The sequence below is a fragment of the Gadus macrocephalus genome, chromosome 20, assembly GCF_031168955.1.
Source record: "Gadus macrocephalus chromosome 20, ASM3116895v1".
Classification (NCBI taxonomy): domain Eukaryota; kingdom Metazoa; phylum Chordata; class Actinopteri; order Gadiformes; family Gadidae; genus Gadus; species Gadus macrocephalus.
In genome coordinates, this window is record NC_082401.1 from 13,768,558 (window position 1) to 13,905,979 (window position 137,422).

The 137,422-nt window shown below is 47.0% G+C and overlaps 9 protein-coding genes and 1 long non-coding RNA gene across 20 annotated transcripts in view; 6 read left to right on the forward strand and 4 right to left on the reverse strand.

Annotated features, from left to right (window-relative positions):
- Window positions 1-10,938, forward strand: part of vangl1 (VANGL planar cell polarity protein 1) — an 11,678-nt gene extending 740 nt beyond the window's left edge. The window contains 10 exon segments of the mRNA XM_060040495.1: window positions 2,637-2,649; window positions 2,652-2,720; window positions 2,723-3,063; window positions 4,224-4,268; window positions 4,270-4,329; window positions 4,331-4,401; window positions 6,262-6,395; window positions 8,887-9,046; window positions 9,305-9,539; window positions 10,136-10,938. Of these exon segments, the coding sequence (XP_059896478.1) occupies window positions 2,637-2,649; window positions 2,652-2,720; window positions 2,723-3,063; window positions 4,224-4,268; window positions 4,270-4,329; window positions 4,331-4,401; window positions 6,262-6,395; window positions 8,887-9,046; window positions 9,305-9,539; window positions 10,136-10,396 (1,389 nt within the window). The 3' untranslated portion in view covers window positions 10,397-10,938.
- A 1,459-nt stretch (window positions 10,939-12,397) lies between these two features.
- On the reverse strand, window positions 12,398-20,844 carry casq2 (calsequestrin 2). The gene is made up of 11 exons (XM_060039452.1): window positions 20,277-20,844; window positions 17,724-17,808; window positions 17,115-17,215; window positions 16,711-16,822; window positions 15,697-15,770; window positions 15,121-15,251; window positions 14,216-14,261; window positions 14,054-14,108; window positions 13,481-13,581; window positions 12,986-13,060; window positions 12,398-12,745 (listed from the first exon to the last, which is right to left on the reverse strand). The coding sequence occupies exons 1-11, from the start codon at window positions 20,511-20,513 to the stop codon at window positions 12,476-12,478; spliced, it is 1,287 nt and encodes a 428-aa protein (XP_059895435.1). The 5' UTR covers window positions 20,514-20,844; the 3' UTR covers window positions 12,398-12,475.
- A 1,464-nt stretch (window positions 20,845-22,308) lies between these two features.
- Window positions 22,309-30,622, reverse strand: LOC132448295 (potassium voltage-gated channel subfamily E member 2-like). Of its 7 annotated transcripts, none has more exons than XM_060039454.1 (5): window positions 30,441-30,622; window positions 24,030-24,161; window positions 23,428-23,486; window positions 23,056-23,255; window positions 22,309-22,880 (listed from the first exon to the last, which is right to left on the reverse strand). In XM_060039454.1, exon 5 carries the CDS (start codon window positions 22,870-22,872, stop codon window positions 22,558-22,560), a length of 315 nt encoding a protein of 104 aa, XP_059895437.1. In that variant the 5' UTR covers window positions 22,873-22,880; window positions 23,056-23,255; window positions 23,428-23,486; window positions 24,030-24,161; window positions 30,441-30,622; the 3' UTR covers window positions 22,309-22,557. The 7 variants fall into 7 exon arrangements, 4 of the variants coding, with proteins under 4 accessions (XP_059895437.1, XP_059895438.1, XP_059895436.1 ...); XM_060039455.1 differs by lacking the exon at window positions 30,441-30,622 and adding an exon at window positions 26,616-27,513; XM_060039453.1 differs by lacking the exon at window positions 30,441-30,622 and adding an exon at window positions 26,199-26,572.
- A 1,438-nt stretch (window positions 30,623-32,060) lies between these two features.
- slc5a3b (solute carrier family 5 member 3b) lies at window positions 32,061-37,621 on the reverse strand. The gene is made up of 2 exons (XM_060039451.1): window positions 37,481-37,621; window positions 32,061-35,815 (listed from the first exon to the last, which is right to left on the reverse strand). Exon 2 carries the CDS (start codon window positions 35,549-35,551, stop codon window positions 33,434-33,436), a length of 2,118 nt encoding a protein of 705 aa, XP_059895434.1. The 5' UTR covers window positions 35,552-35,815; window positions 37,481-37,621; the 3' UTR covers window positions 32,061-33,433.
- A 6,522-nt stretch (window positions 37,622-44,143) lies between these two features.
- On the forward strand, window positions 44,144-70,537 carry dop1b (DOP1 leucine zipper like protein B). Of its 2 annotated transcripts, none has more exons than XM_060039247.1 (38): window positions 44,144-44,355; window positions 45,867-46,060; window positions 46,682-46,863; window positions 47,449-47,619; window positions 50,404-50,593; window positions 51,169-51,267; window positions 51,375-51,498; window positions 52,217-52,329; window positions 52,439-52,550; window positions 53,431-53,551; window positions 53,876-53,995; window positions 54,610-54,718; window positions 55,413-55,649; window positions 56,083-56,414; window positions 56,782-57,119; window positions 57,581-57,849; window positions 58,304-58,456; window positions 58,897-58,997; window positions 59,370-59,560; window positions 60,341-61,916; window positions 62,112-62,208; window positions 62,618-62,809; window positions 62,920-63,042; window positions 63,599-63,733; window positions 63,962-64,017; window positions 64,115-64,219; window positions 65,118-65,196; window positions 65,816-65,984; window positions 66,167-66,249; window positions 66,947-67,056; window positions 67,583-67,732; window positions 67,815-67,876; window positions 67,982-68,110; window positions 68,379-68,515; window positions 68,622-68,677; window positions 68,916-69,059; window positions 69,198-69,330; window positions 69,417-70,537. In XM_060039247.1, the coding sequence occupies exons 2-38, from the start codon at window positions 45,923-45,925 to the stop codon at window positions 69,714-69,716; spliced, it is 6,936 nt and encodes a 2,311-aa protein (XP_059895230.1). In that variant the 5' UTR covers window positions 44,144-44,355; window positions 45,867-45,922; the 3' UTR covers window positions 69,717-70,537. The 2 variants fall into 2 exon arrangements, with proteins under 2 accessions (XP_059895230.1, XP_059895232.1); XM_060039249.1 differs by having other exon boundaries at window positions 65,118-65,184.
- Window positions 70,538-76,960: 6,423 nt separating this feature from the next.
- LOC132448710 (uncharacterized) lies at window positions 76,961-82,756 on the forward strand. Its single transcript, XM_060040197.1, has 4 exons — window positions 76,961-77,422; window positions 80,433-80,680; window positions 81,287-81,426; window positions 81,534-82,756. Exons 2-4 carry the CDS (start codon window positions 80,440-80,442, stop codon window positions 82,317-82,319), a joined length of 1,167 nt encoding a protein of 388 aa, XP_059896180.1. The 5' UTR covers window positions 76,961-77,422; window positions 80,433-80,439; the 3' UTR covers window positions 82,320-82,756.
- Window positions 82,757-88,856: 6,100 nt separating this feature from the next.
- On the forward strand, window positions 88,857-97,425 carry casp10 (caspase 10, apoptosis-related cysteine peptidase). Of its 3 annotated transcripts, none has more exons than XM_060040626.1 (8): window positions 88,857-88,912; window positions 92,718-93,000; window positions 93,098-93,203; window positions 93,445-93,580; window positions 93,689-93,762; window positions 94,310-94,445; window positions 95,400-95,973; window positions 96,198-97,425. In XM_060040626.1, the coding sequence occupies exons 2-8, from the start codon at window positions 92,720-92,722 to the stop codon at window positions 96,391-96,393; spliced, it is 1,503 nt and encodes a 500-aa protein (XP_059896609.1). In that variant the 5' UTR covers window positions 88,857-88,912; window positions 92,718-92,719; the 3' UTR covers window positions 96,394-97,425. The 3 variants fall into 3 exon arrangements, with proteins under 3 accessions (XP_059896609.1, XP_059896608.1, XP_059896611.1); XM_060040625.1 differs by lacking the exon at window positions 88,857-88,912 and adding an exon at window positions 91,834-92,002; XM_060040628.1 differs by lacking the exon at window positions 88,857-88,912 and adding an exon at window positions 91,834-92,002 and having other exon boundaries at window positions 94,316-94,445.
- A 1,462-nt stretch (window positions 97,426-98,887) lies between these two features.
- On the forward strand, window positions 98,888-104,524 carry prkra (protein kinase, interferon-inducible double stranded RNA dependent activator). 2 transcript variants are annotated; one of them, XM_060040630.1, is made up of 8 exons: window positions 98,888-99,137; window positions 99,793-99,946; window positions 100,446-100,530; window positions 100,629-100,707; window positions 100,988-101,105; window positions 101,219-101,313; window positions 101,747-101,909; window positions 102,763-104,524. In XM_060040630.1, the coding sequence occupies exons 2-8, from the start codon at window positions 99,871-99,873 to the stop codon at window positions 102,918-102,920; spliced, it is 774 nt and encodes a 257-aa protein (XP_059896613.1). In that variant the 5' UTR covers window positions 98,888-99,137; window positions 99,793-99,870; the 3' UTR covers window positions 102,921-104,524. The 2 variants fall into 2 exon arrangements, with proteins under 2 accessions (XP_059896613.1, XP_059896612.1); XM_060040629.1 differs by having other exon boundaries at window positions 98,889-99,137; window positions 99,771-99,946.
- osbpl6 (oxysterol binding protein-like 6) overlaps window positions 103,909-137,422 on the reverse strand; it is a 51,384-nt gene continuing 17,870 nt past the window's right edge. The window contains 17 exon segments of the mRNA XM_060040496.1: window positions 103,909-107,046; window positions 119,385-119,507; window positions 120,042-120,168; window positions 120,430-120,574; window positions 120,753-120,897; window positions 121,250-121,328; window positions 121,604-121,667; window positions 122,861-122,998; window positions 124,637-124,890; window positions 126,898-126,985; window positions 128,847-128,975; window positions 130,547-130,654; window positions 132,338-132,468; window positions 133,223-133,391; window positions 134,702-134,794; window positions 135,837-135,940; window positions 136,655-136,796. Coding sequence (XP_059896479.1) covers window positions 106,935-107,046; window positions 119,385-119,507; window positions 120,042-120,168; window positions 120,430-120,574; window positions 120,753-120,897; window positions 121,250-121,328; window positions 121,604-121,667; window positions 122,861-122,998; window positions 124,637-124,890; window positions 126,898-126,985; window positions 128,847-128,975; window positions 130,547-130,654; window positions 132,338-132,468; window positions 133,223-133,391; window positions 134,702-134,794; window positions 135,837-135,940; window positions 136,655-136,796 — 2,151 coding nt within the window. The 3' untranslated portion in view covers window positions 103,909-106,934.
- LOC132449048 (uncharacterized) lies at window positions 115,735-118,679 on the forward strand. Its single transcript, XR_009523501.1, has 3 exons — window positions 115,735-115,829; window positions 115,924-116,278; window positions 117,134-118,679. It is a non-coding gene; the product is annotated as an uncharacterized LOC132449048 (long non-coding RNA).

Genomic DNA, 137,422 nt, shown 5'->3' on the forward strand with positions numbered 1-137,422 from the left:
TCATTACTGCTCCTCACAGTCAGAATCCTCTCCTCTGTTCACCGAATGGAATACCAAATCCCCCTTTCTCCCCCCCCCCCCTCTCTCTCTCTCTCTCTCTCTCTCTCTCTCTCTCTCTCTCTCTCTCTCTCTCTCTCTCTCTCTCTCTCTCCCTCTCCCTCTCTCTCTCTCTCTCCCTCAGACTAACGAGGGCTCAGAGGTGTTCAGACCTCGTTTGGTGGGTCCAGGTTCTTCTTATTGGTATTCTCAGAATATGCTTCCAGCCCGTTATTAAATAAAAGAGCAGCGGTATGTTGGTTTGACTCTCAGCCGAAGGGTTTTGGGTTAGAAACCCCAATGCCCAGAGCTTGCTAGCTAAAATATGTGAGGTTAAAAGAAACATAAAATGCTGAAGGAGGGAGAGTAGATACTAAATATACTATTTCTAATAGCTTCAACGTTTGACTCTGTCTCGTCTATTATTTATGTGTTTAATATTTGAAGACGGCCACTGCTTCTGTTTTGACTGTTTTCCTCAACGTCTATTGTAAATACCTCAAGTAATGCCTGCAAGCATATTCATACACAAGCCCACACACAAACACACACATGCTTTGCACACATACACACATGCATGTACACACGCATTAACATACACACGCTCACACACACACACACACACACACACACACACACACACACACACACACACAGACCAGACTCAATTAGTAGTGAGTGGGTTCTCAGTTTTCCTTTCACTGACTTGTAATTAAAAAAGGGAACGGGTGTGTGTGTTGGCCTGTGTGTGTGATAGTGTGCGCCTCCGCTGTGACTACTATGGTGATTGGAGCTGTGTGTGTGTGTGTGTGTGTGTGTGTGTGTGTGTGTGTGTGTGTGTGTGTGTGTGTGTGTGTGTGTGTTTGTTCATACGTGTGTGTGTGAGAGTGTGTTTCTCTGCTGGGACTACTATGGTGATTTGAACTGTGTGTGCGTGTGTGTGTGTATGTGTGTGTGTGTGTGTTTTTGTTCATGTGTGTGTGTGTGTGTGTGTGTGTGTTAAAATGACGCACTTTGGAGGGGAATAAGTAGCTATTAGTTGATGGTAAATGACAGTCAGTGTAGGGGTGCGCTTCCCGAGGAGCCCTGAGTCACCATCAGCTCTTCCTCCGCGGCTGATAGGCTGAACCGAGCGGGCTCAGGCTCTGGCAGGAACATACATGTGATGGCAATCCGCCGCAGACAGCCTTCTGCTCTGAGTCAACATGCTGATGTGTATCCTCACACACACCCACGCTCACACACGTGTGCACCTTTTTGAAGAGCTGTGTGTGAGCCATCCTGTGTGAGCCATCCTCTCTCTCTCTCTCTCTCTCTCTCTCTCTCTCTCTCTCTCTCTCTCTCTCTCTCTCTCTCTCTCTCTCTCTCTCTCTCTCTCTCTCTCTCTCTCTCTCTCTCTCTCTCTCTCTCTCTCTCTCTCTCTCTCTCTCTCTCTCTCTCTCTCTCTCTCTCTCTCTCTCTCACACACATACACACACACAAATTTTTTGATCAGCAATGTGTGAGCCATCCTGTTAATTCTCCCTTTCGCTCTCTCTCGCTCTCACACTAACGCATGCACACCTTTTCTGCGGCTTTGTGTGAGCCATCCTGTCGTCTCCTATCACACACACACACACACACACACACACACACACCTCTCCTCCAGCATTGTGTGAGCCATCCAGATCTGGCGTCTCGTCTCTGCAGGCATTATGTCATTAAAAGGAGGAACAGAGAAAATAAGAACATGAAGGTGTTATCTGTGGACAGTGCACACACCCTCATATAATGATGCTAAACTGCATTACATAGTAGTATTTTCTTTCTCCTTTTAAACGTTTTGTCTTTGATAAATATCAAAATGTGGACATAATGGGTTTTCCAGTTAAGGCATGAGGGCCCATTCGTTTGTTGCTTGTTTGGAAATAATAAGCATGTCTTCTTTATTCTTTATTTATTTAGTGAAGTAAAGCGATCTTAATTAACCCCACAGGGGGATTCATATGCAGAAACATATAAACATGGAAAACTAGTATCAACAAACGATGAATACCATCAGACGCACCAGACTAATGTTACTTTATAATGCTCTGGGCTCAACATGGGATCCATCGTCTGCAGTCAGACCTGCCATCTCTGTCTCACCCCCTCTGGTGTCTCACCCCTCTCCTGTCTCACCTCCTCTTGTCTCACCCCCTCTGGTGTCTCACCCCCTCTCCTGTCTCACCTCATGTTGTCTCACCTCCTCTCCTGTCTCACCCCCTCTCCTGTCTCACCCCCTCTGGTGTCTCACCCCCTCTCCTGTCTCACCTCCTGTTGTCTCACCTCCTCTCCTGTCTCACCCCCTCTCCTGTCTCACCCCCTCTGGTGTCTCACCCCCTCGCCTGTCTCACCTCCTGTTGTCTCACCTCCTCTCCTGTCTCACCTCCTCTCCTGTCTCACCCCCTCTCCTGTCTCACCCCCTCTCCTGTCTCACCCCCTCTCCTGTCTCACCCCCCTCTCCTGTCTCACCCCTCTCCTGTCTCACCTCCTCTCCTGTTGTCTCACCCCCTCTCCTGTCTCACCCCCTCTCCTGTCTCACCTCCTCTCCTGTCTCACCCCCTCTCTTGCCCCACCAGGACGACAACTGGGGGAGACCACGACCGCCGTGACCGGGACCTCGGAGCTCAGCCTGTCCCAGGAGGAGGTGGTGGGTCTGGGGAAGAGCCCGGGGACCGCGCGCGGGCCTGCCGCCGCTACCTCCCCCTGGCCCTGGGGCTGGCGCTGGGGCTGCTGGTGGCGGCCACGCCCCTGGCCTTCCTGCTGCTCCCCGTGGCGCTGTGGGCCGACCGGCTCCAGGCCTGCGGGGCGGCGTGCGAGGGCCTGTTCCTCTCGCTGTCCTTCAAGCTGCTCATCCTGCTGGTGGCCGTGTGGGCGCTGTTCCTGAGGCCGTCCCGGGCCGGCCTGCCGCGCCTCTGCGCCTACCGCGGCTTCCTGGCCACGCTCACGCTGCTCCTCACCATGTCCTACTGGCTCTTCTACGGCGTCCGCATCCTCGACCCGCAGGTGGGCTCCGGGCGTGGGCGTGGGTGTTAGTGTGTGTGTGTGTGTGTGTGTGTGTGTGTGTGTGTGTGTGTGTTAGTGTGTGTGTGTGTGTGTGTGTGTTAGTGTGTGTGTGTGTTAGTGTGTGTGTGTGTGTGTGTGTTAGTGTGTGTGTGCTTGTGTTAGTGTGTGTGTGTGGGGGGGGGGGGGTTATTGTGTGTATTATTGTGTGTGTGTTTTGATGTGTTTGTGTGCATGTGTTAGTGTGTGTGTATGTGTTAGTGTGTGTGGGTTATTGTGTGGATTATTCTGTGTGTGTTTGTGCGTTTTGTGTGTTTTGATGTGTGTGTGTGTGTGTGTGTGTGTGTGTTCGTGTGTGCGTTTTAATGAACGTGTGTGTGTGTGTGTGTGTGTGTGTGTGTGTGTGTGTGCGCTTGTGTGTCACAAGCGTAATCAATACAGAATTGTTTTTCAAATGCATACGTACATAACTTATACATAAATTAAAACTTGAATATCTTTTTGCATACATCAGATGTTTCTATGAATACATTCTGCATACATTAGCCATTGGATGCATAATTTAGGTCTTAAATCTTTGAGGTAACACTTGCCTGTTTGCAGCGATTCCACACCGCAATTAATTACTAACGAAGACAGAAACGTTCTGGAACACCACCGGGATGAACGCCATTCACAGCGCCTTGATCCTGTTGTGTCTTCTGACTCCTGTCCCTGTCTCTGTCTCTGTCTCCTCCACTGTCTCCTGTCTCCTTTCTCCTGCCTCCTGTCTCCTGTCTCTGTCTCCTGTCTCCTCCACTGTCTCCTGTCTCCTTTCTCCCGTCTCCTGTCTCTGTCTCCTTTCTCCTCCACTCTCTTATGTCTCCTATCTCCTGTCTCCTGTCTCTTATCTCCTGTCTCCTGTCTCCTCTCTCATGTCTCCTGTCTCCTCTCTCATGTCTCATGTCTCCTGTCTCCTGTCCCCTCTCTCTTATCTCCTGTCCCCTCTCTCCTCTCTCCTGTCTCCTGTCTCTTATCTCCTGTCTCCTCTCTCCTGTCTCCTGTCCCCTGTCTCCTCTCTCCTGTCTCCTCTCTCCTGTCTCCTCTCTCCTGTCTTCTCTCTCCTCTCTCCTATCTCCTATCTCCTCTCTCCTGTCTCCCGTCTCTCGCCGGTCCCCCTACAGGACGAGGACTACCACGGCATCGCCCAGTTCGCCGTGTCGCTGGTGGGACTCCCTGCTCTTCGTGCACTACCTGGCCGTGGTGCTCCTGGAGCTCCGGCAGCTGCAGCCCCTGCTTCAGTGTGTGCGTGATGCGCTCCACCGACGGGGAGACGCGCCACTACAACCTGGGCAGGCTCAGGTAGGGCCCAACGCTAATAAATATAGACGTATATGATGGGATAATATTAATACTTAAAGAAAGATATGGGTATAATAATATGATATTATCGAATAAGTCAAGTCAGGTTTATTTATGTACACGTTTAAAAACGACACAACAACAGCATAAACAACAAAAACAACAACGCAAAACAAAAAAATGGTTAATTTGTGTTAAAAGCCAATGCATAGTGAGTCTTTAGTAGCGCTTTAAAAATATATATTTATATAATGATTTAATATAAATAAATTAATACAAATGTGATGAATGCTTCACCCAAAGCAACAGGGAATGTATGCACACCGACATGGAACGAAATGTTGTTCATCTGAGAATTTACTTTATTGATTCAAACCCGGACTCCGGAAGTGTAGGCTCACTGGGTTTGGGCTACACCTCGTCAGTGGTTAACGTAGCTCCATTAGCTGCACCTGGCTGTTGGACCCCTGCTTTGAGGGGCTTTCTCTAGCCATTCATAATCAACGTACCACCACACACCACAACAAAGGTAACGAAGGCAGCTGGTAAAAATTATACACGCTTTGTCAGTGGTATACAGCATGCCTTCACACACATGAATGTGATGCACACACACACACACACACACACACACACACACACACACACACACACACACACACACACACACACACACACACCACACACAACACACACAAATGTGCACACTCATGAAAACACACACATGCACACACACAGGCAGACAAAGAAGCGCGATCACACACACAAACACACAAACACACGACACAGTATTCTGGCACACACACCGTGACACATGAGCGGAGACGCTGTGTTCTCGGTGGGTGAAGTGTGCGTGTAATCGGAGGCCGCGGCCGCAGGGGGGACGACGACAGCGTTACTCCATTCAGTGGCTCATCTCCCCCCTCTCGTCCAGGGAGCTCTGGAGGAGGTTTTTGAGGGGGGGGGGGGGGGGGGGGGGCTGAAACTGAGAGGGCTCAGTGGGTCCCGTCACCCACTGACGTACCCTACCCCCCCCCCCCCCGGGGCTAGGGTTATGTGACCGGGATGTGTTCCATGTGGCGTAGTTCTATTATCTGGTTCTGAGAGGGTGCAGTAACCCAGGAATGAGAGGGCTCTGGGTTACTGTGGGGAAGGGGAGGGGCCGGTACTGAGTCAGGGGACTTTTATCACCTGCGGTGAAATACGTGAAGAGATAAAACTGAAGTAGAACTCATTTTAAACGTGTTCTGTTCAGGATTGTTTGAGTTATGTTTGATGGACTCCCTAGGCTGATCAAATGTTTGAAGGGAATTCACGTAAAGGAATCCTATAATCCGGGAATATTTTACAAGACGTTTTTCTTTGTCCTTTTTTATATTTGAAAGATGTTCCCTTATCTCTATCTTCATTGCTTTCTAATCTGTTTATCTCCCCTGCGTTCTCCCCCTTTCTCTTCCTCTCTCTCTTACCATCCTCTCCCCCCTCCCTCTCTCCCTCTCTCCCCCTCTCTCCCTCCCCCTCCCTCTCTCTCTTTCTCTCCCCCTCTCTCCCTCCCTCCCTCCCTCTCTACCTCCCTCCCCTCTCCCTATCTCTGTCCCTCTCCCCTCCCCTCTCTACCTCCCACCCTCCCCTCTCCCCTCTCCCTCCCTCTCCTCCCCTCCCCTGTCCCCCTCTCTCTCTTTCCCTCCCCCTCTCTCCCTCTCTCCTCCCTCCCCTCTCTACCTCCCTCCCTTCCCTCTCTCCCTCTCTCTAACTCTCTCCCTCCCTCTCTCCCTCTCTCCCTCTCTCCCTCCTCTCCCTCTCTCCCTCCCTCCCTCCCCTCTCCCTCCCTCTCTCCCTCCCTCTCTCTCTCCCTCTCAGTATTCAGAGAGCTGCTCTCTCTCTGCTGGAGTTCTACTACAGAGACTTCCCTCTGCACAACCCGGCCCTCCTCTCTGCCTCCAAGCAGCGCACGGCCAAACAGCTGGCTGGACTGAAGGTCTACAACGTGGACGGTGAGTCTGAACACCGGAGAGTCTGAACACAGCAGAGTCTGAACACACAGATTCTGAACACACAGAGTCTGAACACAGCAGAGTCTGAACCCAGCAGATAGGGGGGGGAGGGGGGGGGGGGGGGTTTCGTAGGCGCTCAGGTAGAGCAGGTTGGCTGATAACCACAAGGTCGCTAGTGCAATCCCCAGCTCCTCCTAGGAGTGTCGAGGTGTCCCTGAGCAAGGCACCTCACCCCAACTGCTCCTGACGAGCTGGCTGTCGCCCTGCGCGGTCGACTCCGCCGTCAGTCTGGGAATGTGTGGATGAATGGGTGAATGTCAGGCAATATTGTAAAGCACTTTGGGTAAAAGCGCTATATAAATGCATTCCATTGACCATTTACCTGATGCTAAAGCTAACGAGCTAGTCACGTGTTCTGAGGGCGTGGCTTTGGAGGGAGGCGGGGGGGGACTTTCCAAATCTAGCTGACTCTGGTTCCTCTGAATGTCCGACCCTGGCTTAACAGTTCATACATTATTCCTTTACATCTTGACTAGCTTTCTATTTTTCATCCCGGTGGTCCTTGACTGTGTTTCTTCGGTACCAGTTCATCTCTACACATCCTCGGTTGTGTCTACGCTTTCTATTTATTCATCTTCTTCCTCCTCTCGTTACAAGGATTTAAAAACATTCTGCGAACGTACCTGTTGGAGAGTAAGTACGCAACAACCTTGTTGGTCTGCCCAGCACTTTTGTCACGAGGAAAAGACCCCAAACTCACACTCCGCTTCACTCCTTTAGGCTTCCAGTGTCACGTATGCCGTATGTTTTATTAGCAGAAGCCCTGCACACCCACGTGCACTTTATGGACGAGCACATGCAGACACATCCACTGTATTGATGAGCACATATAGACACCTGCACAGTATGGATGAGCAGATGCACTTTCGTGATGTGCACATGCAGACACCTGCACTGTATGGATGAGCACATGCACTTTCTTGATGTGCACATGCACACACGTCGGTGCGTACACGTCTGACATGCAGCCTGTCCTCCCCCCTACACATAGCAGGTCTTTAGTGCCGGTAAGAGGGATCAACTTCCCCTCATAACCCTGCGGTCCATGCTGCTACTGGATGGGGATGAGGAGGAGGGGAGCCAGGTGCAGTCTGGAAGATGGTGTGCCCCCCCCCCCTCCCGGCCCTCTGGGGGTCTGTGGAATTTCCACCCTTCAATAATTCATCACAGTAGAGCTCACTCCTGCACGCGCCTCACGCACACACATGCGCACATACCGTTACACACACACACACACACACACACACACACACACACACACACACCTAGGCTGAGGTATGTTCTCGGCCGCCCGCTCCTTGGCTCGCTCTCTCTCCCTCTCACTTCCTCTTCTTTCACTTTCTTTCATTCCTGTAATTGTGCTACCATCCCCCTTCCCTCTCTCTCGCTCTGTCTCTCTTTATCTCTCTCTCTCTCTTGGCCTCTCTCTCTCTCTCCCTCTCTCTCTCTTTCCCACTCTCTCACACAACCGCACACACACACATACACACACACACACACACACACACACACACACACACAACCGCACACACACACACACACACACACACTCACACACACTGTCTCCATCCCTTGCCCTGTCTCTACGTGACTTTTTGCTTTATCTCTCTATTTTGCTTCATCTCTCTCTCAGGCACACCCACTGTCTAGATCTCTCTTTGTCTCTGTCTCTCTCCCCTCCCTCTCCCTCTCTCTCCCTCCACGGCTGCCCCTGCCCCTCCCATAACATACAGATGTAGGCCAGAGGAAAGCTCACTATTAATGTAACTCCGGTCGTTTCTGCCTCTGTTTGCAAAACGCGCTCCCTACATTGTCCCACTGGCCCCTGGGTGACTAGAGCACATGAGAGTACAGCCCATAACTCACTTCCACTCTGCCTGCCTTCAGCAATATGGGCCAAGTTATCTGTCTCACGCAGACACACACACGCACACACATACACACACATACACGCACACACACACAAACATGCACACACAAACACGGACATGCTTTATCTTTCTGTCTGTCTCTATTAAGAAAGATCTCTATCTCTATATCACACGCACTATTATGATAATTATCTCTCTCTCTCTTTCTCGCTCTGTCTCGATCCCAAATTCAAACACACTCTCTGTGCTGCTCTCTCTCTCTCCCCCTCTGCACTCTCCATCTCTCCCCCAACACTTTCCTCACATGCAGATGAGACGGTTAATAATTCACAGAGTACACGTGAGATGCAGGTCTCATACTGTCCACACGTTGCCCGCCTCTGATCAACAAGAAGCTGGACTCCTTTGGTCCTCTGGACTCCTTTGGTCCTCTGGACTCCATTAGTCCTCTGGACTCCTTTGGTCCTCTGGACTCCTTTGGTCCTCTGGACTCCAGAACCACAGCGAGGTGATCGTCCGTGTAGCCCCTAGCTTGACCTCATCCCTCTGTGGCCCCTTAGGAGCGGGCCCCGGGAGCACGGCGGGGACCCAGACGGCCAACAGCAGCCAGTCCCGGGCCATGGTCGCCGCCGCCGCCGCCAAACGCAAGGACAGCGCCCACAACGAGCTGTACTACGAGGAGGCCGACCACGAGCGCAGGGTCCGCAAGCGCCGAGCCAGGTGGGCACCGCACGGTCACATGGTGTCAGCAGAAGCCCCGCCTCCTACTGCCTGCTGTGGGATTGGTTTCACCCAACGATGTTTGAGTAGTTTGGTTAACAGCGACTATAACTAACGCCTGTCCGGACACAATCCCAGTTTATTAGTACTAGCCAATGAGATGCAGAGTAGGAGGTCATAATCAATGAAGGGGGCGGGCTGTGACAACACGTGTGTGTGTGTGCGTGTGTGTGTGTGTGTGTGTGTGTCCGCGTGCAGACTGGTGGTGGCCGTTGAGGAGGCCTTCACGCACGTGCGTCGCATGAAGGCAGAGGACGAGCGCGCCACGCCGGCGGACATCATGGAGGTGCGCGAGGCGGCGCTCGCCATCTTCCCCTCCATGGCGCGGGCGCTGCAGAAGTACCTCCGCACCACCCGGCGGCAGCACTGCCACAGCATGGACAGCATCCAGAAGCACCTGGCCTTCTGCCTGGTCAACAACATGAGCCCCAAGGTGAGCCCGGCCCCCGGGGGTCAGAGGTCAGAGGTCAGAACTAGGGCACTCTTGATATACCGATTCATGATTTCTTAACGTTTACATCTAGGGTGTTTATCAGACGTTTTTACCCAAAGCGACTTACAATAAGTACATTTGTCAGAAGAAGTGAAATATATCGCCGTCGGTAGAGTAAGGTTGTTCATAGAACTAAGTGCCAAGCTTTAACAATCACTCGGTTAACCCATTCCCCGTACACAACAAAGATAGCTCGGATAAGACACTACACCATGCTAAGTACTATTTTTAAGTGCAAGGACGTACACCATACGATAAGTGCGTACATTAAGTGCCAGGACGTACAACAAGGACATAAGAGGGGTGTGTGTGAGGGGGGGTGTTGAGGTGAGAGGCTATGCAGAGTCCAGGTGAACTCTGAACAAGTGAGTCTTACGTTATCTTGTTGGTTCACGTCAATGGTCCTCAAGGAAACTCTCACTTTAAGGTGCTTTGGGCAGGTTCCTAAGAAGGGCGTGTCACTGTGTGTATCGGTCTGACCTGGCACTGTCTCTGTGCCCCCCCGTCCCCCGTCCCCGTCCCCGTCCCCGTCCCAGGCCTTCCTGGAGGCCTACCTGGCCCCGGGCCCCACCCTGCAGTACGGGCCGGAGCGCTGGATGGCGGACCAGTGGACGCTGGTGAGCGAGGCGTCAGTGACGGGCGGCGTGCGGGACGGCTCCGAGTTCCTGCTGCGCTGCCTGGACTTCAGCCTGGCCGTCACCGTCAAGGGCATCCCCTACCTGCGCATGACAGAGGAGTTCGTGGACCCCAAGTCGCACAAGTTCACCCTGCTGCTCCAATCGGAGACCTCCGTGTAGACGCGGCACCCGTGGCACCCCCCCCGACCGCCGGCGGGCCAGAGGAACGAGAAGCGGAAGAACAACCGAGGTCTGGAGCGGTGTCCGCGGTGGAGGGGCGTTCTGTGTTCTGTGTTCTTATTGAGAACCGGTTCTTAAGCGGCTCACAGGTTCTGCACAGGATCTCTTTTTGATTTAAACAACGCTCAGAGGGAGGGATGGCGTGTGCGTCTCGCTCTCTCTGCCCTGACCCTTGAGCCCCGTGGAGGTATTCCTCCCTGCACTGTGGCCGACCCTCACGGAGACCTGTTCTCCCGTCACGGCATTGGCCCAGGGCGTGCCTGTGTGTGTTTAACGAGTCCACATGATTTAGGCTGTGTGTGTGTGTGTGTGTGTGTGTGTGTGTGTGTGTGTGTGTGTGTGTGTGTGTGTGTGTGTGTGTGTGTGTGTGTGTGTGTGTGTGTGTGTGTGTGTGTGTGTGTGTGTGTGTGCGCGTGCGTGAGTGTGGCTGGGCCCAAGGCTTTGTATGTGTGTGCGTGTGTTCAAATGTGTGTGTGTGTGTGTGTGTGGGGGGGGGTTAGTGAGGGCATTTCTATGATTTAGGGTACCCACCAAATTTTGTGTGTGGATTAGAGTGTATGTGCATGTGCGTGTGTGATGCGTATGCGTGCATGTGTGTGTGTGTGTTTTGGTGCTATCTCATCCTGTCCCCACTTCTTCGTGTTGTTATAAGAACAGCAATATTCCTTTGCCTGCCCTTTTCAATATGAGTTCACCCGTTCCATGACTTCCCCACCCTGTGAGTCCTTTACTTTCTAGTATTGTGAATATCTGTATAGTATTTATATGTGTATATACATAAGGACTATATGCGTTTTATATCATTATTGTTATGTTGTGACTTGTTCCGTTGTTTAATTGTATTCATTAACGTCCTCTGTTGAATCTCGTAGACTAGTGAACTACCTTTAGACATTTGGTTTGTAGGAGCCTCTCTCTGTAGTGGGACAACGCACAACCATTAATTATCCAGGTTGGAATTTACAAACTGCCGATACGGTTGACTTATTCGTCCTTTTTCAAATGATTCCCTGTTGATACTGTTCCTTCGTACTGTTGCTGAAGAACCAACGGGTTGGACTTGTTATTAACTGTATTATATTCTTATTGTACCTCAGCATGGCATATTTCTGTGAGAAAGACGATGAAGAGAAGAGAAGAGAAAAGGGGATGAAGGCTTTTCTATTGGACATTCGCTGTTTCCCGCTGGTTAATATTGATTTAAAGTTACTTTTTCTGACTCAATGTCCCTTACTCAAAATTAGTGGATAAAGTCATTCGAGTGTGCTCAAAGTGGCGGGTATTGGGTAACGCCTCATTTGTGTTCCTCTGCTGCCTCCTATCTTCGTCTTTTGGAACTGTCGAAGTGAAAGTGCAATCCACCCGCATCGAAATATTACTATTTAAGTCTAATGTCCAATGTATTTCTAAATTCATTGTGAATTCATACCCACTCTCAAGTGTTCCCATCGGTGTTAGCGAGGGTGTGTAGGGTTGCAGCGTTGAGGCCATGTGTTGTGTAGTGTTTAATCGGTCCAGGGTGATCCTTGACTATACATGTGCCTGTTATACATATTTAAACGTCCAGGCCTGTGTGTGTGAGAGAGTACGTGTGTGTGTGTGCGTGTGTATGTGTGCATGTGGATACGTGTGTGTGTGCGTGTGTGTGTGTGCGTGTGGATACATTTGTATGCGTGTGTGTGTGTGCAAAGTTTTTTTTTTATTATCAGGACATCTTTTGTAAATGTGGTCGAGAAGTCAAGACTTTCAGACGTTCTTGTCTCTTTTTTTTAAGCAGGTGAAACAGGTGAATGTTAATTCACAACAGCTGTGTCAAAATCACATTTGTATGACAATAAAAATTTGTATTGACCTTTTCAACCACCGTCGCAGCCTCCATTTTGTCCCGTGGGTTCAACAAGCGCTTATAAGGAACGGTGCCTAATTAACTCGTCAAGCAAAAACATCCTCCATTGTTTTATTGATGTCCGGATCAAACACAGCAGCAATTTACAATCAGTGAAAATTCCCATTCACTCATTATTCATCATCGTCATCATCGTCATCATCATCATCGTCATCGTCGTCATCATCGTCATCATCGTCTTCATCTTCATCACTGTCATCGTCATCATCATCATCGTCGTCGTCGTCATCGTCGTCATCATCGTCATCATCATCGTCGTCGTCTTCCTCATCATCATCCTCGGTGTTGACTTTGCCGGAGAGGACGTCTTCTATCCAGTCCTCCAGCTCTTGGGCGGTGGGCAGGTCCTCCTCGTCGTCCATCACCATCCACACGCTGTCAGCCTGCAGCACACCGCAGCCCACAGCTCGTTAAGGCGAACCTCCACCTCGTTAAGAACTCAGCCTCGTTAATCAATCAACCGGTCAAACTTGATTTTTAAAGCACGTTTTCTGGACACATGGAGAAATGGATTGCTTGACAAGTGAAGGAACACAACAAAAACCAGAAAGAAAAATAAGAACGCAACGTTGTGACCGACGGAGACTTGGAGACATCCTCCTCCCAGGCGCTGGTGGACTTACGTCTGTGACGTTGACCACTCCGATCTGAGGCCGGAACAGGTCCACCTTGAAGGTCTTCTCCCAGTACGGGATCAGCTGAGGACATTGGAATACAGCAACGCGTTAGATAGTAAAGGTCAGTAAAGTCATCCAGGCCTATCCAGCAATGCTGTCCGGATGAGGGTTCTCTGTCTGTCAGTCAGTCAGTCAGTCAGCCAGTCCGTCCGTCCGTCCGTCTCTCCGTCTGTCTATCCGTCCGTCTGTCTGTCAGACAGTCTGTCTGTCAATCGGTCGGTCAGTCTCTATGTCCATCTGTCTGTCTGTCCGTCTGTCTGTAAGTCTGTACATCTGTACAGATGGACATTTGCCTTAGGACAACGGATGAAAATTAGCAATTAAGCTAACTCCGGCATATTTATATTGATGCTCTGGCTGACATATTGATTAATGTGCACTGTCCTAATCAAATAAATAAATAATAATAAATAATCTGTCCGTAATGTGAGGGGGTTTCACCAGAGAGAAGTCGTCGGGGTCAATCCAGACGATGCTGAGGTCCGGGAGGTGGGTGTTGTCGCGGGCGACCTCCTTCAGGATCTCCAGGAACTCAAAACCATCTGCCGGGACGGACACACAACCCGGGTCAGGAGGTCAGGAGGTCAGGAGACACCATGAAGAGTCCTCCAAACATTACTTTTCTAACATATAGATGGTATTGAAAGCCTTTTTTTCGGCTGATGCATCTGTGTCTCTGAAATTGTGCTACTTGTGATACTTTACGTATATTTTATAAACATAAACATTAGATATTAAAGGAGATTTCGATCTCAGTCAGACTTCCTGATAAAGTGAGGTTAAATAAACCATTTTATGTTATATACAGGCCTTATTTCATACTTACCATTCTACTGAAAATCTTTTCACATACTCCACTTCCATCTCAGTAATATGTGAGGGTATTTGACGTGAGTATGATGTAAGGTTTGACACCTGGCCCTACGGCCTCTCACGCCGCTGCATAACAGACATGTCCCGTAGTTCTGTATCTGATGCTCCGTATGAGGCGTGACGTCAGAGCGGTGGCCTCACCTGGGTCCTCCTCCTCCGCGAAGGCCACGATATGGATCCCTTCAATATCGTCCTCCTGAGAGGAAGAGACCAGATGTGTGGACGTCACACCGGTGCACCCTGACTTCATGACCATGACACCATGACGCCCACTCACACGGTGTGATCCATCGCTCTACTCACCCAGGTCTCAAACATGTCCTCAGCACGCAGCTTCCTCAGGGTCGGCCTGACAACACAAGAGACACGCTCAGTCTCCAACACACACACACACACCGCTTCTTCAATCTCCCGTTGAAACGTAATGTTAAACAACCAGCCCACAGTTTCATCCAAAGTGATTTAAAGTGAATGTTAAAGGGGACCTATTATGCTTTTCGACTTTTATGACCTATAAACGTTGTTATAATGATTGATAGTCATGTTTAACCATACACAAAAAACGATGTAGATTTTCGGGAAACTCTTCCTCTCATCTGGGCGCTTTCAGCCTTCTCTGTCAACGCTCCGTTTCGTCCTTCTCCGCCCCCTAGCCCCCCTCCTGCCAACCCAACTCTGTTGTGATTGGTTACCTTCCTTGAAGCGCGCGCGCGGGCAGATTTGACAAGGCATATGGGGGCGTGGCAGGAGTGCCTCTACGTAGATGATTTCCAGGAAATGTGAACAAGTGAATCGCAAACGTTGTCCCTAGTGTTTAGCGCTCTGCACAGCCACCCCAGACTGTCAGCAGGGAATACGTCGAAATGCATGTACGTCATTATTTGACACTTTAGTATGGTTAAACATGACTATCAATCGTTATAACAACGTTTATAGATCATAAAAGTCTAAAAAGCATAATAGGTCCCCTTTAAGGCGTTTTTCTCAAGGGCAACCAAAGGTAGATTGCAGACAATGGGTTTTTAACCCAGAACCTCCTGTCCTGGGTTAAAACCACCTCAGCCCTGGAATGTCCTGCATCCCTTACATGTGTCAACTGTTGTGTGGAAGTTCTGTCTGTCGCCACATCCCCCAAATAATGTAGTGTGTGGTGAGGTGACCTATGTGTGTGGTCAGGTGACCTGTGGGTGGTCATGAGACCTGCGTACCGTCTGTGCTTGGTGATGAAGGCCACCAGCTCCTCCTCGGAGTGGGGTTTCTCGGGGATGGTGACGGGCTCCTCCATGAACGGCTCGTAGAAGTCCACCTCGTTCATCTTCAGGGTCAGCTGCTTGGCCACCTGGAGCAGAAACACCAGCTCATTTATGTGTTCATAAACAATCAGGTCATTCATGTATTCAAAAACAACCAGCTCATTCATGACTTCATAAACAGCCAGGTCATTTATGTCTTCATAAACAACCAAGTAATTCATGACTTCATAAACAACCAGGTCATTCATGTATTCATAAAAAACAAGATCATTCATGACTTCATAAACAACCAGGTAATTCATCTCTTCATTAACAGCTAGCTCATACTTCCCTTCATAAACAACAGGTCATTCATCACTTCATCACTCACTATTTTTATAAATTCGTCTGATTTAGAATTAGTTTCCTCTTTTTACTTTTGTCATTCACCCATTCACTACAGCATTGGATCATTCATTTGTTTCCTTTATTAAATAAAGACTAATACATGTTTTATATATTATGATGTGTGTTTATGTATAGATCACTCACAGTTTTCTCAAATGTGGCAAAGAACTTAATGTAGGGTTGAAACTGCTCGGCTGCTTCTTTAAACGCCTCGAAATCTGGAGCAGGAAGGAGCCAGAGAGAGGGGGGAGATTAAGACCTCAGATGGTGTTTATATCAACGCACCACTCATGTCATCACCATGCAGCCCACATCCGAGGACTCTTCCGCCAGTCTCCGGAGACACGCCACTGATACATTAGTGCAACCAAAATAGTTGAACCCTTGACCTCTTAGAGTCCGGTCTCAGAGATGCGCTCGGAGGAGACTCAAAAGCTTTAGTGATCACGGCCGACCGCAGTGAACTCAGTTCCCGGGTTTGGAGAACAGTAATAGTAAGAGCAACAACAGCTGGGAGGATGGTGTCCTGCATACACGGCCCGCTAAGCCCTCGGAGACTGTCCCTGTGATTAAGGGCTCTACAAAGACAATTGAATTGAATTGATTGGTGGGAAGAAAATGGTGTTGAATGGCGTGTTGTCATGGAAACCTCCACCAGTCCACTGCCTGCACATGGAACGGGGGTGTAGTGAACGCGCTGGGTGCACCGAGGAAGAAACACTACGACACAACACAATCACAACACCACAATCCCTAGAGGTACCTGACTGTCTGCTTCACCTTCCGTCAGGTGGACAGAGCTGCCAACACTAACGCCGGAAGCTAGAAGGAAAAAGACCCAGATTCCACAAGCTTGAACGCTAGCCTGATCGCTAGCCTGGCCACTAGCCTGAACGCTAGGCTGAACGCTAGCCTGAACACTAGCCTGAACGCTAGGCTGAACGCTAGCCTGAACACTAGCCTGAACTCTAGCCTGAACACTAGCCTGAACGCTAGCCTGAACGCTAGTTTTCCCACTAGCCTTCAAACTAGCCTGAACGCTAGCCTGCCCACTAGCCTGAACGCTAGCCTGAACGCTAGCCCGAACACTAGCCTGAACACTAGCCTGAACGCTACCGGTGAGACACCTTCAGAGGAGAGGTGATGCTGAACACTCACGTTCTGACTCCTGGTTCTTGAAGAAGCCGACGAGCCTGATTTCTTCATCCATCCTGTTGAAGGCCCTGAGCTCCAGAGCGTTGTCCAGCACCTCCACCGGATCCTCCAGCAACTACAGACACACGCACAGCAGGGGGCCAGGGCCTTCAGAGCAACACTGGGCTGTGGGATGCTTAGCATGTCCATTGAGAGGCCAAATCTTACCTCAGGGCAGAAACTATCACACACTGGTTACAATACCAGAACAACATAACCAATCAGATTGCACATGAAACCGTTTCATTCACAAATGTGAAACTTCAGAAGAAAACGGCTAGTTTCTAGAATGACTGACAGAATGTTTCTTAGTAAGATTTACAATAACATGGTTTCAACACGATTCTGTCCCAGTTTAGCTTTCTCACATCCAGCAGGAACTCTGTCATGGTGTTGGCCGAGAGCAGACCGTCAAACTCGATGACGCGGTCCTCCTTGAACACATATACGCTGTCCACCTCATCCAGACCTGCAGGGAAACACCTGGACATTACAACCACTCCTTGTTTACATACTCTCCTGTTGAACAATAAGGACTCCTGCACCTGATTCTGCTCAGTCATTGACCTCATCGTCACGCTTTGATCCAAAGTGCCATTTTTCTTTGAGATACATAGTCACTAATGAGCGGGTAGGAGTCTGGCTTCTTCAGGGCGGTAGTAGCTCAGGAAGTAGAGCGGGTTGACTGGTAACTAAACAGAAGGTTGCTAGTTTGATTTCAACCTCCTCCTAGCTGAGTGCAGAGGTATCCCCTAGCAAGATGCCTAAACCTGACTGCTCCTGACGATCTGGCTGTCGCCATGCGTGGTTGACTGTGGCAATGTGGGAATGACTGGATGTAAGACGCTTCGGTTAAAAGCGTCAGCAAAATCCCCACAATGTAAATGCTTCTTGCTGGGGAATGCTGACATGTAGGTTGTAGATATTGAGGAGCAGTTCTATTTGATCAAGCAGTGCTGGGATAATTCCCCGCTTACCCAGTTTCTTTGCCACCTTGGCATCTTTCTTGGCATCCACCATTCCAAATCCAATGTCCTTCTCCTCCAGCACCTGGGCCACAAGCTTCACACAACACACAGAAGGACAAGTCAATGGTGGTGGGAGAAGGTCAATATTAGTATTATGAGGTCTTTACACCAGCTAGGGAAGCTACATAAGCATCACATGCTAACGAAATGGAACCTTTTACAGGGCACCTTGAGGTTGACAGACTTTGTTTTCTATAGTTGATCACATCAACCCTAAAGGACATCGAGTTCTAGGGTAGCGGCCGGTGTGTTTGTATCACCCTGTGAACCTTTTTAGCAGACTCCAGGGTTTAGAAAGACCCTTCACACAAAAGTGTCCCTTTCTTGGCAGGAAGATAGAGTGGGGCTTGACTAACAGTGACGGTGACGTCATCAGGAAGATAACAACTGAGAGAGCAGAGCCTCAGGGCTAAAGAGACAGGGTCATACATCATTTCCCAAAGCGCCCGGCTCAAAAATAGAAGCCAAGCATCACCTTATAGTGTGCTCTGAATTTAAACCAGTTGGCTTGACATTTAAATGAATACGCAGACATTTTGGGAGACACCAATCTGACCTCAATGATGTATGGTTGAGAAACTCAAGAGAATCTACACTTTTGTGTTAGCCGTGCTAGCCAAATACCTTGGGAGGGATACACAAGCGTTAGTTTCTGTGATAATAAACCTTCAGAGTACTTCCAAATGCCATTTATGCAAGCAATATATCTGTCATCTATGTAACGAGTGAAAACCGATCTGCCGTTTGTCATTTTGGAAAGAGACTTTTAATTGAAAATTAAAAGCGCCAAAACACTTTGCTTGCTAGCGACGGCCGGCTCTGGAGGGACGTCTAGGCCCACCTGTTGGGTGCACGACTGAAGCTATTATCAGGTCGTAAGCAACACTGGACTCGGGTTTCCTCTGACAGATCACAGAGTAAATCAACACCAGCTATGTGAAACCTGAGACTGGGAACAGTACACACACAGTGCACACACAGTGCCCTCTGCGGTAGCCCGCTGAAGATTTCAGACATCAGAAATCTATTTAAGGGTATTCTGTTAAAGATGGCTGTGTCCGGCCGCCCTGGCAGACAGAATAATGAGTGTTTGATTATTTGTTTTACAGCCAAGAGAGATACGTCAAGGGGGCACCCTCACGGTCTGCTCAGACTGATAGCTGAAGGTGGATCTCGAACTGCAGAACAGATCCTTCTGGTATGCTGGGGACTCACGGGGGGGTAGTCATCCCTCGGATGTCCCTGTGAGAGCTAAGTGTGTGCACTGGGTGTTTGATCGCTGCAGGCTGTGCTAGAGAACACAGCGTGACAGCCTTCATGAAGCCTGTGAAAGGCTTGCAGCCCACTCCCTTCTGCAAGGCTCACATCCAACTGGGCATCAGAGGTGAACAGAAGATATACAGACAAGTCCAGAGGCGGCTGGAATGGTTTTTCGCATGACTCATGGAGCAAAGGTGCAAACCGTGGGATGCACTTGCTACTTGGGTGCCAGCTCAGGTCTGATAAACACTGAGCTCATCTGCCAAAGCAAGGGGGTCTGATGTATAAAACCCTGACAACACCAAGGCAACAATGAGGTGATGTCCAAGTCATTAATGCATCTATGCCGTTACATATTAACCACATTAAATGCTTACGGCAGAACTAACCTTAAGTGACAATGTCACTTTACACTGACACAAAAATTGCATGCACATGTACAGTATGTGCAGAGACATACAGAGGGTGTCTATATATGTACATGATGACCTTGGGAAGTCACACACAGCCATGCATACCTCCTTGCCTCGGGACCATACATCAAAGCAGTTAGCTAAGAGGCTGATAACGTTTGATTCTAACATCACATTCTCTCAAGAATGTGTTGGAAAGACGGAGCTTCCGGAGTTCTTGCCCTTCCCTGGTGGCCTCTGCCTTGTGGAGGAGCAAAAGTCCAGCTATTGTACCATCAAATAGTACCGTGAGCTCCATGACCTTGTGAGCACCGACCTCTCTGGACACCTGTTGCGTTACCCACGTCCCGATCCCTTCTCTCTTCCACTTATAATTCTGATCTCTTGCTGTGTATTTTTGTTTGTTTGCATTAACCGTTAGGGAAGCTTGTCAAGTGCAGACACGCTGTTCCGCCTGGACTCCCTGTCTGTCTGTCCTCCCTGTCTGTCCCGCGCCTGGACTCCCTGTCTGTCTGTCCTCCCTGTCTGTCCCCCACCTGGACTCCCTGTCTGTCTGTCCTCCCTGTCTGTCTTCCATGTCTGTCTCCCGCCTGGACTCCCTGTCTGTCCTCCCTGTCTGTCCCCCACCTGGACTCCCTGTCTGTCTGTCCTCCCTGTCTGTCACCCGCCTGGACTCCCTGTCTGTCTGTCCTCCCTGTCTGTCCCCCACCTGGACTCCCTGTCTGTCTGTCCTCCCTGTCTGTCCTCCCTGTCTGTCCTCCCTGTCTGTCCTCCCTGTCTGTCCCCCACCTGGACTCCCTGTCTGTCCTGTCTTCTCCGAAGCCCTTACCTCCAGAACCATCTCGGTCATCTGGTGCTTCTTTTGCAGCTCCTTGCTGTCGGGGATGGGCTCGTGGTAGAGCAGACAAAGCATGCTGTACTTGTTCATGGCCTTGCGGTAGTTCCTGTCGTTGATGTCCAGGACGCGGTCCTTCCCGTCGTAGCGGGGGAACTCCAGACCCTTCTCGGCCGGCGCAACGCTCACCAGGCCCAGGAAGGGAAGCAGCATCAGCCACAGGTGGTGCATGATCAACCCTTTACCCCCCGGCAGCACAATAGACGAGCAAAGAAATCAAAGCAGCCAATCAAAAAGGTCTGGAAATCGTTCCAGCAAGGGTGCTGCAAAATATCACAGAGGAAAAAACGTGCTCCTTCAAAGGGGTCCTCCGAAACCTAAGTCTAAGGGGAAAAGAGTAGCGACCATCCAGTGAATCTGGTCCCCCTCCCTGGCAGCCTGGCTCCTTCACTCCAGCAGAGACAAAGGGAACAGGGAGTGTGGAGGCCGGAGGTGACCAGAGGGGGGGCTGGATACTCCACATCGCAGCAGCGACACAGAACAGGGCCATTTTTAGGAGACCAGTTGTTTGGAGGCTAAAAATAACCAGGTAACGACCGGGGAGAGAGCGGGAGGGGGAAAGAGAGCGGACTGGAGGAAGAGATCAGTGGAGTTTATTAAGGCGGGGGGGGGGGGTGCTTTCTCACCTCTATCTGATGTCACTGGCACTCGGGGCTCTGGGGGTTCGTTGGGGAAACGCTTGAGCCAGAGATCGGGGGGGTTGTGTATTTTTAGGATGCGAAAGTATGCGGAGGCGACGGGCCGCATGGGATAAGAACGGCGGAGCTGAAGTGGAAAAGGCAAAAGTATTTTAAGTTATATAAGTTCACAGGGCCAGCGAACAGGTGGCCAAGGGCACTGTCACGGCTTACAATGCAGAGGAGGAAACTCAAATTGAACGTCCGGTGTGGGTGCTGTTAATCGTTATGATATAATAGGTTTGTAATCAGCCACAGCGCTACAGTAGGCTATCACTCTCTCTCTTCACGTTCTCCGTGTGGCTGAGGGTCCGATAGAACACTGCTTGCTGACGGTGACGGCGGTCAATTCATTTCAAAAATATTATTGATAATTGTCGATATTGGTATATAGTAGTGTTATGACCCCCTTGTTCAAAGTTGAAAGTTAAATGTGTTTGTGTTTAACCTGTATTCATATTTCCTTGCATGCTAGCGTGTTATAGGCTATATAAGGTGAGTTGATACGTTTGTTTGACTGGTGGATGGGTTAATTGGCGTGCATGTTTAAGGTGTGGGCTACTTCAAACACCTCAGTGGCCTCACCTGCTCCAGTGGTGTGTGTTCATGTGAGTGTTTGTCCTAAAAAAATTATAATCTTACACCGACTAAGATATGGAAAATAACGTTACATTTCATTATCCCAGAGAATGACAAACAGCAGAAACCACATCGTGTTTCACTTTGAACAATGTACGACTCGTATGGAGCACATGGAGCTAATCGTGGTCGCAGGTTCCCTTCCCGCTCTCCAGGTACGTTGCTTATCGGCCCCTCCGACAAAGGCAACCGGTTGATGCTCAAAACGGGTGTGTCTCCCCCAGCTACCCAGCCTGACTAGGGCCAGGTGGGGCTGGTTAAACCAGCCGTCACGCGCACACTCATACTGAAAACCATAACGCCGTTAGGGAAGAGAAACGTCCTTTAAAATTCAGCTGAAAACGTGATTGAAGTGCCAGAAACTATGAAAGCTTTTTATGATCTTATCTCTGAGTTGAAACGATGTGGATCATTTCCACTGATGCCCTCACCCTTACATCCTATCGGTGTAAAGTAATCAGATTGACTTTACACACAGAGCACAGCAGCTGCTCATTCTAGTAGGATTTCTCACGGAGGGTCTTTCTATCTCCTATCAGTCTAGCTGTCGCCTCGCCTCCATAAGGGGGATCTATCCAGGTAGCAAGAGGTGGACCCCGCTCCAACAACATAACTGCAGGTACTGCTGCAATAAAATAAAATGTATACACACCTTTTGTACTCCCCTTTATTGTGGCGTTTAACTTGGTGAAGTAAGTATTTTTACGTGTATGCTTTTTTGATTAATTAGGGACGTTTCCATTTTTCTTCCCGTCGATGATAACAAGGAAGATGATGATTATAACAAGGAAGATGAAGATGATGATGATGATGATGATGATGATGATGGTGAGGATGATGATGGTTACGATGCCAAAGGTGAGGACGAAGACAACACGACGGCGTCCCTCCGGGCGGCCTCAGCTGGCGGCGTCGTTGGTGTAGCCCTGCGTGGTCTTCTCCGTCCACTCCCCCTCGATGTACTTGTGGTACGGGTCGTTGGAGTGCTCCCGCCGCTTGGACTTCACCGTGCTCACCAGCATGGCCACCACGATGAAGGCGAACATGCCGATCATCACGGCCAGGTACCACTCCACGTTCACAAAGTTCTCCTCCAGCAGGGTCTTGTCCAGCGCGTCGGCCGCCGCCGAGGCGTTCCGCCGCCAGGCGTCCAGGTAGCGGCCGAGAGCCCGCGTCAGGGTGTCCTCCGGCGTCCCGTTGGACGGGGTGGGCATACTGCTCTCTGGGGGAGGAACAGGGAGACAGGTGGGTCCGTGTAAGCCTCACACGCCAGCACACGTCCGAAAGGAACCGCAACCCCTTGCTCCACAAGGAGTCTGAGGAAACGGGCCAGAGATTTGCAGTGGCCTCCCAATAAAAATTACTTTTAGGTTTCTCTTGTATCACGTTTTGCTCACCTCTGCCTCTGTGTCTCTCTGGAGGTAGGTTGGATGTGGAGGAAGGCCAGATGTGGAGGGAGGGTGGATGTGGATAGAGGAAGGGTGGACGAGGAGGTTCCTTGTGATCGGTGAGGCCCAGGAGAGCAGGAGATCCGTGGTAAAGCTTCTGGTCGGAGCTTCAGAGTTTGCTGCACTGCTGACTTCACAGAAACACACGGCTAAGCAGCCGTATCGCATTCTAATGTTATCTTTTCTGGGTAAACAAGGAATATGTTTTGTGTGTGTGTGTGTGTGTGTGTGTGTGTGTGTGTGTGTGTGTGTGTGTGTGTGTGTGTGTGTGTGTGTGTGTGTGTGTGTGTGTGTGTGTGTGTGTGTGTGTATGTGTTTGACCTTGAGTCTTGAGGGTAGATGAGAAGGAGGTGGGAGTGGTGAGGACAGGTCACTTTAACCTTGACACACACAAAATACAAATACACTTGGGAATCATATTGGATGATCAATTAAATGGAGGTGAAAAGACTTGAGTCCCTGCAAATAACAGGGGAAATTAACTGGTAGTTTGACCCTTAAACCTGTAGATAGCAGCACCTTGCAGCCATGGTAGTTTGACCCTTAAACCTGTAGATGGCAGCACCGTGCAGCCATGGTAGTATGACCCTCTGCCCCTAGATGGCAGTACCGTGCAGCCATGGTAATTTGACCCTCATGCCTCTAGGTGGCAGCACCGTGCAGCCATTGTAGTTTGACCCTCATGCCTGTAGATGGCAGCACCGTGCACCGAGCTAGTTTTTCCCCTTAAACCTCTAGGTGGCAGCATCTAGAAGCTTTGGTGATGAAGTAAAAAAAAACTATAAACTAATACTTTTTTTTTATAAACTAATATTATTTTATTTATTCCAATTTCACTTACTTCATTTTTCTTTCTATGGCATTATTTGATTGGAGCTGCTGCCTTGCATTAATTCCCCCTCCTGGAAGAATAAAGTACAAACCTTACTACCTATCAAAGCCTCCTGTGTTATTTTGATGAGCTCACATCCAGTGCTGATGTTCAGGAAGTGAAGCCAAAGGCAACATTGTTTGTAGTGGTGTCTGTTCTTTCTCCTTTTAGTTCCCCAGATCTTCTGTGAAACAAGAAGAACAAGAGAATCCAGCGGATTGTCTTACAAGTGTTTTGTTCCAATATTTGAAGTATATAAACACACACACACACACACGTGAGAAATGAGCAAGTTTCCTTCATTGCTCAAGACAGCAGAACTTGTCTTGTCCTTGTCCTAACCTAACCCTTGTCCTGGAGGTGTAATCCGGACATTTCAATCACAGTCTCTTCTCAATTTCCTTCTCTGTCAGATGTCCTCATATATATATATATATATGTTTATCTTGTAATGCCATTCATATATATATATATATATATATAAAGATTCTACGGGCTTATTCAGGTATACATAAGGACAAGTGTTGAGAATGTAAAATGAATCAATGGAAATAGTGAATGACTTTTGGTGATTGTAAATGTTCAGACCTCATGGCCGCTGAGATATGGACGTGGACGGACGGACATGGACACACTGACGTGTCTGGGGGCCTGAGACCTCTTGGGCAGGCCCGTAGCCATGAGGTCACCGAGGTCCGGACCTCTGTCATTTCAGTAACGATAAAAACAATTCAAACCTGAAAACGACTGTACACAAAATCAGACAATGAGAACGTTAATCTGAGATTAGTGAATGCCTCATTCAGGTAAAACGTGTTACTTTGTGTCCGCCGTGTGGGCGTTTAGTGGTGCGTGCACACGCCCCAACAAAACTAAGCCCCGTCCACACGAAGCCGATTTCATGGCGAAACCGCAAAGGTCTTGTACGGTTCGGCCTTCCGTCCACACGAAGCCGGTGAATCCGCTGACCAAAACCGTATATTTCTGAAACCACCCTCGGAGGTGGTTTCAAATCTACCCGGTTTCGTTTTGGATTCGTGTGGACGCCTGAAACCGAAAACCATGACGTCATCGCCCCACCCCTCGACCCTCTAGCCAATGACTGTTAAGCCCGCGGAGTCACAGAACTCACAACAAAAAAGATGATGGCGGACTACAGGCTTGTAATCGTTCTGCAGCAGATCATGTCCCTTGTTGGGTTGCTAAGCCATTATTTATTGAGACTGTTGACTGACTGTTTGTTTGTGTTGTTAGTGGTTCGGGGGGCAGCCTTTATGCGCATGCTCGCCTCTTCTTATTTAATTTTCTTCTGGATTTCTGTAGCAGAAGCAGCGACCCTTATGGGCCTGGCATGTGTACTACAGCGTTTCTACAGATCTACCTGGTTTCGCTTGACTCCGTCTTTACGGAGACACTCCGAAACCGGATAGATCGAAACCGGAACGGTTTCGGCTTCGTGTGGACGGGGCCTAAACCCCCCGCAACTGAAGCCGCAACGCCCCCCCCCCCCCCCGCGGCTTCAGTTGCGGGGGCCGGGGGGGGTCCGGGTCTTTGGGGGTCCTGGGGGTTCTGCAGAGAGCCGTCGTCTGCCTCATGGAGGTCTCAGGAGAAGTCTTACGATAGATACCTTCCCAGACACATCATTCGTTTGGTTATTTTGAAAGACATTAGGAGACTAGAATAGCGTGCCGCTTTGAGGCTGTCTGCGGGCGGGGACCCGCACTCACACCCATCCCGAGTCCCTCAGGCGGGCTGTGGTCTGTGGGATCCTACCAGTACCTTTCCACACATGCAAATGTAACTGAAACGCTCCACTCCAATCCTCATCCACTCTCTCTCAGGTATAACTAGAGACCTTCACTCTGTAATCGACACCGTGCGCGGTCATCATGAACAGAGAACACTGGCTCTGGTGTCTGCTTACGATGCCTCTTCCTGCTTACTGGCCTTGAATATGCAATCTCACTTCTGTACACTCACACACACGCACACTCTCACACACACACACACACACACACACACACACACACACACACACACACACACACACACTGAAGGGTAAGCGTTAACAAAACACACAAAGTGGAGTCTGGCATACCAGCAGTTAAACGCTGTTGTTGTCGTTGTTGTTGTTGTTGTTGTTGTTGTTGTTGTTGTTGTTGTTGTTGTTGTTGTTGTTGTTGTTGTTGTTGTTGTTGTTGTTGTTGTTGTTTACACTCACTCCGTAATGCGTGGAATGTCATGTTATCTTGTTTTCTCTTCCCGGATCGTTGAGTCACCGCCGCGTGGGAGACGGTAAGCCCTCGCTAAGTGACCAGCATGCCTGGCTGAGACCCCGGTGAATTGGAACAGATCCCCCACCCCCCCCCCCCACCCCCCGTGGCCCGTTCAGACCACTGTTTTGACTGCTCGTGATCAATATCCCTTCGCCATTGAGCACCACGACAACAAGGATTATCGCAGAATCCCATGCACGCCGCCCGGGGTTAGCCAGACCTGCGTGGGGACTGGGGAGATTAGGAGGAATGCGTGTCCTATGCTGTGTGCACCATGCGTGCTCTCTGACGCCTGTCTGCTGTACATCTGAGCGCTCACAACACATTCCTCACATCACATGTTATCGGTGTGTCTCGTTTACCTCGTCTCATCTCTGAACTGCTAGTACCCGGCCGGGGTCTCCCCCAGGTGGGTTAGATCGCTGTTTCGTAGTGCGGTGTTGCGATGATAGTAGCCTATTATATTCTTAATGATGAGTGACAACAATTGAACGTTGGTGTTCGCTGATTGAGGATAATTACTCATCAAGCACAATTATGGAGCGACATTTTTCCCACCCGTCTGTCTGACATGATAGTTAAATATGTGTATCATGCAGAGTCATCTGAAAGCAGTACCCTTTGTTGGGATGCTGAAACACACCACATATCCTAACCCTACAAAAAAATATAAATATCATCATTCATAATTATAATTTAGAAGGAGAAGAAGTAGGAGGGGTGTTTCGTTGCGCAGTTTAGGGTGGAAAGTTTTTTTCTGGCAGGAACGTTGGGTGAAATCGGTCGTTACCTAACTCGGACAGAATTTCCTCGAGTCTCAGCACAGACTCATCACATTCTGAGCAGGAATTGGATCCCTGCCACTCCAAGAGCAGTTTCCCCCACCTTTTCTGAGTATTATTATAACGGCTGCTTTATTGTCCTATTGAGAGGCCGTTTACCGTATACTTATAACGCATCCAGAAAATGTGACTCATGCACTCTCTTTAATCGAACTGGTTTTCAGTCTGAGCGCGCCATAAACTCACCTGTCGCTGCTTGTCCGTGCCCAGGGCACGGTACGGACTGGACGATGCTTCTGTCATGGCTCGAGGATAAGGTGGACAGTTATGAAAGCAAATTATTGAACAGCCATTTAGTAATTAATTTAAAGTGTTATTGTTGTAAATTAAAAGGTCATGTATAGAAAATATGAGTGTATTTTTAATTGTTATCCAGCGAAATGAGTAATTTAGCAGGGGGGTTAAAAACTCCGCAAGACCCTGTATTCATATAGCTCCCCCCCCCTCCGATATGTATTAGTCCAAAGTCACCAGGTCCGAGTCTAGTACACTCTAGTGGATAGTGTGCAGAGGGGATGTCAACTGAAAAATCAATATTACTTCCTCTGTGGTATCGTTTGGTGCGATGTATGACTCGGAGAGTGGTAAATGTTCAACACGTGGTTTATTCAGAGACACAACACAAGGTAGACGAGCAGGCACTCTGGATGTGGTCCATGAAGCATCGAACACAGGTAAGAATTACATTTATATTGGAAGTGGGCGGAATGGTAAATCAGCGACGCTTACAGGTTTTAATTTACCCAGGTTACCCTTCAGTCTGTCTTGGCCTGCAGAGGGGAATGGCATAGAGGCCATGTTTGTAGTGTCTGACTTATCTCAACCCCATTAAACTTTATATATAGTGTTGACCACTCTGTGTGTAGAAGAAGCATTCATAACCGGTGTTAGCACTACAATTGTGTGGTCCACGAGGAGCTTTGAAACATGTGGTCTAAATAAAGCATCGGCTCAAATGATTGACATCACAACACAAAGACCACGGCGACCCGACTTCCGACCAAACCACCAGCAACCGAACCAGAAGACACCAAAGGGAGCAGGGACCTCTCTACTCCAACAGGTTCTCCAATTGATGGCGGCTGGAAGACCGACCTTCACCGGTGGCACCGTAGACCACTGAGCTCCTACAGCTCCCTGCATCAGAGGGGCACGTTCCCATGAAGAGCAGCTGGGAGACGGGGTCTGGGGAGACGCCCTGACGTGCCAGTCAGTGATGGGAGCAGCCTGGGCTCTCAACCGTAATTGCATTCATTCACTGTCGTCAGTCACTTTGAACAAAAGAACGAGATGAGGTGAAAGGTATCTTTACCTCAGGCCCTTGGCCGGTTCTCTACAGATCAGACCTGTTTCACAGAGCTGTCGTTTTCACAGAGCTTTCACCACGAATGGTTCCATCTCTACACATCCGACCAGTTTCACACGGCTGTCTGTTATCACGGCTGGCACCATCCTCCAGATCAGACCTGTTTTACAGAGCTGTGGTCGCGGCTGGCTACATCTTACAGATCAGACCTGTTTCACAGAGCTGTCGTTTCCACAAAGCTGTCACTTCAGAGCTTCCATCTCCCACAGAATACAGGTGTAGCTCTCAACATCAATCAAGGGTCTGCTAGCTTTATGTTCCAGGCCGTGACTAGCAGACTAATGTAGATAACGTTGACCCTTTGACCTTTTGACCGGGCTCTCCTAACGGGGAAATCACAGGTGTGGACCCCTACAAGAACAATGTGCAGGTAGGCAGGTGTTTCACTCATCTGTGTCAGAGAGGCAGCCATGCTCAGTGTGTGTTATCATCACTAGTTCAGTCTGCGACTGTTTGACAGGGGCACAATAAGAGCAGCAGGGATGAGTGATTTGACCGACAACCTTGTCCTTAAAACACCTTACATTAGTCGTTTTAAAGACACACCTTAGATTAGTCGACATTAAACACACCCTACATTTTCACAATTAGCTTGAGGTTGCTGCAAAGGCATAGCTCATGAGAACGGGGCCTGCCCGTAATTCCGACGCCTCATTGTTCCGACGTCTCAATGGTCATGAACTATTATTTCCCATTAGATCAGCATGCCACTATGCCGACGGTTCAATGTTACGAAAACGGAACCCATTGGTCCGAAGGGCTGTTTGTCCGACTTTTCAAAAAGGAGGCGCATTAGGCCGACGGTTCAATATGCCGAATAAGCCTACATATAAAGAGTTTTATACCTCGCTCTCTCTCTCTCTCTCTTTTGTCACTTTGCTCTCCAATATTCATCGTGAACGTGATATGTAGGCCTAGGTTGTATTTTGGTGCTTAGTGTGAGAGAGAAATAGAGAGAGAGAGAGAGAGAGAGAGAGAGAGAGAGAGAGAGAGAGAGAGTGGTATAAAACTCTTTATATGTAGGCCTATTCGGCATATTGAACCGTCGGCCTAATGCGCCTCTTGTTTGACTTATCGGACAAACGGCCCTTCGGACCAATGGGTTCCGTTTTCGTAACATTGAACCGTCGGCATAGTGGCATGTCGATCTAATGGGAAATATTTCGGACCATTGAGACGTCGGAACAATGAGGCGTCGGAATTACGGCATGGCACCATGAGAACAACCTGTTAGGTGGTTGAAGAGGACTGCATCGTACATCGTGTCCCCTGCAAATTTAGCAAGCACACACACACATACACACACACACACACACACACACACACACACACACACACACACACATACAGAAACACACACACAGACAGACCAACAGACACAGTCACAAACACACATACAGACAAACACGCACACAGACAGACAGACAGACACACACACACGCACACACTCAGGCACATACATAGACACACACACACACACACACACACACACACACACACACACACACACACACACACACATAAGCACAAGCATGCAAACATTAACACACACACACACACACAAACATATAGAATCGTAGACACACGCCAAGTGTCGTGAGACAAGTGAACGCATCACAACAGTGTCCCTGTCTGACCCAGCTGGGATGTGATTGGTACTTGGTGTTGCTGCCTCTCTGTTGCCAGATCCAGACCTTGAGCAGGCCCCGCCCCACCCTCGCAGGGGCATCGCCATGACAACCGGCCCCAACCTAAGAGCTAAGCCCTGAGCGAGCATCATCTTATCATTCAGCGCCGCTGCATCTGGCTGATATTATGGGATGGCTGGGCATCCGTTCAGCAAGGCGAGGCATGCCATTGTTATATCAGCCGGCCCACACCCTTCCTCTCAATATTAACGCATTCCTACAATGTCAGATGTCCAGGATTACAGTGCAAGGACTTAGCATTATTGAAATAAAAATTTTGCAATTATTTACCGTATTAAACGAGGACGCAATGATTATCAGGAAGTATTAGTGCAGTATCCCCGTGCCGATGCTCTGAGGCCAGTGAGACATTTGTTTCAGCGTATTGTTCTGTTTTTTTTTCGCCGTCTAACAGTGACAATGAACAAAGACGCGCCTGGATGCCAGTACTTTTCCAGAGGACAATATCATGAGTCTCCCGTTGGGGGCGAGGGTGGGCTGGGCTTGGCTGGGTGCACGATTCTCAAGGTAAACATTGTGTTTGCGCGTGTGGGTTTGGACTTCTTTCTCAATCTATTTATAGATTAATGTAAAATGTGCATTAAAAATATTTTTTTCATTCTGTTATCAATGACATGGTATATTTTCGGGGACGACTGAACTCGGGTAACCTATGACCACGAGCACTGCGGGGTCAGCGATCCGTGGTGATGTTTTCCGCTATTTAACAGCTCCCGTGGTTGTCTATTAGCTTTGGCTAAATAACTAGCACATAACCTTCCATTTAAAAGAAGGGCCACGCCATCCGTTGTTTTTTAATGTGCTGAGCCTGCCAACACCACTGTGCGCAGCGTGCATGGCATCCGTGAATCTGGGGTGGCAATCCCAGGTGGATGGGGATTCAATTACCAACCAGAGAAGACCAATAGGCCTGTGGTGCTTGTCCACCACACCTCCTCTATTGAGAGGACTCAAGAGAATTTTTATAATGTCTAACTTACCCTATATTGGATTAAGAATCGTTTTTTTTATTTATGTATGTATGCCATACTGCATGAGAAACGCTGTGAATTTTTAAAACCCAACAGTGTATCCTTTTTAAAACATTTCAAGATTAATTACGAAGCAAAGATGGACCGCCAACAGAATAACTAACATTCCAGTGCTCATATGCGGTCGGAAATGGAGGCGGTGTGTGCGGTCTTACATTGTGATAGTAGGCTACCTGTTGCCCTTAAGATCATCCGAAGTTACCAACCTTCCACTCAGTTCTAAGTGCAAACAAAGAATCCCGGTACCGCTGTTCATGTGTTTATCCAGAAAAGAATCACATGCAAACAATGTTGAATAGGTGTGTTTCTGTGTGAATGCTGGAAGGTAATATAATAATAAACAAGTTAATGCCAAACATGTAAGCAGAAGGCTACAGTTAGGATCCATATATTAAGCTCAACTAACAAAACATTTCTGCAGAGGACGTTACCTTCACTGTTTAAAATAGGAATTTCTAACGCTGCATATTTTGATTATTGCACCATTACTCAAGGATGGGGTGTGTTTAATAGCATAGGGCCACCTGTAGAGGGTGTGTTTGTTGGCCTCCGTGTTATTCAGCCAACTCTATTATGTCGAGTAATAGGTTTATAAACATGTATGCACGTGCACAATATATGAAATAATCATTTAACATTTGCTATGAATTGGAACCAAAGCTATGCCCTGGCTTTAAGTAGGCCTAGAAAAGACGCAGTAGGCTTCGCTGCGGTGATAATAAAGAGATATAGGCCCACTCGGTCGACAGGGGCTTGAGATGTCGGATCGTCCGATCTGCATGCGATGAGGCGATGAGGCATATATTATTATATATGATATATATAATAATAAATGAGAATGAAAACCACACATGCACTGTTGTGTTTGCAGGAACTTTATTGAGCTCGAAAAATAAAATCCATAAAAAATCATATATTCTCAACAAGACAAAACTACTTCATTTAGTTATTATCAAACCACTTTTCTTTTTATTAATGTATTCTTTGTTGGACATTAGACAGGATAAACCTCCCATAGAAAGCCTGTATCTTGTAATCCGTGTGTGTGTGTGTGTGTGTGTGTGTGTGTGTGTGTGTGTGTGTGTGTGTGTGTGTGTGTGTGTGTGTGTGTGTGTGTGTGTGTGTGTGTGTGTGCGTGTGTTAGTTGGTGGTGAACTACAATAAGCCTATATTAAATATCTCTTGGTGTTGACCAGGGAGCCGGAAATTCACTAAACAACATCTTGAAAACTCAAAAATTAGCTTCCTTTTTGTTCTTAGTTTCGTTGCTTCAGCAATCCACACTAAGACACGTTTGGTAGGAATATGCACGTGAAAAATGTGTAATGTGTAGTGTTAAGCCACATTAACAGACTTGAGATGAAAGTGTAGTGAACATGAAGTGCAATACAACATGAAGACCAATATAAATATATGGAAAGATATGGCATGTACATTATGTTATTCACATAGGAAGAACACCAAATATTTATAACACATTTAAACTCAAGCAGTCTGTAACAAAGCTATTGGAGTAAGCTGGGAACTATATTTGTAAAGATTCATGAAATTCACATTTGAAACAATGCAACAAGATAGATTAACTCTTCCAATATTAGGGTGGATGAATGTGTCATGATCGTGTCATGATCTTAACAATAAATTTGATTTCTACAATCGTCTTTCAGGCCCAAAAAACAGTTAAAGATTGCCTAATCTGCTGTATGGACATAAGCATTCCAATAACATGCCACCATACTCCGGAAACGGAAGAACACATTTGTTTCACCTAAATGGATTCTGAGCAAAAAGGAAACAGAAACCTAGATAGAAAAACTTGAATTAAGTAGTGTGTCTACATAAGCAGAGAAATACATTACCATACCATAGTATAACAGTACGATACATACATAATTGATTAAGCAAAAAATAAAGAAAACAGTGCATAGCTCAGATAAGGCAAATATTATAATGAATTTAGTACAATTGAAAACAAATCCAATTATAGTTGGACAACAATAAGCACTGTTCACGAAAGTTCACGTTAAAGTGTCCTTTAAAGTCGACCAAATTACATGATACTAATAAGCTTATAATCCTTGTTAAAGAGCAACAACAGACAAATATAAACTGTAAATATTACAGCGCTTTTCAAACCTCGGAAAAGTTTAATTGTGCATTTTTTGATGAATCTACGGATCCCCGAACTCAAACACAGCGCAAATTTGCCTTTTAGTTCAGTGCCCACTAAAACTATAGTGAGAAATAAACAAACATGAAGACCCCCAAAGAGCAGACGCAAAAGAGACCCACGTTGAGAGTCGCCTTAATCCGGGGTGGCTCGTACAACATATCCTCTATGGTCCTCTCGTCCTCCTTGGTCAGTTTCTCCTCATTCGGCGCTCCGTCCTTATAGCCACAAAAACAGTCCAGGAACATCCGATAGTTGCTTCGCTTCCTAATCGCTTGGCTGCCATCTTCTTCTCGGTCCAGCTTCCTGTTGTCGATGTGCTCTGCGGGCGTGGCGATCGGGTTGGTCTCCGAGGTGGGGGTGGCGGGGTCGTGGTCCGTGGACCGCACCAGGAGTTTGACGTTGGCCTCATCCAGGCACCTGTCGTTGCGGACATCCTCCGGCAGATCTTTGTGGAGGCTTCCGTTGCCCTGCTTGTCCGTGAGGCTGTGGGATTCCTCCAGACCTTTACGGGGACACTTCAGCATGCGTCGCAGGCCCCACAATGTAGTGGTGCGCACCTGCTCCTGATCCGGGGGACTGGTGCAGAGACTGACCACCACGGCCACAAATCCCGAAATCCAGAAGAGGCCGGCAGCGATGTACATGTAGTGGACATGTTTGATGAAGAGGGGGCGGTCGTCTGGCAGGTCACAGCGAGGCTCCCTGTAGATGAAGGCAAGCACCAGGCGGAAGGTGCCCAGGGTCAGGCCGGTCATCCCACCCCAGAACGCGCCTCTCTCGTTGCAACGTTTCCAGAACACGCCCAGCAAAAAGAGGGCCGCAATCGGGGGCGTGAGGTAGCCGGCCACCTCCTGGATATACAGGTACATCTGGCCGCCTTGCATCTCAATAATGACGGGAACCCAAGCAATGCTGATGGCCACCATAAATACCACAAACATCCGGCCGACCACCAGCAGCTCTTTCTGGGTTGCGCGCTTCCGGGCGGTCTGGTAAATGTCCAGGGTGAAGATGGTGCTGGCACTGTTGAAAATGGAATCCAGATCACTCATAAGAGCCGCTATCATGACAGCCATCATGAGTCCTCGGAGTCCAACGGGCATCACCGCCATGACCAGGCGCGGGTAGGCGATGTTGGAGCAGCCGGCCTTAGAACCACACACAGCCAGGCAGTGCTCCGGCCCGATGCAGGCTATCTCATCTGTGAACAGAATGCGGGAAATCATACCTGGAATGACAATGAGGAACATGGGCAGGACCTTCAGGATCCCGGCCATGAGAGTGGCTCCTTTGGCGTGTGCGATGTTCTTTGCGGCGAGAACCCTCTGTACGATGACCTGGTCCGCACACCAGTACCAGATAGAAGCTGGGGTTTGCCCAAGGAGGAAGCCTGGCCAGGGAATGTCTTCGTCCAAAGGGCCCCGAAGGAGGCGCAGGGAGTTTGGCTTGGGCTCGATGCGACAGGAGGGGAAGTAGGAGAAGTTGCCAGTCGCGAGAATGGCGGTGACGTTGGGAATCGCCTGCATGTACTTTGTCCTGACTCCATCCAAACCACCGACCTTGATCAGGCTGAGGATGGTCAGGGTGAGGGCCCCCCCGATCATCAGCACAGCCTGAAGAGCGTCGGTGTACATGACGGCCACCAGCCCCCCGGTGATGGTCAGCAGGGCCGTCATGCTGACAAGCAGGATGATCGACAGGTAGATGTTCCAGCCCAGGGACTCCTGGATGAAGAGGGCACCGGCGTACAAGTCCACAGAGAGCTTGGTGAAAATGTAGAGCAGCACGGACAAGGTGGCAAAGTAAACCTTCAGCCTGTTGCCCCCGTAGCGCTTCGACAGGTACTCGGGCATGGTGTAGACACCAGAGTGGATGTACACGGGGATGAACACCCAACCGAGGAGCTGCAGGAGAAGGAGTGCGTTGAACTCCCACGCACCGACGGCGAAGCCGCTGGCCGCCCCCGATCCCGCGAGGCCGATGAAGTGTTCACTTCCTATGTTGCTGACAAAGAGGGACGCGCCGACCACCACCCATGTCATCGAGCGGCCGGCCAGGAAGTATCCACTCACAGTGCTGCGATTGGCCTTCCATGTGGCAATCAAGCCAATGGAAAGCACCAGGACAAAATAGAGTCCCACCACCACAATGTCCGCTGCCTCCATCCCAGGAGCCATGACCTCAGGTGGCTCGAGAAGCCTTGGTTATCAACAGAGTTAAAAAAATATGGTATTTGAAAAAGGATCACCGATGGCCAATTGGGAGGATCTGTTAACAGGGAAATGCGCTTCTTTGGTTTGCTGTCTGGATGGGAGCTGTGTCATCCACTGGCGTTACAAATTCACTAGGGGATGCTTCAGGAGGAGGTTATCCACTGCACTGAAGTCTAGATTTAGAGGATGACGCGGGCTTCTTGTCTAAGAAACCTAGAGTTAACATTCCTGCAAGACAGCAAAAACAAAGAGAGCTTATTAGAGCATTCGAGTGGCGTGAACCCCATTGGAGAGGTCTGACCCCCACACAAACAAATGTTACACTGGACGCCTGTCATCAGACAGTGCGAGTTGATGAAATAACTTAAGCACAAGTGGCAAGTTTGAAAAGTGATTAGGTTTTATTGCAAAGCGTGTTATCGTACAGAACTCTTATTGAAATCATACAGCAGGTTGGCTTGTCTTAAACCGTTCGAATGATTCAGCTCTTTTGGCTGATCTTATGCCTCACTAATGCAGTATTATGGCCTTGGACCACAAAGGCTTTCTCTAGTAACCTTTAAAGCTTCCCAACAACAGAACAAATGCCCCCCCCCCACCTCTGTTAGCGCATCAAATAAGCCTGCTAATGTCACGCTACAGGATCAAACACCTCATTTAAAGAGTAAGAAAGAAAAAAAAGCATGTTACTGAGCTGAAACATCACCTACTTCAATGCAATGATCTAAAATACGGTTATACATCTGCAGATTCTTGCATGTCTAATTGTAGGCAATTATGCAGGCAAACAGACTTGTATGTCGACACACATGAACCAACTTGTCCCTTAAATGTATACTGGTATAATAACAACTTCTAAATAACAGTCATGATATGAATACTAATGCTAGTAGTTGAAATTCATGCATGGTTTAATGAAGAGGAAGAGAAATTAGCATGAAACATGGTGAATTATTATGATAGAATGTATATTACACAGACACATTACACATTTGAGTTGGGTTCACTACTAGGAACCATTACGATATTAGAGAATATAGCCCAAAAGGATTTCTTCCCATCTCATTCACCAAACCCATGTAGTGTTTTTTCTGCTGAAAAAGGGTGTGCTAGATGTCTGACCAGCAGACACAAAAAGAGGAAACACCACGCACAACTATAACTTCATTATTACATCCACATTGCAGTAGGCCTACTCGAGCCCCATCTTCTTGACATTGGCGAAAAAAAACAAAAAGAGGCCTACTTAACACTTTCTAAACACCAAGAACAACTTCTTTGGTTATTAATCCTTAGATTATGGATGTCAAAATTGGGTCAAGAAGAAGGCACTACGCAGTTATTTCCCCTACCAGCAGCACTCCAGTGTTTACCAAACGGTCCGCACTGTGCTTCATGTTTAAAGTCACAGGCCGTCGTTTCTGCAGTGTCATTTTGACAGGTGAATTGTAGTATGCATTACAGGAAGGCTTAAATTGTCACTTTACCAACAGGTATACATCGCTGCGCATGGTACGCATGAGATTAATCAGGAACCTTCTAGGCGGATCATTCATTCATTCCCCATTCATTCCCCCCGCATCCTCGTCATGAGCGACATTTGTTAATAGCATTTACTGTTCTATTCTGTTTTCTCTGATCAAGCGCAACGCATAAAAAACCCCACAAAAGTCAAGGTCAAAGCCTACTCTAAAACAATATCTCCAATGTACGTATCATCACCGTATATCTCTCAGCGGACTCCATGGGCGCATTGATGTCTCTTGCTATATTGAGGCCTAAAAAATATAAATAAAAATAAAAATATACACGAATACAAATGAACGTGTAAGCTTGCTTTCCCAACCCCCAGGTACAGATGTTTTCCGACAGCAGAACTCATAAGATACTCACCAGTTGTGTGGTTCAATTGGAGCTGTTTCCACTGGCGCTCATCGGTGTCAGCAGCCCTCCCACACCCGAAGAGAAAGACAATGGCTTCCTTGACGCTCCGCGTTGCGTCCACGTATTTGCTGTCGAGGGGGTCCAAGTCTGGTTAGGATTCACAGGAAGAAGACCTACCAGGCAGAATGTCGCTTACAGTTGTTTGTATACAGAGCGGCTGCGGCTGTGTGACTTCGGCTGTCAGCGATATACAGTGATGTAGGCGCTCGTTACCACGCCCCTTCCACGTGGTCCGCCGACGCGCTAGGATGAAGGCTCCAGACGCGCCAGTAGATTCAAGACGCGCCAGTAGGCCCAAGACGCGCCAGTCGTTTCAAAACACCCCAGTAGGCTCAAGACGCGCCAGTAGGTTCAAGACGCACCTGTTTCATGGTTCAAGAAGCACCAGTATGATCGCTCAAGTGCACCAGTATCATGATTCAAGAGGCGCCAGTTCGAAGCCCACTGGGAATGGGTCTGATTCCTGCAGTGCAGGAGTGTTGCCTTGTCCCAAAAATGTCTGTACATGCGTAATCTAAATATCAAATGCAGCAGCAGTATGCTTAGTTTAGTGGAGTTGTAGTTTAAGAATGTGTAAAATGATGGAAATACCACACAAAAAAAGATGCGTCGTTTGATTTAAAGGATCCTAAACTGGTTTCAGGGAGACGCTTTTAACAATCTAGATTAATCTACTTTAATTTGGGATGGGCAGTTTTTCTCTTGATTTAATAGTAACGTAATCAGGGCCAGAGAGAGTGTTAGAGAAGGATTAGGCTTTCAACAGTCATGAATGATGATTATATTCAAATCAGAAGGATCAGGTGTGCGTGAGTTCAAACGGCGGTTCCCATTTTAATATAGGGTTGGGGTTTCTTCCATGCGTGGTCTCAAGTTCAACCACAATCAAATGAGGTGCACTTGCAAAAGCACTTGCAAACAGCGCGATGGTACGCTCTGACTGAGTAACAACTAGATACAAAACGAATTGAGAAACATTCTAATTGAAATTATTCTTAATAAAGAATACATACAAATAATTGTAGTATTTTTAGTATGACGTTGAGTATGATGTTTTTCCCATCATTGGGAAGTTGGCAGGTTAACTTTATGAGACTTGCAGCAATTTCGTTAGAAATAGCCTAAATGTAATTAGGTGAAAGAAACATCTAGTAAGTAAACATGATTTCTGTCCGAGCCTGAAAACAAATTTTTTATAATGGATTTTATTGAGCAAACCTTATTCTCAGAAACTTAGTGATATACCTTTAAGGGACGACGACGACGCTTCTTTGTACATTTCCATTCATTCCTTTTGCTCGGAAACGTCACCTTATTGAAGACTACATTTCCCAGAAAGCCCCTCTTTGGGCGCATTACTGGTGCGACGGTCCCGTTTCCCTCAAAGAAAAGGGCTGCATTGGGAGTAGGGCTGAAAGAATGACATTATTCACTTTAACATAAGATCGTTTTAGGTTAACCTTCGATATGCTGATAAATGTTTCTTGTTAAATGTTCACAAGACGCTGTGTACTGCGTTGCCTAATTCATGTGTGCATAGACGATTGTGTTTATTTATTTTACTTTCTAAGTTCTGCAGACACCTTTAATGCTGCTGCTGAAAACGGGTCGTCTTTCTTATGCATTATCCAATACAGAACCCATGCATCTCCAACGCCATTAGTTGTTTAAGTCAGAGCTCAGCTGAATGTTGACCATGAGCTCAAAATAATATGAACAATGTGCACCACTACAGGTTTCGATGATGAATGGAAGGCTGCCTTCCTGAGTCATATATTCTCTGGTGTGTGCGTTGGGTGTTTATAGGATTGCATATGTCATCTATTTACTCCCAAATTGAGGAATTTTGAGATGCAAAGGGATTTATAAGAGCATAGGACATTTGACTAGCAATCACTCAATTTGAGCCCTATTATATTTGTAACATAAAATTGAAATACATTTGATCCAATACCTCAATCTCGAAGCTGTGTTTTATTTTATATTTGGATTGCAAACAAAGGCAATGGAGTACAACTAAAATAAAATATTTTCTTAAAACATGTTTAAACCTTTGAATGAGATTAAATAGAGGTTTTGTCTTTAATGTCATCTTGGGTGACTTCTGAACAGTTAACAGCGTTTTGCAGTTTAGTTGAATAGTTCATAGCACTGTTCAAGGTGAATGATCAAATGCTGAATCCCACCGGGCCCCTTCAGTGTCCTGGGTCTCCATTTCTCCTCCTCCTCCCGCCTCCCACGCAGACCTTTGGGGTGGAAGAAGCTGTGCCACTGCACTGGTCTCCGCCGCCAGGAAGCAGAAGATGCTGGGCCATGCTGGGAAGGAACTGGAGTGTCTGTGAGCAGGCTGATACTGTTTGCTTATCTTTGTTTTGTTGTTGCTCACGTTAGACTGCTTTTGCTGATAGTCCATTTTGACCTATTCCTCTGTAAACAGCGAATTGTACATTCCGGAACCATAACCTTGTGGAATAAATAACACGCATTGATAACAGCAGGATCTATCTGGATATATATTTGCAAGCATGTATTATTGAGCCCAAAGGAAATAAATCAGGTAAACAAGCTGCATGACAAGCAAGGAGAAGAAGAGAAGGAGTGAGGAGTTATGCTTTGGTAAGAAAAACAATGTTTTTCTGTTTCAGAAAACATGAATTTACTACCGTAGGATTTCTGTACTTTCATGTCTCCAGCTTATTATTACTGGCTGGTATCTTCTCGACACTCAATCCCCGGCTCCTCCTAGCCGAGTGTCGAGGTGTCCCTGAGCAAGGCACCTCACCCTGACTGCTCCCGACGAGCTGGCTGTCGCCATGCATGGTCGACTCCACCGTCGGTGTGGGAATGTGTGCATGAATGGGTGAATGTCAGGCAATATTGTAAAGCGCTTTGGATAAAAGTGTTATATAAATGCAGTCCATTTACCATTTGCAAGGACAAATATTTTATTGTTTCGACATTCACTGTCCATTTCAGCTAAATAACAACGTGTATCTATCGTGTACGTGTCCTATCTTTCTCTGTATTGTTGTTTTTGGAGTATTTGTATGTATGCATGTATGTACTGTACTGTTCATTTGTATCCTTTTTGTTTTGTGTTTTTTGTAAAGCGTCTTTGGGTACCGAGAAAAGCGCTATATAAAACCGATGTATTATTATTATTATTATTATTATCTCCATTACTATTAACCTGAAATTGACTCTGCATTGACACAGCTAGGGGAATCCACTTCCATCCTCTCCATGTTCTCTTTAATTTCTCCCTTAAAACCTCAAAGAAAACATTGACACTAAATCCCACTAAAACCACAAAAAGGAAATCCTTAATAATATCTAGTCGTGTATCGTAATAAATATTAGAATACTAAATTGCCCAACACAGCTTACCTTACCCACCAGTGCTGTGCAGCATGTTGGTCTAGGAGTGGACACGCCACCTACCCATGCACAGCACACCAACCAGGCGGAACACCTCACAAGCTGCATGCCTCAGGACATGCTGCGATGGGGCGCTTCCCTGCTGTTTAGCCCTTTGGCAACCAGAACTGCTTTTGGCAACCGGGAGGCTAGATTTGCAAAGACAGTCCCACTCATTCATATGAGTTACAAGCTGCTCTTTCGTAAAGGTTTTGTTACATTTCATTGCCGTGCAACGCAAGCTCTCATTATGTGTTGCCCTTCCTTCAACAGCTGGGTTTCCTGTTGGGATGTCCAGGCTGTTACCAGTGAGCTCAGCCTGTCCAGCCCGGGGATGAACCTTGTGAAGCAGGCCAATAAACTCAAGTCCTTCCCCTACGCCCTGAACAATGAGCCACTCTCCTCCATCACCCTTAAACTCATCGTCAGTCCCTTATCTCAAATACTTTACACAACACCCTCCTACCCTTCTCTAAAAACGTTGAATCACCATGCGAAGGCTAAATGCACAATCTTTTCTCAATCAAGCGATCGGTATTTCCAAATACAGTTTCATCTTGGTACCTCTTGACAAAAGATTCTAGAAAACCAACCTGCACCCAGTTCGGATTCTGATGATAAACAAAAGCACCATCAGGCGTTCTGGAATGAATGGGACCTATGAAACCTCCTCTTGAATAAAGAAATTCAGCTCGACCACATAGCAGGCAATAAAATGGAGAATGTATTTCCTCCACTTATACTTCCTCCTAGATCCTCAAATAGACGTGCCATCGCACGCCGGGGCCGACCCCTGGGCGTGTGATGCCATAGGTGCCTACAGTCAAATGATGTGGTCACCAAGGGTAGGCTCCCATGCTCTATCCGGCATCAGGAGATACGGTCCGCACAGCGCCGTAAGTTTTGGTTATTGGTCTGCAGGTTGTATAAAAATAACTAAATAAGAGTCTCTGTGAGATGTTATGTATAGGCCTATATAACTTATCTATATATATATATATGTATATATATGTATGCATACATACATGTATTGTACTGTATATGTATGCATGTACTGCATGTACTGCATGTATGTATGTATGTATGTATGTATGTATGTATGTATGTATGTATGTATGTATGCATGTATGTATGTATGTATGTATGTATGCATGTATGTATGTATGTATGTATGTATGTATGTATGTATGTATGCATGTATGTATGTATGTATGTATGTATGTATGTATAATGTTTACTTCATAAGCCCTAATGTCGTTCATGTAGTTCAATTAGATACATGCGCTCCATCTAGTGGTATGAACTTGTAATCACTCCTGCCGTTATGACCAAATAATTAACCCTTCGTAACATGGCCTCGATGTATGGCAGGAAGGCTTAATAACTGCCTTTCTTTGCTGCGAGAAAGAGAAAAAGGGTCTGTACTTCAATTAAATTAGTTCTACAATGCTCTTAATAAAAGATTTTGTTTGTAAAGCGTGTGTTACAAAGTAGGGTTAAAGGAGTTGTAAGTAAGGGATATTTATTTGTTACAATAAGTGTAGAAAGCTCAAAATCCCCACTGCCCCCCTCTGATAGAGTAGGTGTTCTCCCACTGCCTCCGCTCTGCAGAAAACAGAAGGAGGGTTATCTGGCATCCCGTCCCCACTTTATCCAATCAGGATAGAGAACTCAACAAGGAGGCGGTCCCTTTCACGGGCAGGCAGCAGGACGTCAGTTTTGACGCTGCTCCACCAAACACTGCGAGCGGGGAAGAAATGGCCGAAGAGAATCAGTCCAAGGTGTTGTGGGCGGTGACCCCATGTGGACAGTAATCTGATTGGCTGAGGGGGTTTGTAGGTCAAGGCCTGGTTTCATATAAACTGCTTGGGTCAAAAGGCCAGTATCTCTCGTGAAAGGTAGCTTACCTGATCAGACGTAAGGAAGAACCAGGCTGATGCGTACTTTCACCTTGATGACTTGGTTAGGCCGGGTTATTTTATAATGGAAGTGGGCCTTGTTGAATAACCGAGTGTTTCAGAGCCGAGGTAGAAGTCTGTTGTTAGATGGGTTACTCAGTAACAACAGTGTTTGACTTAGCGGGCGGTTTATGAGCCTGATTTCAAACACATCTTGTGGTGTCAGAACACAAACGTGCCCGTGGTTGAAGCATTAAAGGGGCTTTCAGCGACATTGTGTTGACTGACTTCCTGTCTGTTGGCAGTTGGCTCTCCCCTCCTTCCTGCCTCCCCACATGAAAAAGGACCGGGCTATCATCAGCACCTCACTCTTCTTTTCAGCTATTGGTTCCCCGCTTGCCGTGTTTGGTAGTGAACACAGCTCCCGTCTTTAGATCTGTTCAAAATGATACACTGCTATATATATTATATATATATATATTTGCTGTTTAATTTGCTGTTATAAAATCGATTTCTGCTTAACCTGATGCTGCAGGCCTCCCAAACCTGTCCAACCAACGACACGACCCCTTTACTGACATTTACCTCTTTACTTTTTACAAGTGATAAAATTATATTCGTGTTCATCTAAATCGAATGGGCAGACCTTGCCTTTGCCTCTATCGCATTATAACCCGCCTCTTATAACAACGCCAGCGTCCGATTGGTCCGTCCATCGGCTAGACGGTCTAATCAGCAATCAGCGAGAGCGAATCCCAGACCAACAAGGAAATTATGTTTTCTGTGCTAGTGCTACATCATGATCAACTAGCACTATTTATACGTTCGTTTATGTTAAGGAAAATGTTACATTTTTCTAAATATATCTGAATATAATAATATTAAATAATAATATTATAATTCTAAATTTTATAATAATATTAATAATATTAAATAATAATATTATAATTCTCTATTTTATAATAATAAAGGTGCTGTGCAGAGGGTTGCCGGTTCGGCCATCTACCACAGGCGCAGTGATACACAAATATCTGACAGCGAAGTGAGAGGTTTGTAAACAGCGCATATCCTGGACTGTACCAATACCAATAAAGAGATAGGGACCAATAACCCGTACCAAGGTGCATTATTTCGTCCACGTAATTAAGTATTCAATTTATTTTCTATGAATAGCTGGAGAATATTTCAGATATTAATTACCTTTATGCAGAAAGTTAGAAGATCTATATTATTCTGTGATGCAAGCTTTGGAGCGGCACCCCTTCGAAATTCAGGAAGTGAGCTGTTCCTCGTCAGGTCGGAATCAGCTGAGTTCGATTCCACCCCGTTGCGCTCAGGCTGTCCATGTTTCTCCAGGGATGGAGATAGGTGTTTTGGGAACAATAACCGAGGCACGCCTTTCTTTTCCCAGCCCTCGGAGGGTACACGATGCACCGCTGTACCCCTGGACCCGGACGAGCCTGAATCTAGTGAGCCGAGAAGATCTTGTGGTTGTTTTTGCAGGAGGTGGTGAGTCATTGCATCCTATAGCGAACTGCTGTTCCCTGGGAGTTCTTATGTCTCGATGACTTCATATCATATACATATACATGTATATATATGTATATATTTATGCTTGCATCCTAAGAGAAGCATGTTCTCAGTAGCATATTGTATGACAAGAATGTGGTGACATCTACACATGTGTACCTTGTGTTGTAGGTGTGTGTATTTTGAAACATGAAACCTGTCACAATTAAAAACAGGTCAAAGCCCTTGCTTTTCGAAACCGGATTTACAGAATTGGATGCAGATCGCACTCCTAATTGTGTATTCTGTGTAACCGCAGGCCTACCTGGTGTGGGGAATCGTCTTGTCTGTGCGCAGTGACTAGGGACTTACATAATGCACTCTGCGATCAATAGTGCGGTGGACTAACAACATTGAAAAACGTGATGCACTTTTGGACGCCGTTTCCCATGGTGCATGCAGTATTCTCCCAAACTAGAACCGATATCGTGTCGTGAGGAACGGTCAGGTGGGAGAGGATCCTCCCACAATGGGGGGGGGGGGGGGGGGGGGGGTGTTGTTTATTCAAGCCTTTCCTTTAAGTCACCAATTACCAGCGGACATATCCGTGTTACCATATCTTTTCAACTTGCACCTTGCCCTCTCATTAGGAAAACACACACAAAGCAAACCCCACTTACTTATCATCTCTATCCTGGTGCACCTGTGATTATGAATAGTATTGTTATCAATCTACCACGACCTTCCATGATCATCCACCTTTAGCTCAGTTACAGGGCCCTGTACACTGTGATGCCCGGGCGGTTGCATGCAGTGGGGGCTCCTTGGGGCTTGGGGTTTGGTGCGATGACACTCTGCCTGGCTCAGTGGCATGGAGTCCAGATGTCCCTGTTGCTCTAATCCTGCCCCCCCTACCCTCCCTCAACACCCCGCCCACGCCCTGTTAGTATCCCACCCGACAGACGCTGCTGAAGCCCCGGCTGGGACAGGGCAGACCAGGCCAGCGTTGGTAAGCCTGTCTGGCCCTTACACCCGTTGAGGTCTACCCAGATATCACAGGTTCTTGTCCGCTACTGCTCTGAGATCCGATCTTGCGTGCTCCTCTTGGCTGTCTACACACCGCAGCGGCTGTCTCAGACCTGTCGCTCCAGAGAGGTGGGTATGGGGTTCGTGTCTCTGTTCTGTCTCAATTCGCGTCTGAAGAAGTGTCCTCGCTTCAGAGTGGAGGAGAGGTCAGGGTCGGCCAGGACGGCGAAGTGGCACAGTGAGCCATGATTGAGAAATCGTGTTGTTCACCTTCCATAGGGATTCGTGTCAGGGAAATGGACCAGTAGGCTAATTCTGTTTGCTGCAGACAAACCTTGGGCGAAGAGATGTACTAAACGGGTTACAGAAAGACAAATACTGGCACGGAGACGGTGCTTCGCAGGGTTCCTCCAAAATGTGTGCATGGTCCAGGAGGCCTCACTCCTCGGCCCTGAATGCGGGTGCGTGTGTGATCCCCTCTGCAGCGCCGGTGTGCCGAGCATGAGGGCGTGGCACTGACTCCATCAGCACCACCTTCACCATGGACCCCGAGGAGGCCGACCTGCAGAACGACTACCGTTACCGTAGTTACGGGGTGGTCATCGAGAAGGCGCTGCGGAGCTTCGAGTCGTCCAGCGAATGGGCCGACCTCATCTCCTCCCTGGGCAAGCTGAACAAGGTACGGGGAAGCCCTTTATTGAAAATGAAGAAGATAAGGATCCTAACATCCTAAGCGGGGTCGGCTTAGCTCAGGAGGTAGAGCAGTTGCCTTGTAACCGAAAGGTTGCTGGTTCGATCCCCAGCTCCCCCTAGTTGATGTGTCCCTGAGCAAGACAATTAACCCTAACTGCTCCTGACGAGCTGGCTGTCGCCTTGCATGGTTGACTCTGCCGTCGGTGTGTCAATGTGTGTATTAACCAATGTAAGTCGCTTTGGATAAAAGCGCCTGCTAAATGCCCCTAATTGTAAGCTACATACTGTATGTCCCCAGCTTGAGTGAATCCGTGGAGGAGGCGGATGGTGCCTCGGACTATGTTTCCACTTTCAGTCTGCTTTCGGACATGATTCTGTTTCCTCTCAGAGCAGCGGGAGATTCCTAGTTTCTCGGTCATGTCTAGAAGGGGGTTTCACTTCTCTTGGGTTTTGAAGAAGTGTTATTTTTTGCTAATGATGTCACGCAGCGGCATTATCACCGGGCCACCACCTCGCCGACGGTAGGGCCCCGGTCTGGTTCCTGCTCCACAGGCCTCTCTGATGTGTTCTCTCCCCCCCCCCGGGGGGGTTGTGTCGCTGCCCCCAGGCCCTGCAGAGTAACCTGCGCTACTCCCTCCTGCCCAAGAGGCTGATCATCGGGAAGCGCCTGGCCCAGTGCCTGCACCCGGCCCTGCCCAGCGGGGTGCACCTCAAGGCCCTGGAGACCTACGAGGTCATCTTCAAGATCATCGGGACCAAATGGCTGGCCAAGGATCTCTTCATCTACAGGCAAGGGCGTCAGAATGTTGTCGGTTGGCTTTATCGATCGTAGTTTTGACATTCTTCTTAGAGCAAGAAATGCTTTAAGAAGAAATTCTTAAATTCTTAAACTACCTACTTTAAGAAGAAATTGTTAAAGTAGGTAGTTGGGAGTAAGCCTTGTTGAAGACTCGTGTGAGGAGGAGTTGAGGGCGACCAGGTAGTCTTCTAGACAGACAGACAGCTCGGCTATCCAATCATTTCATTAGGGCCGACTGAAACGATTGGACAGGCTTATCACTGGCCTGCAACAGCCACGTATACCGAATAATCAGAGCATTTTATTTATTTATTGATTGCTTGAACATGAAAAGAATGCTTCGGAAATATGTTGCCCACCCTAGCTTCAATGTCTCACTGGGTGCATCGTTTTGATAATATTAATGCTAATAATACTTTCCATTTTATAATGCCTTTAATCAGCACCCAAGGCAATTAGCCCTGTGGGAGACAAAGACATTTTTGTAAAGAAAAATACCAAAAAATAAAAATAAAAAAGTGTTGATGTTCCGGTTGCCAGGGTAAATATGACGCGTGTTGTTTCTGTGTTCGTAGCTCTGGGCTGTTCCCGCTGCTAGGCCATGCCGCCATGGCGGTGAAGCCCGTCCTACTGATGCTGTACGAGCGGTACTACCTGCCCCTGCAGAGGGCTCTGCTCCCCAGCCTGCAGGCCTTCATCACCGGGCTGCTCCCCGGCATGGAGGAGGGCCTGGAGGTCTTTGACAGGTAACCCGTCGGTCGCTCCGTCCGTCTGCCCGTCAGCGTTCATGTAGTTCACGTTCATGAAATGCTTCGTGCTGTTGTTCTGTCGATCCGCTTGTCCTTTCCTTTGTTAATCTTTCAACGTTAGCGATGCACCACTCAAAACAATAATGAGGATGTCACCCTTCACTGCTTCCTCAAATTTGTTTCAGATGTTGAAATTAGAAAATAAACCCTGTAATTACTATCAATGATCTCACACTCACAGTTGTTTCCTCGGAATTGTACTGGACCTTCTTCACGAGATATTGCATCTAGGACAGATGAGACTTCTGAATGCAAAAAAAGCACACAATAGTTGTAGAAAATAACCTATTTAATGCATAAACCAGTCTCCCCTCTAGCAGTGAGGCCAGAACACCGTTTCACCCCTACCCACAATGCAACTGTCCTTACAATCGAAGGAGGGAGATGTTTACCTTAAGGCCAGAGGTTCCTGCTTTCTAACCAAACCGATATATACATGAGATGGATCAACAAAAGGACAACAAAGGGGAACTAGATAACACTAGTTTACCGATGGGGTGGCTAGATAACGCAACCTGAAAAAAAACATGCTTAAATTGTTCAACGAAAACAACCGCTGGATTTTCCATCACAGACTTCAAATCCTTTTTATAGCTAATGCCCATAAGGCCTATTCAACTAGCGGCCCGCGGGCCGAATACGCCCCTTCTTATTTATTTTCTGGCCCGCAAGAGGTTGCGTGTCCAAAATATGTAAGGTCAAAAATTGTTATAATGATGCAATTAGAAGTAAAAAAGAAAGGAATGCGTCTGCCTTATTCCATTTAGCAGTTCTATATATATTAAGTTAACACTACTTTAAGTACGATTTACTTAATTAGATTAATTGACATTATAAGTTTTGTATGTGTGGCCCATGAACCACCAATGGTTTTCCTTTTTGGCCCACTTGTTAAGGAGGTTGAATAGCCCTGCGATAAGCCCTCCAGCATAACCTGCTCCCCAGTGGGTGTGTACTGGTCCCCAGTGGGTGTATACTGGGTGTCTAGTGGTCCTGATGGTCTGTCTCTGACCAGGACCAGCAGACCAGCCTGGTCCCCAGTGGGTATACTGGTCGCCACCAGTGGCGGCTGGTGATCAAAAATCTAAATAAAATTGAATTTAATAGATTAGATTTCCTGTATTCTGGTGCATTTTGGGGATGGCCACTACCTATTTACCTTCTATTCATTCAGATTCATAGCCTACATCCTGATTTGCAGGGCCTGGACAAGCTTGCCCTGCATATACAGACCTACTATGGCCATTCCATCAGCCATTGCTATTTGACCCATTGTTGTTTTTCTGATATTGAGACCAATCATGATCACTGTCCAATAGCGTCCATTTTTTGTGAGTCTAAATGTCTACTTCAAATGCAGTTAGGAATATGGGACAGTAGCTTCATTTTGTTAATATGCTACAGGCCGAAAGACTAAATTAATATGTAACTTACTTGCTCCTTTTAAGTATAACATTGCTTGAAAAGGAAAAGGGTGGAAAGTGCTTGCAACTCTGCTAGTTAGCTATCTATCTCTTCTCTGCATTTAGTTGTTTTGATTGATTCGCTGAATTGTCCAATCATGTGGTGTTGACAAAAAAAAAGCGATACCATTGGCCTGGGGCGCACAATGGTGCGACCAGAGGGCGAATTTTCTTGCGCCAATGAAAAGCTGTCTCTGCTTGATAGACAGCAAAAAGTTAGTGAGCCTACATTGACTTCAACGTGGCCGGCGCCCTGACTTATTTCGAATGACCAATAACTAGCTTAGCCCAAAGACGTTCAGACGCATTTAAATGGTTGCTGACAGTGACAAGTATATCACACAATTAAACAAGGATAAACGCTATGTATTTTTGTTGATTTATTTCGTATTGATAATAGTTGATTAAGTTGGCAGATATATTCAAGTGAATATTTCACGGAGGGGCGGCGCCCTAGCGCCCTCTATTGACCCACCGCCACTGGTCCCCACGTTGTGTGTACTGGTCCCCAGTGGGTGTGTACTGGTCCCCAGTACTGGGGGTCCTGATGGTTCCCAGTGGGTGTGTACTGGTCCTCGTGGGTGTGTACTGGGGATCCTGTGGTCCTGATGGTTCCCAGTGGGTGTGTACTGGTCCCCAGTGGGTGTGTACTGGTCCCCAGTGGTAAACTGGTCCCCAGTAGGTGTGTACTGGTCCCCAGTGGTATACTGGTTCCCAGTGGGTGTGTACTGGTCCCCAGTGGGTGTGTACTGGTGTGTACTGGTCCCAAGTGGTATACTGGTCCCCAGTGGGTGTGTACTGGTCCCAAGTGGTATACTGGTCCTCGGTGGGTGTGTACTGGTCCCCAGTGGTATACTGGTCCTCGTGGGTGTGTACTGGTCCCCAGTGGTATACTGGTTCCCAGTGGGTGTGTACTGGTCCCCAGTGGTATACTGGTTCCCAGTGGGTATGTACTGGTCCCCAGTGGTATACTGGTTCCCAGTGGGTGTGTACTGGTCCCCAGTGGTATACTGGTCCTCGGTGGGTGTGTACTGGTCCCCAGTGGTATACTGTGGGTGTGTACTGGTGTGTACTGGTCCCCAGTGGTATACTGGTCCTCGGTGGGTATGTACTGGTCCCCAGTGGTAAACTGGTTCCCAGTGGGTGTGTACTGGGGATCCTGTGGTCCTGATGGTTCCCAGTGGGTGTGTACTGGTCCCCAGTGGTATACTGGTTCCCAGTGGGTGTGTACTGGGGGTCCTGATGGTTGTCTCTGCAGGACGGACGCTCTGCTGCTGAGGCTGTCTCTGCTGGTGGGCCAGCAGGTGTTCTACGGCGCGCTGTGGGGCAGCGTGCTGGTCAGCCCCCTGGTCAGGCTGCCCGCCTCGCTCTTCATCGTCACGCACTTCGACCGGGGGGCCACGCCGCGACAGCAGAGCTACATGCTAGGCTACAACCACGGCCTTGTGGTGAGTGTCTGTCTGTCTGTCTGTCTGTCTGTCTGTCTGTCTGTCTGTCTGTCTGTCTGTCTGTCTGTCGGTCTGTCTTTGTGTCTGTCTGTCTGTCTTTGTGTCTGTCTGTTTGTCTGTCTGTCTTTGTGTCCGTCTGTCTTTTGAAATTAGAAACTGATAGGTGTGTGTGTGTGTGTGTGTGTGTGTGTGTGTGTGTGTGTGTGTGTGTGTGTGTGTGTGTGTGTGTGTGTGTGTGTGTGTGTGTGTGTGTGTGTGTGTGTGGTGTATTCCATCCTCCGGTGAAGATGTTTCATTCTGTTTTTGTAATAGTAAGCCCTTCTTTGTGACTTGCGTAGCTTAAGTAGCAAATTAGCTTTCTTTTTTATTGTGGTAAGAAGCATATTTGATAGTTGATATGTATATTCTTGCTGTATGTTGTGTGTATATTATATTGCTGTGTTGTGGTTTCTGGATCAGTCTGAGCAACTGTTCCGACTCATTTCCTCTGTGATCGATGAAGGTCTTTCCGTCCCGTTTGCTGAGCTGACACTGCGTGTCTTTGTGTCCGTCTGTCTCTGTCCGTCTGTCTGCAGGTGAAGTCGGTGTGCCTGGCCCTGCAGGACTCCAACGTCCTGGTGCAGAGGAACATGCTGGAGATCCTGCTGCACTTCTTCCCCTTCGACGAGTGCCTGGTCAGCAAGCTGTCTGTTCGTTAGCGTGTTCTTAGCGTGTCTCAGTCCGGTCTCCCGGCTCGGCGCTGGTGTCGTGCTCACTGTCCTCTTCTCGGCTGTGTCGACAGGACGAAGAGAAGAGCAGCATCAACATGAGCCGGGAGGACATGGTCACCGTGGTCTCCGCGGCAACGCTCACCCTGCTACGCCGAGACATGTCCCTCAACCGCCGTCTGTACACCTGGCTCCTAGGTCTGCTGCTCACCCACTCATCCACTGACACCCACTCACTCACTCACTCACTCACCCACCCACCCACCCACCCACTCACTCACTCACTCACTCACTCACCCACTCACTCACTCACTCACTCACTCACTCACTCACTCACTCACTCACTCACTCACTCACTCACTCACCCACCCACCCACCCACCCACCCACTCACTCACTCACTCACTCACTCACTCACCCACTCACTCACTCACTCACTCACTCACTCACTCACTCACTCACTCACTCACTCACTCACTCACTCACTCACTCACTCACTCACTCACTCACTCACTCACTCACTCACTCACTCACTCACTCACCCACCCACCCACTCACTCACTCACTCACTCACTCACACTTTTACATACTCACTCATGCACTCACACTTTTACATATTCATTCACTCACTCTGTACCAAATTCACTCACTCACTCACAATCTTACATATTCATTCACTCACTCACATTCACTCTAATATATTCACTCATTCACTCACTCACACTCTAACATATTCATTCACTCTGTAACAGATTCAATCATTAACACTCACTCACCCCACAAATCAGAACCGTGTTTAGACGTGGGGTACAGAGGGATTCACACCCCGTGTGGGCAGGGTCTTTGATCTGCCTCACCCACTTCCGCAGCCTTTCCCATCTGCGTAGGAAGAGGGAATAATGCTCTGTTGTTCCCAGGCACCGACACCAAGCGGGGCAGGTCGTCATCTTCATCCTCCAACCAGCCGATCAGCAGCGAGGACCAAGAAGACCTCTACTTCACGCTCCATTCTAGAGACCTTCTTATTCAGGTGGGTGAAGCCCAGCCGCACGGACCCAGCATCTGGGTGTCTTTGTGGCGGCGAGTGCGTGCTGAGTGTGTGTGATGACACTGAGTGTTTGGTCGGCTGTCTCCCTCAGGCTCTGGTGAACATCTTGAAGCAGAAGGACATCCAGAGGGACCCTGAGACCCTCATGAATTACCTGCGGCCCTTTCGTGTGATCGTCAGCCTACTGGATAAACCCGAGATAGGTAAACAGAACTACGGTCAACACAGACAGCTCCGTGCATAGTCAAATCCAGCCAAGGCTATAGCCACCCCGACCCACTTAAGGCTGTGGCTTTAACTAAGTTGTCAACACATAAAACGTGTAAGCATCGCTCGGAGGCAAAGCAGGCCTACGTGGGAACGGTTTGGGACCTCGGCTGAAAGTTTTCCCTCAGGCCAATGTTTGCATATCTATTTTTACATGTTTTTGTTGAATTTGAAACTGTTTGTGTCCGTTGTTACTTTAATAAGGATTACCATGTCATTAGCAACTGGTTTAAACAACGTATACATACACTGTGTTAGTTAGTTAGTTCGGGTTTATTTGATAGGGACAGATACAGCTCTTGTGGATTGTGCACAATCCAGCAGAAAGCATCATAGCATTTGGAGCTTTAGCTCATTTCCAATGCCCGTCCATAGAGGGGCTTTTTAAATAATAAATAATAAAGTCTGTGTCATCTAAGATGGCTGATCCAGGAGAGGTTTTCATTGGGTGGCCGGGGTCAGGTCAGGATGGGGAATAACCCCATTGGTTCTATACGGTCACATGGAAAGGTCATCTGACACTTGATTTAATTCGGTCTTGCCTTGCTCCAATCCATATTAATGTGGATGAGGCGGTTGTGGTTCCTGTATGTACTTCTGTACATACTGTCTATAACAAAGTGTCTGTAATAACACTGGCAAAGAACATAGTTGACGTGAGCAAAAAAATATATGTGTGGAATAAAATAATGCCGTGTATAGAATATACACAAAACCCTCACCACGATGCAGATGAAGAAAGTTCGTTTTGTAGCGCTTTCACTGGCGCCCGTGTCTGCTCAGCATGATGGGAGACGGTGTTCCCTGGGTGTGCAGGCCCCGTGGTGATCAGCAGTCTGCTGCTCGAGGTGGTGCGCTCCTTCTACAGCTACTGCCGGGAGATGATCGGAGAGGACCGCCTCTCCGGCTCCGGGCTGGCGGGAAACCGGTTGGCCAGGTGAGCGGACAAGTTGGCCAGGTGACACGAAACACACACACCTGCGTGTGTGTGTGTGTTTCGTGTTATTTAGGGAGGGTTGATGATGGGATGGACTGAGCTTTGTTCGTAACACGGTTGGCTATTTGATGAAATTCACAGAGCAAAAACGCTCAACTTAAATCCTGTTGATGGTCTCTATGATCAAGACATGAACCCTGAAAGGTTGAGTGATGTGAAAGGTTGAGTGATCTGAATGGTTGAGTGATCTGAAGCGTTCAGTGACGTGAAGGGGGGTTGAAGTGAGGCAGCCGTTCTGAGATGGGATCTTTCTCTGTGCGGCAGCAAAATGAAGGAGAACAAGAACGCGTCAGAGATCATCAAGGCCGTGAACCTGCTTGTCAGCTCCATGGACAGCGTGTTCCTGTGGGACCACATGACCCGCCACTTCTGCAGCTCGCTGAGGTACGCCCACACACACACACACACACACACACACACACACACACACACACACACACACACACACACACACACACACACACATATGTCCTCGGAGGTGAGCTCATGTCTTGGCCCCCATGTCTCTTGATGTACGCTCCTGTCTTGTCCCCCATGTCTCCTGATGTACGCTCATGTCTTGACCCCCATGTCTCCTGCTTGTCACACAAATCAGGCTGCAGATGAAGTCCCCAGCTGGGAATGAACGGGGCGTTTTCACCTTAACTCGATTGGTCTTTGGTTAATCCAATCCTGTCGCTGAAGGCGGGGATCTGTATGCATATAATTGACTGCAAACAAAATAAAAGAACAAAACGTTCCCATAGCTGTTTGGAAGCCGCTGCAGAAATACCCGTAATAGCATCCTTTTGTGGAATCTGTTCACTCGCAAATGGTTTTCATTCTGATAGAATATCTGCACAATGAAACAGTTGCTGCCTTCCGGCCGAGGCTCTGAGCGGTCTCCCCCCAAGAAGGTCCGCCATAGCCGAGTGGGACGGCTGGATCCCAGATGAATGCTACCGGGTTAGCATCCCAACGTAGCGCTGGGGCTCATGTCTGGTGTCTTCTGTCTGCAGTCAGCAGAGCGACGCTCCTCCACTCCCTGGGCAGGACGGCAGCCGGCCCGCTCCCACCGTCACGGAGATATCCACCCTCATCATGTTCCTGCTCGAGGTCCTGCCCCTGGTAAATGTCGACGGCATGCACGTGTGCAAACGTACACGTACACGCACACGCACACACACACATACACGCGCGTACCTTTTAACAGAGAATATCTCCGAGAAGTAATGACTCAACATGACTCCTAAAGACACTTCTGTCTAATGTTTGGTGATAACAATGAAAAGACAACTGGTTATAAATATAGTTTATATATATATTAGTGCTGTCAAGCGATTAAAATATGTAATCGCATTATTGTCATAGTTAACTCACGATTAAAATACGAGTAAACGCGATTAATCGCAAGAAAATTTCTATGCCCCATTAATTGTTCTCATTTTAATGCTCTTATCAACATGGAGAAGTGCATCGGCTTGCCTTGTGCAAATGTTTTTTTATTAAAAACAACATTGGCATATACTGATCAAAACAGGACCATACAAAAAAATGCCTATAGTGCAATTAAACTATGAACAATCAAACATACTGCCTTGAACATAGTAGTCAGGCTACTGCTTCTTTGTTTTGAGCCAAAAAAAACAAAATTAAATTAATTGCGTTAATCGTGCGATAAAAAAATGTACCCCGTTAAAATTGGTTTGCATTAACGCCATTCATAACGCGTTTAACTGACAGCACTAATATATAAATAGTTTTGTTTTTCCTGTAGTGACATCCGAATTTCTCCTTACTAACAAAGAGTTCCCCCCTCCAGGAGCTGCACGCGGACATCCAGTCCCAGTTCCTGCCTGAGATGCTGGGTAAGATGCTGGCCGCCCTGCATGCCAATATGTCGGCCGTGGGCCTGGTGGAGCTCACCCAGGGCCTGCGAGCCTGCTTCAAGGTCCTGGGTAAGATCCAGATGCCCGTGGCCTACATGGACCTGGAGGCCGAGGCCACTGCTCTGGAGACGGACTGCCAGCCGCAGGAGTTCACCGGGGAACCGGCTGAGGTGAGTACAGCTCGTAGCAAGGCTTACCAGCGTGCCATCTATGATTGAGCTTGGTCTTGCTATTGCCAGACCAAGCTCAATCATAGATTGCACGCTGGTCTGGGGAGGCTGCAGTCATTCTCTTCAGCACAAGAGGCGTGATCAACGCCTCTCGCGATTGGCTGCTTGCCGTCGCTTCCCTGTCGTCGTTGTATCCAACCAGCCAATAGCGAGGAGCCAGCTTCGTGATTGGCTCCCGCGAAAACGTATCGAAACTAGAAAGAAATGTGTTGCTCTTCTCCGGACCCTTCCGCAGGGCGAATTCGAATCGCCGGTAGAATGGGCGGGGCTACCCAGTCTAAAGACCTCCATCGTCAAGCTCACCGCTTGTTTTTGTTTTCGTGGTTAAATCTAACCACGATTTACCCCCCTGCCCCCCCTCCTTCCCCCCCAGGGCACGGAGAAGGAGGGGGGGCAGGGCAGCGCCGAGGTGGGCGTTGTTGCCCAGGAGGAGGAGGAGGAGGAGGAGGAGGCGGAGCTCAGCGGTGGTTCAGGGGAAGGAGAGGCGGAGCCAGGCGAAGGCGTCCTGGCCCAGCTCCGTTCGGAGGACAGCGGGCTGGGCGTCAGCGCCTCGCCGTCCGAGCAGCAGCTGCTCAGAGCCGGCGCGGGCGAGGCCTCGGAGCGCGCCCGTCTGAGCAAGGAGGGCGAGGACGTGTGGAGGAAGGGTGGCAGCGTGGACACCATGACCCAGCACCTCACCGACATCCTGGCCTTCATCACCACCAGGTGACGAGGCGTGAAGAGTATATGCCCTGTAGATCAGCTGGATCGAAGCTTAGGCCCCAGCGGCACTTTGCCCTCAGCCTCTGGGGCCAACTCAAACCTTTCAATAAAACAACACCTCAAATATTTAAATTCCCAGATTTTAAATCGATTGATTTTCCACAAACGATATTGGTGAAAGAAAACCCGTATCTAATCATTGCTTGTAGCTGTGGGATTGGTGGATCAAACGACGACGGGCTGTCCCGTGAATGGAAATGAACAAAGGGTGCTTGGATGTGGCCGAGGCGAAGCCAAGGCGGCTTACCACCGCCAAGGTACATTATTGTGGTTTATTCCTGACACCCCTCTGCCTGCGCGCTACGTCCAGATCTCTGCTGGTCCAGGTGGAGGATGTCCCAGAGCAGCAGGAGGAGGAGGAGCGGGAGGAGGTGCTGCAGCCAGCCCTAGCTCCAGCTCACGCCTCTTCAGGCCAGAAGGCCTCGCAGATCGTCCTGAGCTCCAGCGGGCAGAAGGCGGCGGCGGCGGCGGCGGGGGGCACGGCCTGGGCGGACGGCTTCATGCCGCGAAGCCGCTCGGAGATCTCCGAGTCCTGCCGGCAGGCCTTCGCGGCCGCCTGTCACCTGCTGCTGGAGTGCACCACCTTCCCGGTGTACCTGAGCGAGGGCGAGACCCAGGCGCTCTACTCCCAGATGTTCCTCCAGCCAGGTGAGCTCAGGCCCCGGTCAGGGACGATGGAGATGTCGACGAGGCGCTGGAACCGCCCGATGCCTTTGTATGATCATAAACATACCGTCCATCTATTTGTGTCATCGTTATGCATCCAGGGGTGGTGGCCTGAGCGCACATTACAAAGAAAACGACTACAGTAGGATCCTCATAGGGCTGAACGATTTGGGGAAATAATCATATAGTATGACTAACACATCATTCGACATGTAAACTGCTCTTTCCTTTAGGCCAGGCCTGTATTGAGATGAATTGATGAATGAATTGATGTTATAACATCTTTATTGAATTGTAAAAGAAAAAGAAAAAGAAATCTTATTGATCTCAAGTTAGGAGGAGTAACAAATGTAATTATTTTAATTTTTTAATCGCGATGTTGGTCTGAATTCGATTAAGCGTTCAGCCCTGGCTCCTCACCCGCCCTCCTCCCGTCTCCGCAGACCGGGAGGAGGGTCTGCCCGTGTGGCTGCGCTCCCTGATGATCCTGTGCTGCTCGTGCCGGGACTACGGCGTCCAGCACACAGCCATCGCGTCCTTCCTGGAGCTGGTCAACCACTCCCAGTCCCTGGCACTGGTCATCCAGGACAAACACAAGCGCTACCAGAGCTGCAACTCCAACCCGCTGAGCGGACGGCTCCAGATGGTCACGGTGCCGCCCGTGCTCCCCGCCACGCTGGCCCGCGTCGAGGAGGAGACCAACTTCTATCAGGTGGAACTTCCCCCTCCCTTTTTAGCTGTTATGGTTTTTTTCCCCCTCTCAAGTTTTGGTATCTCCCATTATCAACCCGTATGGAATAAACCAAGACAATAACCTACTTATGCGGGGGGTAAACAACTCTAGCTTTGTGTCGCCCCCGTCGTACATTCCCGCCCCGGAATGGTTTATTCCACTCACACGCAAAGTTCCCACCAGAGCTCAGATATCAGCATATAAGGATCAAGTATTCACACAAAGCTGTGGTATAAATCTCCAAATCAGTGCATACAGATTGGGATACTTACCATTTACTTTTTCCCCTGATTATCATTTTTTTATTCACAACATTATGAATGAAAAGGTGTCGATTTATGAAGGAAATCTACAGCTCATTGTTCTTTTTGCATTCATTTATTGTTGTCGTTCTTGTGTTGTTGTTGTTGTTGTTGTTGTCCTGCGGCCCCAGCGGGTGGCCACGGTGCTCTGGGGCCAGCTGGACACGGAGCGCAGGGAGCAGCACATCTCGTGCGTGGAGCTGTACTACCGGCTGCACTGCCTGGCCCCGACGGCCTCCGTCTGTGAGGACACCATCTGCCAGGCGCTGCTGCACAAAGACAAGGTGAGGCCTCAGGAGGCCGCCAGGTCCGGGGCGGCGGTAGCTCACGAGGTAGAGCGGGTTGACTGGTAACCGGCAGGTTAGTGTGTTGCTAGTTCGATCCCCGGCTCCTCCTAGCTGAGTGTCGAGGTGTCCCTGAGCGAGACGCCTCGCACTGACTGCTCCCGACCAGCCGACTGTCGCCCTGCGTGGCTGACACCGCCGTCGGCGTGTGCATGTGTGATTGAATGGTTCTAGGTCGCTTTGGATAAACACGTCAGCAAAATCAAATGCAAATGTGAATTTAGCTTCCACGTATTGAAGAAGTCTCCGACGCGCCTCGAGGTCGTGTGCTCCCCATGAAACTGGGTCGGGCAAACTGGCCCGACCGGTGCAGCGGGGAGAGCACACAGGCCTCGGGTCTGAACTGACAGCGGCTGCGTCTGGTGTTTGCCCCCCCGCAGGCGGTGAGGCTGGAGGCCCTCCATCGCTTCTCCATTCTGTGGCACGTGACCCGGGAGATGCAGAGCACCAGGGTCATGTCTCTGAACCGCTCGTTTGACAGGTAGGTCGGCCCTGAGTCACGGTGGCGCGCGGTGGAGGGAGTTAAAGAACTCGTCGTGGTCGATTCGTTCCAGTCAATTTGTTCCGCTTCTCATCTACCTCAGGCGGTAATGACAACGGGTGTTCTGCTTTCGCTGTTTGTGTTAGATATTTGTCCTCGACGCCCTGTCAAACAATCATCAAACAATGAGCAAATATTGTAGTCATGTTCATGAGCGTTTAAGAAAGCCTTCGCTATTGCATGATAATAAATGTTTCGCTGGGACTCTGTTGCTTCAAAACCGTCCCAGATGATTTCCTGTTGCGTCACTGCCATCCATGCGGTCGCTCAACCCCCCCTGAGGTTCTAACTGGCGGGCGGGGTGTGTCGCAGGTCCCTGTGCGTGGTGTTGGACAGCCTGGGCGGTTCTGACGGGTCTGTGAGCGCCGCGGCCCAGTGCTGGCTGGTCCGGGCCCTGTCCCTCGACGACGTGATCCGCGTCCTGGAGCCCATCCTGCTGCTGCTGCTGCACCCTGACACCCAGCGCTGCTCCATCCAGAACGTCAAGCAGAACCTCACAGCGGGTCAGTGTGGCGCGCAGGAGAGGGGCTGTACCAGCCCAGAGTAGAAAGAGGGAGAGAGCACAAGAGAGCACAAGGATGGAGGTCTCTCTCCCGACGAGGCTTCACTATTGAGAAAGGTTGAATTTCATGAACCGGTGATTGAAAGGCACGATAGATTCCCGAAAACTAATCGCGTAAGAGATGCCCTTATGGTCCGAAATCTGCCGGAGCTGTCATTTGACATTTGACATTACAAGAGCAGGGCTTTCCTCTGTGTCCTGGCTCAACCAGGCTCATTCAATCCGGCCCCCTGATCATCCTCCTGTATAATTGGCTGACTCATTAATTCCCTCACTCTCCACCTCAAGCTGGTGTGTGGTGAGCGTTCTGGCGCAGATTGGCTGCCGTGCATGACCCAAGTGGGTGCTACACACTGGTGGTGGTGAGAGAGGTTCCCCCTTCATTGTAAAGCGTCTTTGAGTGTCTAGAAAAGCGCTATATATATTCAATCCATTATTATTACTATTATTATTTCACTCAATAATAGCTGATGGAAAACTATGACATTTCTATCCAATTACAATCAAATAAATGTAATTCAATCTTAAATCTTGCCTACAGTACCTTTTATCATGTCGTGCTTATTTGTTGACATTTGTTGAAATCGTAGATGAGAGTTCCTCTCTTTTACCGTTCCTTAACTTGGTTTAGTTTCCTCTGAAAAAGCTTTCTCTTACTCCAGTGGTCTAGAATAGTCCTCAGCCATTCCCTAAAGTCGTCCCCTTGCTTGTGTTTCTGAAGGGAACCTGAAGGCGCTGAGCTCCCGAAGCCGCGGCGCCACCAGGAGCTCCGCAGACCCGGGGGAGGCTGCCCCGGGCCGCACCGACCTGGTGGACCGCGAGGCCCTGTGGAGGCTGCTGGAGAGCGACCCGGAGGCCACCAGGGGGCCGGGCGCCACGCCCGCCTCCCGGAGCGAGAGCGTGGCGACGGCGGAGGAGGACTCGACGGAGGAGGACGCGGAGCCGGAGAGCGAGCACACGGACTCGGCCGACACCAGCGGCGCCCAGGTCTCCGTGGAGAACTCCAGCTCCAGCTCCGGGCCGTTCCGCAGCAGCCTGGAGGAGGGCGCGGGCTACGGCCTGCGGCGGGTGGAGTCGGAGCGCACGCAGGTGTCCGACTCGCTGTCCAGCGAAGAGGAGGACGACCAGGAGCTGGAGGCCATGGCCAGGTCCCGCCTCCTGAAGCAGGAGCGCGAGAAGAGGGAGGCCATCGACTCGCTGTTCCGCCACGCCCTGCTCTACTCGGAGGCGGGCGGCTGGCAGCGCCTGCTCCAAGGCCTGGGCCTGCTGGCCAGCCTGCTCCGGAGCAGCGCCCAGCGCCCCCTGGTGGACGCCCTCTCCCTGACGTCGCTGGACACCAGCTCGGCCTCGCACCTCAACCTGGTCTCCAATCTCCTGCAGCGCCACCAGCAGGCCCAGAACGGCGGCGGCTTCTACGGCCGCCTGCTCTCGCCCGCCTCCTCCCCGTCCGTGCCGCCGTCCCTGCTGCTGGAGCTGCTGATGTCGCTGTGCCTCCGCTTCCTGCGCTCCCACTACCCGTCCTACCTCAGCCTGGGCCCCCACGACCTGCAGGGCAACCGCGAGGTGCAGGTGCAGAGCGCGGAGGTGCTGGTGCGGCTGGTCAACCAGCTGGGCAGCGTGGCCCAGCAGCGCCAGGGGGGCAACGGCGCCCGCCTGGAGCCCATCCGCCGGCTGCTGGCCGAGTGCCGCGTGCAGCAGTACGCGCTGCTCTCGCTGTCCGCCTCCATGTACGTCTGCCAGCGGGGGGGCGGCGACAGGGCGGCGCCGAGCGGCGCCGAGATGCTGGGGGAGAAGGGCGGGCTGTCCGAGGAGAGCCTGGTGAACCTGGGGGCCGGGGGCGGCGGCCAGGAGCAGTACCCCCTGCAGGTGGAGCTGCTCAAGCTCATCCAGGCCCTCATCACCCTGGAGAACGGCATCGCCCAGGGGGGCGCCGCCTCGCCGGCCGGGGGTCCACCGGGCCAGCCGGAGGAGCCCCGCGACTCCCCGACGGCCAGCACGCCGCTGGCCAGGGAGTGGCAGACGGCGGTGCTCTTCCAGCAGTCCATCAAGGCGGCGCAGTACGTCCAGAACCAGCCCATCACGGCCCAGGGCATGTTCGTGTCGGCGGCGGCCAGGGCCCTGCAGCCGCAGTACGGCTACGCCATGCACCCCCACTGGGTGTCCCTGCTGTGCTCCTCCCTGCCCTTCCTGGGCCGCTCGCTGGGCATCATCCTGGCGCCCATCATCAGCCAGATCTGCGTCAACCTGGACGATTTGGTCAAGGTGCACGAGCACGACGGGGGGAAGGTGAACCAAAGGTGAGCGCCCAGGCTCAGGACGAACTGAGGCCGATCGACACGTGGCCGTCGCATGGCTCGATGTTGTATGGATTCTGTATTCCTTTAGCCCGTCCCTGCTCCATCCCTGTCATTAAATTACTTTTAAACGATGAATGGTAAAGCTAACTCCGCTTGATAAACTCAACTCAGGTTTTCCTCTCTCTCTCCGGTCAGCCTCAGCACTAGGAAGGAGAACATAGCTCCCGACTATCCTCTGACTCTACTAGAGGGCCTGACCACGATCACACACCACTGTCTACTGGACCACAGGGTACGGAGACACTCACTCACTCGCTCGCTCGCTCGCTCGCTCACTCACTCACTCGCTCGCTCGCTCGCTCACTCACTCACTCACTCACTCCCTCACTCACTCACTCACTCACTCACTCACTCACTCACTCACTCACTCACTCACTCACTCACTCACTCACTCACTCACTCACTCAAACATCATGAGGGCTCTTTTTACGCGTACACTGTGAAAGGATTCACTATTCTTATTTTTCTAATATACATTTCCACATCAACAGAAAATATACAAAAACTCATGAATAAGCAATTGCAGATGGAAATAGAGAAACAAAAACGTAAACAATCTTCCTAGCAACAAAGGGGTCACTTTGTACATGCTTGCCTACATTCGCTTTCCCTCTGAATCCTCCTCCGTTTCCTCCCTCCAGTCCCTGACCGCGTGTGATCCTGCCGACCTGCGTAACGCGCGCAGCGCAGTGTTGGAGGGGCTGCCCCACATGCTCAGCAGCATGACGCTGCTGTGGGCGGCGCTGAAGCGGGAGGAGACCGTGGGCCGGGGTTCGGAGGGGGCCCAGAGCAGCCGGCAGGCCACCTCCTCCGTGTACTTCAGAAGCACCAAGGTGCGTGGCTCCTGCACGCTGCCGTTCCGTTGCGTTTACCTTTGGACCTCACGTGGCGTACAGGACGAGTTCAGTGCTTATTGTGTCAATTCTCTGTGTTAAAATACTAGATCCTGCGACAACGCATACTGGAGTTCCTGATCCCTCTGACGGACCAGTACGGGGTCCAGATCATGGCGTCTGTTGGCTCGGTGTGGCTCAGCAGGAAGACCAAGAGGAGACACAGGAACAAGGTAGGAACCGTCTCTTTGTGAAGCCCAGGCAGTAGACTAGCATGTAGTTCCTCTAACGGCCTCCATATGGCTCACGGTAGAGACTAGCATCCCTCTAAGGTGGTTTACGCTAGAGGCTAGCATGTAGTTCCTCTAATGGCCTCTAGGTGGTTTACAGTAGAGACTTGCTTGTAGTTCCTCTAACGGCCTTCAGGTGGCTCATGGTAGAGACAAGCATGTAGTTCCTCTTATGGCCTTTAGGTGGCTCACGGTAGGCAATGGCAGAATCAATGGGAAGGAAAGTGATTCTCAAACAAAGCCAATAATAGTTGTTCCTTTAGTTTGGTACACATTCGTTGGTTTGCCTTCGTAAAATATATTTCCAAGGTCCTGGTTAACAATTTCAATTCATTAAAAAGTGAGCAAGGATTAAATAGTATGCCATAGACTACTGTGTGTTCAAGTTCTGCCCTCATGGTCCTGTGTAGACCAATGGAGCTGTGCTGTCACTGCTAGTAAAGCCTCTGTCTGTGGGTCCAGGATAGTGGCTACATCTCACTGGAGCTCTTTCCCCCAGGTTCTGCCCGTGCTCAGCGAGTCTCGTCTGATCGTCGTGGATCTGGTGAAATCGCTGAGCTCCATGCGGCCGGAGACCGTCCTGCACCTGGTCAAGGAGGTGGTGAAGAAACCCCACCAGATCAAAGCAGAACAGGTACACACACACACACACACACACACACACACACACACACACACACACACACACACACACACACACACACACACACACACACACACACACACACACACACACACACACACACACACACACACACACACACCAGATCAAGCAGAGCAGTTACAGATACACAGACTGACAGACTGACTGACTGAAAGCGTACAGATCCCTGATCTATCTTTTCTTTGGCTCCCCCATCAGAAGAGCACCCTGGTGGACATCCCCATGCTAGAGTTCAGCTACGCCTACGTCCTGAGGTGAGAACAATCATTCGAAGTTCATTCACGCCTCAACAATCAGTGTAACGTGTAGCATTAACCTTTCACCTCCACCTCTCCTATTCCTGTCCTCCAGTCTATCTCCTCAGACCCTCCAGGAGAACGTCGCTCCTCTGCTCAGCCTCCTGCGCGAGTCCGTCCAGCTCAACCTGGCTCCCCCCGGTCACTTCCTGCTGCTCGGGTCCGTCTCCCCTCCTGTTAGCTCTGCTATAGCGCACTACCGTGCGGTTAGCCGCTGTTAGCTCTGCTGTAGCTCACTACCACGCGGTTAGCTCTGCTATAGCTCACTACCACGTGGTTAGCCGTTGTTAGCTCTGCTATAGCTCACTACCACGCGGTTAGCCGCTGTTAGCTCTGCTATAGCTCACTACCACGCTGTAGCTCTGCTATATCTTACTACCACGCTGTTAGCTCTGCTGTAGCGCACTACCACGCGGTTAGCCGCTGTTAGCTCTGCTATAGCTCACTACCACGCGGTTAGCCGCTGTTAGCTCTGCTATAGCTCACTACCACGCGGTTAGCCGCTGTTAGCTCTGCTATAGCGCACTACCACGCGGTTAGCCGCTGTTAGCTCTGCTGTAGCTCACTACCACGTGGTTAGCCGCTGTTAGCTCTGCTATAGCGCACTACCACGCGGTTAGCCGCTGTTGGCTCTGCTATAGCTCACTACCGTGCGGAAACATGCTGTAAGCTCTGCTGTAGCTCAATACCACGCGGTTACCTCCTGTTAGCTCTGCAATAGCTCACTAACACAGTTTACCCACTGTTAGCTCTTCCATTGCTCACTACCACGCGGTTTGGATTAATGTATTATTTTCCCGCCCTTTGAGCATATTATTCATATCTGGTCGATAGCAGTAGTTGAAAATAGTTTTCATGCTGGATTCGCAGCGCACTAATTCAGAACTGTTTAAAGGCAGAGTGTCCTGTTATTGTAAAAGAATGCACACCCGTGACATGTTTTTGACCAATCAGGGTCAAGTATTTGACAGTGCTGTGGTAAAAACCTATATAAATGCGCTTGAGGTGAACGGGTGCATGTAATGAATCCGAAGGTTTCCTTTTCCGTCTCTTCACAGCATCCTCGATGACTTTGTGAACCGGCTTCCCAACCTGGACAACAAGAAAGACAGTAGAGACCTCCAGGTACGACGTCAGGTACACAACATGCGCCGGCTTCCCTGGGACAACACGCAGCCAGAGATGGCTACACAAACTATTTATTAAAAAACGTTAATAGTTGACGAATTAACGGAGCGAAAATACAAATCAAATATAGTGATGGCCCCCAGTCAAAGGAACAGCTGAACTGGCGTTCCCGCAGAGACTCGCAGATTGGATCTGAATCGGGCCATCACAGTCGCACAGATTTTTTTCACATAATCACACAAATTAATGCAGTGAACATCTGTGCTCACCTTGTATTCGCCCTGTGCTCACCTTGTATTCGCCCTGTGCTCCCCTTGTATTCACCCTGTGCTCACCTTGTATTCACCCTGTGCACACCTTGTATTCACCCTGTGCTCACCTTGTATTCACCGTGTGCTCCCCTTGTATTCACCCTGTGCTCACCTTGTATTTACAGTGTGCTCACCTTGTATTCACCGTGTGCTCACCTTGTATTCACCGTGTGCTCACCTTGTATTCACCCTGTGCTCACCTTGTATTCACCCTGTGCTCACCTTGTATTCACCGTGTGCTCACCTTGTATTCACCCTGTGCTCACCTTGTATTCACCCTGTGCTCACCTTGTATTCGCCCTGTGCTCCCCTTGTAGGAGGTCACCCAGCGGGTGCTGGAGGCGGTGGGGGGGGTCGCAGGCTCGTCCCTGGAGCAGACCAGCTGGCTGAGCCGCAACCTGGAGGTCAAAAATCAACCGCAGATTTGTCCCGAACTCGAGGACTCCGCCGAACCCGACGACCCAGATGCCGAAGTGGACTTGCTCGGTTGGTAGTTAAACCACGGAATCACAGTTAAACGGGACTTCACATCTTGGGACCTCCTGAGACTTGGCAGAACCTCAGACCTAGATTTAGTATAGATATGAATTTGCCTGACCACAGCCCAAACTACCTATGTAAGGTTTAGCTTCTCACAATGTGAACCTGCTGTGTGTCTCCTTCTTCAGGTGTGGGGTCCCAGGCCAGTACTATGGTCTCTGCCTCAGCCCCGTCGGTCTACAGCGTCCAGGCCCTCGCACTCCTGGCTGAGGTAGGTTTCACTAAGTGGTGCGTGCGTAGGTGTCTGTGTGCGTGCGTAGGTGTCTGTGTGTGTGCGTAGGTGTCTGTGTGTGTGTGCGTAGGTGTCTGTGTGTGTGTGTGCGTAGGTGTCTGTGTGTGTGTCTGTTTCTGTCTGTGTCTGTGTAGGTGTGTGTGTCTGTGTGCGTGTAGGTGTCTGTGTGTGTGTGCGTAGGTGTCTGTGTGGGTGTAGGTGTCTGTGTCCGCGTAGCTGTCTGTGTGTGTTTCCGGGTGCTGATGTGTCTGTGTGTGCGTAGGTGTCTGTGTGTATGTGTGCCTGTTTCTGTCTGTGTAGGTGTGTGTGTCTGTGTAGGTGTGTGTGTCTGTGTGCGTGTAGGTGTCTGTGTGTGTGTTTCTGGGTGCTGGTGTGTCTGTGTGCTTGTGTCTGTGTGTGTGTGTTTCTGTGTGTGTCTGTGTAGGTGTGTGTCTGTGTGTGTGTTTCTGTCTGGGTCTGTGTAGGTATGTTTCTGTGTGTAGGTGTGCGTCTGTGTGCACGTAGGTGTCTGTGTGTGTATGTTTCCAGGTGTGTGTGTGTGTCTGTGTGTAGGTGTGCGTCTGTGCTCGTGTAGGTGTCTGTGTGTGTGTTTCCGGGTGCGTGTGTGTCTGTGTGTAGGTGTGCGTCGGTGTGTGTGTGTGTCTGTGCGTACTGTTCACCAATGACCTTCCTGTAGATCCTGGCCCCGCTCCTCGACATGGTGTACCGCAGCGATGAGAAGGAGAAGGCTGTCCCCCTGATCACGAGGATCATGTACTATGTGTTCCCGTACCTGAAGAACCACAGGTAGCCGCTGCTGCCCACACCTTCACAGACTCTAGGCGTCTGTAAAAGTGCACTCTAATTGGGTACCTTGTTTCGATTTTAGCTTTATGCCCATGACACTTAAACCGCGGTATAACACGGTCATTGGGGTCCAAAAACGATGACCGCGGTATTCCCAGGAGCGAGCGTTGCATTATATTTCGCGGCACGTTGCATTATATCTGAATTTGCGGTATGTTGAACAGTGTTATGTCATCATGGCTTAACTGTACTTAGATGTCCAAAATGTGTCCTTGCTCGGGACTGCCCCGTGTTTGACTGTCCACTTGGTAAAACTCTTGAGTGTTTAAGGTTGGCGAGTAGGGGCGTTTGACCTCCCAGTGGAAAGGTTATATCTGTCTACCCCTAGGAACCTAAAAAAGCACCAAAAGTGTCTGCTAAAGGATAAAATAGTTAAAGTCGACCGCTCCGTGGCACCGGGCCATGCTGCGGACCTGCATCAGGTTCATCATGGTCATCATGTTCACCATGATCTTCTCTGTGTCAGTGCCTACAACATGCCCAGTTTTGGAGCAGGGGCCCAGCTGCTGAGCAGCCTCAGCGGGTATGCCTACACCAAGCGGGCTTGGAGGAAGGAGGCCTTTGAGCTGTTCATGGACCCGCTGTTCTTCACCATGGAGGCCTCCTGTGCTCTTCAGTGAGTCCATAAGTACATTTGTTTTACAGTAGGAACGGCTAATGTTAAGACCCTCGTCTAACTTCATTGGGTTCCTCCCCAGCTGGAGGTCCATCATTGACCACCTACTGACCCACGAGAAGACCATGTTCAAGGACCTCATGAGTGAGTACATGGTTGAGGGAGCTCCTTTGAGCTACACAGCACCTCATCTCATGTTTTGGAGCGTGTTCTAGAGTTCTCTTTTTTTCCTTTGCGATTGGTTTCCAGGCATGCAGAGCAGCTCTCTGAAACTGTTTCCCAGTGCCGAGCAGAAGCCCATGTTGCTGAAACGACAGGCTTTCGCAATGTTCAGCGGAGAAGTGGACCAGTACCATCTCTTTCTGCCCTTGATTCAAGGTATGCATGTGTTATGTTGTAGTGTCACAAATCAAGCAGAGTAGCTTCAATCCGGTAGAATGGGGCGTTTTGCTTTCTTGAGCTTCATATTAGTTATGACCAATCGTGTTGCCGGGGGCAGGGATCTGTAAGTGTGTGAACTTAGACCCTACTAATTGTCACTTATCTTAACTCATGTCACTGATTCCCCCTCAGAGCGGCTGAGTGAGTCTTTACGCGTGGCCCTTAGAAGACCCTTATCTTAACACATGTCACCATTCCCCCTCAGAGCGGCTGAGTGAGACTTTACGCGTGGCTCAGACCCCGGCCGTCTCCGCCCAGACCTTCCTGATGTTCCGTGTTCTCCTGCTGCGCATCTCCCCGCAGCACCTCACCTCCCTCTGGCCCATCATGGTCACGGAGCTGGTAAGAAGCTGACCTGGGTCTGCCGATCCAAAGCATTACCTCTAGGTTCTCCATGAAGTTACGCAGACACAAAAGCATCACGTTTTTGTTTTCCATTTCTTTTCAGATCCGAATATTTTCCCGTCTACATAAAGCCCTGCAGTCAGACAACGAGGTCTCCAAGTACGTAGCAGTGTCGTTCTCTTATTCCATTGACATTTTTAATTAAACGTATCTCGATGAACATTCAAATGAATGTTGTTTTTTTTATTATTATTTAAGTCTCAGCATTCCTACTTGTGTTTCTCATATACCTTTACGTTCTCTTATATTGCACTGTTAGAGGAGCCCAAGTCTAAAGAATTTCATTGCCAGTGACTGCTCTGTAATTGTTGTGCATATGACAATAAAACCCCCCCAGACTTTCCAAGGTGGTGCGTGGAGCCCTGGCCCGGAACAATCCACCAAACATTCCCCAGCAGGAGCTGGACATGTATCTGTCCGCCTGCAAGTTCCTGGATACGTCGCTTGCTTTCCCTCCAGATAAGATGCCCCTATTCCAAATGTAAGAGCCACAGGCGGGTTCATCCAACGACGAGAATCTTGCAGCGGGCGTCAATTCTTATTTTTGAGATCCAAAGTCTGAATGTTTCATTTGGCCGAGCGAGCGTGTGACGTGCCGGTAACGAACATCTGCACACAGGTATCGCTGGGCCTTCGTCCCCGAGGTGGACGTGGACCGCTACAGTGGGCCGGAGAACGCACTCCTCGAGGGAGAGCAGGAATGCAAACCGCACGTTCTTAGAATACTGGAGGGGATGCAGCTTCGACATGGGGTGAGCTCACCGAAAGCATCCCGCTGAGCTTCATGTAAGGTGCGAAGCGAAAAGCAAAACCCTAACTCTGTTGGTTGTCGTTTCAGGTGTCCAACGGGCTGGTGGAGGAATCGTGCACAGAACCGTTGGAGTTCCCCCTCCTCCGCCAGCGCTCCCTGCCCTCCATCACCCATCTTGTGCCCTTCTTCCAGACCCTGTGCTGCTCCTTCCAGGGCCCCTCTGCCCAGGGCCCCTCTGCCCAGGGCCCCTCTGCCCAGGGCCCCTCTGCCCAGGGCGCTGCACGGAGCCAGCCAATAGCAGACTACCCGGCTGCCAGCAGCGACGGTGTCCTGAAGAGGCTGGAAGCCATCACAGAAGAAGAATTCTTGGATCCTATGGAGAGTTAACTATCCCTGTTACGCTTTCTGAGCAACTGGGCGGAGCCTAGGAGGTAAAGCCTAGGAGGTAAAGCTTGTGAAGTCCTAAAGGGGAAGCGACTGGGGTAATATTCGCCGTACGTCGTTAGCGAGAGCAGAAAAGAAAACAACAAGTGGTGGTTGCTCTTAAAGAGCTGCTGAATGTCATGCTTCGTCCTGTTCCTATGCTCGTCCATCTCACCTGTGCTTACACACTTATCCGGGATACAGAAATGTAGGAAGCTTCTTTCTGTGTTCTTCTCTCTGTGGTTATGTATCTGTATGTTCTGGATCGGACATCTCTTCTGTTTTTCTTGACGTTAAGGGAATTATTGTCACAACTATGGATACATCAGGGAATGTTTGAATACAGGATGGTTGTAATTAATACCATAGTAAGAAGTCTGTATCATAATAATTCAGCGTAATTTTAATGGCACAGAAGATATTGCTATTAATGAAATCCCCATTTAAAGTATTAAAACATATTTCTTGCATAGCTGAGTGGATTTGTGGGATGTATATAAGCTACATGTCAACAAGTTGTGCTTTTTCCTAAGTATTTGGGTATTATTTTACTTTTAGTCCTGAATGTGATAAGTCAAATGATTTATTTTTATTTCTTGTTCTTGCCGGCTTCAGTTTTTTTTTTTTTTTTTTAATGGAAGGCAAACATTACTTGTTGATTGGAATATCAAAAAATATTTCAATCAAAAAGTCTTAAATGTTAAAGCTGTTATTGTTGGGAATGCTTATGTGTGGAGGTTTCATTAATAAGTTATATTTAAATAAAAACATTCCAATCGACATAATTGAATGCATATATTAGTTTTTTTCATTTAATAGTAAGTAGTGTTGCGTTCTTTGAAGAAAGTAGTCCAATCCGGATCGCTTTTAACTCTTTATTTGTCAAAGTATTTCGGCATGGTATGAAGCAAAAGAAGGGGAATTGTATTGAGCGTGCGTGCGAGCAACAACCAGCTGGCCAATACCTCTTCCCCGCAAGTCTGGACTACTGGATGTTTCTGCCCTTGTTTGCTTCCGGACCTATTTAAATACCTAGTAGGCGTGGCCTATGTGACGCATTAGCCTCGGCTTCCCCACCTGTCTAAAGGTGCTGCCTTCTGTGGATGGAGTAGCTATTGCAGCCTTCAGTAAGGTCCTGCTCCCCTTGTGGCTATGTACAGTATTTACGGCTTATATGTTCGGTCCTGCTTCCTAGTGGCTATGTGAGGGTAACCCGGGGATTCCACCGGACGCGTTACGGCAACGTTACGGCTGTGGCACGTCTTGGCCGCGACTTTGCCCTGCTTGCATTTCCACCGGGCGCGTTACGGCAGCGCAACGTGCGTTGCGAGCCAGCCGTATTCACGCGAGATCACGCGATAATCCTAAACCTAATGTACTCACCTTCCACTCCCAAAACTACTGCAATTAAATGCCAGGCTTTGTCCTTTCTGGCATTGTTCTTATAAAAATTATGATTTGAGACCCTTTGATTGATTGACTGCTGACCTGGTGCCACCGGTCATGACGTAATAATGTTGGTGTTTTATTTATTGTTTTTTATTTTGAAAATTGACTGGATGCTCTATGGCTTTTACTTTTTCACTTCCTGGCCTGCTCGATCTGCTCTGTTGAAATTGACGCGGTTCAGCGACGGCTTGCGGCAAAAATAGGAATGCTACGGAATGATAGCGCTGCGGCACAGCGAGCCGCTCCTGGGACGCTGCTGAGACGTTCCGCAGCCGCGCCCGGTGGAAATGGTCTCATTGATTAGAGTGGAACCTATCTGCTGCGGTGACCGCGGCCAAGACGTGCCGCAGCCGTAACGTTGCCGTAACGTGTCCGGTGGAATCAGGTCATCATACAGCTTGTGTGTTTGATTCTGGTTCCTAGAGGCTATGTGGGGGCAGCTTATGTTCTTAAAATACGTAAAGGTAGGCCTATATTCCATAACGCTCAACCATATGAAAACCTGTATGTTACTACTTGTATGGTAACTCACTGAACTTTGGCTTTGTGGCGTCTATTTCCAGCAAACAGCTTCAAAAACATGTTTTCTGGAACTCAAATACTATGTTTACTTGTTGAAAAAGCACCATTATATGTCTCCTTTAAAAAAAATGGAAAAATGACGGGAAATCTCCCGAAACTCTCGATGGCCAGTCCGCCCCTGATGGTAACTCACGGCACCACGTAGCTGTGTGGAGCTCCGTCTGTGCAGCGGTTGATGTTGATAGCCGCGTCCGAGAGAGGGTTCATCTTAACACCGCGGTGTGGGGTGTATTTCATATGCAACATCGCTCATTATAACACTGATACACCGACGGTACAAAAACAACGACATGCACGCTAGCTCAATAATGAGGATACGGTGGGAGTGCCCAAAACAACAAAAAGTTTGGTAGCCGAAACTAGCTGGATAGTCATAATTGGGGGTAACGTTGGTGGTGTCTCTCCTCAGATGTTTTTTCTCTCCCCTTTTCCCGCTCCCACTCCAGTTCTCAGCCCCTCCCCTTTTCTGAACCTGACCTAGCTGATAGGTCAGTCTCTCCCATGTTATGGCACGTTACAGGCAACCCGTAACTGACGTCACACACACATCAACAATAATGGCACATAATGCATATATTAACGCCGTTGAAATTGGTTTGCGTTAAGGCCGTTAATAACGCGTTAAATTGACAGCACTAATATTAACGGCGTTAACGCAAAACGATTTTAAAGGCGTACATTTCTTTAGCGCGCGATTGATGCAATTCATTTATTTCTTTTAAAGTTATTTTTTTATTTATTTTTTCTTTGGCTCAAAACAAAGAAGCAGTAGCCTGATTGCTATGTTGAAGGCAGTATGTTTGTATGTTCATCGTTTAATTGCACTATAGGCTTTTTTTTTTTTGGATCAATAAAAAAACATTTGCACAAGGCAAGCCGATGCACTTCTCCATGTTGATAAGAGCATTAAAATGAGAACAATTAATGGGACAAAGAAATCAAGGGACATTTAGCATAGAAAAAATTAATCGCGAGTTTACTATGACATTAATGCGATTAATCCCGATTAAATATTTTAATCGCTTGACAGCACAAATATATATATATATATATATATGTAAGGTCTGTCTCACTTGTATTCATTTGACTCTGAAATAACTTGAATGGAACTTTAGACGCCTGGTGATAAGCAGCACAGCAGTCAGGAAGCTTTTTAAAGCTATAATAAACTGCGTATTTTGTATATTTAAGTAAAGCATTCTGAAAAAATGGGCATGCGCGATAAAGCATACAAAAAAAATTGCTGCATGCATTTTCCCTTTCCCTCTGGGCTAAGCCCCGGATATTTTAGAAACCTAGAAACGCCCCTGCTGGCGCAACAAATCTCGCTAACCAGCTAATCGAGATTTGTAGTATAGCTCACAGAGCCGCAGAAGGGTTTGTTTTCGTGACTTGTCGTGACTTGCCTGGAACGCCGCCAGGTCGTGAGTCGTGACTTCAAGTCGTCACTTATGGGCTAACAAGTGCCCCTTGAACGCAGCGTAGTTCTGCGGGGTCGCTACAGTATCTTGGGGTGGGCTGAAACCATGGGGATAACGCCCTGTGTTCGGTCTTTCTGCGATATGTATTGCAATATATTTTTATCACTGTATAATGATGTCGCTGTCTTTGTAGCACAATATACTCGCTATACAAAGAATTATGGTGGCGAATTAAATGGGAAAATAAATTATTAGTTGCGAACAACAGGGTAAGTTGAGTTTGAAGAAAATAAAATGGTTCCTGGCTGCTACCATGTAATGTTTCTTAATGTATAAGAACTAGTACGAGTAGATAGTTGCTAGGTGAGATAGGCCTACCCTTTGAATGTGTCTCTTCGCCATGTAGGCTATGTGTTCAACTGATTTCCCTCTTGACCTCATCGCTTTATGGGCTGTCACACTAAAGACCAATAGCGCCATCTGTTGGTGGATGATGAGTATAGCCGAGTTATAGACATCGGTACAACCAGTAGTGATGGTTGCCCTTTCCGCATCAGCAGTTCGGCTGTGACGGCAATAGTGGGCAAAGCAAGGGAGTATGGCTTATAAGCTTATATATAGCTTATTGTATAGCATAGTCGCAATATATGTTGGCATAGACCCTTAGAGCAATGGAGGGGGCCTGTTTTTAACAAAAGTGTGTGTGTGTGTGTGTGTGTGTGTGTGTGTGTGTGTGTGTGTGTGTGTGTGTGTGTGTGTGTGTGTGTGTGTGTGGTTAGATTCATGTTAGAGCAAATTAATCTGCCATCAAGTCAAGGTTAGGCTACAGGGTTTCTGTTTCTTTGTATTGAGCACTACTCTGCCCTTCCTAGAAATGGAGTGAAGCCGGTTTTCATAGCTGAGCGGCTACTAAGAAGTTACTCATACCGATAGACCTGTCTTAGGTGTGCATGCAACAAGGAAGATTCATGAATGCCTGGCATTCTCTCTCAGCGGCCAACCCCCAAAGACATGCTTAGTCCTCTATCTCCTAACACAACAATTACAAAACAATCTATAATATCTGACTTTTGGAACAGAGATGGAGTTCCAGGAGAAGCTACTAAAGGTGGATCAGGCCCTTAGCAGATATGAGACAGAAGATTTAGCCTTTCTCTGCAAGGATATCCTGACATGTGAATCGTGATATAAGTTCAGTGGAGTCCCCCATTGACCTCTTCCAACGTCTGGGGGACCACAACGACTCAGAGAACCTACTCACCGATCTACTCTTTGCCATCAAAAGCTTTGAGTTACTGTCTTATCTCGATCTCAATGGGGAGATGTCTATAGGACCCCCCATCTCCCCTTACAGGTAAAGAAATCCCCCAACATGCATTACCATTAGTCATCTAACCAAGCTTTTGATCGTTCTCATTTTAAATGTCTGCATTCGTCATATAGAGAGCTGCTTTTTAAAATTTTGAGGAACCTCGACTTACAAGTTATGAAAGAATTGACCACAAACAAGCAACCTTTAACACTGGAGCCGAATGTTATAAGTGCTTTCTCAACACTCTGTAAACCCAGGAATTCTGTTTCGTGAATGTTTCTAATTATGAATATAGTTTACATTTGTATGAGATCATGTTTTCAAACCCTTCATCTACAATGTTATTTTACAAACATTTTAAAGCCTTAAGGCAAGGGAAGTTAATTTAGCTAGCACACTTCCAACAGGCCCTTCAGAGTGCTCTACAGAGGAATACTCTGTTATAATGATAAACTATGTCATTGTCAATGCACTCATCCCTTAGTCTACACTTGAAGTCTTCTTAGAAATGGAGCGCAAGGACCTCCTGAGCAGCTCTGACCTCCTCCGGCTTGAGGACCAACTCAAATCAAACCGCTATCAATCGTTGCTGACAGACATCGGAAGGTCTCACAAGGTAAACAATCTCCTGATTTAAAAGTGAATCATAATGTCCAGTTGTCATTCATGCATTTGAGTGTATTATAATTATAATATATTATAACAAATAAATCCAATATAAACATATGCTGTATGCAAAAAAGCCCAAGAGACCGGATTTATCGGCTTCCAACCGAGGCCTCCATGGTATGCCGAACGCCTTGAAAAGTAAAAAAGCTGTTGGAAGACAAAGTGAAACAGAGGCCCCATCCCAATGTCCGGACTCATGGACTCACAGACTTTGCTGAGCGTTCTCGCGGAATTATTAAGGCTTTAGGGCTGTCCCAAAGTTTAATTCCAAAGGGCGTGAGGGTTTGAGTCCACACTTACCGAGCCCTCTCCATGAGTCTGCATCAGTGCAGACTTCACCTAAGGGAACTACCCACAGTTCAAAGCGTTGTGACGTTTACCATGGAGACTATAGGGAAATCCGGGAATTAGGAAGGTAAAGCACAACATGACGACGCTACTGTCAATGCGCGACCAGATGGGAATTTCAGCCTTTTTTCAGTGAGCCGGATCATTTGGATCAGCTCACCAACAAGAGCCGGCTCCTTTGGCTCCCAAGCGGCTCTTCATATTACTAATTATACCTTTTATAATTCAGCCAAATGTAGCCCGTTCTGACTTATGATTAGTATTTGTAGGCCAATAATCACCTTATTCAATACATCCTTTATACTTAAGCATTCAAAAGTAAAAATTTGATTTTCTATTATCAATAAATTGCTGTAGCCGATGACCACCAAATGACCATCGGCCCATAGCGCTGCTGTGCCAGTACATTAGGCAATTAAAAGACTGGAAATGCCAACATTTTCGTCAACTTAATGAGGACAAAACCGAGATAATTGTATTTGGTGCTAAAACGGAATGGCTTAAACGTAACCCAAAACCTTCACTCTCTGTCCCTGAAAATCTCAATCAAAGCCAGAAATCATAGATTCAGATTTACATTTCGACAGTCACATCAAATCAGTTATGAAATCTGCATATTATCACAACATTATGTGTGTGTGTTACACTGGTCACACATTTAACAACTTTGACTCCGTTCCCGTGTAAAACTCGAGAATCGGGAGGGGACAGGCATTGATGAAGGTACGCCCATGCTATACTTATACAAAACTAATATAGTCTCAGTCTTAGTCCAGATTCTGCTCCTTTACGCATATATACAGTACATACTGTGGCAACCCGTCTCTGGCATAGCGCCCCTGGAGACCAAGGGGACAGGTTGTGGAGGCGGTGTACCACAGATTTTCAACAGTTGGCGCCAGTAAGAGCATTGGTGCCAATCATTGAAATGCGGAGCACCTGAGGAGCAGGTGGGGAAGCATGCTTTAAAAAGCATGCTTGCATTCCCATTCAGGGGCTCTCCTGGTTCGCATGTGCGGATTGACCAGTGTCCGTGGGTGATGTGATTCCATCCTGAGGAACAAGACTGTGGATTCCTCCAAAGCTGGGTTTTGTTCGGTTTGATAGTAATATAATTTATGCTTGAATAAAAGTGCCATTTTGTCTTTAAGTAAGCTCCAGTTCGTAAGCTGATTGGAAGGAGGCGGCTCACTCACCAAGACGGGTTGGCACAATACACACTACTATCATATCATGTGATAATCTTTTTTACCATCTTTTGCTATTGTCATTTTTTCAGGCCTGGTACATGTGGGTGGGTGTGTGTGTGTGTGTGTGTGTGTGTGTCCTATTTCAATTGCTTTACGGTCTTTCCGATTCCTTCTGGATAAACAAATCGCAGCCAAACTTCTCCAGATTGAAGAGATCATCTAACGCGTGGCTCAGCGTCAGAGATTGTGCGGGAGCGGCGGCCAAAGTTCACAGCAGGACCCCAAAAATAACCCGTTTATCAGAGACCTAAGCAGTAGTGGGCCCACATACGTATGGCATCGTATCACTATGCTTTATCCCAATGCTTTATTTCTCTCTGAAAGTAATAAGGATTGACTCTATCATGACTTATTAGATTTAACAACCTCTGTATTGCCACATCTTGACAGTAAGGGAAACGCCTCCATAAGGTAGGACACGCCTGCCAGTTAAGGAAATATGGTTTCGGTTTCTAATAAACTTTCAGGTGAACAGCAGTAGCTGGCAGACAGTATCATAGCCGACACTGACCGGACGTGTTTCTTCATTTTGATCAAATTAGAAAACGTGTTTCTGTTGGACGCTGTGGAGGAGGCCAATAGGGGAGCCTGAAACTAAAGCGGACGGAACCTTTCGCCGTTCAAAAACAATCTCACCAGGTAATACAATTAATTAAAGCTGCAATTAGCATTTTACGGCTGCCAAGCCTGAAGCCGACCAATAAGACCCTGACACAGACCATGAAGAATCTGATTAAGCATTAAGACTGACGTAAACCTTAAAGACCCTGACGAAGACAATTAAGACCGATTTTGTTTGCATACGGTTGATAACGCTGGAATAACCTCAGCTTGGATCTCTTGATGGGCGAACAAACTTTGATGACTATCCGTCTAAAGGCTGAGGAATTATGAGTTTTTCAAGTTTTCAATTGATTGCCTTAGCGCCACCTATTATCCTATTTTGATTAACTTTAGGATAAATATTACACCAAATTTGGGGATAATTGACTCAAGTTAACCCCACCTTTAGTCACCTAACATTGATTTCTAATTTGGACGTCAAGCCGCCATTTTGTTATAGGTTTTCGGGTCCTAGGAATATTTGCTCAACATGAGGAGATACAAATGTCTTCAGGATTTCATGACTGTAGAAGAAAAAGGTCAGAAAATATGTCTTTCGAAAGTCTGCATTTTCAGTTAATTGATATAGCTCCCCCTATAGCCCAATATGGATATTTTTTTGACCCATGTGCCTTTGACTTCACCAAGTTTGATGATGATTGGGTTAAATGAACCCTGCCTTTTGCCGTTAAGTTATATTTGGACGATTTTGAGCCTCTGGTGGCCATGTTTTTTTCTCAATCGACTTCATTTTGCTTGAGCAGTTGGAACTTTGGTCCCCAACAGCCACTAAGTTGGTCCTGCTCAAATCAAACATACTGTCTATGAACTGTGTTGATTTTAGTCACAGGCAACACCCATTTCAATGCCACACCTTAATTGAAAATATGTTGACTTCATCTTGTTCACAACTTTTGTACTGGACTCAAGATCATAGGAGTCAATTTTGTTGTTGTTATAAGCATTTAAGTCTTTTTGTGTTTTAAACCACACCCTTTTTAGAAGTCAATGGCTCCTGGGCAGGGCTCCAGACTAACTTGGGTGCACTGGTGCGCCTAAATTTTTGATTTGGGTGCACCAGCACGTATTTATGGTGCACCCAAGTTTTGAGTTGTTGACGGGGGGGTTTAGGGGGGGGGGGGCGTTGGACCGTGCCTGCCTTGCGCTGAGTTGTTGAGGGGGGGGGGCAACCGGGCAGCTGCACCGGTTGCACCGTTGATATTTACGCCAGTGATTAATAATATTTTGACCATTAAATAAATGCCTTAAATAAATGCCGAATCTGTATCTCTCATAAAGAATATCGTCAGACAATGCAAAGGGATCGGTTCTGTCCTGAAAAACCCTCTGTCTCCGGAGAGACGCCTGTACGATAAATGCGCCGAGGGAACACCCACAAATGGCGACGTCATTATCGGAGGAGGGGCTAGGAAGCTGCGCACGCCGATATAAGTACCGATATGGTACAGCTAACACAGGCTTTCAGCTCAACATACCTCGCTAACCCTCTAATCGAGCTTCGTAGTACAGGCCCCTGGATTGGGCTTTGCGGGTTTGTTTACCGGCGTTGCTATTGTTACCGGTCTTGCGTGTTCCAACGCCGGTTTATTAGGTATCTAATAAATCGCTGTCTAATCAATACTTCATTCAATGCCTCTTCCGTGGTTATAACAATATTATGAATAGACTGCTCTGTAAAAAAATAAAATAATAATTATACCAGATACATTTTCAGTCGCACCGGTGCGCCCAAATAAAATATTTGGTCGCACTACCCCGAATTCAAGGCGCATGTGCGCCCAAATTAGGCGCACTCTGGAGCCCTGCTCCTGGGTGCTCTAATCTTTATTGTACACTGTGCTTTATGTCAGATTGAAGACATTGGTCTACAGATGATACGTGGTATCATGGATTTTTGTCTAATTGAAAAAATTTAGGATCCTTAGGGAAGTGATTGTTTTTAACAAAGTTCAAGATGGTTGTAAATCCAAATAAAGTCATAGGTTCTTGAAGCATATTTGTTCACCATGAGGATTATGCATGTGTGAACAAAGTTTCATGACTCTAAGTCAAAGCGGTTACGAGATATGTTTGTTCAAAGTTTGCATTTTTGCACTGTTGCTCTAGCGCCACCTTTGGACCAATCAGTGTAATATTTATTCTTTGTTAATCTTGAGTCAGCCTCTACAGCTGTAGAAAGTTTCATCAAAAGCGTGCGAGCAGTTTAGGCTGTGTAAGTCAAACGTAGTGGAATAATAGACATAAAAACACCCACAATAATAATAGTTTAAGATGAGATAAGAACTTTATTTCATCCCATACATGGGAAATTAACTTGTTACAGCAGCCCATGGAATATAAAATAAAAAAGGCAAACAGGCACAAGGTTACCTCGCACCTTGTGCCTGGCCCCCGAATAAAACTAACAATTACAATAAGTTGCCTTGCCCTTTGTGCTTGGCTCCCTAACTAGCCTTTAAGTTCAAAACGAAGCTCAGGCAAGGCAAGGCAAGGCAAGGCAACTTTATTTATATAGCACTTTTCATACACAAGGCAGACTCAAAGTGCTTCACATATAAACATTGTTATACAATAAAATAAAATAATAGATAAGTAAAAGAAAACATATGCAAAGAAATGAGTAAAATAGAAAGTGCAATGTATTTAAGATCAGATCAACAGTCTCTCTGGTATCCGCGTCGGGACTCCAACCCGACCTAAAAGGAACTTGGTACTTTCTCTGGGACTCCAACCCGGATTCTAGTAACCCTTATCCTTTCTCTCTGGTATCAGATCATGTATCTTTCTGGTAAAAATAGAAAATTTAATTGAAAGTTAAAAAGGCTTTTTAGTAAGTAAAATTGAAAGTGCAATGTATTTAAGAAAGTGAGAAAATTAAATTGAAAGTTAAAAAGGCATTTTAGTAAAATAAAGGTAACCTAAGCTCTGTCCAGTAATCAAGCCTATTGTTCTCACCAAGTGACCTCATTAGATCACAGTTACAGTAGGCCTACTAACGGTGTTCTTCCATACCATTCACTTGCAGATTGAAGATGGCTAGTTCTGCACCAAAACGCACCGGAGTCTGCGAGGAACAGATCGTCGTTCAGGGCTACCTCCATTGCGTGTTGCCAGTGAAGATTTCAACGAAGAACAAAAGATTTTTTCATTTTATCTTGCAGACGTCCCGAGATAAATATACAAAAGGCATCGTGTTTGCAGCAGAGAAGCATGGACGCTATCAGCAGGAAGCGGCCAACCACACGCCCTTGATTCTAGGCAATGTCCAGAGGAGTAAGTTATACATATGTTGTCGATTGCATGCTTGTTTTATTTATCGGCCAAGTAAAGTGGTGCATTGTTTGAGGGCTATGCATAGGTGCTTGTGAAATGATTTATAGGTGGCGGGCGGGGTGTTGGTGCTAATTAACAGGATATTAAAACAGAATTAAGTATTCTTGAAGTGTAGAGTATTTTATAGCTAATGACACGTCATTTACCATCTTTACGCAATCAAAGATAATTTATAATAGAATTGCAGAGTTTGGCAAATAAAACATTATGTGCACATTAATTATGCTTTCAGTCCATTGTTTCCTTAAATAACACTGAGAGCCTTATAAGATTTCTGGGTGATTACACATTTAGTGGCCAAGTAAACTATTTGTTCTATTTGGAAATGATTCATGGCTGATAAATATCAAGAGTGAGGCTTAATATGTTTCAGTGCACCTTTTCAATCGTAGGTTTGTATCAATTAAAATAATAAATGTCTGAATGGTATATTGGTCTCTTGTTTTAAATGATTTAGAGGTGTTGGGCGGGGGGGTGTTGGCAGTTTAAATGTTGGTATGCATGGACATGTATTGTAATTGTGCGCTTATCTTTTCGGTTGTACAGGCAATGTAGGGGCTGGCTTGCTTATAAAACATGCATCTACGCTGGAGGTGTTGGAGTCCCTTGGCTTTGACTACAAGGAACCCAGTGATTCCAGCACATTCACTGTAGCGCAGGTGGCTGGCCTCAAACATAAACAGAAAGTAAGTGGTTCAATACTTGAAAGGTAACAAGGACCAACTTGTATCAATCTTCCATATTCAATATTAGAGGTGAGTAGATAAGCATGTAATGTCTTTTTCCTGTATAGGTTGGAAAGATCCAAGCAAAGGTTGTTTGGCTGCAGGACTGCAGTTCCACGGCCACTGTCTATGGCAAAGAGCTGGAGCGCAAGGATTGCCATGTTGCCGACCAAACCGGGAAGATTAGGCTGTCCCTCTGGGGGGGGCTTATTGGCCAAGTGGCACAGGGCGTGTCCTACGTCCTGACGGACCTGGCGGTCCGTAAATGGGGAGGGTTGTATCTGACGTCTACAAAGGACACCACCATCCGGGTCTCAGAGGAGGAGGTCCTGGTTCCGGAATCTGTTGTGAGGCTGCGACTGGAGGTGGAGCAGCAGGAGGAGGTGGAGCAGCAGGAGGTGGAGCAGGAGGAGGTGGAGCAGGAGGAGGTGGAGCAGCAGGAGGTGGAGCAGGAGGTGGAGCAGGAGATAAAGAAGGAGATGCTCACCACGGTGCGGGGACCAGTCTATGGAGTCCAACTAGCTGCCCAACGGCAGTGCAGCAGCTGCTACAGAAGGCAGCTGGCCTTCAACCTAAAGGCCAAAAACCATCGCTGTGAGGCCTGTGGCCTCCTTCAGAAGGTCGGGTCCTATGTACAGGCTGCCAACGGGACAGTCATGGTCAATAAGGGCGATGTGAAACTCACGTTGACATTGACCTCGACTGTCCTGATGACATACCTGAGTCAAAACAACCTCCAGGAGCTGCTTGCAGATGTGCAGTTGGTGGAGGAGCACTTTTTGGAAGTGGGGGTGTTTGTAATCCAATACAATGCCAACAATGTGGTTGTCGTTGTCACAACAGGGAATGTTTGAATGCAGGATGATCGTAATTAATAGCATATTAAGAAGTCGTATCATAATAATTCAGTGTAATTTTAATGGCACAGAAGATATTGTTATTAATGAAATCCCCATTTAAAGTATGAAAACATATTTCTTGCATAGCTGAGTGGATTTGTGGGATGTAAATAAGCTACATGTCAACGAGATGTGGTCTTTCTTAACTGGTTGTAATTGGGTATTATTTGACTTTTAGTCCTGTATATGACGTGTCAAATGTTTTATTTTTCTTTCTTTCTTTCTGTTTTTCTTCTTTTTTTTTTAATGGAAGGCAAACATAACTTGTTCATGGAAATACTTTTGCAATTCCATCCAAAAGTCTTGAATGTTGAAGTTAAAGTCATTGTTGGGAATGCTTATGATGTATGGAGGTTTCTTAATATATATTGAAATAAAAGCATTCAAATCGACACAATTGAATCCTATATATATGCATAAATATTTAATATTTATGCATATAAGTGCATCGGCTTGCCTTGTGCAAATGTTTTTTTATTGATAACAACATTGGCATATACTGATCAAAACAGGACGATACAAAAAAAAAGTCTATAGTGCAATTAAACGATGAACAAACAAACATACTGCCTTGAACATAGAACTCAGGCTACTGCTTCTTTGTTTTGAGCCAAAGAAAAAAAATATATTATTTTTTTATAATAATAATAATTTGCGTTAATCGCGCGTTAAAAAAATTAACACCGTTAAAATTGGTTTGCGTTAACGCCGTTAATAACGTGTTTAACTGACAGCACTAGTTTATACCATCAATGGTTTAATAGATGAGGATACCTTTTCGGATTTTTTTCAGATTTGACAGAACGTGGAGCAGTCCAATTTGGGTTGACGGTCCGGCCACTCGCTTTGCCCCCATACAATGTGTTAAAAAATGATCCCCCCCTCTAAATTGAAGTTATATATCGGCTAGGCCAGGGCTCCATTTCGCGCTGTTTGTGAATATCAAGCAGGCCAGCCCAAGGCACTTTTATAATTTTTTATTTTCTTAAAAATAATTCGGCGGCAGTTTGGCCGCCGTCGAAGAGCTCCAGGAGTCCGCAGACTGCAACAATCCCTTCTCCTCCATGCTGTGGTTCAGTCTGACAGCTCATTGGTCAATGGGCAGCAGCTCATTTGCATTAAAGGAGAAATCCGGTGTAAAAGGGATCTGTATTAAGGTAAGTGGCCTTTTAAGTGGTTTAAAATAGCGATTTAGTTTTTACATGCCCTTATCGTTCCAAGTTTATAGCGTTTTGGTAGAATCGGCTAAAAACAGCCAACGAAAGAATGTGTCTATATGCGTTTTTTTGCTCCCAACCGAACATTACAACTCATTATCATACCAAACATATCCCAAATTCATTTTACACCGGATTTCTCCTTTAAAGCTACAGACACCAAAAACAGCGTATTCTGAAGGGACTGAAACAGAGGAATAGCGGTAGACGATTTTTCCCTAAAACTATTTCAAGCAAACAGCTTCAAAAACATGTTTTCTGGAACTCAAATACCATTGTTTACTGGTTGGGAAAACACCATTATATGTCTCCTTTAAAAAAAAGAGGAACAATTACAGCCGTCCGGCCGTTCGGGAAATCTCCCAAACCTCCCGATGCCAGTCCGCCCCTGATGGTAACTCACGGCACCACGTAGCTGTGTGGAGCTCCGTCTGTGCAGCGGTTGATGTTGATAGCCGCGTCCGAGAGAGGGTTCATCTTAACACCGCGGTGTGGGGTGTATTTCATATGCAACATCGCTCATTATAACACTAATACACAACGAAGGCCCCTCCCCTTTTCTGAACCTGACCTATCAGCTGACCTAGGGGCAACCTCTTCACCCCATGAACTCCCCAAAAGTCTTCCCCATGTTCCTACGGGGTCGCTACAGTATCTTCTGGTGGGCTGGTTCCGTAACCACGGGGATAACACGTCACCCCTTTGTCTTTCGGCGATACGTATTGTGAAATATATTTTATCATTGTATAATTATGGCGACACATTAGTGCCATAATTCACTAATGTGATAAAAGATGCATTCGGGCGTATTATATTATTCCCCACGCGTAGATATTAACTGCGAGCGCGCAAATGATCTCTGCGCGCGCGCAAATTACCTCTGCGCGCGCAAAACAGCCTCTCGCGCGCGCAAATTACCTCAGCGCACGCAAAACAGCCTCTCGTGCGTAACAGCCTCTCGCGAAAGATGTTTTTACGCTCGCTCGAATTTAATTTTGGCACTATGGGGGAGGGAACCAAGGCAGGGCGGGCTTTCCTATGATTGGCCGTTTCTGAAGCGCGATATTTGATTGACAGCCCTCCTCAGCCCTCCTCTCATTCAATTCTGAATTGTACAGTAAATGGCTGAAACGATAGTTACGTATTGTAACTCCAGATTCTATGAGTATAGGCGCAGCCTTTTAAGTGTCGGCCTCATTGTCCTTTAAATAGCTGAAGAAAAGCTGTTTATTGGGAGCAGAACGTCTGCCGGCGCCCGACTATATCTGCGAAATGCGGACGTCGTTGAGGCACGCCGCACGCGGACGTAATTGAGGCCCACGCTGTTGGTGGTCGGGGATTACACATTTTTCAGTGCTACGGCTCACGCCTAGGGATAACCCAATAGCGATAGCCTTAAAAGGCTGCGACTATACTCATAGAATCTAGAGTTACAATACGTAACTATCGTTTCAGCCATTTACTGTACAATTCAGAATTGAATGAGAGGAAGGCTGAGGAGGGCTGTCAATCAAATATCGCGCTTCAGAAACGGCCAATCATAGGAAAGCCCGCCCTGTCTTGGTTCCCTCCCCCATAGTGCCAAAATTAAATTCGAGCGAGCGTAAAAACATCTTTCGCAAGAGGCTGTTACGCGCGAGAGGCTGTTTTGCGCGCGCTGAGGTCATTTGCGCGCGCGAGGCTGTTTTGCGCGTGCAGAGGTAATTTGCGCGTGCGCAGAGATCATTTGCGCGCTCGCAGTTAATATCTACGCGTGTGGAATAATATAATACGCCCGAATGCATCTTTTATCACATTAGTGAATTATGGCACTAATGTGTCGCCATATATAATGGTTTGATTTTGTAGCGTTATACGCTTGTTATACAGAGCTTGATGGTGGCGAATTACATGGGAAATTTAATTAGTTGCGTTGCCTTTTTGTTGAGGCAACAATTGCAAGGATCCTGATCGTCGGGATCCAGGCAGACTCTTTACTCACCATTAGTTTCCCTTCCACAGGTGATGGAGTCAGTTGTTCCACATGTTCAATGACCCCAAACTTTGTCCTCCTGGCCACCTCCTTATTCAGGCTGCCACGAAGTGGCACTGGCACTCTCCTCTGGGAATGCACCACAGGTTTAATTGGCATCCCTTTTCAGTTGGATTTTCTAGGAGAACGGTTGTTTCCAATGTTAAGATTCCGGGAAAACGATGTCCCTTTCCACTTCGCATCATGCGTGGCGTCGTCGGACGCCTCATGCTGCTCTGCTAGCTCACCAGCCTGGCATATTCTCCCTGTATTATCCAACGTGAGTGCAACTTACCTGAACAGCTTGCTTAATCTTCTTGTCGTTGGTTCCAAAAACGATCTGGTCACAAATCAATGAATCCCCAATTTCATTAAAAGTGCACAACTTAATGTTTAGCTTGAGGTCTGTGAGGAAACCATGAAATGACTCCTTGATGTTGAATACACATCTCTCGTACGTTTCGTTTTTCTTAGGACAGGCAGTTCTCTTCGAAACTCTCCAATACCTTTTCCGAGTTGCCTTTGTCCCAGCACTTCGGTGCCAGCAAACGGTTAACAAAAACATAGCCATCTTTCTCCCGTCAGGCTGTCCCTCCATGGTCCCTCCACTCTGACAGCTGCAACATACAGTGGAACCCGCTGTTTTAGCGCCCTCTGGTGGCTTAATAGCATTATATTGAGCCACAGGGTCTGTTGAGATGACGGTACATAACAATGGATCAATGGATTCAACCATTGGTCGACCGGGTTCCTGCTACCATGTAATGTTTCTTCATGTAGACGAAATATACGAGAGGATGGTTGCTAGGAGAGGTAGCCTGCCCTTTTGAATATTTCTCTTCGCTATATGTACCCTACAGGTTCAACTGAATTAGTGAAGAGTCGGTCGCGAACGAGCCGGTTCAAGGAGCCGGCTCTTATTTTTAGGAAAACTTTATGTATACGTTTTCATAGGCAGAATGATATGAAGTGTCCGCTCTACCGGGTGCTCCGTGCATGCTATGCGTGTGCAGTGACTGACTGTCAGGTTCATGCATGCGACAAAATGAAGTGTGGATAGAAAACAAACGATCATACCATTAAGCAAGCAGCGAGGGGCAGGGATGCACGTTGCGCTCATATGCAATGAAAACAATCAGCTACAGCAATTTATTGATATTAGAAAAATATGTTTTTACTGTTGAATAAGCCTACTAATAGGATGTAGGCCTATTGAAAAATGTAAGTGACATATATGGATACACATACGAATCATAAGTAAAAAAGGGCCACATTTGGATGAATTATAAAAGGTATAAGTGCATATGCAATGCAGGACTACCTTCGGCCAAAACTCCTTTAATTTTGCAGCAGCTTTTGACTGGAACAAAATTCAAGACACCCTCAAACTTACAGCTTTCATATCACAGTCTGCCTTCAAGCAGAAACGTATGGCGCGTTTCCACTGCAGGGTGCGGAACGGATCGGATCGCAAAGGTGCGGGTCGGGTCGCGTTTCCACCGCCAAAAGTGGGCGTGACCCGGACTTTGCCGTACCCGTTCCGGCCCCATTCTCGGGACTCCTCCGTTGCGGTACCCAAAACGAGACCAGACGCCTGAAAGGGTCCCGTGAAATTCTAGCTACACCCCCCCTCCGTTGATTGGTCGACAGAATCGTCACTTCCGGGTGACGCGGGGATAAAAACAAACAAACAGTAGCCTCGAGGTATTATTCTTTACAATTAACATGTCGCGTAAAAAGCTTGCTTGGGCGAACAAGGAGGTGGAGACGTTCGTCTGCATTCTTGGGGAGGAAGACGTTGTTTACGATGTTTACGTAGCTGCCGCGGCGATCGACATCCGGCCTACCACCAAGGGTACTGTCGGCAGTGGAAACGCGACCTCGGAACTGAGCTGGGCTATACCGCCCCCTCCCTACCGCACCTTTGCGATCCGATCCGTTCCACAGTGGAAACGCGGCATTAACTAGCCTATAGTCTTAGTAGACCCCCCCTGCTCCTGTTGATTCCACTGTTTCTCATTTGCATTACACCCTTCACACACAATATAACATTGACCCATCTTAATTATTATTATTATTTATAGTGCATTGGTGTTTCTATTTTCTTTCTGTACATAGGCTATGTATTTGTATATCCGTTTTATATTTGTCTAAATTAGTCATGCTTGTGTTTTTGTTATTTATACCTTTTATTCCTGGTGGGGCCACTTGGACCAGATCAATATTGTAAATAAGAAACTGTTCTTAATGTTTTATCTGGAAAAATAAAGGTTAAAAATAAAAAAAAATAAAAAATATGAAGAGCCGTTTTGGAGCTCTTGTTGGTGAGCTGATCCAAATGATCCGGCACCCTGAAAAGAGACGAAATACCCATCACTAAACTGAAATGAAACGCGTGGGTCGGTGCCCAACGCGGGATAAACGAACATTATACTAATGGCTCCGTGAGCCGTGGTAAAGTCAATGCCATTGTCTCTCCGGCCGGGCCGGTCTTGTCCCTGGAGAGTGAGGTCGCTCCCGTCTGGAGCGCTGCGCCGGCGGGGCGTTCCTCGTCGGCTAAAGTAGTCCGTGTGTGCGGGGTCCCTCGGGAACTCTGGGGAGAGGTCCTCTAGATCCACTTGTCGACCCGTCCATATTGGGTCCTGGAGGTTCACTCGTGCTCCCAGTTCTCCTGCCGAAGAGAACGAGCCACAGCCTTTTAAAGGGTACCTACCTGCCCTGGTCTTCCTCGTTCTCCGCCGCAGGTGTTCTCCATTGCGCCGATTAGGGTGACGCAATGGACGTTCTCTGGCTCCGACTGGTGGGTATCGGCGGTATACGCCATTCACCGCCTCTTCCCTGGGCCACCTGGCCCGAGGGGTTGAGACCGGGTTGCCACAGTGTGTGCGTGTGCGTGTGCATCATATTTTAATTGCTTCATGGTCTTTCCGGTTCCTTCCAGGTAAACAAATACTTCTCCAGATAGAGCTTGTGTGGGAGCGGGGGCAAAAGTTCACAGCAGGACCCCAAAAATAACACGTGCTTTATTTCTCTCTGAAAGTAATAAAGGATTGACTCTATAAGGACTTATACAACCTCCTTATTGCCACATCTTAGAAGTAAGGGAAATGCCTCGATATGGTACAGGCCTGCCAGATAAGGAAATATGGTTTCGGTTTCTAATAAACTTTCAGGTGAAAGGCAGAAGCTGGCAGACAGTATCATAGCCTACACAGACCGGACGTGTGTCACTTTAGAAAACATGTTTGTGGAGGACGATAATAGGAGAGCCTGAACTAAAGTGGACGGCTCCTTTCGCTGTTCAAACACAATCTCAACAGGTAATAATAATGCAATGAATAATTAATTGCATTCATTTAGCGCTTTTCAAAGTAGATCTAAAGCGCTCAACGTAGTGTGTGTTCGTGTGTGTGCGTGCTTGTGTGTGTGTGTGTGTGTGTGTGTGTGTGTGTGTGTGTGTGTGTGTGAGTGAGTGTCAAAGATTTGTTCTTTTTATTGAGCTCTACTGTACACTTCCTGGAAATGGAGTCACGCCGTTTTTCATAGCAGAGCAGCTGCTAAGAAGTTAATCAGCACTCTCTCACATTGGCCCTCGCCCTGAGACATGCCTAGGCCCTGTGACCTCTTCCACCGTCTGGGAGACCAAAACGACTCAGAGAATCTACTCACCGATCCTCTCTTAACTGTCGATCGCTCTGAGTTACTGTCTGTTTCTGATCGCAATAGTGAGATAAAAAACCTCATCTCCCCTTACAGGTAAAGAAATCCCGCAACATGCATTTACATTAGTCATCTAACTAAGCTGTTGATCGTTTGCATTTTAAATGTCTGCATTCGTCATGCAGAAAGCTGCTTTATAAAATCTTGAGGAGCCTCAACATACAAGATATTGTGGCGAGCAGCGCGGGAAGGACGAGACGGGAGCCCAGGTTTAATATATATATTTCCCTGTTCTAACACCTTATGATAAAAGCAAAACATTTATTTCACTTATCAAAGTTACAAAACATCACATTTAACACAAAAACAGGTGATTCATCAGTGTGTCTGTCTGAACTTAGTCTGATCTGCTCCCCCTGCATGAGCTCCCGACCATGCTCCTGAATCCAAAGCAACGCGGTTCCTCCTAAACACATGTCCATCTTCAGATTGTACCGTGAAGGTTCTAGCTGTCCTTGTATCTGAACTGGGTGCTTTCCTTCTACTGAAATGGCATCCACAGCCTCGCCAAGTGACAGGCTGCTCAATGTGTGGTGTCTCGGACCATAGACATCTTATAGATAGACGAAGCATTGGCTGCTGGGACGCGAGAAATACGGCCGCCATCTTGGAGTGGTCAACCGGGAGCAGAAACAGCAGCAGAAACAGGATGCCGGGCTGTTGTTCAGCGTATTCCTGCTCAAATCGGCGGACAATCCATAATAGGAATCGGGGGATTACTTTTCACAAGCAAGATTTAACATTACCGTACTGTTGGTATAATTAGTATTGAATAATAAAACACGCCAAACCATGTGGCCTTTATCATAGCTACACGTGTGACAAAAAAACGCATGAAAATCAGTGGTATTCAGTGAGGTATGATTGATTAAATGCGCTGACAGTTCATTGCTCCAGCCAAACGGATTACACTGAGTGAAGCGGATGACCACTCCAAGATGGCGGCCCCGCGTCTCGTCAGCTCCAGTAGGCGGTAGCATTCGATGCTCCGTCTATCATATAAGATGTCTATGTCTCGGACGCCTCATGCTGCTTTGTCAGCTCACCAGCCTAGCACATTCCCACTGTATTACCCAACGTGAGTGCCACGCACCGTAACAGCTTTTGCTTAATTTTCTTGTGGTTGGTTCCAAAAACTATCTGGTCGCAAATCATTGAATCCCCAAATTCATTAAAAGGGCACAACCTAGCTTTTAGCTTGAGGTCTGTGAGGAAACCTTGATGTTGAAACACATCTCTCATACGTTTCTTTTTTTTTAAAACAGGCAGTGCTCGTCGAATCTCATTTTTTATACATATATTTATAAAGTTTTCCTAGGCAGAATGATATGAGGATGTCCGCTCTACGGGTGCTCCGTGCATGCTATGCGTGTGTGCAGTGACTGACTGTCAGGTTCATGCATGCAACCAATAAAGTGTGGATAGACAGCGAGGGGCGGGGATGCGCGTTGCGCTCATATGCAATGAAAACAATTTAGCTGCAGCAATTTATTGATATTAGAAAATGTATTTTTTACTTTTGAATGCTAATATTGAATAATTCAAGTGATATATAGGCATGACCGAATCATAAGTCAAAACGGGCTACATTTGGCTCAATTATAAAAGGTATGAATGGTAATATGAAGAGCCGTTTGGGAGCTGAAAGAGCCGGCTCTTGTTGGTGAGCGGATCCAAATGATTCGGCTCCCTGAAAAGTGCCGAAATTCCCATCACTAAACTGAATTCCTCTTGACCTACTCACTCTGAGTAGGTCAAGAGGAATTCTGTCACGCTAAAGACCCATAGCGCCATCTGTTGGTGGATGATAATTAAGTATATAGCCGAGCATAGACACATCAGTACAACCATTAGTAATGGTTGCCCTTTCTGCATCATCAGTTCGGCAGTGAGGGCAATAGTGGGCCAAGCCAGGGAAGTTAATATAGCTTATTGTATAGCATAGTCGCAATATGTAAGCATATAACCTTTGAGTGATGGAGGGGGCCTGTTTTGAAAAAACACATGTGTGTGTGTGTGTGTGTGTGTGTGTGTGTGTGTGTGTGTGTGTGTGTGTGTGTGTGTGTGTGTGTGTGTGTGTGTGTGTGTGTGTGTGTGTGTGTGTGTGTGTGTGTGTGAGTCATATTTTAATTTCTGAACCAGGTGCCTTGGGCTTTCTGGTTCCTTCCGGGTAAACCAATCGCAATCAAACTTCTCCAGGTTGAAGAGATAATCCAACGCGTGGCTCAGCGTCAGAGTTTGTGTGGGAACGGGGGCCGAAGTTCACAGCAGGATCCCAAAAATAATGTGTTTATCAAAGACCTAAGCGGTAGTGGGCCCACATACATATGGCATTGTATCACTGTGCTGTATCCCAATGCTTTATGTCTCTCTGAAAGTAATAAAGGATTGACTCTATAATGACTTATAATGATTAAACAACCTCCTTATTGCCACATCTTACCAGTAAGGGAAACGCCTCCAAAAGGTAGGACACGCCTGCCAGCTAACCGAAACCAAGGAAATATGGTTTCGGTTTCTAATAAACGTCAGGTGAACAGCACAAGCTGGCAGACGGTATCACAGCCTACACAGAGCGGACGCGTGTCATAATTGAGCTCACTTTAGAAAACATGTTTGTGGAGGAGGATAATAGGAGAGCCTGAAATCAAGCGGACAGAACCTTTCGCTGTCAAACACAATCTCACCAGGTAATATAACAATTAATAATTAATTGCATTTATTTCACGCTTTCCAAGTAGAGCTAAAGCGCACAACGTAGTGTGTGTGTGTGCGCATGTGTGTGTGTGAGTGTGCCTGTGTGAGAGTGAGTGTGTGTGTGTCTGTGTGTGAGTATGTGTGTGTGAGTGAGTGTGTGTGTGTGTGTGTGTGTGTGTGTGTGTGTGTGTCTGTGTGTGTGTCAGTGTATGTGTATTTGTGTGTGTGTGTCAGTGTATGTGTGTGTGTGTGTGTGTGTCAGTGTATGTTTGTGTGTGTGTGTGTGTGTGTGTGTGAGTGTCTGTTTGTGTGTCAGTGTATGTTTGTGTGTGTGTCTGTGTGTGTGTGTGTGTGTCAGTGTGTGTGTGTGTGTGTGTGTGTGTGTGTGTGTGTGTGTGTGTGTGTGTGTGTGTGTGTATGTGTGTGTGTGTGTGTGTGTGTGTGTGTGTGTGTGTGTGTGTGTGGCAAAGAATGGTTCCTTGTTATTATGAGCAATACTGCATACTTCCTGGAAATGGAGTGAAGAGCATCTACTAAGGAGTTACTCAATACCTATAGACCTGTCATAGCTGTGCATGGAATAACTAAGATTCAAGTTGAATGCCTGGCACACTCTCGCAGTGGCCAACGCCCTGAGACATGCCTGGGCCTATATCTCCTTACCGCAACAATAACAAAACAGTCTATGATATCAGACTTTTGGAACAGAGATGGAGTTCCGGGAGAAGCTACTAAAGGTGGACCAGGTCCTGAACAGCGATGACACAAAAGCTTTGGCCTTTCTCTGCAAAGATATCCTGAAATGTGATATAAGCTCAGTGAAGTCCCCCATTGACCTCTTCAAACTTCTGGAGGAAAAAGACGACCTCTCTGAGGATCAGCCATACCTACTCGCCGATCTACTACGTGTCATCGAACACTTTCAGTTACTGCGTGAGCTTGATCTCAATAGTACGATGTCTACTACAGTAAACCCTATCACCCCTTACAGGTAAAGAAATCCCCCATCCCCCACACATTCATTAACATTATTAATCTAGAAAAGCTGTGGAATTTTCCAATTTTAAATGTCTGCTCTTGTCATATAGGAAGCTGCTTTATGAACTTTCGAAAGACATCGGCCAAAAAGAATTGAAAAAAATCAAATTTCTTTTGACCAAGGACCTCAAACGTTCAGCACGGGAGCTGAATGTTGTAAGTGCTTTCTCAAGACTCTGTATACCAAGGGCTGCTGTTTTGTGAGTTATGTATAGTTTTAATTTTTATGAGATCATGTTTTCAAACTCTTTATCTCAAATGTTATTCTACAAACATTTTAAAGACCTAAGGCAAGGGAAGTTAATTAATGTAGCACACTTCCAACAGGCCCTTCAGAGTGCTCTACAGAGGAATAGTTATAATGCTATATGTAATTTTCAATGCTCTTATCCCTTAGTCTACACTTGAAGTCTTCTTAGAAATGGAGCGCATGGACCTTCTGAGCAGCTCTAACCTCCTCCGGCTGGAGCAGATACTAAAAGACGTCCGTCCAGTGTTGTGGAAACAAATCCTACAATTTAAGGACTCACAAGGTAAACATTGAACGTTTTTAATAATGTCATGGTCTTCATCCACGCATTTGACATAATTACCATTATAATATACCAACTAAATAAAGTATAAACTTATACTGTATTTAGGAAAAATAGCCCAAGAGACAGGACTTGTGGACCTCCGACCAAGGTCCTCATCGGATGCCTCTCGCCGTGGAAAGGTACAGCAGCAGATGATGATCCCAATGTATAAATAAACCATGTCCTTATTTTGCATGATCATCACATGATCTTTGATTGAGTTTTGGGTGAGCGTCCTTTCATCTTATGATTCAGATTCCAACGTCACAACCAGAAGGACCACTCTCAGGAGTGATGCGAGCTTATTAGAACTCTGGTTCTGATTGATCAAAGAAAGCTCTAGCCGTGACCTCGGGCCCTTCTTATGTTAACGTTCCCACTCGTTGTTTCCAGCGACGACATTACAGTTTTCCAGCGGCGGCCTAAATTTTATATCATAAAGTATGACACACTCCCTGATTGGCCCATTTACGTCAGCAACTATGACTCAGTCCCTGATAAACCCATTTACGTTATCAACTATGACACAGTTCCTTATTTATACCCGTTTACCGTTTACCTCATCAACTCATTTGTAATTCCTCAAACGGTTTGGGAGGCCAATCGAGGCTGTTCCAAAACTACCTGAAGTACCTGTGACCTCTGGTGTTATATGGAGCCTCATCGTTCACAGCTTTGTGTTTCCAGGATCAGACGGACGTGGATCCCCCGCCATACCCCATGAAGGCTCAACAGAGAGGCGTCTGCTGGATCGTCAACAACTTTGACTTCAGCCGCTCCTCTGGAAAACACAAGAATCGGGAGGGCACAGACATTGATGAAGGTAGGCCCATGCTATACTAATACCATATTTATATGATCCCAATCTTAGTCCAGATTCTGCTCCTATACACATATTGTTGTTGCGAGCAGCATGGGAATGACGAGACGGGAGCTTCTCAGTTCATCCTGGAACATGCATCTTTTCAGGGAATTTGTCCAATACATCCATAAAAAATGCTGAATATTGATTGTCTTTTTTGCGCGTGTGTTCTTACCTGTGCGTGTGCCGATGGCGGAGCTGTTATGTTTAAAAACATAATGTCTTAGCTCGGCGAGTGTATCACTGCCTTTGTCTTGACGTACAGTGTGTGCGTGTTTGTGTTTGTGCGTGTGTGCGCTTCCGTCCATGTGTCGCTGCCTTTGTCTTGACGTGCGCGTGTGTGTGTATGCGTTTCCGTGTACGTTTGTGCGTGTGGCGGTGTGTGTATGCGGTGTGTATGTGCGTGCTTGCGGTTTATGTATGCGTTTGCGCGTGCTGTGTGTGTGTGTAAGCTGCAGGCAGCTTGGCACATGCGCACATGAGTAACTTGAGTAACTGGTGCGACAGGCCTGCTATTATAGTAGTAAGATTGTTTTGAGCAGCACGGGAATGATGAGGCGGGAGCCCAGGTTCAGCAGTGCGCAACTCTCATGCCCGATACACCGCCCCCGACCTACAAAACACACTCCACCTAACCCACAACCATGAGCACCTCAGTGACGGTCAGCCAACTCCAGCGGCACATGGAACACGGCGACCACGGCCACTGGTCGCCACAATATTATACAGTATTATACAGTACATACACACTACCAGATCATGTTATACAATATCTTAACAAAATATATAGATTGTAATTTTTGCAAGGATTCAGCCCTGGTACATATTTGTGTGTGTGTGTGTGTGTGTGTGTGTGTGTGTGTGTGTGTGTGTGTGTGTGTGTGTGTGTGTGTGTGTGTTACACTGGTCCTGCAGGGAGGCTGAGTCTTGTGTTCAGCTGGTTGGGCTTCGAGGTGGAGGAGGTGAAGGACGCCACCAGAGATAAGATGCTCTCCTCCATGCGGGAGCTGGCCAGCAGGGACCACAGTGGGATGGACTGCGTCGCTTGCATCGTCCTGAGCCACGGCCTGAAGGGCGGCGTGTACGGGGTGGACGGGAAGGTGGTCCGGCTGGAGGAGCTCACAGACCTTCTGCATGGGTTGCGGTGCGCCTCCCTGAGAGGGAAGCCCAAGCTGTTCTTCATCCAGGCCTGCCAGGGCAACCAGAGGGAGCAGGCGGTCCCCGTCCCGGCCGACAGACCCGTCAACCCTAAGGTCCACGACCAAACTGACGGACCCAGCAGCCCTGGGGTCAACATCCAGACCGACGGACCCAGCAGCCCTGGTGATATCTGCAGCGACGTCGTGGTCGCGAGTGAGTTGCTACCCAGCACGGCAGATTTCCTAACCGCCATGGCTACCACTCCCTCCCATGTCTCTGTGAGATTGGAGGATAAAGGCTCCTGGTTCATCCAGTCCTTGTGCAAGAACCTTGTGCAGTTGGTTCCACAGTAAGTGAAACCGAACTAAGATGTTGTGGTCTGACATCGTATCAAGCTTCAATTTCCGACATAACTTTAAGGCTAATGAATTAATAAATGTCATTTCACATTTTATATTAGTATCCTAATCCTAATATCAGATATTAGAATCCATTCATGGATTCTATCATACTTCATAATGATTAATTGTTCACTTATAACTGACTGGGACTTATGTGTCCTATGCTTCCCAGGGGCCAAGACTTAGTCAGTATCCTGACGAAGGTGAACGATGATGTGAGCCAGATGTTCAAACGCATCGGCGGATGTCGACAGATGCCCCAACATTCCTCCTCTCTGCGGATGCGTGTGGTCTTCCCCGTCCCTGAAGGCCGTTTCATCCACAAAGTCACTTTCGATGATTTTTTAGGCGAAGAATCAACTGTGTAGATTTCGAACATTAGCGGTTTTCTGGGAAATGCTGGCGAATCGAAAATGTGTGCTAACGTTTTGGCGTCCAGAAGCTCCATAAGCGCCTGCGGGGCAACTGTCAAATGCGACCGACTGGGAACATGCAACCACTTGCTTGTGACCTAAGAGAATGTTCTTTGCATTCTTGGTAATGTTTTACCTGCACATATTATGTATGTAAAAGTAAACCGTATGTATTTATGTATGTGTGTTTGTAAGTATGAATGTATGTATGTAGGTATGGATGAATGTATGTATGTATGTATCCATGTATGTATATATGTTATATGTACGTCAATTATTGAATCCGGAAGTAAAAATACCATTCATATTCTGCATAGATGTTTTTGATTATTAGCCATTATGTCGTAACCATCCAAGATAAACTTTCCACGAGCCAAGAGATTGTGAAAAGATGGTATGCTCCTGTAGAAGCCACAAGTTAGAGAAAAGTTTCAGGAAAAATATGTTTTATTCGCGATGTCATTGAAAAACACTACACTACCCACAATCCTAAAATGTAACACGACGTATTCGATTTTTTGGAGCTCGCTGTTATCATGGAAACGGTTAGCGCTGGCGCCAAAGCCAAGCCATTGATTACTGCTACGGCTGAACTCGACCGTTTACCACAGAGCCGCCACTTCCCTTTCTGACAATGAGGCGTTCTTTTTAGAGATGAGGACAAGATTGTCCAAAAGGGTTAAAATCCCTGCACACAAGTCAGGCCATGTACTGGAGATAGTGTATGTGAGGGCCAGCTTTTGGGTTCAGTATGAAAGAGATTTTTGCAGAGATGAGTTGTACTAATCATGTCTTTTTCACGCTGCAGGTAATATCGAAAAAATAAAAAAATGACATAGCAGTGCTATATAGTTATTATCTGGGTAGGATGAAGGCTAGGAATTAGTGCTGTCAGTTAAACGCGTTATTAACGGCGTTAACGCAAACCAAATTTAACGGCGTTTAGTTTTTTATCGCGCGATTAACGCAATTTTTTTATTTAATTATCATTTGGCTCCAAACAAAGAAGCAGTAGCCTGACTGCTATGTTCAAGGCAGTATGTTTGTATGTTCATCGTTTAATTGCACTATAGGCATTTTTTTTGTATCGTCCTGTTTTGATCAGCATGTGCCAATGTTGTTATCAATAAAAAAACATTTGCACAAGGCAAGCCGTTGCACCTCTCCATGTTGATAAGAGCATTAAAATGCGAAAAATTAATGGGACAAAGAAATCAAGGGATATTTAGCATAGAAAAAAAATTGTGAGTTAACTATGACATTAATTAAAATATTAAATATTTTAATCGCTTGACAGCACTACTAGGAATACATAGTGTTGAACGAATACGTAACTTAGTTCATATGTATTTAAAACGAGTAACGTAATTAACTTATCTAACCATCCAACGTGTCTTAGCAACCACACCCGTTGGGAATCGGAGGCTGATGATTATGACGATGATTAGCAGAAGGAAACATTTGTACGTAAGTATTTCATTAAATAATTCCTTGACACACTGTTGTAGGGTAAGTGTACCTATTAAGCCTGTGTAACTGTATATTGCTGGCTCAAAACAGGTACCCGGCCTCTGCTCCGAGTCCCATAAAGATAACACGCTGACGCCTTTAACCCCCAACTTCTACATTCGGGAACAAAGTCAGTGTGTTCACACACACATATAGATGCTTACCGGTCAAAAGGTGCAATGTAAAACACCTTTTTAGGATATTAGTGCAATGAAAAACATTTTCTAAGACATAACTCACCGGTTCTCAATGGTGTATGGGATGAGTGGTTCCATTCCATCACAAAATAGGTATTTTACATTTGCTTTTTCTTCCTTTGTTCAAAGTTTCTCTTGATCAGATTGAAATATTTTATGGTATAGGCCTATTATATATTGAGATATATTGGAAAAATGGGATATTTCGCTTGGTTCCAGGCATAAAACTCTTTGAATAATGGTTTTCTTAAAATTCACTAGAGGAAATAAATAGGAAATTCAAACTGTAACCAGAGCCGTTGAAAAAGGCGGCGGCAACTGCGCATCAGGAAGGCCCAACCATGGGGCCCAACATTGGCCCAACTGACGAACGTTTATTGCCACACTACACTACCCATGATGCATAGCGGCTTTTATGCAAATCAGCCTTCAGCTCTAGTGCTCTACTTCTGTGACACGATGAATTGAACATTTTATAGATAAATTATTATTAGATATGATTATATTTAGGCCTATTCGATTATTTTACCAGACAATTGTGATTTACATGTTACAATTGTATTAGGCTATATGCAAACATTATGACATATGACACAATTATTAATACAAGTATATCACCATTATGTTGAATAGGCTTCCCTATATGTTATGGCAATAAAGAGAGCATATATTGGGACATTTATCGATTTTTACTACGCTGTTTGCATGGCCAATAGATGGCAGTAACACGTTTCCCATGCGTTTCCACGGAAGCAGATGAAGTGACCCCTTTCGTGAACCGGATTGTAATTGTGTGGAAATGTGTAAAATCTCTAGTTAAACAATCACAACGCTGTGAGCCTTACTATATGGTGAACCCGTATAGCAAATTATTGATAACGAGAGAAATAGTACATAGATCTATTCCAGCAGATCGTCCTCCAACTCACCTCTCAAGATGTCTGAAGACGGATCAGGTCAGACAGCAGCGAACCGAAACCCCATAAACACGAGGTTAGTGATGTTCAACCTCTGCTGTCTTATATATAATATAATAATATATAATACATGAAGAACGTTTGTTTGTATGAAACCAAGGGCATGCTGGTAAAAGCAGGACGACCCAAGCTGTGCGTAAAGGCCTTTATCTCCTTTAAAGACGAGCGGATTAGACAAATTGTCATTTTATATTCCAATGGGACGCACAGACTTGAAACCCAAACGAGTATTTGTTATGCGTTTTGAAATGCAAGCTATTAACCAAGCAGATGGTGCTGCTGTTTTGAACCTAATTGAAATTGAGTTGATTTCTGTAGAACTGACACAATGCAAGACAGTCTGTGTTAAAGCTGTATGTACATCTATGTCTCCCCACGGCATGGTCATGATTTAACCCCAAAAAAGACTGCAAACATGGGACCGTTGAGCAGCTCTATAGAACTGACTGTATACAATACTGCCTGGTTATAGTTGTGGATAATGGCCTGGCCATTGTTTATAAAAAATAACAACAGGGTTGCCCATCCCCCTGTCAAAAAACGATTCCTATGTGCAGAACATTCATGCTTACCACATTGGTTGTATCGTGTCATGGATGAGCCAGCGATGTGTTTCTAGGTAACCGATTTATTTCATGGTATTTCATAGCATGAATGTTAATCAACCGCAGAGGCCCGTGCACTGCAAAACGCCGATACAAATCCTCCACGAGTACGGCATCAAGACCGGCAACCTGCCGGTGTACACCATGGAGAAAGCAGAGGGGGAGGCCCACCAGCCCAGCTTCATCTTCAACGTCAAGATAGAAGACGTGTGCTGCTCAGGTTGGTGGCACCTCAGCTAAACAACGCACCGTTTGGTTGGATCCTGATCCACCTGCAGTGAATTCAGGTGCATGTCCTCCTGAAGAAGCCGGTAGAGCGGTTGGAACGTGGGTGTCTTGCTCAAGGACACCTGGGGATCGAACCGAGTACCCTTTGTCTGGGAGTGGTGCACGCCTCCTCGGGCGATACACTTCTTATACTCTTGACCCCTAATCCTGTATATTATCCAAATATATTTGATAATATTCGACCCATACAACCAAACACATAAGGATACTCTTACATGCAGGTTACTGGTGAAATGGTACTTGGCATTGTGTAGCATCTTATCACACCTATCTTTGTTGTGTACGGGGAATGGGTTAACCAATAGCGCAGGGGTCACCAACCTTTTTGAACCTGAGAGCTACCTCATGGGGACTGAGTCATACGAAGGGCACCCAGTTTGATGGTTGTAGAAGCGGACATGCTTGTTAACCATCCCTCTCTTGTGTCCCAGGTCACGGTTCCAGTAAGAAGGCGGCCAAACACCGGGCGGCCGAGGGCGCTTTGAGCCTGCTGCAGATCAACATGGGATCCGCTGTGTAAGTCACCTCCGGATGATTGACACCTTGATCTGCCAATGAGGGGGCATGTCTCCCTGTGAACGGTCACTGATGCCGTCGTTCCCTCCCCCCCCCAGGTGCCCTGCCGTCAAACAAGAAAGCAACGGTGTCGCAGCAGAGCCCAGCGAACACCCCAACTCAGTCGGCATACTGCAGGTCAGCGGGTGTAGAAGAAGAATGCGAAAGAATATCAACGTTTAACCCTGCCCTGGGGAACAAAGTAGTGCAATTCAAGTCTTGAGTTTGTTAACTTATCTTTTTTGTCGTCTATATTTTGGGGGGTCTTTCTCTGACTGTGGGACCGGTTCCATGGTAGAACGGGGTTGGGAGTTTAAATACATGCAAGTCAGTTTTAGACGAACACAGAGGGGCGACCGAGCAGGTAAAGTCTTCCCCCGTGTCCTTCATGTGATGTCCGTGGGTCTGCCCTCCCCAGGAGCTCGCTCTGCAGCGGGGCTGGCGTCTCCCCGAGTACACAGTCCTCATGGAGGCCGGCCCGCCCCACCGGAGGGAGTTCACGGTGACCTGCCGCATGGAGTCCCTCTCTGAGACCGGTGGGCTCGCCTCGCCCCGAGACGCATAATGTTCCACGAAATGTTGTTGCTAGTCGACCCGCACGAGCCGCCTGACTGAACTCTTCCTCCGGGTGTCCATGTCTTCTCCACAGCCGCGGGGAACTCGAAAAAGGCCGGGAAGCGAGCGGCGGCCAATAAGATGATTGCGAAGCTCCAGAGTCTGTCGGGATGTGGAGAAATAACCTGGGTGCGTTTGGCACCGGCTGGCACTTAGTGTGGTGGGTCCCCTGGCCTCTCTGCTGGGTGTACGGCTGAGTGATACCGGATCTCTGTTGTTGACGAAGAACACCTTTTATACTATTTATCGTTTAAGAAATGTACATAGTGCAGGGGAATTCTTTTTTTTTTTTGTTTTCATGCATTCTTACAACCAAATGACAATGAAAATATAATGTGAAATTATTTGATGTGTGATAAAGGATATGAAATAACTGTTATTACTTTTAGTTGCTGTTCAATCATTTAGACAGACACTGCTGTCCATGGAGCAGCAGATGGCTTATGTTAGGGCATCCTGCCCAAGGATGCCCACAGCGTAGGCACTGAGGACATCGCGTATCGAACCCATAACCTTGCAGTCCCTTCAAATGTGTTTGGTCCTAAACGTGTTCTTGTCCCAGGCCCCGAAACCCAGCATCCGGCTGGAGGAGCTGCGGAGCTCCACCGCGGAGAAGCTCTCTCTGCTGCGCCGGAGCCCCCTGAGCATCCCCAACACGGACTACATCCAGATGATGTCAGAGCTCGCCACGGAGCAGAGCTTCGAGGTCGCCTACTTCAACATCGGTACGACCGAACCCGGCGCCTTTCGAGCACCCTGTTATGTTCTGTCATGTTCTCTGTTATGTTCTGCTATGTTCTCTGTCATGTTCTCTGTCATGTTCTCTGTTATGTTCTGCTATGTTCTCTGTCATTTTCTCTGTTATGTTATGTCATGTGTTCTGTCATGTGCTCTGTCATGTTCTCTGTTCGGTTATGTTCTCTGTCATGTTCTCTGTTCTGTTATGTTCTCTGTCATGTTCTCTGTTCTGTTATGTTTTCTGTCATGTGCTCTGTCATGTTCATCTGAATGCTCTGCTGATGCACATAACAGAGTACAGACTTTACTACGGCACAAGACAGCCATCTCCGTCTCGTCTTCTGATGTGTGTTTTGTCTCGTCATTGGTTCCTCCTCGTACCGTTTGTAAGTTTGTTGCCAGCAGGTCTGTGTTGGAGAAGAGTTGCTCTACCACGATGAGACCGGCCTGAGTAAATGCTGTGTGTGTGTGTGTGTGTGTGTGTGTGTGTGTGTGTGTGTGTGTGTGTGTGTGTGTGTGTGTGTGTGTGTGTGTGTGTGTGTGTGTGTGTGTGTGTGTGTGTGTGTGTGTGTGTGTGTGTGTGTGGCGACAGTAGCTCAGGAGGTAGAGCGGGTTGACTGGTAACCGGATGGTTGCTAGTTCGATGCCCGGCTAGCAACCTCCTAGCCGAGTGCCGAGGTGTCCCTGAGCAAGGCGCCTCCCCCTAACTGCTCCTGACGAGTTGGCTGTCGCCCTGCGTGGTCGACTCCGCCATCGGTGTGTGTGAATGAAGTGTTCCAAGTCGCTTTGGATAAAAGCGTCAGCAAAGTCCCCTAAATGTGAGCGTGTGTGTGTTTGCAGACGAGCTGACGGTGAACGGGCAGTACCAGTGCCTGGTGGAGCTGTCCACCACGCCGGTGACCGTGTGCCACGGGACCGGCATCAGCTGCGGGAACGCGCAGAACGACGCGGCGCACAGCGCTCTGCAGTACGTCAAGATCATGGCGTCGGCCAACTGAAGCCGGCAACATCAGTGGCACCCACCTGTTATTTTTGTTTTTTTATGTATCTCCGAAGAGAGAGGTGTGTGTGTGTGTGTGTGCGTGTGTATATACCCATGGACACATTGAGACCTTTTTTGTCGGTTTTTTCATTTGTATTTATTTTTGGTTTAAATCCATGGACACCAGTTACTTCTGAATGTCCATAAAGCACTCGTTGGTAAGCTTTGTGTGTGGCCCTGTCGAGTGATGCGTTGTGTTCCACGTCTTGTTCTTTTAAAACACTCATTTGAGCGGCAGCTTTAGCCCCAGAATGGAATCAATGGAACAAGCACTTCTTGATGAGTGATGAGATTTACTAGGATTAATATATCTATATGTTAAGGGAGCTAATTGATGGAAATAGTAAATGGTATTGTTTGTTTAAGAGTAATGGAAAGGCCTTCTATTTGAGTTTATTTTCTATCCAGTTAATTTGATGATGCGTAACTAACGATAGCCATTTGGTTAGGATAAGTCTGTGTTTAGAAACGTTTAGTGACTTAACACTAAAATAGGAACTAGTCTCGGTAGCTACAAATGCCATATTTGTATTTTGACAGTACTGTTGAACTTAATTTCTGTTTTTCCAGCCTTTTTACCCAAACGTTCATCTGTACTTTGAAAATATGAAAAAACAATTGTGACATTTGTTTCAAGTTTGACTGTCTCATTCTGTTATTTAGGCCGTTTAATTCTTCGTATTAAAGAATATGTAGGAGATATCCAATATTTTAACTTGGAAAGTCTTCCAACACATAAGCGGGGTGTAAATCATGCTCGGAGCAGGAGGAAATGTGAAAGATGACTTCCACCAACGATGCATTAAAAGTGACATATTATACTAATAATATTACACTCACTCCTGGTGGTATATTATGTCACCTTTAACATTTCCCCCGATACAGAACCCCTATCTTCTTTCAGTATTTAGCCAGCGAAGTACAGCACATACTACTCCCAAGTCCCAAGTTTTGAAGTTTTATTCAAACAAGCACTATGTAGCAGCAGAGTACCGTGTTCGTGGAGAGATATGTACTTCTTAAAATTGCACTTCAGAAGGTACCCATTGGAGAATGGATTCTGAGAACCTCGACGACGGCACCTCGCGATAGGCCCACGCGTCTGTCCGTCAAACTAAAGACCCAATCAGGGAAAGGAAACCTTTTGTAAGGCTTTTGCAACATTCATTGGCAGGCGGTTCAACATGCAGGGAGGAGAACGGGTGGGCGTCTTCTGAGAGGGGTCATTGGGTCATGGCCTGGCCTACAGTGATCAAGAGCTTCAGGACGTTTTCTTTTTTCTATGGAACAAAGTTCAGAGGTTCTACGACACCACACACTAAGCAATACAATTTCTTCCCGGAAAAAAAATAATCGGAATAACCCATTACGTTTCAAAAACATTTACTTTGTCAGTTAGGCCTTTATTTTTTTATTTTAATATCACCCCCGTGTGTAAATGTATTGTAATTGCAGTTATCGACAATAAGCGCATCTGTTACTTGTGGGGCAAACGGAATGAGGAACATCTTTAATACGCAAGCATATTACAGTCAAATAAACAATTCTTTGCCATCTTAAGCGAGACATCCAGTGTCTGATTTTCTTCTTCTTTTGTATGTACTTTACAGACTTCGGTGCCGTTACATTCTGTCCACAGCTTGTCCTTTTTTTTTTCCCAGTTAATTATCCCCGGAAGAGGGTTTTTACGCATGTTGTGCAGGGCTGGAGCGCTAGGGGGCATATCTTCTTGCCATGGGCGGGTGGCGGGAGAGGGCTTTCTGGTCAGTAGTGTGTACGTGAGGCATTGATAAAAATGCGTTAAGGCACAGCAAGTGGAATCGATGCTGACGAGTCGTAGGAGCATTAAGCAGGTGACCAGGAGAGACTAGAGATACCGTGAACAGCAAGTGTACCCGCAGAACATGGACGCTGCATAAGCTGTGTAACTTTTGGTTTTGGCGTCGACACAGTGCAAATGTGAACTGTGCGCAGGGTTGATTTTATGCGTTATATAGTTTTCAAATTCTACATATTTATTTTACAGGTTTCGATCGCAGTATATACCGTATGTCTGTATGACCCTTTTTGTAGATTTTGCCCCGTTGGTTTAAAGGAAATCACAATTGTTCTCATGTTTTCACCCAAATGCACAATGCACTGTACATTAGTGTATCCAGTCTTGGCCTGGGGATCAATCTGAAGTGCGTGATGAAAACATATACGACTACACTGACGCAAAATATGAACTCTGATATGCTTTGCTATTGATCTAGAAACCTATAATAAGAAAAAAATAAGTTAGTGCTTTGAGGCCCATGGTCATAGCAGTACATTCTCTGTAGATTTGCGTTTATATATATATATATATATATATATATATATATATATATATATATATATATGCACACATACACACATATAGACCTATATATATCTCCTCAAGGTCTTTGGCTTCAGTGTCTACAATATTGGGGAAACTGAATACGTTTGAATGACACACAGTTGTCGTTCAATAACTAAGATTAGGGGGCAGATATCTACTCTATATCCCTTTTTGAAGTGGCGGGAAAAGCTATAGTAGCTGTTGATGTCATCAAGAGTGATGATGACCAGCAGAGTGCGTTGGCTGGGGAACCCGCGCGCATCACGTCTTCCAACTCTAGCTATACTTTGTTTTCCATTGTGCATATCTATGTGTCACAGAATGCTTCGTTAATGTTAATTTGTTTTTTCTCTGTATATAATAACGTACAGGAGGAAATGGAACTGTAAGTGTGTGTGCGTGTGTGTGCGTGTGTGTGTGTGTGTGTGTGTGTGTGTGTGTGTGTGTGTGTTTATGTGTCTGATATAGATGATCTATCTACACATGCTTTGGAAAGGGGGCTTTGTTTGTGTATTGAAACATATAAGTGTCAGGATAAGCTAGGTTTAAACCACCAGTGTGATGAGGAGTGATATGTCTGTATATTATATAATCTTTTTTCCTATTGACACAACACTTCTATAATGAAGACACAACGTATGCCGGAAAAGTCTTCTACAAGGACAGTCAAAGCCTTTCTCAGAATTACCATTTGTCATGGGTGCCTTCTAAAATGACATTAAATATGTCAATTCCCGACACGCCTCAAACTGATCTCTGCCCAAGAGAGCGTACTGCTATGGTACAGATCAACAATAGTAAAATGAAAAAAATTAAATTAACAAACCAATGCTTAAATGAACAAATTATTACCACTATAGCCTTTTTTAGTAAATCTATGAGTCCAGTATATATTACAAAAATACCTCTTTTTCTACAACAAATTACTTTGATATGGTATAATATGTATAGTATGGCGGTAAGTGCCAACGAAAGCTGCACTCTAAACATGCATGATACATACATTAGGTAATCAAAGGTCAAATCATCATCTAAACGAAAACGTTTCTGAGAAAGGAAAAAAGCTTTTCACTTTAAAACTGTGTGTGTGTGTGTGTGTATGAGTTGAGCTGTGCGCACAAGTGTGTGTGTGTGTCTGTGTTTGTGCAGGTGTGTGTGTGTGTGTGTGTGTGTGTGTGTGTGTGTGTGTGTGTGACGGGTGACTTGTTAAGGCAAAGACTCAAAAGTTAAAACTGCTCCGGACACGGTCTACACCGACGCTCCGTCGCCATGGAAACCCCAGCATCTTACACACACAATGAGGAGGGGGGGGGGGGGTCCTGGCAGCGGACGCTTCCATGGATGGACGACCAGGATGACCTCGCCACTGAACCCGCCCCCGCCTCCCTCTCCGGGTTCCGGGAGAGGGAGGCGGTCGCCGGGGCAACGGGGCGAGGTCCGGGCTGGGGGCTCGCGGTCCCGTCCTTCCATGCACGTCTGAGTTCTGTCTCGCAAAGCGGTGATCACTGTGACGGATTGTGCATAGACAGCAGGCCTCGCTGATCCTCTCCTGCAGTGCGACGCACGCCGGGGCCAACCGCTTCCTCGACTCCACGGCGCCCTGTGCTACCACAGGGCTAACGTATACTCCATGTTGATGAAGCCAGGGTTCTTGCGCAAGTCCCAGTAGGTGTTGTTAGAAACCCACCTCTCTCTCTGGTTGGCGTCCACCACTTTCCTAGGAAGAGACAGACCAGCAGAGTGTTAGACTAGAGACACAGACAGCAAGAGACCAACAGAGTGTTAGACCAGAGACACAGACGGCAGAGTGTAAGACTAGAGACAAAGACAGCAGAGTGTTAGACTAGAGACACAGACAGCAGAGTGTTAGACTAGAGACACAGACAGAGTGTTAGACTAGAGACACAGACAGCAGAGTGTTAGACCAGAGACACAGACAGAGTGTTAGACTAGAGACACAGACAGCAGAGTGTTAGACTAGAGATAGAGGTAGCTGGTTTTTTTCATGACGACCAAAGAAAAACGACAGTGTTACCCCTCATGTTTCATTTGATAAAAACGACAGTGTTACCCCTTGTGTTTTTTTTCATGACGACCAAAGAAAAACAACAGTGTCACCCCCTATGTTTTATTTGATAAATATCGACAGTGTTTTCCCCTTATATTTATTTCATGACGGCCGATAAACAACGACGGAGTTACCCCTCATGTTTTTTCCATGTTGACCAATAATAAACGACATTGGCACCCCTGTCGACGTTTTTGCAGGGATCGGAACATGAGCTGTTTAGAGTGTTAACCTCCGAACTGAACAATGCACCATCAAGACACCGGTTAAAGTCATCACAAAGGTTATACTTGACTTTATAATTCGCATGAAATAGAGATAAGAAACTTCCAACAGAGGTCATCAACCAGACTTGAACCCCGGTCTCGAGGGGGTTAGGCAGAGTGCACCCCACTGCACCACTGAGGCGATGACAATACGCAATAATCAATCATCAATGAAGAGGATATACATGACATTAAAATGTATGTGTGTATTTCTATTATTTCCCTAATGTTTTTTTTTCAAGACGACAAATAATAAACAACAGTGTTACCCCTTATGTTTTTTTTCATGACGACCAAAAAAAACAACAGTGTTACCCCCTTTATGTTTTTTTTCATGAGGACCAATAAAAAACAACATGGTTACCCCTTATGTTTTTTTTCATGACGACCAATAAAAAACAACAATGTTACCCCTTATGTTTTTTTTCATGACGACCAATAAAAAAAGGAACAGTGTTACCCCTTATGGTTTTTTTCGTGACTACCAAAGAAAAACGACAGTGTCACCCCTCATGTTTCATTTGATAAAAACGACAGTGTTACACTCTCGTTTTTTATTGGCCGTCATGAAAAAAAACATAAGGGGTAAGACTGCTGTTTTTTATTGGTCGTCATGAAATAAACATAAGGGGTAACACTGTCGATATTTATCAAATAAAACATAGGGGGTAACACTGTTGTTTTTCTTTGGTCGTCATGAAAAAAACCACAAGGGGTAACACTGTCGTTTTTTATTGGTCGTCATGAAAAAAAAACGACAGTGTTACCCCTTATATTTTATTTGACAAAGACAAAAGTGTTACCCCTTATGTTTTCTTTCATGACGACCAATAAAAAACAACAGTGTTACCCCTTATGGTTTTTTTCATGACGACCAAAGAAAAACGACAGTGTTACCCCTTATGTTCCATTTGATAAAAACGACAGTGTTACCCCTTGTGTTTTTTTTCATGACGAACAAAGAAAAACAACAGTGTCACCCCCAATGTTTTATTTGATAAATATCGACAGTGTTTTCCCCTTATATTTATTTCATGACGGCCGATAAACAACGACGGAGTTACCCCTCATGTTTTTTCCATGTTGACAAATAATAAACGACAGTGGCACCCCTGTCGACGTTTTTGCAGGGATCAGAACATGAGCTGTTTAGAGTGTTAACCTCCGAACTGCACAATGCACCATCAAGACAGCGGTTAAAGTCATCACAAAGGTTATACTTGACTTTATAATTCGCATGAAATAGAGATAAGAAACTTCCAACAGAGGTCATCAACCAGACTTGAACCCCGGTCTCGAGGGGGTTAGGCAGAGTGCACCCCACTGCACCACTGAGGCGATGACAATACGCAATAATCAATCATCAATGAAGAGGATATACATGACATTAAAATGTATGTGTGTATTTCTATTATTTCCCTAATGTTTTTTTTTCAAGACGACAAATAATAAACAACAGTGTTACCCCTTATGTTTTTTTTCATGACGACCAAAAAAAACAACAGTGTTACCCCCTTTATGTTTTTTTTCATGACGACCAATAAAAAACAACATGGTTACCCCTTATGTTTTTTTTCATGACGACCAATAAAAAACAACAATGTTACCCCTTATGTTTTTTTTCATGACGACCAATAAAAAAAGGAACAGTGTTACCCCTTATGGTTTTTTTCGTGACTACCAAAGAAAAACGACAGTGTCACCCCTCATGTTTCATTTGATAAAAACGACAGTGTTACACTCTCGTTTTTTATTGGCCGTCATGAAAAAAAACATAAGGGGTAACACTGTCGTTTTTATTGGTCGTCATGAAAAAAAACATAAGGGGTAAGACTGCTGTTTTTTATTGGTCGTCATGAAATAAACATAAGGGGTAACACTGTCGATATTTATCAAATAAAACATAGGGGGTAACACTGTTGTTTTTCTTTGGTCGTCATGAAAAAAACCACAAGGGGTAACACTGTCGTTTTTTATTGGTCGTCATGAAAAAAAAACGACAGTGTTACCCCTTATATTTTATTTGACAAAGACAAAAGTGTTACCCCTTATGTTTTCTTTCATGACGACCAATAAAAAACAACAGTGTTACCCCTTATGGTTTTTTTCATGACGACCAAAGAAAAACGACAGTGTTACCCCTTATGTTTCATTTGATAAAAACGACAGTGTTACCCCTTGTGTTTTTTTTCATGACGAACAAAGAAAAACAACAGTGTCACCCCCAATGTTTTATTTGATAAATATCGACAGTGTTTTCCCCTTATATTTATTTCATGACGGCCGATAAACAACGACGGAGTTACCCCTCATGTTTTTTCCATGTTGACAAATAATAAACGACAGTGGCACCCCTGTCGACGTTTTTGCAGGGATCAGAACATGAGCTGTTTAGAGTGTTAACCTCCGAACTGCACAATGCACCATCAAGACACCGGTTAAAGTCATCACAAAGGTTATACTTGACTTTATAATTCGCATGAAATAGAGAAAAGAAACTTCCAACAGAGGTCATCAATCGGACTTGAACCCCGGTCTCCAGGGGGTTAGGCAGAGTGCACCCCACTGCACCACTGTGGCGATGACAATACACAATAATCAATCATCAATAAAGAGGATATACATGACATTAAAATGTATGTGTGTATTTCTATTATTTCCCTTATGTTTTTTTTATGACGACCAAAAAAAACAAGTGTTAACCCCTTTATGTTTTTTTTCATGACGACCAATAAAAAACAACATGGTTACCCCTTATGTTTTTTTTCATGACGACCAATAAAAAACAACAATGTTACCCCTTATGTTTTTTTTCATGACGACCAATAAAAAAAGGAACAGTGTTACCCCTTATGTTTTTTTTCATGACGACCAATAAAAAAAGGAACAGTGTTACCCCTTATGGTTTTTTTCGTGACTACCAAAGAAAAACGACAGTGTCACCCCTCATGTTTCATTTGATAAAAACGACAGTGTTACACTCTCGTTTTTTATTGGCCGTCATGAAAAAAAACATAAGGGGTAACACTGTCGTTTTTATTGGTCGTCATGAAAAAAAACATGAGGGGTAAGACTGCTGTTTTTTATTGGTCGTCATGAAATAAACATAAGGGGTAACACTGTCGATATTTATCAAATAAAACATAGGGGGTAACACTGTTGTTTTTCTTTGGTCGTCATGAAAAAAACCACAAGGGTTAACACTGTCGTTTTTTATTGGTCGTCATGAAAAAAAACAACAGTGTTACCCCTTGTTTTTTCATGATGACTGATAAAAAACGACAGTGTTACCCCTTATATTTTATTTGACAAAGACAAAAGTGTTACCCCTTACGTTTTTTTTCATGACGACCAATAAAAAACAACAGTGTTACCCCTTATGTTTTCTTTCATGACGACCAATAAAAAACAACAGTGTTACCCATAATGCTTTTTTTCATGACGACCAATAAAAAACAACAGTGTTACCCATTATGTTTTCTTTCATGACGACCAATAAAAAACAACAGTGTTACCCCTTATGGTTTTTTTCATGACGACCAAAAAAAAACAACAGTGTTACCCCTTATGTTTCATTTGATAAAAACGACAGTGTTACCCCTCATGTTTCATTTGATAAAAACGACAGTGTTACCCCTTGTGTTTTTTTTCATGACGACCAAAGAAAAACAACAGTGTCACCCCCTATGTTTTATTTGATAAATATCAACAGTGTTTTCCCCTTATATTTATTTCATGACGGCCGATAAAAAACGACAGAGTTACCCCTCATGTTTTTTCCATGTTGACCAATAAAAAACGACAGTGGCACCCCGGTCGACATTTTTGCAGGGATCGGAACATGAGCTGTTTAGAGTGTTAACCTCCGAACTTAACAATGCACCATCAAGACACCAGTTAAAGTCATCACAAAGGTTATACTTGACTTTATAATTCGCATGAAATAGAGAAAAGAAACTTCCAACAGAGGTCATCAACCAGACTTGAACCCCGGTCTCGAGGGGGTTAGGAAAAGTGCACCCCACTGCACCACTGAGGCGATGACAATACACAATAATCAATCATCAATAAAGAGGATATACATGACATTAAAATGTATGTGTGTATTTCTATTATTTCCCCCATGTTTTTTTTTCAAGACGACAAATAATAAACAACAGTGTTAACCCTTATGTTTTTTTTCATGACGACCAAAAAAAACAACAGTGTCACCCCCTTTATGTTTTTTTTCATGACGATCAATAAAAAACAACATGGTTACCCCTTATGTTTTTTTTCATGACGACCAATAAAAAACAACAATGTTACCCCTTATGTTTTTTTTCATGACGACCAATAAAAAAAGGAACAGTGTTACCCCTTATGTTTTTTTTCATGACGACCAATAAAAAAAGGAACAGTGTTACCCCTTATGGTTTTTTTCGGGACTACCAAAGAAAAACGACAGTGTCACCCCTCATGTTTCATTTGATAAAAACGACAGTGTTACACTGTCGTTTTTTATTGGCCGTCATGAAAAAAAACATAAGGGGTAACACTGTCGTTTTTATTGGTCGTCATGAAAAAAAACATAAGGGGTAAGACTGATGTTTTTTATTGGTCGTCATGAAATAAACATAAGGGGTAACACTGTCGATATTTATCAAATAAAACATAGGGGGTAACACTGTTGTTTTTTATTGATCATGAAAAGAAACGACAGTGTTACCCCTTGTTTTTTTCATGATGACTGATAAAAAACGACAGTGTTACCCCTTATGTTTCATTTGATAAAAACGACAGTGTTACCCCTCATGTTTCATTTGAAAAAAACGACAGTGTTACCCCTTGTGGTTTTTTTCATGACGACCAAAGAAAAACAACAGTGTCACCCCCTATGTTTTATTTGATAAATATCAACAGTGTTTTCCCCTTATATTTATTTCATGACGGCCGATAAAAAACGACAGAGTTACCTCTCATGTTTTTACCATGTTAACCAATAAAAAACAACAGTGGCACCCCGGTCGACGTTTTTGCAGGGATCGGAACATGAGCTGTTTAGAGTGTTAACCTCCGAACTTAACAATGCACCATCAAGACAGCGGTTAAAGTCATAACAAAGGTTATACTTGACTTTATAATTCGCATGAAATAGAGAAAAGAAACTTCCAACAGAGGTCAACAACCAGACTTGAACCCCGGTCTCGAGGGGGTTAGGCAGAGTGCACCCCACTGCACCACAGAGGCGATGACAATACGCAATAATCAATCATCAATGAAGAGAATATACATGACATTAAAATGTATGTGTGTATTTCTATTATTTCCCTAATGTTTTTTTTTCAAGACGACCAATAAAAAACAACATGGTTACCCCTTATGGTTTTTTTCGTGACTACCAAAGAAAAACGACAGTGTCACCCCTCATGTTTCATTTGATAAAAACGACAGTGTTACACTGTCGTTTTTTATTGGCCGTCATGAAAAAAAACATAAGGGGTAACACTATCGTTTTTATTGGTCGTCATGAAAAAAAACATAAGGGGTAAGACTGCTGTTTTTTATTGGTCGTCATGAAATAAACATAAGGGGTAACACTGTCGATATTTATCAAATAAAACATAGGGGGTAACACTGTTGTTTTTCTTTGGTCGTCATGAAAAAAACCACAAGGGGTAACACTGTCGTTTTTTATTGGTCGTCATGAAAAAAGAACGACAGTGTTACCCCTTGTTTTTTTCATGATGACTGATAAAAGACAACAGTGTTACCCCTTATGTTTTTTTTCATGACGACCAATAAAAAACAACAGTGTTACCCCTTATGTTTTTTTTCATGACGACCAATAAAAAATGGAACAGTGTTACCCCTTATGGTTTTTTTCGTGACTACCAAAGAAAAACGACAGTGTCACCCCTCATGTTTCATTTGATAAAAACGACAGTGTTACACTGTCGTTTTTTATTGGCCGTCATGAAAAAAAACATAAGGGGTAACACTGTCGTTTTTATTGGTCGTCATGAAAAAAAACATAAGGGGTAAGACTGATGTTTTTTATTGGTCGTCATGAAATAAACATAAGGGGTAACACTGTCGATATTTATTAAATAAAACATAGGGGGTAACACTGTTGTTTTTTATTGGTCGTCATGAAAAAAAACGACAGTGTCACCCCTTGTTTTTTTCATGATGACTGATAAAAAACGACAGTGTTACCCCTTATATTTTATTTGACAAAGACAACAGTGTTACCCCTTATGGTTTTTTTGATGACGACCAAAGAAAAACGACAGTGTTACCCCTTATGTTTCATTTGATAAAAACGACAGTGTTACCCCTCATGTTTCATTTGATAAAAACGACAGTGTTTTCCACTTATATTTATTTCATGACGGCCGATAAAAAACGACAGTTACCCCTCATGTTTTTTCCATGTTTTTTCCCTTGTGTTTTTTTTCATGACGACCAAAGAAAAACAACAGTGTCACCCCCTATGTTTTATTTGATAAATATCGACAGTGTTTTCCACTTATATTTATTTCATGATGGCCGATAAAAAACGACAGTTACCCCTCATGTTTTTTCCATGTTGACCAATAAAAAACGACAGTGGCACCCCTGTCGACCTTTTTGCAGGGATCGGAACATGAGCTGTTTAGAGTGTTAACCTCCGAACTTAACAATGCACCATCAAGACACCGGTTAAAGTCATCACAAAGGTTATACTTGAATTTATAATTCGCATGAAATAGAGATAAGAAACTTCCAACAGAGGTCATCAACCAGACTTGAACATCAACCAGACTTTTCAAGACGACAAATAATAAACAACAGTGTTACCCCTTATGTTTTTTTTCATGACAACAAAAAAAACAACAGTGTTACCCCCTTTATGTTTTTTTTCATGACGACCAATAAAAAACAACAGTGTTACCCCTTACGTTTTTTTCATGACGACCAATAAAAAACGACAGTGTTACCCCTTAGGTTTTTTTTCATGACGACCAATAAAAAACCACAATGTTACCCCTTATTTTTTTTTTCATGACGACCAATAAAAAACAACAGTGTTACCCAGGGACGCGGGAAGTGGGTGCTTAGGGTGCTGCAGCGGCCCCTGGCTGTAACTGCAAGTGAGAAAGTTTTCTGAACAAATCAATACTTTTTTTTTGTTGTATAATTTTATCATACAACATGATTTTTCATTAAATTATTGACATCCACCCTTTTAATGATATTTATCATATTATCGATACTATGCTGATTTTACATAAGCATGTTGGTGTTCAACATCTGTTGTAGTGAACATTCTAAAACTGGTGTAAAATGTTGCTGCCATATTAATAGACACGTTGAATGTTATCGTTTTGATTCTGGAATCCCGCACGTAAACTGGTTGGCAAAAAAAGAGCAAAGACGGGTGGTTCACTTGACGGAGAAATCGTCACCTTCCTCATATCAGACAACTCGTAAGTCTGGATGAAAATTAAGGCTTTCTATTATCGTCACTTTCCTTTGTAAACCTTTAGAAATAACCTCCTGAATCCTTGTTATAACGCTGTGTATAATACCGGACCGCAACAGCTTGTCGGCATGTTGTTAGTGTGTGAAATTCAGCCCAGTATCAGCCGGGTTGACTCTAATTTCCGCATTGTTTATTTGCTAACGTTTGTGAATAACAGTGGCTAGTTGGCAGAACTCTTTTTACACACCAGTAGAGTGTTTATCAGAGCGGATCCCTGAATGTGACGTCACCCCTCATCTCGTCTCTGTAAACAACGGATGTTGCGCAGCATTTATTATGACGTCATTATATAGATTCTCTCTCAGCACCCCCCCCTCGGACTGACTTCCCGCGTCCCTGCTAATGTGTTAAAGTTTGCTGTTGTTACTATTCGCTGGCGTTAGCTAGGCCTAAACAACTTTAATTTAGCTCATGACTCATTCACGAAATTAGGGAATAAAGCATGTTTTTCTATCGTGTGAAAGCGTAGTTGACTTTCCTTAGAACTATGACGTTAATTGGTGTAATTCGCTTGGGGGAGGGGGAGTTACTAACTGTATGCTTAAGTAACTCGAAATGTTGGCAAACGACTATATTAGCATCACCATCATTACATGATTCTTCAGCTGATTGCCAGGATGAGGAGTTTGTGGAAGAGGAAGTTTCTGTTGCACCCCTAGGTTTGGAAGACCAATACAGACCAATTTATATATTTTAAATATAAGATTATTAGAAAATGAAGTAATCAAATGATTGTCTTATTTTCATTTTCAGATAAATGCAGAATTTAAGCGCATTACCACCATGCCCCTGCAATCCAGATTTCTGTCACAGCTGGATGTACGATCTGACAAACTTCTAAAGCTGTTCGAAAAACGAGGAGGACAGATAGGCAAGCGTCTTGAGAGAACTTTGGCCCCCATAACTCAAGTAAGAATGAATTTTTGGGAAATAAAATACTGAATTTATAGAGAAATTTGATAGAGGAAAAGGGATTCCAAACAAATGTCTTTCTCTTCTAATCTACATGACCTAGGACGATGACATTGATGCAGGGCGGGAATGTGTTCTCAAGTGGCTGTGTGTGTACCTCAACGAAGACCCAGCAAATCTTGTCAGGGAGTTCGTGGTGAGTGAAGTTATTTTACAGATTTTGATATTTTGTTGAACACCAAAATGCGTAGTTAAAGGGGACCTATTATGCTTTTTCGACTTTTATGACCTATAAACGTTGTTATGATTGATAGTCATGTTTAACCATACTTCTCCGCCCCCCTCCTGCCAACCCAACTCCGTTGTGATTGGTTACCTTCCTTGAAGCGCGCGCGCGGGTAGATTTGACCAGGCATATGGGGGCGTGGCAGGAGTGCCTCTACGTAGATGATTTCCCGGAAATGTGAACAAGTGAATCGCAAACGTTGTCCCGAGTGTTTAGCGCTCTGCACAGCCACCCCAGACTGTCGGCAGGGAATACGTCAAAATGCATGTACGTCATTATTTGACACTTAAGTATGGTTAAACATGACTATCAATCATTATAACAACGTTCATAGGTCATAAAAGTCGAAAAAGCATAATAGGTCCCCTTTAATGAAATAGATCTAGGCTGCTGTACTGATGCAAATTAGGCAACACACTTCCGTTGTGTTTAGTAACATTTATATTGGTTGCTCGACCTTAAGGTCTGGTTAGTTTAATTTTTGCTTCCATTACATGACACACAGGTGAGTGCTTTATCCAAGTTAAAACTTGACTATAAAATGAACCTTCTCGTGTTTTATCGGCACAACACTATATAGGCATTTTAATTTGAAACATGTACAGTCTGCATTTAAGTTTAACAGAGAGAAAAGGAGAGGCTCCCAGACTGGCTTAAATTATTTAAAATGAAAAAATCTTTTAAATAGCACTTTCATTATAATTCCATTGTAAATATGATTTTTGTTTTTTCTGACTCCGATTTATTTGTGATTTCACTGTGCAGGCAGAGGACGAAGCCGCCATCAAAGAATCGATTGAGGACACCACGGTGGGAATATTTGTTGTGAAAAATGATGCAACCAGTGGTCCAGAGGACGTGGGGATTGTCCTGGAAGGCCTGCAGATAATTCAAGGACTGGACAACACTGCATTAGCTGCTGCCATATTGTTTGGCCTAATGTATGTATTGAACCTCAACTACCCTCCTGAGCTAAAGAACACGTTTGAAGTGCGCCAAAAAGTTGTGATGGAGCTGGACGGCACCACGCTCTCAAAGAACAGACTATGAGTGAGCTGTTGTCCTTGGATCTTTTTGCTCATTGACTTGATTCTGGACTGTACACATGCAACTTTGCGGTTCTTTGTTCTTGTTCTTGCAGTATTTACATACAGCATGTCTCCTGTATTATCAAATTAATGTTTTCTCTGGAGCTCATGCGTTCCCAAAATGTGACTCGGATTTGCTGTTTTCTCTTAAAGTAATAGAGCTGCTGAATGAGCAGTTGCCATGGACTGTTTGCTCTGTGAATGCACTTGTCTTTTGACATGCACTCATGCAGCTTTAGTTTTTCCTGTATTCTTTTGGCAGTATTTAGATTCTTGGAAGATTTACATTTGTTGTAGTATTAATGATGTTTGTCTAGGTCTACTCATTGTTTGTTGTGAGGTGATTCATTCAAAACACTGGCAGTACTTTTTTATTTTATTATTTAATTAGAATTTTATGCAAAGTAAAAAAAAACATAATGCAACCTAACATGTTGTTTTGGGATTTCAGTGTTAAAAATGTCTAGTGTTTTCCAAAAATGTCCAAACTATTGCTATTTGAAGGTGGAGTCAGCGATTAAGGGGAATTCTTGTTGTCAAAATCAGTGAATATCTCATGATCCACTACCTGTCCGTACTTATGTGCTATAAATCCTTTGTTAGTGCTCAGCCTAGGCTCTGTAAACCAAGGACCTATGGACATGCAATTTGTAGGCAGGACAAGCATTCTCCAGAGTCAGCTCTAAGTTACACATGCCTAACACTGGCTGTGCTCAGTGTTAAATGTAGTATTTGAAAGAAATACAATAGAAAGTTGGTTATTTGTGCCTTATTTAGTCTCATACTTACTTGAACAGTAAGTATGAGACTAAACATTTAGTGTCATACTTTTTCAACATTTTTTTTACATGTTTTGAAAGATGAATCACATTATTTTCTGTCCATATACTGTTATATTACATCAAATGTAAATTATTACAACCTTTTTCCATTAAAAACCAGCTAAGAACAGCACATTTCTGTCAATTTAAGCAGTATTATTCGTAATACAACATTTATTTACCATATTTCTAGGTAATTTCATCGTTTTAAAATGTGAATGTTTCTAATTAAACATTAAAAACAACATGAAAATAAGGCAAAATCTTGTTAAAATTACAACTTTAAACTGTATTTTAATTATGGAAATTAACCGTATTTTTACGAGAAAGAATTATCTGTTATTTCACAGTATTTTTCTGGCACCCCAGCTGCCAGAATATTACCGTTTTTTTACGATTTTTTTTTTTTACAGTGTAGAGACACAGACAGCAGAGTATAAGACTAGAGACACAGACAGCAGAGTGTTAGACTAGAGACACAGACAGGAGAGTATAAGACTAGAGACACAGACAGCAGAGTGTTAGACTAGAGACACAGACAGCAGAGTATAAGACTAGAGACACAGACAGCAGAGTGTTAGACCAGAGACACAGACAGCAGAGTGTTAGACTAGAGACACAGACAGCAGAGTGTTAGACTAGAGACACAGACAGCAGAGTGTTAGACTAGAGACACAGACAGCAGAGCGTTAGACTAGAGACACAGACAGGAGAGTGTTAGACTAGAGACACAGACTAGAGACACAGACAGCAGAGTGTTAGACTAGAGACACAGACAGCAGAGTGTTAGACTAGAGACACAGACAGCAGAGCGTTAGACTAGAGACACAGACAGCAGAGTGTTAGACTAGAGACACAGACAGCAGAGCGTTAGACTAGAGACACAGACAGCAGAGTGTTAGACTAGAGATACAGACAGCAGAGTGTTAGACTAGAGGCACTGCAGACGCAGTCAACTAGAAAGTGATATTCTGAAAGCGCCGGTCAGCATGTGTGTGTGTGTGTGTGTGTGTGTGTGTGTGTTTGTGTGTGTATGTGTGCAGATTTGTGTGTGTGAGTAAGTGTGTAGTTTTGTGTGTATGCAATGCAATGCGTGTGCGCTCCCACCTGAAGAAGCGGGGCTGGGGTCTGATGTTGTTGTCCTCGTTCCACTTCCTGCGGACACGCTGCAGGTCTTCGATGCGCTGCTTCTCCGACGACGCCATCTCCAGGTTCCCCTCCTCCAGGTGCCTTCCCCGACGAACCACAAACATTACATTACATCGCGACCGCGGCGGTGGGGGAACGGGCTACGGGGGGGCCACATAAGACTGAAAGGACTGTGGGGTTGGGTCAGGCTGCTTTAACCAGCCATCCGCCACACAAACGCCACCAGGACCCAATGTCGCCTTTTCCTATCGTCGATTGGGAGTGTTGATCTACATGCATCGTGTATTTCTATCCTTCCTACGCTGGCGGAAGGACAGATGTCGCGGGTTCAAGTCTCATAGACGGCGCGGGGGGGGGGGGGGGGGGGGGTGACGGTCAAAGCACTTGGCTAGAACTCGAACAAGCCTGCCCACCATGGGCTACACGCACTATGGATAACAGCTACTGTAACAACACATTAATATTCACATACTAAAGGGGTAATTAGTATTTTGACAAATCAAATTACTCTCTTAGTAGGAGGGCAGCAACACATAGAACTAATCCTGTGACTTAACGTTAGCTTTTTGGATGTCGTGTAATTTCTACTCCCAGGGTGAGCAGTTGGAGGCGTACCTTTGATCGGGTCGGAATCTGGCGTCTGTGGGCGGCAGGGCATCTTTTAACTCTGGACAGAGCTCATTGAGCTCAATAGCGAACCTGGTGAAGCCATAGTACAGCTCGTAGTCTGTGGGCATGGAACCTGGCGAAGGAGCAAGAGAAAGGTCAGGTGAATCATTCATATCAACATGAACGCTATCCTATTGTGTTGGGTTTTAATTTACTTTATAATTGTTATTGACCTACCCGGTCATCAGCGAGAAATACTGTACATGTTTTAAGTTTACCATGTTACCTTGGAGTGTACGTGTGCCCTCTAGTGGTCAGTCATGTATTAATGCGGCTTTATTAACAAAGATCCGATCAATGCTAAAACTTATGGGAGGTAAGAGCAGGCGCTCACCTGGCCTCCAGACGCATTTGGCAGAGGGTGGAACGCCACAGTAGAGGCCCTCGTGCCACTTGCCAAACAGCCGATGGACGACTTTCCCTTCCTGGTCCATCACAAAGCCCTGCACCTCGTTCACGTTAGAGCTCCAGTAGTTTCCCTAGAAGAGACGCGTAGCATGAGCTAAAGGGTCCTCAGTCGTCAGGGCCATGTGTTCGTGTCACCTGGCCTTGAGGGTACCATGCCTTTGTTTCGGGAGGAGATTATATTCCCTACATCAACTGGTATCTAAAACACACATTCTGCCTTGGTTACCGGGGCTGGTTGTTGATGCGTACCTTGACAAAGGTGAGTTTGCACAGGCAAGCGCTGCTCTTGGTGTTCCTGATGGTGATCTCGCCGTAGTGCTCGATCCAGCGTCTGCCGCTCAGGATGTTGTGTACGCAGGTGGTGACCTTGTTCCACTCATAGTGGTCCCCGAACCTGGAGGGTGGACCAGCTGTCGGTTAGCCTTCATGCTAATCCCACCACAGGCGGAGCTACTGAGGATAGCTAGCTACAGTCATGTATTCATACATCACAGTATTACAGTTATAGTCTACAGAATTAATACAAGTTATTTTGATTTGAGAAAAGGCAACATAGCATTTCAAGTTACTATTCAAGTCCACTAATGACAAGGTAGACCTTCCGATCTTAAAATCATGCACGTCCAACACAATGAGAAGAGTCAACAAAGACAGCAGGCATTTGCAAAGGACACATGGACACAATATCACAATATCATTGAAGGCAATATCTAAGCTGGACTCATTGTGAAACGTAAACCTGTCACCTTGGCAGCATGACGTTCACCGTCCCGATCGGGAGAATCTCCATCGACTTCCCCCAGAATTTGTTTTTCCATCTCACGTCTGACGAGCACAGAAAGTCAATCAATTAAAACCACAAAGGCTAATTGGATTAATCAGCATAGCTGTTACACATGATCCCAACATTCACGGCTGCAAACAAATCATTATCCCATCACGGCCCCAACAGCTGCCTCATTAATGAGACGAACATTATTAATATTCGCTTTCCCAGATCTCAACGACAAGCTGAATATTTAATAAACCATCGAATCCTATCAGCGTTAACAGTTTTCCCCCAAATCCTCGTTAGAGTACGGGTTGGCTAATGACGGTACCTTGCCAGAAGGTGAAGTTCTTGGATTCGCAGTGGCAAGCCGAGATGGGGGGGTGATGGCTGACCTGAGAGAAAGACGAGATCACATAACCAGCGTCTGACATCTGCTGTTACCGCACACGCTGTTCCCCGGTAACCCGGTCGCGGCCGGTTAGCCCCTAATGCATAATTCATGCTGCAGTTGAGCTCTCTTAGGGCCTCCGGACACGGGTACACCAGGAGAAAACCCTAATCCCCTGCTCCCATGACCCGCGTGAGGGCAAAGACTACTGCGGTACGGACCGAGGACAGAGCCCTCGGGAGCACCCCCCACCGATGGGGAACACAGACGCTCGCTCTCGGCACGATGAGGACATGTTCATGTTATGATAGAGTTGTTCCGATACCGATACCAGTATCGGAAATTCCTCAGAATCTGCTTAAACTGCGGTATCGGGTATCGCCAGGGACGCAAGTATATGTGCCGATCCGATACCATTACGTGACTAGCTTAGTAGGCTACACAGGCAAAGAACATCACAACCACGTGCGTTGTCATGCTGTGTTCGTTAACGGTCGGAGGTGGAAAGTCGGAATGGGAAACGACCTACAGATTATACATTCCTGTCATCGTAAGAGAACCCTTCAAAAGAACAATGCTATTAGCATCGTATATACTCAGTATTGGCCGATACACAAATTCAGGAATGGGTATCGGGAAGGAAAAACTTCTCTAATAGGAACGTGTCCTTTATGGTTATCAAGTCGGCACAGCTGATCCTAACTGTGAATAATGGAGTGTGTGAGATGAGTTAATCGCAAATTAGGAAGAATAGACACAGGGTTAGTTATTTTGAATTTGACAAATGGATGTTAAACATAGCAATTCAAGATTGTATTAGCAAGTATGCTAATGACAAGGTGGACGTTGTTGTGGTTTCACAGATCTTAGAATAACCCATTGTCTAAATATCATTAAGACTGACCTAAGACTCTGGGCGGATATAGAGTACACATGGACACAATATAAAGCCTTGTTGTCACAGAGACCAGAACATCTAAGCTGGACTCGTTCTATCGTGGGGATATAGAGAGCACACGGTGAGCTCTGATCTCCATCAGATAGGAAGCAGGTTACTCTCTTCACCTGCTAATCTGCCCCACAATTAGCCTAGCATGCATCTCTCAGAGCAATGCCAGGTAACGGCTCACTGGGAATCTAATTAAACCCACCGGTCTCCCTAATTAAGACGGTAAGGCGATCTGTTAACACACATACTTGTTCAGAGAAAAAACAGAAGCCCTTGTCCTCCCGAATACATTCGTAGGACTCTCCGAGTAGAGGGTTAAATGGCTTGCTTCCTGCGCGGTAGTAGGTGGAAGAGTAGCCTGAGATGGCGAAGGCTGCGACGATGACCTGGGAGACACAGAGAGAGAGAGAGAGAGAGAGAGAGAGAGAGAGACAGAGAGAGAGAGAGAGAGAGAGAGAGAGGGGGGAGAGAGAGAGAGAGAGGGGGGAGAGAGAGAGAGAGAGAGAGACAGAGAGAGACGGAGAGAGAGAGACGGAGAGACAGAGAGAGAGTGAGACGGAGAGAGAGAGATGGATAGAGGGAGAGAGAGAGATAGAGAGAGAGAGTGAGATGGAGAGAGAGAGAGAGACGGAGAGACAGAGAGTGAGAGAGAGGGAGAGAGAGAGACGGAGAGAGAGAGAGAGAGAGAGACGGAGAGAGGAAGAGAGAGAGAGAGAGAAAGAGAGAGACAGAGAAAGAAAGTGAAAGCCAGAGACAGAGGGAGAGAGAGACACAGACAGAAAAGAAAGAAAAAAAGAGAGAAAGAGAGAGAGAGGAGGAGAGGAAGACAGGGAGAGAGAAAGGGAGGGAAAGAGAAATAAATATATGAGTCAACCAAAGTGAGCCCGGATTACCCAGCTTATAACTAAGGGCTTAGCGCAGATGAGCCAAACGGTGTGAACAGTCGGCCGTGGCTGTACACGAGGGGCCGTCCTGACAAGGGCCCGATATAAACAGGGCAGAGGGACCCTTGGTGGGCAGATGCATCATGGGAGCTACGTGGGGGTCACGGCTGTGACTCCACCATGAGACGGGCCGCTGCAGGCCGACGACCCGGCGCCACCGCAGACGACACGTGTTCGGGTTTCACGTCCGCAGGGAGTCACGATGTCGAACACGGGTCGGCCCGGTCCCATTCTGCAGCCTCTGTCACCTGAACCCCCCCCTCCCCCGTCCCCCTCTCCCCCCCTCCCACTCCCACTCCCCCCCTCCCACTCCCCCCCTCCCCCGTCTATCCAATATCACAGTTCCAGTTCCGTCTCGGAAGGAGTCGAGACCCGGGCCGGGCTTTGTGTTAAACCAACAGGAGGGAGGGACAGACCTGATCTGAATCCCTGACGGCCGGGATGGAGAGAGAGTCACTGCAGCTCTGAACAGAACAGCTCCAGCTTCTTCAAAGCAGAGGGAAACGTATAAAAACCTTTTGGTGGAAACATCCATCCAGTTTTCTCGAAATGAAGGTCTTATTCCATCGACTGCCACAAAATGCCATCGTCTGCCATGTTGCCGACCCTATAAGGCATATCACCACATTTAAAGGTTTTCGGTCCCTTGGCTCTTAAAGGCTGTTTAAGCCCTCACCATGCGTAAGAAGGGGTCGTCCTCTCATGAGACATATTTAAAGGTGTACCTGGCCCTTTAAGGCTCACCATGCGTTCGAAGGGGTCCTCATATTTAAAGGTGTACCTGGCCCTTTAAGGCTCACGATGCGTTCGAAGGGGTCCTCGTATTTAAAGGTGTACCTGGCCCTTTAAGGCTCACCATGCGTTCGAAGGGGTCCTCATATTTAAAGGTGTACCTGGCCCTTTAAGGCTCACCATGCGTTCGAAGGGGTCCTCATATTTAAAGGTGTACCTGCCCCTTTAAGGCTCACCATGCGTTCGAACGGGTCCTCATATTTAAAGGTGTACCTGCCCCTTTAAGGCTCACCATGCGTTCGAAGGGGTCCTCATATTTAAAGGTGTATCTGGCCCTTTAAGGCTCACCATGCGTTCGAAGGGGTCCTCCGTCTCGGCGGCCTTGTCCAGCAGCTCGCTGTACTCCAGCTCCTCACACATGTGCTGCAGCGTGTTGAGCGGCTCGTTGAGCTCCACGGGCATGGACACCTTGGACAGGTCCTTGCCGATGTTGTTGCGCAGGATGTTCCACAGGTTGATGTTGCTGGTGTCCGGGGACGGCGCCGGCAGGCAGATACGCCGTCCGTTGCGGAAAGCGCTGGCCACGAAGTCGCCGTTGGCCACTGGAGTGGGGCGGCGTGGGGGGATTGGGAGGAGGAATACTAATATTAATGCATTCGATTTATACACGCACGCTTTACAGAGTGAACATTCAAAATAAAATGATTGAAGTAGAACGTACATAAGTAGGAAAAAAGAAGGAAGGGGAGAGACGGTAAGGGGGTTATTGGGTGAAAGCCATGTTAAAAAGGTGGGTTTTGAGGGCCTGGTAAAATGAAGGGAGAGGGTTAGGCTAACAATTCTGTCCTTTTGTAGGATCCAGTATGTAAATACTCCTAATTTGGCAATATCTTGGTCTAAGCGTTAACTATTCTGTCGGTGCGATTCCCCCGACCGTGGAATACGACGAGCAAGCGGCCAAGCGCTCGCTCCTCCGTTCCATCTCAGCCTGTGGTTTAGTAATATCCGAACATCGCTATCGCAGGGTAAATCAAACAACCTTTCCACAATATCTTCATCTCCCTGGGAACCCCGGATGATATCTAACCTCGTGTCCCGGTATTAATATGATAATAAACATCCTCTCTGTCCGGGAAGAAACCCAGCGGCTTCCTTAGGGACCCTCCCTTAATAAAAACTTCCGGAAGATGGCTTTAAAACTTTAAACAGACGTTTCTTCTCCTTTACAGCCAGCTAGCTTGATCGCTACATCGTGGTTGAAACAATAGAATGTAAGACGCTCATCGATAGCCTTCAATGTACCTTTTGTATTCTGATATACTTGCATGGATAGCTCTCTTTTTTGCAACCTCCTTAAGGCCGCTGTAGGTACGTTCTCAGCGTTGTAAAGAGAGAGAGAGCAGAAGACAGCGGGAGAGAGAGCGCCATTTAAAACAGGATCGAACAACCCAAAAACGGCTGCTCCCGCGGGTGTTGCCGCACCTGAGAATCACAGGTAGGATGGCAGGAGAAGACCCTGATTGGGTACAAATAGCCAGGAGTGGGAGCAGTCTAAAAACAAAATGGTCTCATACAAAGACAGGCGCAGTACACTTGAAACAGAAAATCTCACAGCGCATTTCCCTTCCTAAGAGCGGACGGATAGTTAGGTTTAATTTGTAGCTCTGAGAGCCCCTTCAATGTCTTATCCTGAACGCTACAACAATCAAACCACCGTTGCACCGCGACGAGAGGGTGCCATGTCGACCTCACGCTGACCTTGACTGAGATGTGAAAAGACAGAGTGGATGTGTCCCGAGCAGACACAGTCAGGACAGGAGGAGGGGGGGGGGGGGGCTGGGAGTCGTGAGGTGAGAGTCTGGGGGAGTCGTGAGGTGAGAGTCTGGGGGGAGTGGGGGGGGGGGGGGATCCCCACTCCACATTGATAGCCCTCAGAAGCCTGACTAATGCTCTTGGCACCAAGCAACCCCGCAAAGTCAACCGTCTCACTGATAAATGAACCGGACGCGCACAAACACACACACACACATTCAATGACTTTGTGTGTTTGTTTGTGCCTCGAAGCGTGTGTGTCGGTTTCTTTGTGTCTCAAGTGTGTGTGTGTGTGTGTGTATGTATGTGTGTGTGGGTGTGTGTGTCTGTGTCTTTAAGCATGTGTGTATATGTCTGTGTGTTTCTTTGTGTCTCTAAGTGTGTGTGTGTGCGTCTGTCTTTAAGCATGTGTGTATGTGTTTGTGTGTGTCTTTGTGTCTCGAAGCGTGTGTGTGTGTATATGTATGTGTGTGTGTGTGTGTGTCTTTAAGCATATGTGTGTGTGTGTGTGTGTGTGTGTGCGTTCTTTCTTTCAAATCTAACACTAAGCAGGCTTCAACCTGCAAGCTTTATCTGATTGGTTGATAGGATTCGAACCCCAAACATCCCCTTCCTCCCATCCCCTTCCTCCCATCCTCTTCCTCCCATCCCCTTCCTCCCTCCCATCCCAGTACTCCCATCCCCTCCCAGTAGCGGCGAGGCGCTGGGCCGTGGGGTACTGTAGGGGGCCGTAGGGAGCCTGTTGTGGGGTAATCAACAGCGTCTGGGGCGGCGTGGGCTCTGCGTTGGAGACTCACTCTGTCTGGAGACATTATCGGTCACACTGGCGTTGTCCTCCGAAATGTTATCGCTCACGTCGCTGACGTATGACTCATCGTCTGAGGCCTGCGTGGGGAGAGGAGAGGGTAAGGCACACGCACGCACAAAAGGCACGCACACACACATACACATAGAAGTACACACACATACACAGGCGCACACCCACACACACAAGCAAAAACACAGCGTACACACAAACACACACACGCAAACAGGCGCACACCCACACACAAATGGAAACACACACTGGCACACACACAAACACACACACACACACAGGCGCACGTACACATATACAGGCACACACACAAATGGACAAATAAACACACACACATACACAGGCGCATACATGCACACTCACGCACATGCACACACACATACAGACGCACAGTCACACATATTCATACACTCACCGAACCACAGACACACCAACAAACACATACACATACACACACACTCGTTCCGATGACTCGTACAGTCATCGGAAAACATACACATAAAGGGACACACACACACACACACGTACGTACGTACGGACACACACTACACACACACACACACACACACACACACACACACACACACACACACACAATGCTTTTAGCCGGTGGCTAGCAAACTGCAGCAGGCGCTGGCTGCGTGTCCCACTGCAGCGATCACAGGACCAGACACTGCAGCATTTCAGCGCCGTTTCCTCAGCGCGGCAACGGGGCCACTGACGCTGCCGAGGAGAAACCAGGAGCCGTGCTTCCGGTGGCGGCAGTGCGCCGTCTGCCACATGCCCTCGTTACAGCTGTGTGATCAGCCCCCGCAGAGAGGGGGATGCTAAGCTAACGCTAAGCTAAGCTAATCAGGCGGACGCAATGAAAGCAGACAAATGGTGACTAATCACTCCGCGGAGCTGCAAGCCGAGCGCCGAGCAGAGCCGCTGGGGCTAGGTGGCTAGGCTATCGGGCTGTTATCACCGCAGGCCGATATCCTTCACAGAAGTTGAAATGGACCATAAAAGGAACATGTCCGTCCCTCGGGAGAGGGGGGGGGCATGGGGGGGGGGGGGGGAATCGTTGTGGTGAGTCATGTGCTGAACCGCAAATGGCTTATCGCCGGGAACCTTGAGCTAACCGAGGGCCCCGGCCGCCAGTGTAGGGGCCCTTCCGAGCCCCGGTGTGTGTGAGCCGGGGAGGGGGATTAGGCCCTGGGGAGGCGGGGGGGCCGGCGCGGGCCCCCCCCCCCCCCCCCGCCCCGGCTTTGTCTGGGCTTCCGCCGCGCGTTATCTCTGGCGCTCACGCGGCTCGGGGCAAACGCTGACTAACGGCAGGACTCGCGCTGAACTGTCCTCCGCGGAGCGTTATCTGCCTCCCCAGCAGCTGCCCCCCCCCCCCCCCTATTTGCCCCCCCGTGCACACACTCCTTCCTGTGCGTTTCCTCCACCCCCTGGTCCGAGTGCCACTACTGTTTAGGCGTTGAGTGTCTTCAGTTTATCCAAAGTGCTCATGTCTAGCAGATCTTTTATCCAAAGTGAGTCTCAGTGGATACCGAAACACGCGGTGCATGTCGGCAGATTGGGGGTTAATAAGATGTTAAGATAAGATAACACTTTATTGTCTGTTGCACAATTTTTCTTTGACATGGCTCCAGTCACAAATAAACATTCACACAGACATAGAAGACAAGACAAGACAAGGTAATAATCGCAGATGCATGCCTGCAAGCAGGATGTGGACGTCGGGGTGAAGCCCAGTACCTTGTACGAGAAGTAGTGAATCACCTTAACCACGACCCTCACCCAACCCTAACCCAAACCCAAACCCAAACTGTATCCTGCTGGTGGAGCCAGCAGGATACGGTTTGGGTTTGGGTTTATTTTGTGGTTAAGTCCTAAGCCGCATGACCTTTGACCTCGATGGATGGGGCGTCTTTGCGTTACCTCGTTTTCTGACGAGCTGGCGGACAGGAGCACTTCCTGGGCGTCGAAGAACTCGGACACCGATTCGGACATGGAGAGACGGCTCTCGTTCGAGGCCTGCTGGGTCAGAGGGATCCCCATCTGCTCACCCTGTGAACGCACACACACAGACACACACACGCACGCAGACACACACACACAGACACACACACGCACACAGACACACACACACAGACACACACAGACACACACATACACACAGACACACAGACACGCAGACACACACACAGACACACACACACAGACACACACACGCACGCAGACACAGACACACAGACACACACACACAAACGCACACACAAACACAGACAGACACAAACAGTTTTACTCAGACTCTTGAGTTGCACAAGAAGGACGGGGGTAAAACAGGGGACTGCAATGTGAGCGAATCAGGGTGACTTTGCCCCGGGTGGTTCTCTCTGGTGGGCAGCCAGCCATATTTACTGATTAGTCAGTTCGCCATTGTTATTCTTTGTTCTTTCTTTTTCTGTCGGGGCCTTGGCAAGTGAACTGTTAAGGTCATCAGCCAATGTGTTCGGGAAACAAACCGTTTCTCTGTTAAAAGGTCGGGAATCAATAACGCTATCGACGAATACAGTAAAGAGCGGGCTGCCAGATGGCCGAGCGGAGCGGGAACTGGGTGGTAATGAGCCAGCGGGTTTCCTCTGGTTGGTCGTTCTGACCGTGGAGTCTTCGCTCTGACCGCGGAGTCGTATCCCGAGACCGAGCAGAAAGATGGACGCAGCGTCTGTGACGTCACCAATGATTTACACACAATCGTTTTGAGGGTTCTCAGAGGGTCACCGGTTTTTATTCAATATTATTGTCAATCAACCATGAAAGTGTATGAATAGTGATTATAAGAAGATGAACTAGCCACGGACATGATTAATGAAAATAAAAAGTTTTGCTTTTGAATAAACACAATTTCTTACGTTGACTTAGAGGCCGTTAGAGGAGCTACAAGCTAGTCTCCAACGTAAACCACCTACAGGCCGTTAGAGGAGCTACATGCTAGTCTCTACAGCTAATCTCTACCATGAACCTAAATGCCGCTCGAGGGGCTTCATGCTAGTCTCTACCGTGAACCACCTAAAGGATGTCAGAGGGGCTTCATGCTAGTCTCTACCGTGAACCACCTAAAGGATGTCAGAGGGGCTTCATGCTAGTCTCTACCGTAAACCCCCTAAAGGATGTCAGAGGAGCTTCATGCTAGTCTCTACCATGAACCACCTAAAGGATGTCAGAGGGGCTTCATGCTAGTCTCTACCGTGAACCACCTAAAGGATGTCAGAGGGGCTTCATGCTAGTCTCTACCGTGAACCACCTAAAGGATGTCAGAGGAGCTTCATGCTAGTCTCTACCGTAAACCACCTAAAGGATGTCAGAGGAGCTTCATGCTAGTCTCTACCGTAAACCACCTAAAGGATGTCAGAGGAGCTACATGCTAGTCTCTACCGTGAACCACCTAAAGGATGTCAGAGGGGCTTCATGCTAGTCTCTACCGTAAACCCCCTAAAGGATGTCAGAGGAGCTTCATGCTAGTCTCTACCGTGAACCACCTAAAGGATGTCAGAGGAGCTTCATGCTAGTCTCTACCGTGAACCACCTAAAGGATGTCAGAGGAGCTACATGCTAGTCTCTACGCTGCCGTGTCGTACCTCGTCTGGCGTGGAGATGATGTTTACGCTGACCACCTGTTCGCTCAGGACCGACTCGGAGTGGATGCGGCTGAGACGCGTGCGTAGCTCTGCGTTCTGTGACAGCGCCTGCAGTGATGAAACGGCGACATGATTGCTCCAAGATCCAAGATGTGGGTCGTGTTCGGCCGTAAGACGGGTGATCGTTAAAAGTAGCGATTGAGCCCCTCCCAATAATACTGTGGGAGTCTTTCACAGTTCAGAAAAATCGATATCAGCTCCGTCCTCTGGATGGAACTGTGTGACAGGTACTAACGTCGTCAGCACCGACTGCAGATTTGTCCAGGACGTTTTAAACTACCAGCAAGCTGAAACGTTACACGTTGCGACTTGAAGGACCACTGCCACCACAAGAATTGCAAACGTAAAAATGCTCCGGGCTCAAGGGAAACCTGGGCTGGACCTCCTGAGGTAGCAAAGCTATCGGGACGTGACCTCATGATCATCTCCCGATGAAAGTCCCGACTAACAAGAACCGAGGGTCTGCCAGAGAACAACAGACGGTTAGATTGCCAAACCATCGCTTTTTCTTTTTCCTGAATTTTTTTAATCTTTCAATTGTGTGTGGGAGGAACATAAAAGTAAGTTAATAGAGTAAGATGTTCTGTATGTTCAAACGTATGACATGAGCGGTGTGCGCTCAGCTAATTATGAGATTTAAAATCCCCTGACCCTTGGGCCACCGCACCTTTAACGAATTATACATAAAAGACTCAAAACCAATTGGCAACAAAACGAAAGAGATGGTGGACGACACCGCTCGCCAGAAGGCTGTCAGCTCCGGGGAGAAACCGACCAATGAGGTCGCGGGGCTTCCGGAGAGAGCTCTGAGAAGGAAGAAGCTAATGACCCTGATGACACGCCTCCCCCCCCCCCCCCCCCCCCGCACCAATTAGTAGGACCCAAGCTCCTCGACTCGGCTGCCCGGGCGCTGACGGGCACGGCCATCTCTCCGGGAGGGGACAGTGACGGCGGTTCAGATAGAACGTTTGAGACCGGCGACTGACCGGCAAGAGCATCACAAGCGCTTGTCAGGGGTGGTGGTGGGTGCTTCCCCCTCGCGCAAACTCACAGAGCATGGTATAATAATGCTCCTCCACCGCAAGAATTTGGCCTAACGCAAATACGCCACGCTACTGCTCACGAGGTAACGTCTGGGAACCCATGACATCAGTGGCTGTCATAGCAACCGAGGCAGGGTGCTTACGCCCGCTTGGGCAGAGAGATGGGAGCTGGCGTGGCATCGGCTCATCTAAATACAAACGCTAACTTCAGGGCTTTATTTCACCTGGAGAGACTAGGGAACGATAATCTTGGCAGATCTTTTTTATCTCGACAGGGCTTTAAAAACATCTGAGGAGATAAATCTGTCTCCATCACGCGAGGGCGGCATGGGGCTCTAGTTCAATCCCCAGCTCCTCCTAGCTGAGTATCGATGTTTCCCTGAGCAAGGCACCTCACCCCGACTGCTCCTGACGAGCTGGCTGTCGCCCTGCGTGGCTGACTCCGCCGTCGGTGTGTGAATGTGCGAATGAATGGCTGAATGTGAGGCAATATTGTTAAAGCACTTTGAGTGGCCACTGGTTAAAAGAGCGCTACACAAAAGCAGTCTATTTACCATTTACATAACACCTTGATTCACAGAAATGGCAATATCTTTTGGGCCGACAGTGTTTAGTTTTTTTGCTAGACATCACGGAAGCATTGACTGAGTTTTGGGTCTGTGGCGTGGAAGGCCGTGTGTGCGTTCACCTGGGACAGGGACTTCCTGAGGGTGTTGATCTGGGCGGCCTGGCTGCTCTGCTCCTGGTCCGACAGGATCTGCTTGATCTTCTCCTTCTCGATGCCCACCGTGTTGAAGGCCGACCGCAGCAGGCAATGGACTGGGGACAAGGGGGAGCAGAGAGAACAGGGTAACTACCGCCGTACGCTGCGAGTGTGGAGCGCACACAGACGCACAACGCCATACACACACAGCCACATGCACCACACATCCCATACACACACACATCAACACCACCCACACGCACAAATATATATATATATATATATACACACACACTCATTAACACCTAGCAACCATCACAGACAAAACAGACACATTAACACACACACACACACACACACACACACACACACACACACACACACACACACAGGCCCCAGCATGGTCGATTATGTTAATAATCATCAATCCGCCCACACTAAGCATCCACTGGGCTCTGGCCCCGAGAGCAGCAGCCGCCGCCACCGCGGTAGCAGACCCTACAGCAGCAGTAGCAGCAGTAGCCGCCGCAGTATTAGCATTAGCAGCATTAGCAGCAGCAGCAGCATTAGCATCAGCAGCAGCCGCAGCATAATCATAAGCATCAGCATTAGCATCATCAGCAGCAGCATTAGCAGCACCATAAGCATTAGCAGCAGCATTAACATTAGCAGTAGCATTAGCAGCAGCAGTAGCCGCTGCAGCCACAGCATTAGCATTAGCAGTAGCATTAGCAGCAGCAGTAGCCGCCGCCACAGCAGCAGCATTAGCATTAGCATTTGCCTTAGCATCATTAGCATTAGCATTTCCCTTTCCATCATTAGCATTAGCATTAGCAGCAGCAGCACTGCCCGAGGGCCCCGTCCGCCTACCCTTCTGAGCGATGGTGCAGAAGTCCTCCTGCAGCTTGATGTAGTCGCCGGCCCCCTCCACGCAGTCCGCGTGGCGCGGCGGCGGCACCTGGAAGTCCACCAGCTCAGCGCACAGGTTGGGGTTGGACGAGTGGAGGCGGACCGGGGGGATGGCCGAGGACAGGGGTACCTGGGGGGGGGGAGGTAGGGGGGAGGGTGAGACAGGGGGAGGGAGGGGCTGGGTTCATGTCCCCGCAGTGCGTGGCTATATCAGGGGGCGAGGGGATCATCTGACCCCGCAGAGAGATTATACACCTAACACGCCGGTACTGGAAACACCAGTGTTATGTAAAACCACTTGAAACAAAGTTCAGTGTTGTTGGTTTGCATTCGTCTCTGAGTCTTGGTGAATCCAGCGTGTCGTACGATAATATGTAATTGATAAGGGGAACACATTGTGCACATATGGATGGGTGGATTCTGAAAAAGGCACCCCAGCCAAACTGAATCAGCAGTAAACTCAGGCTCTGTAGCGCGATGCACAACCAGGGAAATTAGAGAAAGCAAATTCATCCTTATTCATGCACTGCCACAGCAATCAATTTCGGTGGGTACTGCCAGAAAAGGAATGGGAAAAAAAATGGAACTTAGCTGACAAAATAAAACAAGCTTTTTTTTTGTGGTGGGGGCGGGGGGAGTTTCCTGTGTAAAGTGTGCCTAAAGTGCTTACTTAACTTTAAGTGGATCCGGAAAAGTTTCGAGCATAAATGATGTCTGACGCACGATTCGGAAAGTTATGCTAATTCCGTTATTAGTGCGCAGAGTGAAACTCTTCCGACGCCCACGCACGCCACCGAGGGAACGCCACTCTGTGAACGGGACCGCCGGGTCGGAGCGGTTTCATTAGCGTCGACGTGTGAACGTTCCCGCTCGCTAACAGCAAGTGGTGGGATAATGTCTCTGATGTCGGAATAATACAGATTATCTCGCTGCTCTTTCTATAGCCTCATATAAACAGTATTTTGCCTACCGTCAATTCAGATTTTACTCACTTTTACGTGGAAAGTCTATTGATTACATGCATCAAGTCATCAGCAAATGGTATCTAAGCATACTTTGGATGTTCACATGGACCACGGCATGTTTACATTAGCATAATTTAATTTCCAGTTGTCATGTCTGTGGCTAATTCATCTTCATACTATTTGAAGTTAATTTATAATTAAAATCAAATTGTCTAAATATATTTCTAAACATAAGACAAAATGTCTAAATATATTTCTAAACATGAGACAGTCAGTCAGTCAGTTAGCAGAAGCTTCCGGAGACTTCAGATCAAAGGGAGGAGCTAGGGCCTCTAGAGTCAGTCTGTTACCCTGGCCACGGCGCGGTCCCCAATATGTCTAATATGAATCAAATGTATTATGTGAACTCTATGGGTTTCCCCGTCCTACTTGACACATCGATGGAGACTAGGGGGCGACAGAGTAGAGCAAGTACCTGGAGCTGGAACTTAGAGTCTTTCCCGACACTTTTTGTTCTCCATCTTCGGTTCAACCGCTTCTCTTTCTTTGATAACTCTACGCAATTGGTCTAAGCCAATCAAAAACGTGGACCAAAATATAGAAAGAAATGCGGTTAGTAAGGGGTGCAAAACAAAAGCACAACAGATTCAAATCAAAGCAAACAGAGCAGGGGGGGGTGAAGGCCAGGCCGAGGTCACAGCGGGGAGCAAACACGACCTCGGGGCGGTGAGCTGAACCTCGCCTCAGAGGGAACGGCATTCAACCAAACGGGGATCAAAGCCTGCTCGATGTGAGGAGATGCAAAGGACTAGATCTTCTTCTGACTCTCGTGACAGGGGCGGCACTCTTCCACACATCAAGCAGGAGAAAGTGGCATTCTGAAGTGGTTTCAGTGATGGATGATTGGTTTTAACAGATTTAATCAATTAAATGTTAAACAGTCTTTAGTTTATACCTGAAGGAACCCGGCATCGATACCTCCAGCAGTGCGTTCTGCACACATTAATCTTCCTTAAAAACCTGACGGTTCCACTATAACACATCTCCATAGGAGCCTTAAAGGAGACTCAAATACTTTCTTAGATGTGTCAGTGTACAGAGGCACTTGTGGTGCGTTAATGTGCCTGCACGAGTGTGCATTTAATATGCGTGAGTTTGTGTATGTGTACGTATGTTTGCATTTGAGTGTACATATGTGTGTGTGTGTGTGTGTGTATGTAAATGTATGTGTGTGCATGTACGTTTATATGTGTGTGTTTGTGCGTGAACAAGTGAATGTGTGTGTGTTTGTGGCTGTGTGCGTGTACTTGTGTGTTGTTTTGTGCGTGCGTGTGCACTTGCACATGTGTCTGTATGTATGTGTACACGTATGTACACGTATGTGTACGTATGTGTTTACGTGTGTGTGTACGTGCGTCTGTGTCAGTGAGTGTGTGTGTGAGTGTGTGTGTGTGTGTACGTGTGTGTGCTTGCCTGTACGTACGTGTGTACATATGTGTTTAGGTGTGTACGTGTGTGTGTGTGTGTGTGTGTGTGTGTGCGTGTATACGTGTGCGTCTGTGTGTACGTGCGTGCGTGTGTGTGTGTGTGTGTGTGTGTGTGTGCGGTACCTGCATGTCTGTGAAGTTGGGGGCAGACTGGGTGCGCTGGAGAATCTCCAGACTCTGCAGTAACTTACTGAGCTCGATCAGGCTGGACTGGCAGCGGGCCAACTCTGGAAACACAGCGACACAGGGTCACAGGAGAACACACACACACACACACACACACACACACACACACACACACACAAACACACGAGACATACACACACAAGTGAGATATACACCCACCCTCACATGGACACACACACACATACGAGACATGAACACAAACACACACGCCAGACACACACACACACACACACACACACACACACACACACAGACACACACACGAAATATACACATACACATGAGACACACAAGCACACACACACACACACACACACACACACACGCGAGACATACACACACACAGACACACATGTGATACATGAGACGTGTATGCACCCTTGAGTAAATGCACACACACACACAGACACGCACACAAACGCAAGCACAGATAACACCCATCATCGCATGGACGCAAACACACATTCAACCACAAAGCACACCACACACACATGAGACTCACATTTACACACGTGTCCATGGGAGTGTCTCGTGCGCGTGTTTGTCCCATGTTTTATTCCCATCTCCTCCTCTGGTAGAGCGTGAGTGTGTGTATGGCGATGGTGGGGGGAGGGGCAAGGCACTTAGGCCGTTTAAATGAGTCTGATGGATGCGCCACTTGACGGTCGAGGAAGTGGTCGGTAGAGGAGGAGGAGGGGGGGGGGGGGGGGGGGGAGGGGGAGGAGCACCGTGGGGGGGGGAGGGGGGGCACTTACCCTCCGCACACTTGTCCATCTCCTCAGACTCCTGGAGCCAGGCGGCCACCTTGCTCTGCCCGTTGCTGTAAGAGGCGGGGAGGCTGCTGCTGCTGCTGCTGTTGGGGGCCACGGGCTGCCACGGGAGGTTACTGGGCTTAGCCTGGAGGGGGGGGGGGGGGGGGAGAGGGAGAGAGGGGGTGGAGGGGGGAGAGGAGGAGAGGGAGGGGGGAGGAGGGGGGGAGGAGTTAGAGGAAAGAGATGGGCAAGGAGAGGGAGGGGGAGGGGGGGAGGAGGGGAAGAGGGAGGAGGAGAGAGGGAGGAGGGGGAGAGGGAGGAGGAAAGAGAGGGGGGAGGAGAGAGGAGGAGAGGGGGGAGGAGAGGGAGGGGGAGAGGGAGAGGGGGAGGAGAGGGAGGGATTGGGAGAGGGAGAGAGGGGGTGGAGGGGGAGAGAGGAGGATGAGAGGGAGGGGGGAGATGGAGGAGGAGGAGGAGAAACAGACACACCCAGAAGTCAGTTAATTTTTAATTAGGTTGGGAGAATTGGGATTGTGCTACACTAACAGTGTCGTACAGACAGACAGACAGACAGACAGACAGACAGACAGACAGACAGACAGACAGACAGACAGACAGACAGACAGACAGATAGATAGATAAATTATAGAGAGAGTAAAATAGATAGACGAAGTCCATCTGTTTTTATATATTGTTGGCAATTAGCAAATGAAAAAAAAAACAATGGGACTATATTATAATACTATTCTAATATATTCTCCACCATTTGCC

What these genes read in the sequence shown, in the direction of transcription:
- dop1b (XM_060039247.1), top strand. Translation starts at nt 45,923, where the DNA reads ATGGACCCCGAGGAGGCCGACCTGCAGAACGACTACCGTTACCGTAGT. An exon ending in ACCAGATCAAAGCAGAACAG is followed by an intron (nt 63,734 to 63,961) that starts GTACACACACAC and finishes CTCCCCCATCAG; the next exon opens with AAGAGCACCCTGGTGGACAT. An exon ending in CCATCATGGTCACGGAGCTG is followed by an intron (nt 68,516 to 68,621) that starts GTAAGAAGCTGA and finishes ATTTCTTTTCAG; the next exon opens with ATCCGAATATTTTCCCGTCT.
- slc5a3b (XM_060039451.1), bottom strand. Translation starts at nt 35,551, where the DNA reads ATGGCTCCTGGGATGGAGGCAGCGGACATTGTGGTGGTGGGACTCTAT.
- LOC132448295 (XM_060039454.1), bottom strand. Translation starts at nt 22,872, where the DNA reads ATGCCCACCCCGTCCAACGGGACGCCGGAGGACACCCTGACGCGGGCT.
- casp10 (XM_060040626.1), top strand. Translation starts at nt 92,720, where the DNA reads ATGGAGTTCCGGGAGAAGCTACTAAAGGTGGACCAGGTCCTGAACAGC. An exon ending in CAGCACGGGAGCTGAATGTT is followed by an intron (nt 93,204 to 93,444) that starts GTAAGTGCTTTC and finishes CTTATCCCTTAG; the next exon opens with TCTACACTTGAAGTCTTCTT. An exon ending in ATGCCTCTCGCCGTGGAAAG is followed by an intron (nt 93,763 to 94,309) that starts GTACAGCAGCAG and finishes TTGTGTTTCCAG; the next exon opens with GATCAGACGGACGTGGATCC.
- prkra (XM_060040629.1), top strand. Translation starts at nt 99,082, where the DNA reads ATGTCTGAAGACGGATCAGGTCAGACAGCAGCGAACCGAAACCCCATA. An exon ending in ACTCAGTCGGCATACTGCAG is followed by an intron (nt 100,708 to 100,987) that starts GTCAGCGGGTGT and finishes TGCCCTCCCCAG; the next exon opens with GAGCTCGCTCTGCAGCGGGG. An exon ending in GGTCGCCTACTTCAACATCG is followed by an intron (nt 101,910 to 102,762) that starts GTACGACCGAAC and finishes GTGTGTTTGCAG; the next exon opens with ACGAGCTGACGGTGAACGGG.
- LOC132448710 (XM_060040197.1), top strand. Translation starts at nt 80,440, where the DNA reads ATGGCTAGTTCTGCACCAAAACGCACCGGAGTCTGCGAGGAACAGATC. An exon ending in TCTAGGCAATGTCCAGAGGA is followed by an intron (nt 80,681 to 81,286) that starts GTAAGTTATACA and finishes TCGGTTGTACAG; the next exon opens with GCAATGTAGGGGCTGGCTTG. An exon ending in GCCTCAAACATAAACAGAAA is followed by an intron (nt 81,427 to 81,533) that starts GTAAGTGGTTCA and finishes TTTCCTGTATAG; the next exon opens with GTTGGAAAGATCCAAGCAAA.
- casq2 (XM_060039452.1), bottom strand. Translation starts at nt 20,513, where the DNA reads ATGCACCACCTGTGGCTGATGCTGCTTCCCTTCCTGGGCCTGGTGAGC. An exon ending in CAAGGTGGCAAAGAAACTGG is followed by an intron (nt 17,216 to 17,723) that starts GTAAGCGGGGAA and finishes GTTTCCCTGCAG; the next exon opens with GTCTGGATGAGGTGGACAGC. An exon ending in TTCATCACCAAGCACAGACG is followed by an intron (nt 14,262 to 15,120) that starts GTACGCAGGTCT and finishes TTGTGTTGTCAG; the next exon opens with GCCGACCCTGAGGAAGCTGC.